Source organism: Agelaius phoeniceus, chromosome 17 (genome assembly GCF_051311805.1).
Source record: "Agelaius phoeniceus isolate bAgePho1 chromosome 17, bAgePho1.hap1, whole genome shotgun sequence".
In the NCBI taxonomy this organism is placed as follows: domain Eukaryota; kingdom Metazoa; phylum Chordata; class Aves; order Passeriformes; family Icteridae; genus Agelaius; species Agelaius phoeniceus.
This window is the reverse complement of record NC_135281.1, coordinates 8,702,471-8,825,142: the sequence shown is the minus strand read 5'-3', so window position 1 is coordinate 8,825,142 and position 122,672 is coordinate 8,702,471. Positions and strand designations below refer to the sequence as shown.

Sequence of the window (122,672 nt, the reverse complement as noted above, 5' to 3'; positions counted from 1 at the left end):
GTGCATTCCATGCTAGAGCTGGTTATCCCCTTGCACAGTAGTTCAAAACAAAGACACAGAAGTGAGGGATGGTGGGTTTGTAACAAGACACTTCAATGTTGAGGATTCTTCCCCCAGCTGAAGAGCTGACCTATTTATAGTTATAAAAAAATTAATTCCAAATTCCCTGGTTATCTTTTGCAATGCTTTTAACTCCCTTTGTCAGTGTGATCTGATCCAGAGAAGCTCCCTCTGTGTCATGTATGCTGTATTTCCATGCTGGTATTCAGGCACTGGTGGAAAGGACCACGCAGACCTGGCTTCAACCACAAGCACAGAGTGAGGAAGGCGCTTCAGGCTCCTCCTGCAGCCCACCTGTGCACATGGAAATAAAATGTACTTTGAACAGGAAAGCCAAGCTCATCTCCTGGTGTGGATTTGAGAAGCAGAATGTGATCTGTTTTCTGGTCTCATTTCTGAGCACCAGTTCTGGTTTTGCTTGACCTGTTTGCATGCTAGTGTGATTAGTGGTGTGTGGCCTGTGGGAAGACAGAGCTGGCTCCAGGTAGAGATTGCAGACTGTACCCCAGGAGAAAACTCCTTACCTGCAGCCACAAGAATAGCTGGAATGTGTAGGATTCCTAGGGGATCCCAGTTATTCACTAGAAGGAAGCAAGTCCATCACTGGGAATAGCCAGAGGTGAGTCTGAGTGAGTCTGAGTCTGAGTCTGGGTTGTGCAGCAGGGACAACAAAACCTGAGAGGTGGTGGGGAATAGGAATAGTGGTCCTGCAAGGCAGCTGGATCAGTGGTGATGGCATCTCCCTGGCAGCTTCCAGCTGCTTTCCAGGAGAGGCTCAGCATGGCTGTGGCATGTTATGGTAAACAGGCATGGAAAGGGTGAGAGGTGCCAGAGCTGGGCATTGGGGTGAAAAGAACCCGGGCTTCCCAGATCCAGCAGACCAGGCTAAACCAAACCACCTTCTCCTACTGCACAGGGGTCAGCCAGGAGGGGATTCAGGGCTTCAGGTGGCAGCTCTCATCTCTAGAAACCGGGAAAAATACCAGAAGTTATGGAAAAGACACAAATTTTGGATGAGGATGGAAACCTGAGGTGGTTCTGTTCAAGCTATTCATCCACTTCACTGTTCAGTGGCAGAATAGCTCCAGGGCTTGGGCAGGCAATTAACTAAAAATAGGCACCTGAGGGAGAATTCAGTCAGCCTGACTAACTGGGATTAGAGGATAAGCAAGAAGGTAGGGTGATGGGAAGCACATCTTTGAAGATGTATTTGGAAATTTTAATTGCAGGCAGCAGAAAATGCCTCAGTGGGGTTGTTCTGTCTAGAGAGCAAAGGTGGTGCAATGGTAGAGAAAGGAAAAGGGGATTTTTTCAGTGAACTGCAGGAAATCTTCCCAGCAGCTACTGTTCACCTGTCAGCAAGGAAGGAATTAAAGAACAAAGAGCTGAGCTCAACAAAAGTACTGAAATCATCAATCTACCAGAGGTGAAAAAAGGATTCCAGTTGAAGTGACACCATTTTTCAACACTGAGGCTAAAGAGCAGCAATGTTGTGAGACAGAGAACGGGGTCTGTCACAACATGGTGTGTGAGTATTCTCTCATGTGAAATTCAGTGGAAGCAAATGCAAGATAACATGTTGTTCCTTCCTACAAATGGATTTTGAGTGAGGTGTAATCCCAGGGGGATAAAAGATCTTCAGCCCTCCACACGGTTCTGGTTCTGGCAATCTGAGCCTGGAAGGATGGGCAAGAGTTAACCCTCTGCTGCCAGGGAGTGGCTTGGCTCTTTGTTAATTCTTATTTCTAGGGGGCATTAGGTCCTTGGCTTTCTGAGAATCCAGGGTCTGATTTATAAGGGCTGGCAAGTTCATGTCCTGTCCTTTCACTAACTGGAGGTCTATGGGTTTTTATCTTGGTTGACTGCACTGGTCCTACTGCTTTGGACCCCCCCCAAGCCAGCCCTTTATTTAATTAAACCCTCCTGAACAATTATGTGCTGTACTTGCTGCCCCTGAGCTCTGGTGCAATCTTTGTGGTACAGGTGTGCCAAGAACAGAGGGATCACAGTGGAAAGGTTTCCTGGGCTCTGCTTGCCTGACCCACAGCTGTGTCCTGGACCTGCAGCCCCAAACTTGTGGTCTAAAACAAAAACCAAACCCAAACTCTTTCTGGGATGATTTTTTATATCACATAACCAGCACTGGCTGCCACAAAGCCCTGCACATGTACCACAGAACAGATTGCAGGCTGTGCTGCAGCAATCCCCTCACAGCAAGCCAGAGTTACCCTTGTCCCTCACCTCCAGCTGCATCAGCAGGAGCTTGGCTAAGATGAGTTCCACTGACTTGCCTAAGAGCTTGGTACATATGTCCTAGTGGACTGGGATTCCCAAGTGCTGTAAGCTTGGATGCTCCAAGTATTTTCTTATAAACAGGTAAAAGTTGTTCACTGTAATTTGTTCTGTGAATTGCATATTTGCTATTTCAAATGGAATTAGTCTCGTTAGTTTTAGACTGATTGGTAAAATACCTTCAGATTACAAGCTGTTGTGGTAGAAGAACTTTGAATCCATTTTCCTGTGCAAACACCTGGAATCAGCTCCAATGCTGTCTCTGACCACACTGCCCTTGCTGGGTTTGATTTTCCTTGCATTGACAAAAGTTACTGCAGTTCTGCTTGTTAAAGTAGCTGGGGAAAGCAAATCACACGTGCAAATCATAGCAAAATGAATTCCATTTATTCTTTGACAGACTACTGGTAGGAAAAAGATGCCTGGCTCTAAGTTTAGCTACCACTGCTACAGGAATTCCAGTGATGACATCTGTTCAGAGTACAATGCAGGCAGGAAGCAAAAAAGCTGAATGTTCTGCAGTGGGAGAAGGTGTGTGATGGCATTGCATAAATCTGATAATCCTCACTGGCCGTGAGTGATCAGTTCTGACCATTTATTTCTCAAAAAATAATAATCCTCTCAACTGAAGACAGGGATAAGGCTTGCATATAATTGATAACAGTGTGAAACTCTTTAATTTGCAAAGAGCAAAGCAATAGAAGACAGGCCTGAGGTATTCAATGCTGGTAAACAGACTGGCTGCAATGCCCTGTTTACCTTTGCTAGGTTAGAGAACAAGAAGGCACTCGTTAGACTTGGAAAGGCAACATTTTCCAGTGGAGAAAAGGAAAAAGTACTGCATTCAACTCGGGGAGATCATTGCCACAGGATATTGCTGAGGTAAATAAATCTTATATTACATTTTGATACAAAAGTCTTATTTGCAGCATTGCTGGCTAACCTAAAACAACCGATCTATGTTCTGGAGAATCAATGGATTGCTAAAGAGTCATTCTGGGAAGAATTACTAAGCTAAATTAAAAATAAAATTCTGGAGTAAAATGGAAGGTGGACAAGCCTGTGACCAAAAGAGGCACAGCTGATGTCACACAGTGGGATCATGGCTCAGCAGGAAGGAATCTGCATCAACTGAGGTGGATGTGCTCTGGGGAGACAGGGGAGGACAGCATCTGGCTTCACCCAAGGAGCTGAGATAACAGAGTAGAGGTAGATTTTGCATTTCCTAGATTTATGGAGAACAATATTGACAGATTTCCTGGTTTATATTGGCCTTACAATGGTTCCTCCATGCTGAGGTATGAAGATCTGCCCATCCATAGTCACAAACGTGCACCAGTGCAGAGTGACCTCCATATGTCCCCATCTGCAGTAGAAGTGCCCAGGAAAACAGGAGCAGGAGACAATACAGGTGCTAAGTGACACCAGCAGCTGGCTGCCTCTTCCCAGTATAACCCTTCTGCCCTGGTAGGTAGACAGCCCATGGAAGAGTTGAAGAGGTAGGGCAGGGAGCAAGGGAAGCAGGACTTTAACTTCAGGAGGCAAGGCTTGAGCAGGAGAGAACAAAAAAGGCCAGTGCAACCAAATCCAATGTGAAAAGTTGACTGCAGGCCCCAAACCTCAGCATTTGTTAGAACTATTGGTGTTGGGAGAAATGCTTCAAATACACTGAAAGTGTGTACATGAAGCTGGGACCAATTTTTCCCTGATTCTTGCATGTTATCACCATTGAGGTTAAAATATACCTTTGAGACTCCTTCCTGGACAAACCAAAAAGGGTGCTGACCTCAATGAGCGGTTAAAAAAAACCCAAACCCCAGAAACTCATACTCTGTTCCTCATCCCAAGGGAAGCTATGGAGCAGGGCCTGCAGCCTGTTCTCACCCAAGCCTGGTCTGCCAGTGCTCCATGGCCCGAGCTCCTCACCCAGCTCTCTCACGTGCTTTGGTTTCCAGATCTGTTTGCCTGGGGGAGATATTTAAAAGGGCTCTGTCCATACACCACACACCAAGCTGAGCTGTGAGAGCTGCTCCATCCCCTTCACTCAGGACAGCCAGCGAGAAAAGGCAGGAAGCTGCTGCCTACAGGGGCAGAGGCTGAAGTGGTCCAAAAGCAGTGTATTTCCCCATGGGGGAAGAACATGATAAGTGAAGAGAAATCAGTGCAACCTGACTTCGTTGTGTAAACAGTGTTCTAGCTACACCAGAGATGAACCCAGTGTATTCTGGTGCCTCCTATTTTTTGCAATGGCAGAAACAGATTTGTGTTGTGTAAACAATGTTCACCATAACGAGTTTGTCCTAACAGCTCCAAAGAGGCGGCGTTGAATTCACTATGTAAACGGGCTTGTTGCTTAACACTGATGTGGAGTAAGCTGTGTTGGGTGATGGGATGAGAGGTAGCAGGGAAGGACAGCTCTTCCCCATTGGCTTCATACAGAGTGGTATCATGACTTCTTCTCCATGTGGAGGTGTTGGCTGGTTTGCCAGAATTGCAGTGTGGTTAAAATGAAATGGAAGCTGGACTCTTCAAAAGTTTAGCCCAGGATGAAAGAGTCTCAACTCCTTCTGAGGGATAGTCCCTTCCCAGAGAGGAATACAGCTCCAGCATCCTCAGGGAAGGTCAGTGCTAAGCGCGGCTCCTGATTCACAGATTAAAAATTAGATAAAATATATCCAGTCTATCAGCTGAAATCTTTCTGCTCTACAGGACTGGGACTTGCACGGGTTCCAGTCTACAAGTGCTCCCTCCGAGATCAGAAACCTCCTGTCTGACCCAGCTCTGCCAGAGCTTTCACCCCCCCCAAGGAAGGGTTGTGCGTTTTTAAGGCTCTCCACAAAAGGGTGACTGAAAGATCTGTTCTCCAGTGCTACTTCCAGCTTATTGGAACGCCTGGTGGAACCGTGGCAGCGTGGTTGTGCTCAAGCTGGAGGTGAAGACGGGGGGCAACGAATGAAGGGGCCCAAAGTTCAGCGAGGCCCCGGCTCCGGGAGACTCTTGAGGTTGATGTTGCAAAGTGGTGAGCAGTGGCTGCGCCTCCCCCTGCGAGTAGCCCATGACCAATCCCCCCGACGAGACAGGTGGATTGCAAGGAGGAAGGTTTAGGGGAAGGAAGCCAAGAAGATGAGAAAAGTCCATGTTAGCAGCACAGAGAGCCTCTGAGAGGTTAGCAGGGCTCTTGGAAAGCAAAGCCTCATCCAGGGCGGGTGGCTGAGGCGAAGAGGACTGAGGATCACCAGATGAGAGAGACAGACTGCCAGGGAAGTCTGACAAAAAGCTGTCCACCTCTACTTTGGGTAGTTTCTCAGGCAAATATGAGGTAGATCCAAGCTGATACTTTGGAGGAGGTTGCGGTGGGGAGGAGATGGGAGAAGAAGACTCCAGAGGGTAGCTCATTCCCATTGGAAGAGAATTAGGAACCAAAGAATGGGGCATCCCTGAGCTTGGCATGGTTTGGAGATGTGTGCTGTACATGCCCACGGGCAGCATGCCAGGGAAGCTCTTACCACCCATCATGTCTCTGGATGCCATACACAGGACAGGACTCAGCTCTTCCTTCACTGCCACAGAGGAGCTGCAGCTGAGCAGACCCAACATGTCCACTGGCTCCGTCTTAATCTTCAGCAGTTCCTGGGAGTGGCTTTTCTTCATGTGCCTGGTCAGGTGGTCCTTCCTCCCAAACCTCTGAGCACAGTACTGGCACAGGAAGTCCTTCCGCCCCGTGTGCACCACCAGGTGCCTGCGCACGTCCTTGCGGGTATAGAAGCGCCGGTCGCAGTGGTCACACGGGTGCTTCTTCTCCTTGGCCCCACCAGAAGCCCGCCTGGAATGGGCTTTGAGGTGCTCCAGCAGGACCTGGGTGCTCTCAAAGGTCTGGAGGCACACCTTGCAGCTGAGGTCACCGCTGGCAGCCGCGTGCATGGCCAGGTGTCGCCTGAAGCCCAGTTTGGTGTTGTAGTTCTTGCCGCACTCGGGACAGTGCAGGGCCTCCTTGTTGGGATCGTGGGTCTGCAGGTGGTTCCGGAGGTGATCCTTCCTGTGGAACATCTTCTCGCAGTACATGCACTGGTGGGGCTTCTGAGCAGAGTGCGTGGCCATATGCCTTAGGGGAGAAAAGCAGGAAAGGTCAGACAAACATCCAGCCCCTGAGGGAACACCAGCTGGTTTTCCAAAATTTTCCTTGTGTCCTACACTTCATGCCACAAAAATCCCAGATGGCATTTTACCTCCATTAAACATGGAGCACGGGAGCACAACGCTTCAGGCAAAACCTGCAGTCTGTCCCAGCAGCTGTCTCTCCTCAGCTCCTGCTCTTTGCTGAGGCTGCCAAAGAAAACCTCCCCTTGTTTGAGACACTAGGTGAGAAAACTTCACTTCATCAGGAGGGTCAGGCTGTGCCCAAGTCTGCTGACAGCCACTGTGGTCTGACTTCACCTTGGTATCTCACACTCTCCCCAACTGTGGTTCACTTGGTTTCAAGTTCTCAGCCATCACTGTTTAACTTGTACTTCACTAATAAATGGGAACTCTACTTCTCCATACTGGAGCAACAGCTGCCATGGAATTATCCCTGTGGTTAGAAGCAGGATTTATGAATGCAAACGCTATTCTTGCTTTTCATTTTGTTTTTCATCTATGAACTTCACTTTCTGTTTCTATTTCCTCCTCAGTGAAACATAAAACAGCTTGAGCTCAGGATACAGCATTAGCTGAAGTTCTCTGGAAGGCACCTAAAGAGATGCCAAGTATGGTAATGTCTGGGACTCAACAGCTTTGCAAGGTAAAAGGGCATTTCCCCTCCTCCAGCTTCTCAGAAATTCAAGCAAAGACATCCGAGGGAGGGGGTTTCCCCTCTCTCCTGGCTCTGCTGGGCAGAGGCACTTGCAGATACCTACCTGTAGAGCTTGTACTTGGAGGCAAAGGCCTTGCCACAGTGCAGCTGGGGGCAGTTGTAGGGCCTCTGCTCCGAATGGGAAAGCGTGTGAGTTCTCAGCTTGTCCACGTGAGGGAAGGAGGGCTCCGATAGTTCACACTGGCATTTTCCCTGACTTTCGGTTTCTTCACCTCTTGGTCTGGGGACTAATTTCCAGCCTGTCTCTTCCTCCTCCTGCTTTGCATCTTGAATCCAGTTGGGAACACTGGGGAAAAATGCCGTCATGGCAGGGCTAGTAGAACATGGCCATGTCAAGCAGAACTCGAGCCTGTGGGCTGTGATGTTGTCCCGGTGCAGTTTTCTGTCGGAGCCCCCTGTGACCAAACTGCTTTAATAGCAAAACTTCTTCATCTGAAATCACAGAAGGCTGCTGTTAATTCACTGCCACCTTCACCTGTGTACACAGTGAACATGTACATTCCCAGTCATGGGGACCTCCAATCAATAATATTTTTCTGTCTCTTCCCCTTTAGCCTGTTACCTGAATAAAATTATGTTAAACTTTTTCTGAATTGCATTTTCTGCCACTATTAAGAGCCAGTGTTACATGTAGGATGTATTTTCTCCTGAAAATATCCTAAAAGGTATTTGTAGCTCTAAATACATTTCCTTGTATGTCTTGTAAATCACTTCTCATCCCATTTTTTTTAATTCTCACTTGCTCTTGGTCTCTGCCTACATGGAATTCCCTCTCAGAGATTCTCAGAACTGTCCTGTATTTTCTTTTCCCTTTCTTTCTGCTACCAAGCTGATGCACTGGGCAAAACTATCTCCAGAGCAAATCAATCCAAACCCCCAGATGTGGCTGAACAGGGCTGAGGAAGAAAACTCTCAATTATCATCAACGTCACACCTTTTTCTGGAAGGCAACGGATGCTGCTCCTCTTCAGGGTGGGATTACTCACTGTATTTTCACTTTTCGATTCTGAGGCACATTCTGCCTCTCTGGATCAGCAAGTTTTCTACTGTAATGAGCAATTTTTAACTCTTTTTTTTTTTCTTTGACACTCTCATGCATTAATAATGGAAGCTCAAACTGTTTCCTGTTCAAAAAAGTACACCTCCTGCAAGCTCTTCTGGCTTTCACATTGATGAGGTTCTACATGAATCTCTCTTAGCAGACTGTTCTCGAGTTGTGTGTTGGTCTTTACAGGGTTCTACTGCCAGCTTGACTGGTAAACGGTCAGCTGAAATAAAACCAACCTCTTTCACTCAATTTGGCTGCCTGAGAAACCCTACTTAAAATAGCATCAAACCCTCACTCCATGATTGCTTCAGAGGAGGAACTTCCTGCTGCACATCAACACGAGTGCGAGTTGTGGGCAGGATGTGCAACTGCGAGGGAACAAACCAACCCCCAAGAAAGTGCTCAAGGAACGTTATGAAGAGCTGAAATGACAATTACTGTGACTGCACCGTCACCCCAAATACCATGGATGGTTCCCTCAGGGAGGAAAACACTGGGAAACAGGATGACTCCAAGAAAATATATCACTGCAAGCTTTAGGAATGCCTGTTAAGAACAAAACTTGGTTTTGTGCAGGCTAAATCTACGTGGTCAGAGCAGAACAATAAAGGACCAGAACTGCTGAGGTGCCACTTTGGGACAAACCAGCGTGATGTGACAGCTGCTCTGACCCCTCAGGGTGCAGGAGGCCTGGGTTCAGAGCAAGCTGTCCTACTGGGTGCTAAAAGCATGACTATTTCACCTCTCTATGAAGTATGTCCCAGAAAAGATGAGTGTTCTCTACCTCTTGCTCCAGAGCTGTGCAGGTGTCCCGAGAGTCTCCACCACTTTCACCAGGGAACTGCTCCTTTCCCTCCGAAAAAGCCTGGCCATCTGGGCCAGTTTCAAAGCTACCTGGAAGAAGACAAGAGTTTGAATTTTGATGTTTTTAACAGTAAGGTGCATAAACGATCACCTTGGAATTTTAGGGAATTCAGAGGTGCTGCTGCAACCGCCTTGCAAACAGCGGAGGTGCCGGGGGGTGGCCGCGAGGGGCAACTCGCTCCTCCCTCCAGCACCTCCGCCGCTTGCCTCGGAAGCCAACCGGGAGACCCCCACCCGCGGGGATAACGCAGCCCCGGTGGAGCGGGATCACACATCCCACCCCCGCCCCGCAGCGCTGAGGGGAGGGAGGCGGGCCCGGCCTACGCCCCCCCTCCGCCCCGCATCCTCCTCCTCCTCACACGCCCCCCTGTCCCCTGAGGGGACCCCGCCACCGAGGGGAGGGTACGGCCGTGCCACCGCCCCTCGCTGCGGTGCCGCCCCCCTCCCTCGCCCCCCCTCGCTCACCCCGTTCCCCCGGGCCCCGCCAAGCGCGGCTCCGCTCCCGGCCCCGGCGGCGCCATTGCGCGGGGCCTTGTGGGAGTGACGTCACGGCTCGGTGGCGGCCGCCAGAGCGGCGCGCCGCGGGGCATGCCGGGATGGTGGCGCCGGGCTCTGGCCGCCGAGGAGCCGCCATGGCGGTGCCGCCGGCCCCGCTGCTCCTCGTCCTCCTTCTGCTCCTCCCTGGGATGGCGGCGGGAGGCAGCGAGGCACCCACCTGGGACGAGGCCGGGTACCTGCTCTACTGTCCCTGCATGGGTGAGGCTTTCCCGGTGCCGACCCCCTTGCATCTCCCGGTTGCATCCCCCGGTGCGGTTCCCGCTGCAAACCCCGGTTCATTCCCCGCCGCATCTCCGCTCCGTACCCCGCTGCATCCCCCGGTTCGTCCCCGCAGCAGACCCCTCTCCGTGCCCTGCTGCATCCCCGCTCCGTGCCCGCTGTATCCCCGCTCCGTGCCTCGCTGCATCCCCCGGTTCGTCCCCGCAGCATCCCCCGCTCCGTGCCCCGCTGTATCCCCGCTCCGTGCCTCGCTGCATCCCCCGGTTCGTCCCCGCAGCATCCCCCGCTCCGTGCCCTGCTGCATCCCCGCTCCGTGCCCCGCTGCATCCCCGCTCCGTGCCCCGCCGCATCCCCCGGTTCGTCCCCGCAGCATCCTCCGCTCCGTGCCCTGCTGCATCCCCGCTCCGTGCCCCGCTGCATCCCCCGGTTCGTCTCCGCAGCATCCCCCGCTCCGTGCCCCGCTGCATCCCCCGCTCCGTGCCCCGCTGCATCCCCCGGTTCGTCTCCGCAGCATCCCCCGCTCCGTGCCCGCTGTATCCCCCGCTCCGTGCCCCGCTGCATCCCCGCTCCGTCCCGGCGCGGTCCCCGCCCGGCTGAGCTCCGTCTCCCGCAGGCCGTTTCGGTAACCAGGCCGAGCACTTCCTGGGAGCCCTGGCCTTCGCCCGCGCCCTCAACCGGACCCTGGCCGTGCCGCCCTGGATCGAGTACCGGCACCACCGCCCGCCCTACACCAACGTGAGCCCCGGCGGGGAGGGAGGAGGCGGCGGGCAGGGCTGGGACGAGCTGCGGGCCCGGTGAGGGGAGCCCCGGCTCACGGCTCTGCTCCCCCGCAGCTGCACGTCCCCTACTCGGAGCTCTTCAAGCTGGAGCCGCTGCGGCGCTACCACCGCGTGGTCAGCCTGGAGATGTTCATGGAGCAGCTGGCGCCCCGGCACTGGCCGCCCGGCAGCAGGGTGGCTTATTGCTTCGAGGCTGCCGCCCAGAGAAGCGCCGACAAAAGCACGTGTCCCATGAAGGTGAGTTTCTCGTCAGCCCTGCGGGCACGGCTTAATTCCAAAGTGTACGACTGACTCGTTCAGGTTGCCATTGATTCGCAAATTTAGGAGTTACCCGCCGCAAATCGGTCTGTGTGGCATTGCTTTCACCGCTTGTGGAGTGGCATGCTGTGCCATCATTAGTTTTCTTTGTCTACAAGTGCTTGGGGATCAGGGATATAGTCTGTGCAAGTAGATTTTATCACCTCAGATTTAATTGAGATTGTAGCTTATCTCCTGCTCTCTGTTTCCCAGCTGGTGTTAAAGCAACCTCTCTTAACTACAAGTGGTGTCCTTGTTGTTTTGGACAACCTTTGCAACCTTTTCAGTGAAGCTCCCTGTATACTCTGGGTGGCAAAGATTGAAGCTAAATATATAAATATATAAATTTGCTGTCTCCTTCCTGTGGCTGGTGTGTCAAACAGGCAGTTGTATTCCAGCTGCTTCCATCCTGGAACAGACTCCTGCTTTGCACCTCAGGATCTTTGCACATCCGCCTTTCAGGCTTTGTGTGTGTACTAAATGAGCACTTGTCTTTTCTTTGCAGGATGGAAATCCGTTTGGTCCCTTCTGGGATCAGTTCCAAGTGGATTTTGATAAGTCTGAGCTTTTCAAGGGGATTTCCTTCAGTCCTGCATACAAGGACCATTGGATCCAAAGGTAGCAAGAAGATGCAACAGTGCTGGCAGGTCACTGTGGGCATTTAGAGTCACTCATGAAAGCAGCTGTGACTGTGTATTGTTACTTTACATTTTGGGGGAGAGATTGAAGTGATTAGTTAGTAATATAGTTAAATATTTTAATGTTTTTCCATTAAATGTTTGCTGAGCACTTCCTGTGGGCATTATTTTATTTCAGGTATGAACTCTGTTCGGCTGATTGACTTCTGAGCCAGGAATATTTAATTTATCAACTATTTATTAAATATGTAATTAATCATCAAAAGGAATTTGGTTCTCACTTGGGGACTATGAACTGTATTTGTGTTTTCAGAGGCATGAGTGACTTTAGCAGTTATCAGTAAGTTTGGGTGACAGAATTGGTCTAGTCTGGGGTGAAAATGTAGCATCCCATTGCTTTGTAGCTCCTCACTGCGTGTTTGAGGTTCTTCTCTTATTGTCTGTCAGATAAAAGGTCTGAGGTAAAATACAGTCCCTGAGATTTCTTCAGTTCAGATGGCAAACCAGCTAAAATTATCTCATTTTGGAGCAATAAATGCTGCATATTTTGGGGCATCCCTGGTTTCTTCTGTACCCTTCACAGCAACCTTCGTGCAGGTTAGGTCACGTTTCAGCCTGCTGGGTTTGGTTTTCCGTAGGTTTCCAGCCTCTGAGCACCCTGTTCTTGCCTTGCCTGGAGCTCCAGCCCAGTTCCCTGTCCTGGAGGAGCACCGGCCCCTGCAGAAGTACATGGAGTGGTCGGATGCAATGGTGGAGAAGGGAGAAGCCTACATCCAGTCCCTGCTGCTCCGGCCCTACGTGGGAATCCACCTGAGGATCGGCTCTGACTGGGTACGGCACAATGGGGTGTGGGCAAAGCTGCTCTGAAAGGAGCTGTGCTGGGACAGCACCTGATCCCTGCTGGCATCCAGGAGCTCCCTGTGTGTTAGCAGTGGTGCTGGGATTCTTTCAGACAGGCAGAGGTAAGGGATGTGGTGGTGTTTTCTCATTTGAATGTGGTACCGAAAAAAACGAAAAAGTTTGTGGTGAGGTGGGGTTCAGCCTCTCCTCTCAGTGACAGGACAAAGGGAAATGGCCTCAGGTTGCACCAGGGGAGGTTCAGGTTGAATATTAGGGGAAAATTCACTGAACAAGTGATTGAGCACTGGCCCAGCCTGCCCAGGGCCAGGTGGAATTGCCATTCATGGAAGAGTCCAGAACACAAGTAAAGGTGGCATTTCTAATAAGATTCAGTGGGCATGGGGTATCTGTTCAAAGTTTGGAGTTGATAATCTCAGAGGTCTTCAGCTTTGATGATTCTGTGATTCTCTTTTCCTCTTCCAATAGAAAAATGCCTGCAACATGTTAAAGGATGGGACAGCTGGGCCACACTTCATGGCTTCACCACAGTGCGTGGGCTACGACCGCAGTGCTGCGGTGCCTCTCACCATGGACATGTGCCTGCCAGACCTCCGAGAGATCAAACGGGCTCTCAAGCTCTGGGTGGCAAAGATTGAAGCTAAATCTGTTTATATTGCCACTGATTCTGAGCCCTACACAACAGAAATACAGCAGTTCTTCCAGGGAAAGGTGAGTCTTCCAGAAACCTCTTCTGGCAGGAGTGCTGGGATAAAAACCTTCCTTGGCTTCTGGCCCAAGGCTGTCATGGATAGCAGACGGGCAGTTGTGGAATAGGTTATTCACAGCCAAATATTGGCATCTCAAAGTGGATTTGGCTCATAGCAATAAAAATTATCCTGTAAAATTCTTTTTTTTCCTGGGAGATTGAAGAGCATTGTCTGGCATGGTAGTAAATATTTCCATGAAAAGGGTTTAAATTAAATAAACCTAAGTGATTTTCAGAAATGCTCTGACATCGATCCAATCATAAATGAGTTATAGGGCAGAGAAAGACAAAACTCACTCTCTTTCTGTTGTGTATTCCATTTCTAACATTATGCCAAGACATTGGATTGTGATAATAGCTGACTGGATTCATCTGCTCTCCTCGTTTCTCTGCAGCTCAAGGTTGTCAGCTTGCAGCCAGAAGTGCCTCAGATTGATCTGTACATCCTCGGCCAGTCCGACCACTTCATCGGGAACTGTGTCTCTTCCTTCACTGCCTTTGTGAAAAGAGAACGTGACATCCATGGGAAACCCTCCTCGTTTTTTGGCATGGACCACCCACCGAGGCTGCGGGATGAGTTCTGACCAGAGGAGGAGGAGGAGGAGGAGCTCCCTAGTGCCAGGGCTCTGAGCTGGGTCCTTGGTGCTGCAGCATTTCCTGTGCGCAGTCATTGCCGGGCTGTGGGAGAGATCCTGCACTGCAATGCTCCCCACAGTCCCTTCCAGACTGTTCTGTCTGATCTCTCCTGTGTTTCCAGTGTGAGCTCAGATAGAAATTTAAATCATGTAGTTTATAGGAAACTATAAACTATGTATAGTTTTTTAAGATGTAGCTTTTATAGTTCTCCATTCTCACTACTTGGGATTCACCAGCAATCATGATGAAGCAGCTGCTCAGATTTCCTCCTCTTTTCTTTCTCTGTTAATTCTTAACTCTCACCTGGAGGTGTTTTGAAGCTTTGTGTCTAAAACTGACCATAATTGGTTCTCTTTGAATGTAAAACTTCTGTCAGGCATATCAGGTTCCCTGGAAAGGGTGTGCAAGGTGAAGCTCAGGACTGAAAAAGCTCTGGGGTTTATTAAGGACCGCAGTTGTCTTACCAGACCTGTGCCACCACAGTGCCTCAGTGTCCCTCTTCCTGTCCAAAGAGATTCCATACCCTGTGCGGTGGGGCCCTGGATCTCTTTGGTGGTGCTGGAGGGGTGCAGTGGGACATGGTGTGACATGGCAGCTGCCTGTTCAGCCTCTCTGCATCAGCCTGGGGCAAGGTGTGTGCAGGACATGGGAGGAGATCTGTCACAGCCAGGCCAGGACTGGAGATTGAGGGCTTGTAGCTTTGTAGCTGTTGATGTCAGTGAGGTCTGTGGTAGAAGAGAAGCTTTGAGCCAAGGTTATTGAAATAGCTGTAGTGGGGTTAGGTATGTCATACCTGGGTCTATGGTATTGTTTTGTTTTTGTACTTTATAAGATAACTCCTCTGAGAGCATTACCCTTGTTTAGGGCAGTTCCCAGTGGAGGTAACTCTGGAAAATTATTCATTGATGGGAAAGCAACAGCCCAAACTCCTCTGTTTGGCCTGATGGTTTGATGCTGGTAACACTGATAATCCCAACATGGTGAGACTCAACTTGACCCATGCCTTTTGGTGCTTCTGTGACTTCATTTTCTGGTCCAAAGACTAAGTACAGAACGGTTCATTTTTCAGAAATGCCTCTTGGGTGAGTCTGTGGTACCAGAGCTGCTGCTTCCAGTGCACTGCTGCAGTCCAGGCAAGGCTGTTATGAGCAGTTAACTCCAAATGTCTCTCTTTATGGTGGTCTTTTCCTCCTTGAAATGTTTCATTCTTCAAATGAGCTTTAAAGGAGTTTAAGGGCTCAGGAGAGTAAGCAAAAAAGGACAAAAGGAGAAGGTCCCCCAGGTGTCAGAGTGGCAAAAACTCATCTCTTGTTTCCTCAGGTCTGGCTTCAAAAATCATGGGATTTGGGGGAAAATTATCTGGTTTAGAGCCTTTGGAAGCTGGGCTTTTGAAGACTGAACCTCCCTGTGTCATACAGTTTACTGATCTTGGGAGATGCCCTTGGGGCTGCCTTGCCTTGCTGTGGAGCAGGGGAAGCCTTTCCCCACACTGTTGGGAAGACAAATTATTAACACAACATGTTGGGATGGGACGTTTCTTTTCTGTTTTTTAAAATAAGGTATTTTTTGTACTAATAAAAACTTGATTTTGTATTCACTTGTAGTGCACCAGCATTCCTTCTTCCGTTTCAGAAGTCTCTGGTACCAGAGCTGCAGCCTGCACTGCACTGCTGCGAGCCAGAAAGCTCTGATTAAGAGGCTTTAACTCTTAAATGTGTTCTTTACGATGGTCTTTTTCTCCTTGGAAATACTCCCGAGCTTTGGAGGATTTAAAAAACCCCAGCCTGGCTGCGGCTGAGACCCACCCGGCTGGGGCAATGCCGGCATTTTCGGGATTGGCGTGTGCGGGATGCCCGCGGCGGGGCTCCTTTGTGCGGGCTGGGGCAATCCCGGCATTTTCGGGATTGGCGGTGTGCGGGATGCCCGCGGCGGGGCTCCTTTGTCCGGGCTGGGGCAATGCCGGCATTTTCGGGATTGGCGGTGTGCGGGATGCCCGCGGCGGGGCTCCTTTGTGCGGGCTGGGGCAATGCCGGCATTTTCGGGATTGGCGGTGTGCGGGATGCCCGCGGCGGGGCTCCTTTTTCCGGGCTGGGGCAATGCCGGCATTTTCGGGATTGGCGGTGTGCGGGATGCCCGCGGCGGGGCTCCTTTGTGCGGGCCCATCCGGGCCGGGCGGCGCGGGGCGGGCGCGCCCGTTGCCAGGGAAGCGCGTCACGGGCGGGCGGAGCGGCCGCGCCGCTTCCGGGGCCGCGGGAGGAGCGCCCGGGCGGCTCCATGGTGACGGCGCAGGTGAGTCCGGCCTGGCCCCGCACCGCGCCCGCACCCCGCCCCGAGCATCCCCCACCCCCCCGGGCTGGCACACCGCGGGCCGCTGCCAGCCCGGTGCTCCCGGTGCTCCCGGTGCCAGCCGTGGGCACGGCCGGGGCAGCGGGCGCGGGAGGCGGCGGGACCCGCCCGCGGCCGGGCTGCGGGGGCGATGCCGCGGGCGGGTGGCCCCGTTCGGGTGGGTGTCCCCCGCTCCCGGTGCTTCTCCCCCGCGGTCCTTCCCCCTCTCCCCGCTGTCCCCGGGTCCCCTCCCTGCAGCGCCCGGTGCCGCAGCCGCGAGGGCGGTGGGTGATGCTCGGGTGAATCCGCGGCTCGCCGGGGGAGGGAACACCGGTGGGGTGCCGTGCTGAGGCGACAGCGGTGACGGGTGACCACAGGTGACCCCAGACGCCGAGTGGAATCAGGGCTCGCAGGTGGCACCGCCGGCCCGGCTCCAGCGGCAGCACCGGGATGTCCTGCCCGGCCTGCGGAGCGTTTGGCAGGGAGGCGAGAGGAAAACAGCAGCGCCAAGGGTGGTTTGGCTTGGGAGGGAGGGAAGGACACAATTCAACCGTGACATTATGAAACCACAAATATTTGAAAGATTTGAATGGCGAGATGCAATGGAATGTTTTGAGTGGTACCTCGAGATGTGCGGAGATGCAAGGGAAAGGTTTGGGCAGAGGTGTTTAAGGCAGGAGGCAGAGCAGCTTCTGGATATCACCTGTCAGGACAGGTGGCATAGGTGGGCACAGCTGTCCAAGACAGCACCTTCCAATCCTGCAAGTTTCTGAGGAAAAGTGGTTGCCCCAGTTTGTATTCAGGTTGTGGCATTGCTCATTTTTTCAGGCATAAACTTTGTGTTGACTGAAATAAATAAAAATGCTTCAATTTCTGCCCATCCTCCCTTCTTGGTCGCCAGGGACACATTTGCAAGTGCATCCATCTCAACCTTGACCTTGACCTTGACTTGCAGGGACCTGGCCCAGGTCACTTTAGGCTGAACTAATTTCATGAAAAAATTCCCATCTTTGATGGAGAAGAGCGGCTGGCACGGCAGCATTCCCAGCTTTCTGGCCATTCATGTCCAGCTACTCTGGCAGTTCAAACATTGCCCAGGAGTTTCTGGGGAATACGAACACTGCCAGCTAATTGGTTTTATTTTCCAGTTACACACTTGGATAAATCTGAGAAGAACCATAATTTGTTATGCTTCCAGTAAACTTCACCACAGTAGCTAAAATAATTGGAGATGATTCAGGATGGGTTGTTATGAAAATAGCCCACATCAGGGGTAAAACCAGTTGTTTGTGACTATAAAAAGAGACTTGCAAGTGAAGTGGGGAAAGGTGTCAAAAGCTGATGGTGAGGAGGTACACCCAGAGGAGCAGCAAATGTGCAACTAATTTTTGTTCAAGGTGTAGCTCTGGCAAGACTAACTTAACTCTGATCATGTAATATTTGTCATAGCTGCTTACAAAAGCGGCACTTCTCATCAGAATAGTATTTTAGATATTCAATATATAAAATAAATCCATGCTCTCCTTGTCAGAACTTGTGCCTAACTGGAGTATTTGCCAGTGTGAACATGCAGATAGTTGTCATGTGACCTTGTCAGAAAATTGTCTCTTGTGAACTTGAATTACTGGAATGTCTCTCGGAGCTGTGGAAGGGGAAGCGTGTGTTAATGTATACAAGTCCTCAGGATGAACAGAGGGAGAGTTGTTCTTTGTGATTCTGCCAAGATTTGTCCTCATTTCACTTATTCTTTCTGTGTTTGTGCTCCAGAATTCGTGTTTGCTATGGGTCAGACAGGAAGGGCACCTTTATCTGGAGCTGTCAGTTAGGAGGGAAATGGTTTTATTCAGTAGCTACCCCAAATTCCTGTAACAATTTGAACTCACTGTGCAGGGTGAATTCTGAATGAGCGTCCAGTTCAGTGCTTTTATGGGAAGAGTGAGAAGCAAAGAGTTTCCCCCCACAGACCTGAGGAAATTCCCAAGGCCATACTGAGGTTTCTGTACAATTCTTAACCATGTTTATCTGTTACTTCTCTTTTACTTTTTGCCAGTCTGACTGTCTGTATATTGGGCTGGAATTGTGCTTCCTTTTCCATCCAATAGCTCTGGCCCTGCAGTTCTCTGCCACCTTGTTGGAGAAGCTCTCCTGAGACATGCAATTATCAAGTGAAAAACAATTAGACAAAAATCCCTGTTTCCTGCTGATCCGGCTGGGAAGGGAGCAGTGAACACATCCCAAGGAGGCCACACCTGAACCTGTGCCAGCACTGCCTGGGCTTCCCTGTGTGTATCAGTTTTACACTTAGTTCTAGTTGGCAAAGGGACCTCAGGGCTCTTCTTGGAAGATATTTTGGAAATAAAAAGGGTTATTAGAAATTGCATTGCATTCTCCAAGTTGTGCCACTGAGATCTGCTGTGTCAGATTTTAGCAGTGACTGCTTTAGCAGTTTAGGAACACAGGCTCCTTGCTCTATTTTCAAAGGCAGCTCATCTTGGTGATGACTGGAGGATGCACCAGTGTGTCCTCCCTCTCTACCCAGATTCATGAAGGAGTTGGATCTGTGATCTGGGTTTATGCAACATGAGTTTAGGTTGATGGTGAGTCCTGTAGACCTGATGCAATTGGAACACCAGAGCAGGAGTGATGTCAGTAGGTAAGTGTAGCTGAGCAGGGCTGGCTTTTGTGGGGAATCCTGATAAAAGTTTATTGCCAAAAGAAAAGATAATAGCAGACTTGTGCTCCAGAGAGAGCAAGGCTGTACTAGAGTTTCAAAATGGGAGATTTAAAACAAAGGCGTGACTGCAAAGAAAATGAATGGCAAAGTATTATTTTCATAAATAGTTTAAAAAGGTTTATTGTTATTTTTAAGGGTCAAGAAAGTGATGTTTACCAGCTGTAAAGATGTGATCTGATGATGAATTTTTGCGGCAGAGCTTGTAGAAATGATGCCATTTCATGCACAGCCTTTGGTAAAATAATTCTGTCTCAGTTCAGGCCTTTACAGGGTTTTCATGTTGTACATTATTTTAGTATTTCAAAACCCCTTGCAACTTAATGAATGCAAAATGCTGCTCAAATTGATGAGGCGAGTCTTTGGCTTTGTGAAAAGCTGTCCCCTGCAGAAAACTGCCTTCAGACATCCCTGCTTTGTTTTTGTTCCAGGTGTGTAGCAGGGGATCATCCACCAGCAGGATCACAGCAGGCACAGCCCCGCCGTCATGTCCAAGGCAAAGAGCTCCGAGTCCGTGCGGGTGGTCGTGCGCTGCCGGCCCATGAACAGCAAGGAGCAAACTGCTTCCTATGAGAAGGTTGTCAACGTGGATGTCAAGTTAGGGCAGGTCTCAGTGAAGAATCCACGGGGGTCATCTCATGAACTGCCTAAAACGTTCACCTTTGATGCTGTGTATGATTGGAATTCCAAACAGGTCGAGCTCTACGATGAGACCTTCAGACCTCTCGTGGACTCTGTTCTGCAAGGGTTTAATGGGACAATCTTTGCCTATGGGCAGACTGGGACAGGGAAAACATACACAATGGAAGGGGTGCGTGGTGATCCCGAAAAGAGAGGGGTCATCCCCAATTCATTCGAGCACATCTTCACCCACATCTCTAGATCTCAAAATCAGCAATACTTAGTTAGAGCGTCTTACTTGGAAATATACCAAGAAGAAATCAGAGACTTGTTATCAAAGGATCAGTCCAAGCGGCTGGAGTTGAAGGAGAGACCAGACACGGGGGTTTTTGTTAAGGATTTGACCACCATTGTCACGAAAAGCGTCAAAGAGATAGAGCACATCATGAATCTGGGAAACCAGAACCGCTCAGTTGGTGCCACCAACATGAACGAGCACAGCTCTCGGTCTCACGCCATCTTCCAGATCACGATCGAGTGCAGCGAGCTGGGGCTGGATGGAGAGAACCACATCCGTGTGGGGAAGCTCAACCTGGTGGACCTGGCAGGCAGCGAGCGGCAGGCAAAGACTGGAGCACAGGGGGAAAGGCTGAAGGAAGCCACCAAAATCAACCTGTCCCTCTCAGCTTTGGGCAACGTTATCTCTGCCCTGGTAGATGGCAAAAGCACGCACATTCCCTACCGGGACTCCAAGCTGACCAGGCTGCTTCAGGATTCATTAGGTGGCAATGCCAAAACTGTGATGGTGGCCAATATAGGCCCTGCCTCTTACAATGTAGAGGAGACCCTGACCACACTGAGATATGCCAACCGTGCCAAAAACATCAAGAACAAGCCACAGGTGAACGAGGATCCAAAGGAGGCTCTGCTTCGGGAATTCCAGGAAGAGATTGCTCGACTCAAGGCACAGTTGGAAAAACGGTCTATTGGCAAAAGAAAGAGGAGGGAAAGGAGGAGGGAGGGTGGGGAAGAGGAGGAGGACACTGAAGAGGGTGAGGATGAAGGAGATGACAAAGATGACTATTGGAGGGAGCAACAAGAAAAGCTGGAGATTGAGAAGAAAGCTATAGTCGAGGATCACAGCTTGGTAGCAGAAGAAAAGATGAGGCTGCTGAAGGAGAAGGAGAAGAAAATGGAGGACCTGAAGCGAGAGAAAGAAGCAACAGAGATGCTGAGTGCTAAAATCAAGGTAGAATTCTTCCTGGTCATACCCTTTGAAAGCAATTTCCTTAGGCTGTGGGGAAAAGAAAGGGTTTCCCAATTTGGAAAGATATTTCACAGAAAGTTTCCAGGATAGTGATTTGTGTTTAGGTTGGAAGATTTTAAAATAAACCATTTCTAGCGAGAAGTTGAAATTTCCACCATTAATCACATATTTCAATATTCATGAGTTGTTTCATTGTTCTTCTGTACTGATCTTAAGCAATTGGCACAGAAAAAGACAATGCATCTTTTCACAAGCTGTGGCACTAAAAATGTTTCCTTCTGTCACAGGTCATTAAGTTATTTACAAGGGAACACACATTTTGGTTCTCCAGCTTTGCCGCACATTGCAGTGGTGCCTTATTCTAAACAAGTTACTGTTGCATTAATCCCACAGTTTTATAGGAATTTTAAGAAATAGTGATTCCTGTAGCAGCTGCCTTGAAAGAGAAGGTTAAATAAAACCTGGAGAAGTTGTATCCATAGAAGAGAAAGTTACCCTCTGTAGTCACTGAGAGAAATTTCTGACCCTGGTTTTTCTTTTCAGACAATGGAAAGCAAGCTGCTGGTGGGAGGGAAAAATATTGTGGATCACACAAATGAACAGCAGAAAATCCTGGAACAGAAACGACAGGAAATTGCAGAACAGGTACAAGGAAGGAGATTTGTTATTTTGTATATAAAGCCTTGCTGCTGAACTTTTGTAAAACATTGTGTCAGGGAAATTACCAGAAAATTTTCCCAGGGTTAACACTAGAATTGGTTTAATGGCAATAATTTATTGAAAAGAAGGGGGAAGGGCTTGTGTAATATTTGTCATTATTTGAAATATGTAAAGAAGGTTTATAAAAGTTTTCTTCTAGTTCTTCATGATAAAGATTTACCTCCTATCTTGATTGGAGCTGTTTGTAAGTGAAGAAATATTTGCAAGACTTTAAAGAGTACTAGTTTAGTCTTTAGCTCAAGGGAGGAGTCTTTACTCTGTGCTAAAAGTTTATTTTCTGTTAATGCAAATTTTGTTGGTGATTCTTAAATACAGTAAGCAGTACAAACTGATAAAAAGGAAAGAAAAAATAATCTAAAAGTGGCATTTGATTCCTTTAGTTGAAGCTTGAGCCTTGTTCACACTATCTGATTTTAATAGCAAAATAAGGACAAATAAGGTGTTTCTGGTATTTCTATGGCAAGAGATATGAAGAACTGGAAATCCACCCTGAGCCTTGGTTTCATGTGTGTCAGCTGGAGGTGACAAGGTAATTGAGGCTTTTAATGCCATATTTTCACATTCTTCAGAAACGTCGGGAGCGAGAAATCCAGCAACAGATGGAGAGTCAGGATGAGGAAACACTTGAGCTGAAGGAGACCTACAGTTCTCTTCAGCAAGAGGTGGACATAAAGACCAAAAAACTCAAAAAGGTAAAAAGAAAATGATTTCCTGTCTGCCAGGCTGGGAATAAAATCAACTTCTGTGTGAAAGTGAGAGGAGCTTTGGCAAGTGATGGATTTTGGCTCTTGTTGTGTGTCCAGTTATTTTCCAAGCTGCAAGCTGTGAAGGCAGAGATCCATGATCTCCAAGAAGAGCACATCAAGGGGCGCCAGGAAATGGAACAGACCCAGAATGAACTCACCAGGGAACTGAAGCTCAAGTAAGCCCCATCACTTAAGTAAGCTATTAACTGTAACAGAGAGGGTGTCTTGGGGCAGGGAGTGGAGGGACTGCCATGCACATAATTGTGGAATAAGATTTAACCACGAGAAAACTAAACCATTCCTCCTTTTCTAGGGTTGTATTACATCAGTGGGAGAGGAGCAGTGAGGAAAGTCATTGCTAATTATGTTTCTTGTATATTTCTCATTTTTGTGGTTGCATGTAGGCACCTGATTATTGAAAACTTTATTCCCTTGGAAGAAAAGAATAAGATCATGAACAGAGCATTCCTTGATGAAGAGGAAGACAACTGGAAACTACATCCCATAACCCGTCTGGAGTGAGTGTATTTCTGCTCTTGGGATGGAATTACAGGTCACAGGAAACCCTCTAGCTGTCAAGAACAAAAGAGGGATTGAATTGGGGATTTAAACTAACCCTCTGGAGTTCACAGCTTCTTGATGTGTAATAAAATAAGATAAAACAAATCAATTTATTCCTCTCAATAGGTGCTATAAAATATGAATGTACAGTTTGGGGAATTCTTGAGAGATTATGATTTTTCTAACAGGCAAACCCAATAATATTATGTAAAATACATGTAATAGTGCATTCACCCTTAAAGTAGCGGTGCATTCCTATCATATTTCTTTCCTGCTCCTACAAATGCAGCCTGGGTGGTTTCTGCTGTGTTGAAACAGATTTCTGCATGGAATTTGCAGATGTCGTAGCTCATAAACTCCAAGAGGAGTTGTAGCTCATAAACTCCAAGGGGAGCTTTTGGTTTTAGGGTATAACAGCCTGAGTCTGTTTTTCTCTAGTAACCAGCAGATGATGAAAAGACCAGTATCTGCTGTGGGGTACAAGAGGCCCCTGAGCCAGCATGCCAGGACGTCCATGCTGAATCACACAGCTGCTCGGTACAGGGTAAGCCCAGATGTGGTTGAACCTTTGCCTCTTCACCCTGTGATCAGGGGAATGCGAATTCCAGAGGGGATTGGGTGTTCTTCTTTGAGATGTAAATTTGTAGTGCCCGGCATACATTTATAAAGTACCTCAGATTAAGTTTCTGGAGGGCAAAGTAACAGTTTGTGTGAAAACATGGAGACTTTGATTCTGCTTTTCCTGTCTCAGGCAGAGAACATCGTGTTACTGGAATTGGATGCGCCCAGCCGGACGACGAGGAATTATGAAGGTCCAGCCATTGCTCCCAAGGTTCAGGCAGCTCTGGAAGCAGCTCTGCAGGATGAAGATGAAATTCAAGTGGATGCCTCAACCTTTGAGAGCTCTTCAAATAAAAAATCAAAACCCAGGTGAGTTGGGCTTTCCCTGAGCAGATTGGCCCACAGGAGAGGTGCAAGTAAAGGTGCTGTCGGTCAGCATTTGTCAGTGAAGTGAAGCTGAGCTTCATAGTAAAGCAGAGAGAAAAAGGAACATAGAATCATTAAGGTTGGAAAAGACCTTTAAGATTTGAGTCCAGCCTCCAGCTGAATCCCCACCGTGCTACTAAACCTTATCTTGATGTGCCACATCTACTCACTTTTTGAGCACTGCAGGGGATGGAGATCCCAGCCCTGCCCTGAGCTGCCTGTGCCAGGGCTCAAGCACTCTTACAGTGAAGAGATTTTTCCCCCTATCCAGCCTCAACCTCCCTTTGTAGAACTTGAGGCTGTTTCACCTTGGCCTGTCGCTTTCTACTTGGGAGAAGAGGCCAACCCCCACCTTGCTACAACCTTCTTTCAGGGTGTAGGGCATAGGACAAAAGAAAAAGCTGAAACTTTATTAGAGAATAACTCTAGTTAAAAAAAAAATCAGCTTTTTGCAGATTAATTTTGGAAAGGCAGGTGACATTGTTAGAAGTTTTCTTGTTTATATTTTCATTTTTGCTTCTTCAGACCGAAAACTGGAAGGAAATCAGTGGGATCTGCATCAGGATCAGGCACCCCCACTTCTCAGCTCTACCCACAGTCACGAGGGCTGGTTCCAAAATAAAGCCAGCAACTCCTCTCCAGGGAGGGAACAGCCTTTACCTTCTGGGAGCAGAGACAAGGACAAACCTGCAGAGAGAGCTCCTGGCCAGCCTCCAGCCCCTTTCCCTGGAGATGGCCTTGTTGCTGTTTAACTGACTTGGGCCAGTCCAGGGGCACTGAGCCATGGGAAGATCCGTGCTTGCAATTCAGCATTTGGCCTCTGTGGGAAATGGATTTTAGTTAGGAAATCAAAAATGCATGAGGTACGTTACAGTGTGTTAGGAGCAATGGGAAGCATGGGGATCACCTCACAGCATCACCGTCCTCCTCCTGCACCAGCCCTTCTGCTGCACGGCGCTTTTTGGCTGTTGGGCACTGAGAAGACAGAGTTGAAAGTCATCTCCACAGAACCACCACTCTGCAGCTCCACAGTGAGAGCCAAAAGAGGCTAAAAAGCAGAGGATCTGTTCAAACTCGACAAGGTGCATGGTTCTTCCTCTTCCTGCTTGAGAGACTGGCATCACCACCTGGGGTTCAGGCAGGATGGCAGTGGCCAGCGTGTCCTCAACACCACACAGCTGTGCCTCCCCACAGGGCTGTAGGACAGAAGGGGGTCTCAAAAACAACTCTGTGGTCTCTAGAAAGGAAGCAGTAGAATCTGAAGTCCTTTCTTTGTTTACAGGCATAAGTGAGAGCTCCTCTAAGCTGACCTACAGACCTTACCCATACCAACAGGAACCACCTTGTCAAGGAACACCTCTGCATGCCAGTGTCAGCTCCACAGCTTTCCTCCTCTCTCTTGCCTCCATCTTTACCCCTGGCATTTAAAACCAGTGTCCATATGACATCTTTAATGGCATATGGCGATATTCTCATGCCTCCCACTGTTGATGGAAAACGTAGCACTAGCTCAGAGGTCTCCCTGCCAGGCTCAGACTCTCAGCTGGGCAGAGCACTGGAACTTGGAGCTGCCTTTGAGTGCACTCCTGGGAGTTTGGTCCCTTCCCTTGGTGTCTAAGGAGGTTTAGCATTCAGTGCCTCTTGTGCCTCACCTGTTCCATGTTAAGCAGCTTTCTCTCTGCACCTTCCAGCCCACTCAGAGCCTGCTGGGAGTGAACCCTACCTAACTGAGGCTGGTGATGGAAGCTGGTGTTAATTCCAGGGGTTTTACTTTGAAAACAAGGGAGGGAGAACTCCTGCTTTTGACAGTCTCATTGCAAAGCTGCCCTATGACTAAAGCAGGCTCGTGTAGCAGGGTAGGGGGAGGTGGAACTCCACACTAAGGACAGAGTAAGGTGTCCCTGTCTAGTGTCCCACAGCTCATTTGTAAGTTTTAGTTCACTGTATATTGAGACTTGGGATGTTACTTTTACTGGTTGCTCTTGGCTGTCATCCTGTGAACATTTTTACCTGTTTTCCCTCACTGATGACTCCCTCCAGACTGACACGTGTGAGTGTGTGAGGACTTGCCTGGCTGCAGACATGCTCTGATGTGTGGACTCTGCCTTGTGCTCCTTAAGTGTCCACGGAGTGACTTCATCCAGGCTGGAGAGCTCCTTTCTACTGACGCCCTGAGCAGGAGGAACTGAGTGCTCAGCACAGCTCACCTGTGCATCCTGCAGGCACGGTGCCCAGGTGAGCCAGGTGGGCCCCCTAAACACCAACTTGGCTGCTGCATTCCATGGACTGCTTTCCTGGGCCACAAGGTTAATAAATGTATACACATGTATGCACACATACATATATATAATAGTTTTTGAAGGAGGGATTTACTTATAACTGAGAGAGCAGGCACATGACCAATTTCTTTCAACCTGAACATGTAAACCCAGCATAATCTTCATTTTCACCAGGCACTGTTTATATCCAGAGAGCCTTTTAACTGGCTTTTGTTGCATAGTATAACATCACCTTCTCTTCCCTCTCTTCCTTCTTTCTCTCCAGCACATAATCTTCTGTACTAGGACATTTTAAAAGATGATTGTATTTAAGTGCTCAGAGAATTGAAATTAAATGGGGGGGGGGGGGGAGGTTTAAAACCCTGAAACAGCAGCACAATATATAACCACGTCTATGTACATACCTATGTACACATGTTTTATGTGAATAATGCGTACACAGACACATCTGTGTCTGCACATGTGCACATTTTTCCTCAGTTGATACTATCCCATAGGGAATTCTATTCTATATTAAACTCATATGCTGGAAACTGCCTTCGTGGCAGGGCTGGTACCATGGAGCTCTGCAGTGCAAACCTGTTTTCATGTTGATGAGCCAGTGTCAGAAAGGCTCTGCTTTTAACTCTGTAGAAATTCATTAGCAAGGTGAAAGAAACTCAGTAGAGTGGAAAAGAATAAATCTGCATATTTAGTCATTGTATGTAAATTGGGGCTTGGTGGAGATTTGGTCAGTGTATTCATGGGCCTGTTACAGAAGCCTTTGGATCCTCATTCCAAAGGACTTAACCCTCACCAGATGCTCAGTGGCACTGATGTTAAGATACATTGTCTTAAGCTGTACAAAACAAACTGAGCTCTGGGTTGAAGCTTTTAAGAAACATTCCTGCTGAGTTTGCCCTTCTTTGGTGTTATCTGAACCATCTGGGCTTCCTGCTGGTTAACCAAAGGCAGGAAATCCAGCTGGACTCCTGGAGGAGGCCCTGGGACAGCCTTGCACCATCACCTTTTCTTCATAGGAATGTTTAACACTCAACAGAATTGTCTTTGCTCTGATCTGTATAATGGGATCTTTTTTTAAAAAAAAAAGTGGCATGGAGCAGGAGTTGGCCGGGAGCAAGCCACCAGACACTGAAGCATAGGAATTAAAGCACTTTCTTAAATCCTTAACTTAGGTCTAGCGCCTTTTTAAAAATATTTGCATGCTGCTTGAATCTTCTAAAACACATACCTCTGCCAGGCACCTGGTGCCTTATACAGATCAGAGCAGGCAGTGCTCAGTCAGTCGGGGCTGTGTAACTGTCCTGGCTGAAGACACAGTGCTGGAGCTTCAGTGAAACACCTGCGTACCTGGACCTGTCCTCTCTCCTGTCTGTGCTGGGCAATATGCACCAGTCTTTAACAAGTTCAGTGGAATTCCTGGGGGTCTGTTCCTGCTGTGTTCAAACACAGACTGGAAAAGAGAACCTGCAAAAGCCATAATTAGCTACAGAGATGGAAGTGAAATGAGAACGCTGGTGCTGCCTTCTGCACTGTGCAGTGGGGGGTTGACTCTCTGGGATCCAGGTGCTTACTGCCTTCTCCAGCCTCCTTTCTTTTTGAAGAGGTGACCCAGGATCCTTCTGTGGGCACAACTGTCAATGGCAACTCTCAGCTCCTTGGAGATACACTCACCTCCACCTTCTCTTAGGTGATCTGTAGAAAAAGATCCTGTCCATAGTTCTGTCCATAGTTTTACAGCTTATATTTATTTGTATCATCTCTTTTTGTCTAGGAATGTAAAGTGATCCTAAAATACAATGTGTAATAAAGTCAATAAGATTTATTGCATCTATCAAAACACGTGTTTTTCATTGTTAATTTGGGGCAAGGCTCAGTGACTTCATGTCTTACAATGCCTCGTGTTATTTTTCTTTCATAAAAAAAAAAAGTCTGCATAAAGTAAGTGGAAAAATGTAAATATGAGTAGAAGTGCAATGAGTATTGTAATGTGTGTGTATGTGTGTATATATTGATATACACATATATCTATATACATCTGTATAATACAGATATGTATGTATACATGTATACATACACATATATATGTGTATATATATACATATATCTATATTTTATATATATATCTATCTATATCCATATATATATATATATCTAGGTGCTGATGCCAGCACGTGGCACCTTGGGTACCAGAAGTGCTGGTGAAACCCTGCCAGAATCCTAGTCCAGGGTGGGCCCCTGCAATGGGTGGTGCTGATTAAAACCAGTCTTTTATCCTTTTATTGGCTCCATGGAGAGAAGGAGCCTCGGAGTATAACCACGATGTCCAGAGAAGGGAAGTGAAGGTGGGGAAGAGTCCACAGCACATGTCCTGTGAAGGAGCCAGGAGTGTTTACCCTGGAGAAGGAGGCTCCAGGGTGACCTTACCACTCTCTCCACCTCTGCGAAAGGAGGTTGTGGCCAAATGGGAGTCGGGCTCTTCTGCCAACCAGTGCCAAGAGGACACAGCATGAAACTGTGCCAGGGGATATTTAGTTTGGACATCACAAAGAATTCCTTCACAGAAAGGGTCATTAGCTATTGGAAGGCGCTGCTCAGAGAGGTGATGGAGTCACCGTCCCCGGAGGTGTTCAAAGAAAGGTTGGACGTGGCGCTCGGCGCCCTGCTCTGGTGGACATGGTGGTGTTGGGTCAGAGGTTGGACTCGCTGATCTCAGAGGTCTTTTCCAGCCTAATTGATTCTGTGCTAACCGGGATGCTGGAACACAATCGCCGCAGCCCTCAGCCGCGGGGGCTCAGCCTCGACCCCTCAGCTCCAGCTCGGTGCCGCGGCCGCCCCCGGCCCGGGCGGTGCCACTTCCCCGCCGCGGCCATGCGGCGGCAGAGGCCTCTCCCGCCATGGGGCGCGACGGCCGCCGGGACTTGTAGTCCGCGGGCTACAGCGGTGCTGCGCTGGGGCTACGCATGAAAACTACAACTCCCGGCGGTCCTTGCAGTTTGTTTTCCTTCAAACCAGCCCCAGGCCCGTCCCTCCAACCCCTCCCCTCCGGTCCCTCCGTGTCCCGCCGCGGCCACCGTCGCTGGGCCCCGCCGCCCCGCCCCGCTCCCGGCCCTTTGACCCCGTTGTTATGCCGGGCCCGAGCCGCCGCCGCCGCCGCCGTCTCCCGTAGCGCCCGGAGTCGCCCCCGCCTCGCGCCCCGCCCGCCGCGCCCAGCCCGCCCCGGTTGCTGCCGCCCGCCTGCCGCCCGCCTGCCGCCCGCGCGCCCAACGGTCCGCGCCCGCCGCGCCCGCCCGCGCGGGAGGAGGAGGAGGAGGAGGAGGAGGAGGAGGATGAAGGAGATGAAGCAGAGGAGGAAGAAGGAGCGCACGTGGGCCGAGGCCGCCCGCCTGGTGAGGCCGGGGGGGCGTCCAGGGAGGGGGCGCGGGGGCTCCGCCGTGCCTCAGGGCCTCCCCGCCGCGTCCGGCCCCTCCCCGAGTAACGGGGCCGGCGGCGCCGCCATCGCTCTTGAGGGGGTAAAAGCGGGGGCCGGGCCCGCCTGGAGGGCGCGGGCGGTGTTGCCGCTTCCCCGCCCGGTCCCGCGGCTTCCCGCGGTTCCCCCGCCGGCCGCTGTGGCCGGGCTCTCCCGCGCGGTTGTTTTTCTTCCTCAGCTCGGTGCGAAGGAGCTGCGCCCCGGGGCGGTGCGAGCGCGGCCCCCGGCCCTCGGTGGCCCCCGCCGGGGGTCCCGCGGCCTCCGCCGGGCGGGGCTGCAGCGGCTCCCGGCGTGGGACGCGGGAGGTGCCCCCGTCCCGCTGCGGTTCCGTGCGTGCCGGGCAGGGCTGCGGGCACGGTCCCGCTCGTTCTCTTCCTTTCAGATGGTTTTAAAGCTCTGTGGGAGGAACCGGAGCCTCCGGAGAGGGCACGGCCGCTGTCAAAAGTTTCTGGTTTAATTACCGAGGGTGCGGGGTCTTTCTGTGCACCGGCAGCGCCCCAGGGCCGGTGGCGTGTGCTGGGCTGCTGTAGCAGCAGCTGGACTGAACATCCCTGAATCAGCCCGTATTTGGTCACTTTTGGGTTTAGGAGATGTGGCCGTTGAGATGTCTCAGTCCTTTTGTCTTAAAGAATTTCCTTGTTGAAGGCTTCAACTTCCCAGCCCAGCTCTGTCTGTGGGAATGCTGTTGTCATTGCACCGATGCACTGGGAGGAAGGTGACTTCCCTCTGTGAAGCCTTTGAGCTGGATCTGTCTTCAACCTCAGTTATGAAGTAGGAAATCTAAAAAAGAGAAATAATTTCAGTGTGTTTCAGGGAGCTAGTCAGAGGTTTGATTTAAGAGCTGCATGCTGAGGTGTTTGGGCTGGCTGGCTGGCATTTGGGTGGAAGGAGCTGGCTCTCTCCTGGTGACCCAGTGACACAGGTACAGCAGTGCCAGGGATGGAGTGAGGGATGATCCAGCTACTTGGATATGAATGATCCCACAGTTCCTCCCCACAGCCCTGTCAGTGGTGTACAACTCATGAGGATACGTATGTTCTTTCTGTGTAGCCCCTGGACTTCTGCAGAAATGGATTTAAAGAGCTTGAGGGTGATTTGTTTCCTTGTTTTTTTCTGTTGTGTGTGTTTGTTTTGGTTTTGCCAGCCCAGGTTATGTATTGAAGCATGTAAACATTCCAAAGGAACAGTGTGGGTGAGTCCAATGAGGCTCATGTCTTATACTGAGGATGTTCAGGATAACTCTTGGTGCTTCTGAGTAAGATTTTTTTGGCTATTGGAGTGTTTTCTTACTGCTTGCCAGGAGAAAACCTAATCAGACAAGCATCTGACTTCCAGCAACTTGCATCATCTTTTGTGTGTAAATGATAATATTTTAGACCCATGTGGCTTTGCTTGAAAAACTAGAGAAGGGCATAAAGCAGCTACTGTGGAACTTCACAGCAGGAGCCTGGTGGTCTTGTTCTCCATCCTGCATTTCTTCTTGGGATCCAGGTTCTTTGAAACATGTGTGTCACTGCAGATGGCAGGGATGCTTTCCTGGCAAGTGACCCTGGGGGCAGAGGCTGTGCTATGTGACCTTGCATAAAGTCAGCTCATTCAAACATCCTGAACTCTAAAGGGTGAAAAAAAATCAGCATTTATAGGCTGCCCAAAGCAGCACATGAGCAGTCACCTAATACAGCTCATCACCCTTGTGTGGTGGGGAAGGCGTTTCTTCACACAGTTCCTCTCACCTGTCTTCTGGCCAGCACCTCAGGCACGGTGGGTGCATGAGATGTCTAAGCCTCAACAGCATCTTAGAGCCATTGATGAACCAGAAATAGAACGATCTCATACTAGATTATCCACTTAAAGAGACCTACAGTTGCGTAGCTGCACTTGCAGCTTGCAGGACTGATTGTAAATCCACTAAAAATAGATCTTTATTTCACACTAGGCTTACACATGCTCCCTGTCAAAATGCTTTTAATTTCCCTCTCTGACGTGTGCTGGTGTATTTTGTATTCTGCTCAACGTTTCTGAGAATCACAGGCAAAAATGTTCTTCAGTGTTGCTCCTCCTACAGAGCCAAAACTCTGCACGTTCCATAAAATAAACTTTAAAGGTTCATCTGGATGCCCAAGGCCATGACAGGATCCTACAAGTGCTATCAGAGCTAGATGACCAATAAATTGAGGAAGTGATGTAAACTTCCATAATTAGGGGCACAGGAACCCTCAGCTACCACTGCTGTAAGTAGTGAAGGGGGTAAAATTCTGTTTTGGGTGTAAGGTGTAGCCAATATTGAAGTTGTAGCTCTGGGTGGAGGGCTGATGTGCTGGGAGTGTCAGGTTGGGGAGGGATGGAAGGGGCAGTGCTGGAGACTGGGATTTGGTGTCTAAAGCTTGCAGGATCCTCTCCTCCAGTTCTTCCATTAAGTGCTCTGTATACTTAATACAGCTCTTGATTGGAAATTGTTCCCCTGAGCATAGATTCTTTTATCTGTATGTAAATGCTTCTTTGTGCTCAGTTTTAGGCCACATACTTCACTTGCTGTGTCTGTCACTGGAGAGAGGTTTGAATAATTCCCTGATTTTTTGGAACAGACGTGTTGTATTTTGCAGATCTCACTGGGCTTGGGAGCAATGAGTTTCCTGTGTCAGCTGTCTGCAGCCTCTGAGTGATGGGGTGACAGCTCAGGAGGGAGGCATGGAGACCTTGTAACCTATGGAGGGAGGAAGAAGTGTGATGGAGCTGTATGGAATTTAATTAGTTTACTCTCTCTGAATATGGCTCATCACTTGCTTTGATTTTTCTTTTGTTTTCATTGGGTTTTAACTGAAGTTAGTTCTCTTAATTCTCTTCCCCATGAGGTTCTTACCTCATTCTCAGAAGCTTGTGAGCTTCAAGCATCTGCAGAATACCTGTTGGGTGGATATGGTTAGAGAAATTCCATTTGTAGAATCAAGGTTTAGATTGGAAGGACCTTTAAAGATCATCTTGTCCCTGCTACAGTCAGGGACAGCTTCCACTAGTCCAGGCTGGTCCAAGCCCCATCCACCCAGCTATATCACAACACACAGTTGAGGTGCAGAACTGCACTTGGGTTTTTCGTTACTTGTGGAGGGTGGAGATGGTCTGAGGTGCAAACGTTGGCCTGCACAGCTTTGGGGTGATTTTGCTCACGTCCCATTGGCATGGCTGCTGCAGTGACTCACTTCTAGATGTTACTGATGAAAATGGGGCATCTGCATCCTTCCTCTGGCTTCCCACACCAGTCAGACTGAGAGACAGCACCGTGTTGCTGACTCCTAAAACATGGGCACAGATGACACCGGGGCTGTGCATCATGTGGCCCTGATGCTGGGGGAATTTAGACCATGGTTATTAAAAAGTTCCTGAATGAATTCCTGTTGCTGCTTTCCATGCCTGTTCCAGGCCATGGCCTGTGCCTGTCTCGGCCTCTTTTAGCTCGTGGCCCCAGGTCTGTGGAGCTGGGTGCCTTTGCATTCCAGGAGCAGCACTGTCTGCTGCCGGGGAAGGCGCGTGGTCAACAGCTGTAGGGTAATCTGCTCCCAAAGAAACTGAGTGGTTTACATCTACTGCAGCTTATTTTTGCTCATTGTTTCCTGTTTATGTGGATAATCTTCTTATCCACAGAAATGTCCGGTCCTCTCTTTGAATCCTTGAGTTTTTGCTTCTAGACATTTCGGAGCAGTAAGTTCCACAGGCTTAAAAAAAATAAAGTAATAACCTCTTAACTTCTTTGTATATAAGTGACAATTCTATTCTTGATATAATATGTGAAAGGATGAGTTGTTATTTATTGTGTTGCCTTTTAATATCTGATTTTCTTCATTTTATGTCAAAGGCGAGCACTCTTAAGTCTTTTTAGTGTCTCTAGCCAAATTTTTTTTCCCCAAATCCTTTACTGTTTTTTTGTCCTTTCCTGAATTCTGTCCTTCTCTGCCACAAATTCTGACTCTTAACTTGTGGTTCCCTTCCTGGGATGGAGTGAAGATTAAATGAATGCAGTAATCTGAGGAAGGTACAGTATTGGATTGTATAGCTGCACAGTAATACTTTTAGTGACAAAAAACCACTGGATGCTTTGTGGAGAGGTAGGAAAAGGTTTTACATTGTTACAGGTCACCACTGTTCAGTTTGGAAGGTTTATGTGGCAGCAGCTCCATCTAATGTATAGTGAAGTCTGGTAAAGCTTCCATTGGGTGGGGTCAAGGCCAAATTCTACTGCTTTTTCTCCTCTATGTTTGTATTTCAGTTAGTTGGGGAAGAGATGAAGGTGAAGCCTTTTGTGGCTTTGATCCATGTTCACCAGGATCTTGAGGTAGCCTGCAATTTTACTGTGTGTCTTTGCAGGTGAATCAAATTTGAAGGGGCACATTATTGGGTCTAGGCCACAGCTGATGGAGTAGTTCTGGGAATGCAGAAGCCAGTTCTGTAATGACACTTGGTCTTTCTGTCTTTTCAGGTGCTGGAAAATTACTCAGATGCTCCTATGACCCCAAAACAGATTCTGCAGGTCATAGAGGCTGAAGGTCTAAAGGAAATGAGGTTAGTATTGATGATTTTGTCTAAACCAGTGTGCAGCATGGGGGAGGCAGTGTATGAAGGCTGGTGTTGCTTCATACAGTTCTGCCTCATCCCCAGCCCACTTTGCTTCCCTTTTTCTCTTTTCAGCCTGGTAATTTCAGATGACAGTACAGACATTTATATACAGATTGTGAGGGTTTCTTTTTCACTGATAATAACTGGGAAATGTTCTTGGATTTTTAGATATTATACAGAGTCCCTTCATCCATCTATTGTGAAGTAAATGCCTCTTGCAGATCAGGCCCCTGCATTGTGCTGTACTTACCACTCACTCCCATGGTTCTCACATAAGTAGCTCCCAGCAACAATAGTTTCTGCTATTGTGACTTGAGTTTGAGAACAGTTTAAGTTTTATCTCCTCTGATGCTTCATTTCTAGAGGAGACATTATGTTTTAGAAGAGACAGTCTTCTCCATGTCACTGGCTTGTGCTCAGATTCTTGGGCATCAGGAGAGCACAGCTCACATCACACGGTTGTGGCTCTTGACATTGTAGGAGGAGATGCCCATCTCAGAGTGGATGTCATGTGGAAAAGAACCTGATACAAAGCCTTGGAAAGGGCAGAAGTGGGAGACTGCTTTCCTTGGTTAAGTTCCTGTGAGCTTCCATCTGTTTCCATGACAGTAGTAGAAATACAGAGTGTCTTGCAGCTCAAAGAAAGTGGGTAACTGTGATAGTCCAAATGCCTCCGTTGCTGCTGCCTGGCAAAAAAAAACCAAACAAACAACCAAAAAAAAAAAAAACAAACCCAAAACCAAAAAAGAAGGTTTGACTACCAGAGACACGAAAAGCTGCTGTCCAGTGATGGACTTTTGACAAATCCAGATGCAAGGACTGTTTCTAGTCTTGCTTCTCCCTCCCTTTGTTTCTGTGGACTGTTTTTCACTGTTGTGTTTGCATTTCCTGAACCTGTACTTTACCCAACTGCAGAAGGTAAACTGATTTCTTCTGGGACCTAAATGTTAGCTTGTTTCTGCTCCTTGTTTTTGTGAAATCAGGAAACAGCTGGGGTGTTTTGAATAGTGAAAATCAGTGACGTGTACAGAGGTGTTGGGTGTGGGATCTGCTGTTGTTTGGAGAGGCATGAGGCTGGTGTGTGCTGCTGCATCAGATTTGGAACTGTTGAACACCCACCTTCCATGGGCTTTCAAGAAGGCTGGGGAGGGACTTTTCACAGGGGCATGTAGTGGTAGGACAAGGGGCAGGGGACTTCAGGTGAAGGAGGGAAGATTTAGATTGGATATTAGGAAGAAATTCTTCACTGTGAGGGTGGTGAGGTCATGGCATAGATTCCCAGAGAAGCTGGGACTGTTCCATCCTTGGAAGTCTTTGAGGCCAGGCTGGACAGGGCTTGGAGCAACCTAGTCTGGTGAAAGGTGTCCCTGCCCATGGCAGGGGATTTGGAACAAGATGGTCTTTAAGGTCCCTTCCAACCCAAACTGTTCCGTGATTCTGTGATGCTTTCTGAGATCTTCTCTGGTGTGGATATGGGCAGTGATTTCAGTAGAATTCAGACAGATTTTAATGAGGATCTTCATAAGAGGGGCTTTGCTTTAATCAGTCTTTTGCAACTCTCTCACATAAGTCCTGTTACCTCAGCAGGCAGTTGAAGATCTCTGTGCAGAGGCTGTCCCCTGCCAAAGATAATAGCAGGGCTCTTCACACACATAAATTATCCTGTGCTTCCCCAGTTTTTACAAGTGACCTGTCACACTGTGTAAGTAAAGACCAGACTTTGGAACATGTGTCATGTTAAATCCCACAAACCTAACTCATTCCTTTAAAGGTCGATGGTTTCCCTTGGGATATCTGCTTTTCCTTCCCTGGTCATTAATTCTCTGCTTTAAGAAAAGATTGTTTTCTTCAGAGCGTGATTGTTTGCAGGATAAAGGCAGTGAGCCTGCCTGGCTGAACGTGCAGCAGGCTTTGCTGGTGCTTGTATAGAAGTTCTTCCTGAAACTCCATTTCCTGAAGGAAATAGCTCAGTGCCTTGAGATGTTTTTCCTTCTGAATCAATTCTGAGGTGGGGCTCCCTGGTTGGGGGGTCATGCTGCTCTGCTGGGAGGGCTGTGTTCCATACCGGGCACTGACATTCCCATGAGCCAGTACCATGCTGAATTTTGCTCCTGATAGAGTTTTAACTGCTTGGTTTTTTTCTTGTTTTGGGGAAAATTACTTACTTTGCTGTTTTAAGAGAGCTCTGTGGCTGGTGAGTGTGCTTGGAGTGTCTGGTAAACACAGAGGGGAAAACACAGTCTAACAGGACAGAAGGCTGGAAATTTTGTTCACATGATCTGAAAGTGATACAGGGTAACTTTGCCTGTTGCAGTGGAATGTGAAGAAATGTCCAAAACCCAGGCACGTACAGGGTGGAAACAGAAATTCTATGTTTTCAATTTTACAATGATTTTCTTTGAAATATTTTATCTCAGTCCAGTTATCAGTTTCACTTTTACTAGGAATGCAGTCAGTAGTGCTGTAATGTGTCTTCTGGACAACTTTCTGCCCGTACATGTGGGACTTACTGGAAAACATCATATTGTGTGGCACAGCATTTCCATCAGTGTGAGTGTAGGATGGGGCTTTAACCAGGGAGCTATGTAGGAATTAACAAATGAGAGCATCAGAGCCTTTTTATCGAGCTCTGCTCAAGTAGTTTGGTCAGTGACATATCAGGGAGACATTCCAGTAACATGTGTGTCTATAGTTTGTTACATCTTTCTACTGCTGAATAAATCTGGGGGTTTTATAAAATCAATCCAACACTGAAGGATTCCTGGAGAGGAGAGGAGGAAACAGATAATAAAAGTTAGAAATGTCTAAAAACAGATGAGGATAGCTTTAAAATTGGTGTCACATTTACTGTTGGCTGTGATGTGCAAGGCTGATGTACAGGTCAGAATGAAACCAGTGACACTGTTCTTACTGTGCCATAAAGTTAATAGCATCACCTCTGTTCCCCTCATCAGCTAAAGGATGCCCATTTAACCACCTCTTTCAGGCTGTTTTCTTGATAATCTGTTTCCTAAGCTCTCTCTTTTCTCTGTCTCTGCTGCAGTGGCACATCTCCCCTGGCCTGCCTCAACGCCATGCTCCACTCCAATTCCCGGGGAGGGGATGGGCTCTTCTACAAACTGCCTGGACGCATCAGCCTTTTCACACTCAAGGTAAATGCTGAGCTCTGCTCCCAGCTGAGGGCCCAGGGGTGAGTTCTGCTCCTTGTGCAGGGCTGAGTGTTACCCTGTCACTGAGCATCATGAGCAGTGAGATCATCATGTGAGAGAGGGTCTGGAATTCATTATTTCCTTGGAGCTTGTACCTTCCAGGTGTATTCAGCCACCTATGATAAATTCTTTAAAAAAAACCCAACTGTTATTTCTTGAATCCTCTTACTTCTTTACCTGGTGTCCAGCTCAGGTGGCTGTTCATCAGAACAGATCTGTGCACTCCCTTGCTGCCAGCCACAAGGGAAAACAGCCAACCAAGGAATTGGTCCAAGAGCTTGTAGCAACATGTAAAATCTTGATAGGAAAATGTATATTAATTCTTCTAGGTGCTTGTTCTGTGTTCCACTACATTCTGTGTTATTTAGCATCAGTATTTTCCTTAGATCTTGAAATCTCTCTGGAATATTTTTTTATTTTTAGTTTATTGTTCCAGTAATATTAAATATTGAAAATATTTCTGGTCCTGAGGTTTTCTTTTGCATTGTTTTGTACTGTTGGATTCCCTGATAAATATCAACTTGATAGATCTCAGCTATTTCACTTCCATCTTTTTTCTGCTGTTAGAAAATCCTATTGAATTGACACATTTCCTGAACATAGATGGCATTGAAATGGCTTTTATTGTACAAGTAGGAAATACATCTCCTAAGCTTGCTGTCTTAGTGTTTGGCCACTCTGATGCTACTTGTTCTTTCATAGTGTGATGCTTCTCTTTAATACAAACTCATTACATACAGAAAATGATAAGATATTATGAACCTTTCTATTAAATTAATTATTATTAACCTGGTTTTTGGGTATGTGTTACTTGTCTAGGAAGGGGCTACGAAGTGCTCTTAGTTTAGGTGACTTCTGTTCCACTATGAGCCCAAATATACTTTAAAATCCCTTTCTGCATCAAGGTTTAAAATAGGGAAAAAATTGAAGGTTAAAGTGTATCCATTTACTGTCTGGTCCCATTGGTGTAGATTTGGGAGGGAGGGAGGGAGGGCTGTAGCCACCCCAGTTCTGTTCCCCCTCTAGAAAGATGCCTTGCAGTGGTCCCGGAACCTGTCAGTGCCAGAAGGGGAGGAGCTGGAGGACACAGCAGATGCAGAAAGCTGTGGGTCCAACGAAGCCAGCACTGTGAGTGGTGACAATGATGGTAAGTGTCTGGTGACATTAACCTTAAACTCCAGGACCTACTTCTGTGTCTGACTAAGAGCTCATCTCTTTCAGTGTCTCTTGATGAAACTTCTTCTAACGCCTCGTGTTCCACTGAATCTCAGAGCAAAGGACCTGCTACCAGGGAGAGCTACAGAACTGCTTCCCAGGTAGGAAAAACTGGGACTAATGGGAAGGATGAAGCCTTTCAAAGGGAGGTTTCATTACTATTGGGTTGGTATGACAGGGACTGTTTGTGCATAAGTGCCTCAGAGATAGTTATGAGTCTGTTTCCTTGGGCAAGAAGTGGCAGGATGGTGAGGGATCATGTATGGGAAGACAGTTTTGAATTCTCTGCTAGTCCTAAATGTAGTGTTGCCTGAAGATTCAGCTAGGAGGAGCCAGGCAGCTCTTTTAACTGAGGAACATGCTGCTTAGAAGATTACTATACTCTTCCATAATGCCTTCATTCCTTTGTTTTGTTTTTGGTTTCTCTCTGATCTGCAGACAACCAAACAGAAGAAAAAGACAGGTGTGATGCTGCCACGGGTGGTGTTAACCCCACTGAAAGTAAACGGGGCACACATGGAGTCTGCCTCAGGTGAGCATGGCTTTGGGGGATCCTGGTCACCTCACAGATCTCTCTCAGTCAGTCCCCAGTCATCTGTGTTTGCCTGAGGATTTCTGTAACACCTGCTGAGAATGAGTGAGACTGCAGAGTTGTGTGTGTGTTTAACTCAATCAAAATAGTTGGTACCCTGTAATAGCAGATTTGTTAGTAACAGAGAATTCCTGTATGGTAGACCACTCTCCCAGTTGGGTTTTGACTGTTCTTTGCATATTTTTATGATGATGTTTTGCATTTAGGCTTCACAGGAAGGCACGCTGATGGGGAGAGCAGCAGCACATCCAGCAGCAGCAGCAGCTCCTTGGCCCTGTGCAAAACCAGCCTGCGCAGTAGGACAGAGATCAACAGGGATCCTCCACAGCTGCTGAGGGGCATCCGAAAGCCCACGGCTGGTACGTGCTCCTGGGTAAAGGCAGAAAAATAATTGGTGATGGTGAAGTCCACATGTATCTGAGAAAAGAGCACCAGGAGGCATTTGGTGACCTGAGGGCAAAAACCAGGTTTTCCACCTTGAGTGTTAGTGATAGAATTGTTTAAAAGATTGGCTGGTCTGAAGAGCAGCATTGAGAATAGTACCTGAATATGGCAGAACTGTGACCTCATGTCAGAATTCCAGATGTGGGTTTAATAATTACTGTGCTGGAGAGTCAGTCTTTATCATCTCTCTCACTCCTTTTGTTGTTGTAGTTTGACATAAATTTCAGCCCATAATGCTGAAATACTTTTTTTTTTTAACAGCAATGTTAATTTTATTTGCCTGTCCTTAAACTCCAGGGCAAATGAAACGTAACAGGGGTGAGGATATTGACTTTGAAACCCCAGGCTCCATCCTTGTCAACACAAACCTGCGAGCGCTGATCAACTCCAGGACCTTTAACGCGCTTCCATCACACTTCCAGCAGCAGCTGCTTTACCTCCTGCCTGAAGTCGATAGACAGGTATGAGCACTCAGGTGTTTTCCCTTCCCTGATAACCTCTTCAGTGTGGAACAGCTGGAGCAGATGTGTTCTGTTTGTCCTGGCTCTGTCCTGCTAGGTGGGGGCTGACGGGCTGATGCGGCTCAGTGGCAGCGCTCTGAACAACGAGTTCTTCACCCACGCTGCACAGAGCTGGAGAGAGCGGCTCGCTGACGGTGAGTGGCTTTCCTGAGTGCCTGGGGAATAGCTGCTCATTTTGAAAGAGTTTTGGTTTTCTTTTCCAGTTAATGAGTGGGAACTTAGTACAGCTTTGCTGCATGTTGCCCCCAACTTTTTCTTTTTTTTTTTTGTTTAAAATCAAAACACATATACAATTTCTTTTGGTGCCATGGGATCTTAAGCATTAAGTGGTGAAGGTGCAAAGTAGTGCCAGACTTATTTTTCTTTAAAAGGTGGCCTGTCTGTTAAAACAGGATTTTTCCTGGAGCCACAGGCAGCGTGTGGATCCAGAGAGGGATGGGGAGCAGGGTCTTAACGGCAGGTCTGCCTTTCATATATTTATCTGCTGTACAGTTCAAACACTAGAGGTTCCATTTGCAGAACGAGTTTTGTTTGGAACTGAATTTCAGTCTCTTGCTTCCATGTAGGTGAATTCACCCATGAGATGCAAGTTCGAATCCGGCAGGAGATGGAGAAGGAAAAGAGAGTGGAGCAATGGAAAGAGAAGTTCTTCGAGGACTACTATGGGCAAAAGTGAGAAATTTTACTATGTCTATTCTGCGTTATCCATGCTTATGCAGAGTGTGTTTCTCTTTGTGGATACCTGAGCAGATGCAGCATAAACTCTTTGGAAAAACGCGGGTTGTGGGGTGAATTGTTCCAACTGTTGTTCTGGGAAAATCCTTAGTGGAATTGGCTGGGTTCAGCAGAATTTTGTAGAATTTTCTTCTGTTTTAAGAAAAGTTGATGGTATTTTCCATCACAAATTTTTGGGGTTTTTATTTCATTCCATGTGATAGCAATGTGGAATGTGTAGGCTCTCCCCTTGCAGGATGAGTTAATGAGGCTTTGATGACTCTCTGCTTGTGTTGGCTCTATTCAGTAACACTGAAATTGGGGTGAGCTTTAGCTTTGAGCTGGCTTTTGTGTTTGCCTTATAGGTTGGGCTTGACCCAGGAAGAATCCCAGGCGCAGAATTCAGTGCAGGAGGACGCTGAAAACAGGACAGAGCTGTCTGTTAAAGGAGAAGCGAGGTTGCCGCGCGGGCCGACCACGCGCCAGAGGGACGGGCGCTTCCGGAAACGCTCGCGGGCTGACCTGCGCTGCCGGGCCAGAAGGAGCCTGTACAGACTGAGGGAGCCTGAGCACACGGAGACTCCCAAAGAGCCTGCTCCTGTGGGGCCAGATCCCTCACTTCATAAAGAGCTAAAGCCTGAGACAGACCTGAAGAAAGATGATCTGACCAGCCCCTCGGCTGCAGGATTGAAGGCAGAGAGTACCGAGCTGCACCTCTCTCCAGAGACTTCCAAATCAAACAGCAAATCAGAAGATACATCGTCGGCAGCTACCAGCAGAATTCCCAGTTTGCCCCAGGAGAACTCTGCTCAGGAGTCCAAGGAGCAGAAGAGGAAAAGCTTTGAGGAGGCTGCCTCTGCGTCCTTCCCCGAAAAGAAGCCCCGGCTTGAAGATCGTCAGTCCTTTCGTAACACAATTGAAAGTGTTCACGCAGAAAAGCCACAGCCTACTAAAGAGGAGCCCAAAGTCCCACCCATCCGGGTAAGAAAGAGCTTTAGAGCTGCTGTATCTCAGGGCTGTCGTGCTCAGTAGTATCAAAACATTATTAAAATGTCAAGTGTTGCCATCTTAAGGGAAGGAGTCGAGGGGTTTCATTGGTAGAGCTGGTGAAGTGCCTCTGACTGCCACGGTTTGCTGTCGTATTTAGACAGGCAAAGAATGGAAAATCATCCCAAGGTCTTTGCACAAGAGCACAGGGTAACCTTGACTTACTCCCTTCATTTGCATTTCTGTGGCTACAGAAACACTGCCTGAAATGAGCTGACTGGCTGCAAAAGACCTTGAAATCATGTTCTTTATTCTATCTAGTTTCTGAGTTCTTTTCCTTTGCTTTTGGACAGAATCTCAGTGTTCCTCCTGACTTTTTCCATTTTGACCAGGATACTCATTTTGGTAGCTTCAGGGCAGTCATCCTGGTGTAGAGAAGACCAGTTTGATCTCTGAAGGCGTGAATATAAAAAACTTATTTCATATTTGCCTGCAGCCTCTGGTAAAACAATATTAGTGTGAACTGAGCTTTACAAATCACAGAGCAGAGGTTGTGCTGCTTCTCTGGCCAAGTTAATTTCTAAGTTGCAATTTTTGTTGAATTTTTGTGCTAAGAATTGTGATGAGCAGTTGCCATCACAGTGAAATGAAACGCATCTCACTGGAGATGGGCAGTGTTAGAACTTACCGCATTTCCCTTTCTTTCAGATTCAACTTTCACGTATTAAACCACCCTGGGTGGTTAAAGGTCAGCCCACTTACCAGATCTGCCCCCGGATCATCCCCAGCACGGAGCCCTCCGGCCGGGGCCGCCCCGGGGCCCGGACCCTCGCAGACATTAAGGCCCGTGCTCTGCAAGCCCGAGCCCAGCGCGAAGCCGCCACCGCCGCCATCGGAGGAGGGGGTGGCCCTGGTGGGGGGAGAGGCTCCGATGAAGGAGGCGGTGGAGGAGAATCCAGCGGCCGTTCCCAGCACAGGAGATCCAAGAGAGCTCATGGAAAACGTGCGTCAGATCTACAGCGAGCACAACTACAGCTGTCTGTTCATCTGAGCGGAGGGAAGGCTGACTCCAAAGGGGCTGCTCAGGAAGCCAGCGTGAATTCTTGCCTCTCTTCCAGACAAGATCACTCCTCCTCAAAAAGCGAAAGGAGCAGCATTCCAGGCTGTGCCACAGGGTCAGGGGACACTCAGCCTGGTGATGGGTCACCCAGGACACCATTCTGTGGTTCTCTGACTGTGTCGTCCTTGGACAGTGCAACTCCTGAGAGGCAGGAGGAGAGTCCTGAGCAGCTCCTCCATGACCCAAGGACCAAGCTCCCATCTTGTGCTGCATCACAGGAGAGCACAAAGCTGGGGTGTGTGGTTCCTGTGGTGACCAGTGTGTCGTGTTCTGGGGGGCAGGGAGCTGGGGTCAGTCCCACAGGACACAGGGCTGTGGTGGAACTTGGAGATGTTGGTGCTTCCACTATACAGCTGGATTATCCTTCTGATGTAAAGCAAAATTCCTCCAGTTGTCCTTTTCCGCCAGAATTGTCATCGGGTGTCTCAGAACGCCATGATCCAGAGAAGGTGTCTGGTTTTAGATATAACAACTCCCAGACATTTCTGGAAAAATGTGTTGCTGATAATACCTCCAAAACGGTGACTGTTGGAGTGAAGAAAGCAATCCCTGCAGTGTGTGACACTGCACAGCTGCAGACAGGGAAAGGCAGTGATGGCAAACTGAGTAATGAGGAACAAAAGGCAGAGGCTCTACTGCAGCCCTCTGTGCATGGTGACTTTATTTCTCAGAATAGGATAGATACCTCTGAAAAACTCCTGCAGCCAAGGGAGAGGTGCCCCAAAACCGAACCAGAAAACGCACATCAGCCCCTGGGAGAGACTCAGGAGTTGAAGAGAAGTGGAGATGAAGAAATACAGAGTACACACAGTGAAACAACAGACACTGCTTCCGACTGGGAAGGGGACATGGCTGATGAGAATGTGGAGGTGGAGATGTGTTTCAGAAGTGTCAGCTGTAGGGAGGTGGCTGGGAAAGGCTCTTCCTGTCACAGCAGCAGTGAGAAGCGCAGTGGTATTAAGTCAAAATTGTCTGTGAAGACAGAGAGTCCAGCCTGTTCTGAGGATTTGGTTGCACCCCCACCTCAGAGGTGGGGACCCCAGAAAACCGAGCGTCCGGCCAGCTCTGCTCGGCCCGTGTCCTCCATTGAGACCAACAACCCTTTGGTGATGCAGTTGCTGAAGGGGAAGCTTCCACTGGAAGAAGTTCTCCCAGTGTCTCATGTCAACATCAAGCTGGAAATTGCACAGCCAGTGCTGCAGAAGTCAGAAGGCCTCTCCCTGCAACTGGACAGAGGCAGCAGTCACTATTTTGGCAAAGAATCTTCTCCAGATGTGGGAATAAAGACGAGTGCCCAAAGCAGGAGCGATGATGTTTGCTCAGTGAGATCTTCCAAAGATCCCCAGGAAAAAACCTGTGGATCAGGAGCATTACCTGGTGTAGAGGATCAGGCTGTCCCAGAAAAACATTCCAAAGCTGGCTCAACTTTAAGCTGCCAAGACCAACTGGCAAACGTGGCAAGTGCCTCTCTGAAGTCTGAAGATGTGGACCCTCGGGAAAGAACATTTTCTTCCTGTAGCTTTGAGGAGCAGAAGGAGTTGCCCAAGGTCCACCGGATGCCACAGCACAATCCGTTAGCAAGTGTCACAGCAGGTAAAAGCCCAGAGAAGCTGAATGCCTCTACAGAGCCTCAGTTTTTACCTCCAGGTGTAACTTCTCTTGGACCAAATCAGACAGGAGGTGCATTGGTCAATAAAAATTACAGTGGGGTTCAAGGCAAAAAGCTCTTTGGTTCTGGTTTTCCTTCCAGCCCCAGCGTGAGGCTGCATCACTCCAGGGCTTTGGAACACAGTTCAGCCATGGAAACCTTGTCCCCTGGCAAACAGATTCCCTTGGACAAGGGCTGTGCACTGGGAGAAGGAATCCCAGCTGCCAGGGAGGAATGGACTTCAAAGCAGCACAGCAGCACCCCGGGAGGGATCAGAAGTGAGAAGGTGCTGATGTGTGGCAGCCCAGCCAAGAGTAATGCAGAGAACCGGGGGGATGTGGCCCAGCAGCCCACGGAACTGGCCAGGCACACACAGAGAGAGCCACTGGTCATGGACTGGCCCTTTAAGTTTTCAAGGGATCCAGGAAAAGGACAGTGTCACCCTTTGGAGCCTTCATCCATCCCCTCTCAGCTCAATATCAAGCAAGCGTTTTATGGGAAGCTTTCAAAGCTGCAGCTTAATTCCACCAGCTTTAATTATTCATCCAACACTCCGGCTTTCCCCCGAGGCCTTGCTGGGAGCGTGGTGCAGCTCACCCACAAAGCGAACTTTGCTGCGAGCCGGAACACGGCCCTGGCTGTGCAGATGTTTGCTGACAGCAGCAGCGTGGACGAGATCTCGTTCCAGTGCTCGTGCAGCCTCAAAGCCATGATCATGTGCAAAGGCTGCGGCGCCTTCTGCCACGACGACTGTATAGGACCCTCTAAGCTCTGTGTATTGTGCCTTGTGGTGAGATAATAAATTATGGCCATGGGACAGGTTGTATATTCAGTGTGTGTATTTTGATAACGACTGATCCTAACGCAAGTACACAAAGTACACAAAGTACTCTCTGTTCATAGTAGAAACGCTGTTACACTTTGTTTTGGTGAGGAACGTTGAGCTGCCTTCCCATGGAGGTCGACGGTGCAGAGCTCATTCCTGCTGATGGGGACACCCTGCTCTGGGTGGGCTGTCCCCCATGGGAGCGATCCTACTGCTTCCTGCTGTCATGGAAATTCCAGCTGTGCTCTGAGGCTGACGCCGGGGGGAGAGGCCGTTCGCTGTGGCAATCCCTGGACCTTCTGTGGAGGAAATCCTTACATCCAAAGGAACTGGAAGATGGTGTTTGCTATTTCAGGGCTGCACAAGGTGAGGCCCTACAGTCTTCCACTCTCCTCTTCTGCCATCTCCATTCCTGGTTTGTGTGGGAAGTGCTGCTGTGCAGTGAGTGTAAGCAGAAGAGCTGCCCTGCAGGGATGGTCCCATGCAGTCTTTGGATGCTGCAGCAGGATGTGGTGCCCAGGGATGTGCTCTGCTGGTGGTTGTGGAGCCGTGTACAGCCTACCATGTGCCACATGGAACCCACGCGGAAGATGCAAGAAGAGGAAAAAAAAATTCGGGGCAAGTGCCAAGCCAATGCCTTCTGCTGGCCTGCAGGAAGCTGTGTGGCCAGGGAACTGTTCCTGGCTGAACTGGCCCAGCGGCTGTGCCTGCCTCCTTTGGCCAACTTCCACAAACTGCTGTGGAACACTGGAGGTTCCCTGGAGCTCAGTGATAGGGTCAGTGAGCTCTGCACTGCAGCTTTGTGGTGAGGACCTGAAACCCCACAGCAGCTGAGCACCTGCGAGCATCGAGCTGTGCATCTGTGTGACCATCATCTAACATTTAAAGCAGTGTTCTTTCCTCTTTTTTTATTTTCCTTTTTTTATATATTTTCATTCTTGGATGTATAAAGTGAGTTATTTGGCTCCTGTAAGTATCCTCTCTGCATCTGTTTGATCATATATTTATATGTTGTACACAGTACTGGCCAACTCTGTAAATGGATGTTATGTACATAGAGCATAAAGGGGTCTTTTTTTTTTCCTTGGATTTCCAGGCTCTACAGCAGTATTGCATTAAAGTGGTGTTAGTTATTGTCAGAGCCACTGTATTCCGTCTTGCCTGACGTGAGGCTCACCACGCTGGGGTCTTGGTTCCCACAGCCTCCCCGTGCCCGTGCTGCCCGGGTGGACTGTGCTGTGCAGGCTCAAGGATGACCAGGTGGGATTTGCTGAGCCAGGCTCAACTCCCCGGTTGCTCATTTATGCTCTTGCCAGTTGTTGCTGCACCTGAGCTCCCAGGGCATGGCTGTACCTGCACTGCAAGGAGGTGAATGAACATCCATGTGCATCCAGAGAGGGAGAGCAAAACTGCAATTCTCTTCCTCTCTGGAGCAATTCCTAATCAAGAGTTAATTGCTTCAGTGAGGGGGAGAAGCCGCTGGCTTATTCAAGCGGGCAGTAGCAAGAATTTTAGGGAGTTTATTTTCATTTTTTTCTTCTCGTCCCTTTTCCAGCTCCATCCTACCTCCCTTCACCATGCACTTTCTTTCAGCCGTGCAAGTTCCTCTTTCAGCCACAATCGTGAGGGGTGGAACAAGTTCAGTCCCTGAGATGGTTTTATCCTCAATGCATCCACCAGCCTCATCCCACGAGAAGGAGAGCCCGGTGCCCCAGCCTGGGCAGGGCTGCGGTGCCCCTGGGGGCGAGCGGAGTGTGGAACCTGCTTACCAAAGATGGGGAGCGGAGCAGGGGGCTGGCTCTGCCTCCTGGGGGCCACTGCAGTGTTCAGCTCGGACTGGTCTGGGGGGCAGAGCCCTCGGGGGGGGCCTGCTCGTGTCTGTCCCTTGTGCTATTGGAAAAATAAACACTGTAAAATCTGCTTGTGTGGTTTCAGTCCTTTTTCTGAAATCCTCCTCCATTCTAAGGCAATGTGGCTTTTCCTTTCCTCTCTTTTAACTGCAGCTGTTCCAGAGCTCTGCTCAAGTCACGGAGGGGAGGGGCTGTGTTGCTGCTTGGCTTTGTTAAATCTGGTTTTATGCACTTAAAAAGCACTGAAGATGGTGCAGCTCCTGCAGAGATACCATGTGGCTCTTGGGGAATGCACACCCTGGAGGCTCTGAGAGCCACGGGATGCTGTGGGACACTGCAGGGGCCCCCCACAGTCACAGGGGCTCCCTGCCCTGCTGGGGTGATGCCTGTGGGCAGCAGCACTGAGACTTTTCCCAGTGTCAGGCAGGTCCTGCTGTTACTGCAGTCACTGTTGGATAAATGGATCTAAAAATGTTTCTCAAGAGCATAAATGTGATACCAATTACAGTTTATTGAAACTACTTGGAAACTCACTTTATGGCCAAGTCCTTTCTCTTTTTTGGGCAGTAAGGAAATAACATGAATTATGATGTTATGTGTCTGGGTTCTGCAGGGCGAGCAGGGATCTCTCGCCTGGGGCTGTGGGAGTGCTGAGATCCTGTGGTGACACAATCCCTGACTCCCTGGCATTCCACAGCGCTGCCGTTGCAGAACTGCAGCCATGGCCTCACACATGAGCTGGGGCTGGAGCAGCAGATGGTCCAGCACCAGCATTTGGGGTGAAAAAAGGCTTCTGCGGGTTTTTAGTGGTTCATTGATGTTCTGACTCTGGCAGGCTGTCTGCACACAGAATACCTGGATAATTTAAATAAGCTAAATACAGAGAATGCAGAAAATGAGAAGCGTTGTTACTTAGCCAAGCTTTTAAACTCAGTATTTAATCCTTCCCTGTTTTATCGGGATGGGCGGTGATGGCATCAGGATTAGCTACCTCTGGAATAGGGGAGCTTGGGGGTTTCAAGAGCAAAACCCATTAACTTCAGAATTTCACAAAGAGCAATACACTTTTTTCCTTTTTTTTTCTCTGTGATATTTGTGTGCCAAGTCACAGATTTTCCTCTCCCGGCCCGGCTGCTGTTTGGCTCTGGCTCTGCCGTGCTTGGTGGGGCCATCTGCAGGCACAGGGACATCCTGAACCGGTCTGGCCAGGGGGCTGTGGAAGCCTCAGCAGGTGATGCCAACTGGTTTGCAGCTGGCGTGGCCTGGCACTGCTTATCCCTGTGCCTAGCCCTCTCCCATGCTGCCTTGGAAAGCTGGAAGCAGAGCTCAGCCAGAGGCTCAGTCACAGACCCAATGGTGTCAGGGACACAGGGCCACTGGTGCTGTGCTGCCGGACATGAATGAATTCTGTGGATGCTCTCTTTGGGATGCGCTGTCCCAGGTGATCCTTTACAAGCACAAACATTCAGGTGGGTCCTCCTGGCCTCGCTCCGTAGCAAATCCCAGGAAGGGGCAGCCCCCCCCTCTGCCCAGCCAGCATCCCCACACCCCTGGGCAGCTGCATTTCCATGGAAGCTGCAAACCCCTTGGACCCTCTGGGTCTCCTGATGATCAAACCAGGAGATGGTATCTATACAGTGCTTGAAGAGGAACATTTATGGATGCAAAGGTTTATTATACTTAGTGAATAAAGCTGATAACGAAAAATCAGTATTTTCCATGAGGGAGAACTTTGCACAAACTTCAATGAAAACTTTTTTTTTCTTTTTTCTTTTTTTTTTTCTCACAAAAACCAGACACTTCACAAAATTAATTTTGTCAAAATATAAGTTAAGCATAAAACTGGTGCCTTGCCCCCTTTGCGAGTGCTGCCACTGCTCTCTCTGGTACCCACGCTGTCTGTTACGGAATGGAAAGCACAGCTTATGTCAACAGGAATGAGAGATGTTTTGGTTTGGTTTTTTTTTCTTCCTTTTAACACCTAAATTTAGATCCCGCTCTGGTGACTGATGGCACCAACCTCTCGCACAGAGCCTGGGGCGAGGGGCAGCGCTGGGGCCAGCAGCACCCAGCGGGGCTTGACAGTGGAGGAGAAAGCCCTTTTTGTTATACAGTGTTTATTAAGTAGATTCAGTCTTATATATGATATACAGATTCAAAAGAAAAAAAAAAAAGGATTCCACATACTTATGAAATCAGTGCATTTAGCAAGTAATACCATGGAGATAACAGCTCGATTAACAGCTCATTGGTCTTTGTTAAGTGAGGGGACAGGGAGTTGGCCTGTGCTAATCATTCCACAAACAGAACAGAATTAAGTTGCATCACATATATAATAGACACACATTCTAAGAATTAAAATATTAAGCCACATTTACTGGAAAAATCCACAGTATATAACACAAATAACTCTTATCAAGCTCGTTGAGGAGGAAGTGCTCATCTGCTTAAGAGCCACATGAAGTTGCATAGGTGCCTATCTGCAAAAATATCATTTCCAAAGGAATCAATTGATTAAGCAATAAAGTGTCACCTTAGAAGCTGGATTAAGTGCCATACGCTTTCTGTCTGAGCCCTCGGGAAAGCACCAGCTTCCCAAAAGCCTCTTCTGCCTCGCTGGGAGCCTCCCGTGGGACCGCGCTCCCACCTCCAGCCCAAGCCAGCAGCCGGCTTGGGCGAGCTCACCCCCTTCCCTAAAGTATTCCCAATTCTGCTCAGGAGTGCTTCCCCCTGCTCCCCGACATCAGCTGGACCCGACGGGCAGCACTGCCCTCCCGCCCGTGTGGGAGGACGAGGAGGAGGAGGATGGGGAGGCAGCAGCACTGCCCAGATCTGGTGCTTCAGAGCCCCGGATCAGCTCCCGATTGGAATTGCAGCCGATCTGTAAAACTACCGGGGGAAAATAAAATACAGCAGCTTGTGCAAAACCCAAAATTGCTTAAAGGGTGTGTGGGTTTGGTGGGGTGTCCCTGGGGCGGGCGCGTGGCGGTGGGTGGGTGAGGCTGTGGCTGGGTTAAGCAGACGAACTGGGTGAGGGGCAGCTTCCTCTTCAACAGCAGGTCTGGCAGAACACACGGGGTCGGGAGTTCTGTACATGTAAACAGTACACTTTCACTGAGTCCAAAATTAGGAGCAAAAATACAAAGGTTCACATTGGTCTTAGGTAGATACAGGCGAAGAACTGAGCTGTGCAGCTCCGAAACAACCGAACAAAAGTTTCTAAAGCACCACTAAATTATATAAAAATCAGACCATGGACGGATTGTAGTTGGTGTCTGGTGAAATACTATGCTACCTTGTAAAAAGTTTTACAAAAAATTACAAATCAAAAGTATATTAACCCTCTGAGTTCAAAGCAGCATTTTTTTTTTCCATGAACTGGTACTAAATCCGACGGCCGCTCCGGGAGGGAAGTGGCCCTTGGGATCGGGGAGGTACAAGTTACATCTGCTCACAACCCCGGGAATGCTCTCCCATAGAGAAACAGCATCATGGGAACCGCACATCCAGGGCAGGATGGGTGTGGAGAAGTAAAATAAAATTTAAAAAAAAAAAAAATCTCTTTTTTTTGACCAGTGATCAGCTTTTCTTAACCAAACCCAAGACCATCCAGACCATTTGCTAACCCAGCATTCTCCTTCCACCTCTCAGATATCTGGAAAGCCGGTGTATTCTGCTCCTGCTTGTTCCTTCTTGTTGAGAACCTGGACTAGCAATTCCTGACCCCGTCCTGCCCAGTGAGAGCGCAGGAATGTGGCTGTGAACAGTCCTGGAGCACAGGGAGAGCCACGGTGGAGCACGGAGCAGCTGCAGAGCATGGAGATGTCTGTGGAGCTCATGCCAAAGGAACCAGAATGCTGTGGCTCACCAAAAAAAATTTAAAAAATAAAAAAAAAAAGAAGGGGAAAAAAAAAAAGGAGGGGAAAGAAAAATAAAAAGATCCCTGACAGAAATTCGGAGTCAATCCCGTTTGTTTTAAAACTTGTCCCAGATGTGGCTGTCACCAGGGCTTTGGGAATCTGAGTCTGTACCATTCAGCTGCAGGTTATGAACATCAGGTGCTGGGACAGGGTGGTGTTGGGCACCCTCCTTCACGACGTGGCCTCGGTGTCCTCTACAGCAGTTTGACCACGTGTGAGAGCTCCTGAACTTCCACATGTGCCGAGACAGGTTCAGAGGTGATCAGGAATGACTTGGATAAATAAAACTTAACCCAACTGTGGCTGTTGGTGGTCTGTCCATATGCCCCCGGGTTACCTCTGTTTCAGTACAAACTGATGGCAAACTTATGGCTAAAGGTTCCTCTGCCTCTGCCGAGGAGGGAGGCACCGGCGTGGGTGGGAGACCATGGAGAGGGAGAATCCCGGGACAGCGATTGTCTCTGCCTCTCCTGCCTGAACGGTAAGACTTTCACAAATGGCTGCAGTTACAGATTTTGTCAAAGGTTTGTTACTTCATGGTATTCACACAAAAATAAATATTTACATAAATTCCAAGTATGGGAGGATGCAGTGGACAAACCAAGCAGGCTTCTGAAGTGCTGGGGAAAGCGTTGAGTCTGAGCCCTGGCTGGGGGCTGGCGTGCCCGGGGCCCCCTCCCCACGCTCGGCAGGAGGGGATGGGTGTGGCCACGATGCTCCTGGCTCCAGCATCGGGTCAGGTCTAAGAGCCACCATCACCTGTCTCTGCACTGACCCCTCAGCTGCACCCCGCGGCGAGGGGCTGGGTCCCTTTTCTCCAAATGCTACAGAAAGTTTTAAGGTTTGGGGAAAACAGTCAATGCAATGGTTGATCCCTTCTGCTGTGGGGCCAGGCACACCTGGCCTCAGGAGCCAGCAGCTTTTTCTGTTCTGAGACTAAGAGCAGGGTAAAGTTTTGTTTTTCTTCCAGTGTGTGGAGCATCATGGGGTACAGAGGGTACAGGGGAACTGCCCGGGCCCGCTCCTGGCTGGACCAGCGGCTGCTCAAGCCTGTGCCACCAGCGTTGGCCCCTGGAGCAGCAGCCCCTGGCCGCTGGCTCCGAGTGGCCAAAAAATAAGATAAAAACTGGCTCCAAACCAAGAAAGTTCCTACCTACAAAACAGCTTTACACTTATCAGATTTCTATCTCATGGTGTGAACTTCAGCCAAGTGGGGGGGCTGCGGGGGACAGGGAGCAGCGGGACCCTCGCTGGTCTCTGCACAGCTCCAGAGCACATTGCATGGCTGGGCTGGGCTCAGCACCCCTGGCCGGAGCGAGGTCCCTGGGTTAGCAGCACTGGCAGTAGGTATTGCACTGAGCAAAACGAAGTGCATCGTTGTTGGGGGGTGGAAACAGGGCAGAATGGTCATTGGACTACGGTTCTTCCACACTTTGGGAACTGTGGGCTTGTTCCAGGACTGTGAGCAGGGAGGGGGAAGGATCCTGGGCCCCGGAGAGGACTTTTGTCAGTTCTGCTGCTCAGTGCTGCCCAGAAGCGGGCGGTCACCACTCCAGCTCAGCTCTGGGCTGAGCCCTGGGGCTGCCCAGCCTCACACCCCGCGGGACCGGGCGGTTCAGCCCCCGCGCTCCCCGGGCTGGCTGCAGACGGAGCGGAGCACACGGCCGGGCGCAGCAGGACCCAGCCGGAGGTTCCAGCCTCCTCGGCACGATCCCCATGTCTGCAGCACCCACTGACCCCCAGGACCGGCGCTGCCAGTCCTGGAAGAAGCCCACAATGGAGTGTGAGGTAGAGTACGGATGGTGACCGCAAGACAGTGTTTCTCAGGTATCTCCTTCCTTTCTTCCTTCCTTCTCTTATCTGCAATGACTTCAATGAGTGCGAGATGTCCTTCCAGCCGGAGGTCTGCTGAGCTTGCCGAGTCTCTGCGGGAGGTTCAGACCCCACTGCTGCTACGGGACCTCTTAGAACAAAGGCCTAAGCAGGACGCTTGCACTGCTGTTCAGCTCCCACCTACGCTCACTGGAGGCTGAGCAGCCTCGATGTCAAGGGCTGGATGGCAAACTTGCTCCCTGTGGGACAAGGGTTCACCAGAGAAACAGGCAGAGCTGCCTGGAAATTAGTAGTGTAGTGATATGGAATGTGTTATTTCACAGGAATAAATTCCTTCTGATCAGACAGACAAAAAACTGGCAATCTGTACAAACTCAAAAGAATCCATTTTCAGAAAAATAAATTACTAAGGGAAGAGGAGGGTCCATTTCTCAATAAATATGTGATTCAGCTCACCTAAGACTTGGAAATTATCCAGGGATGGGAATCTAACATTTGGGTCCACAAAGGTTATTCTAAATACATCTGCAGCCCCAAACCTCCCCAGGCTCCCTTCTGCCCTTCAAAGTCCCACATCCTTCCAAGCTGCAGGGTTGGCTTCTGGTCGGCCGGAGGCACGGCTGTTGGTATGGTTCCAAAACGTGTCCTTGTGCCTGAAGTCCCAGGTGCTTGGAGTGTAAAAGAAAACAGGTCTTTAGGATCCCACCTTCTAAAACTACATGTGCCCACCGCGTGGCGGGAGGACGATGCTGGTCCTGAGCAGGACACCGCCGGGAGCCTCTTTCTAGCAGGTACAAATTGTCTTGTCGACCGAGGAGCGATGCGGACACGGGGAGTCAGTTCTGCTGTAAAATGAGGTTTTCCAGTTCGTCTGCAGAGCGGAGCAGGAACGCCGCCGACTCCCGGTAGCCGGCGATGAGCTGCCGCACGGCGCTGATCTCCGTGGGGCTGAGCTGCGCCGCCTGCATGCCCCGGCTGGTGCTGTTGGACGGGGCTGTGCTGGAGGCCCCACCTTTCATGCTGAGATCCGTTGGACCTGACAAGGAAAAGTGAGAGGGAAGCTCAGGCACAGCAACATTTCCCATGCTCATCCTGCTGTGATTCCAGACCTCTGCAGCACTTGGAAGGTACCCACAGTGCCCGGATAACGTCAGGAGCTCCCGCTCCCTCTCAGACATCAGAGCAGCCACTCACTGCCTCTGCAACAGGAACACAGGTCCAGAGGAGCCCACAAAGATGCTGCAAAGGTTGGAGCACCTCTGCTAGGGGGAAAGGCTGAGGGAATTGGGGTTGTTCAGCCTGGAGAAGGCTCTGCAGAGACCTCAGAGCTCCTTTCAGTACCTAAAGGGGCTCCAAGACAGCTGGGGAGGGACTTTGGACAAGGGCATGGAATGACAGAACAAAGGGCAATGGCTTCAACCTCACAGAGGGAAGGCTTAGATGGGATACTGGGAGGAAATTATTCTCTGTGAGACTGGCGAGTTTCTGGCACAGGTTGCCCAGAGAAGCTGTGGCTGCCCCATCCCTGGAATTGTTCAAGGCCAGGCTGGACAGGTCTTGGAGCAATCTGCTCTAGTGGAAAGTGTCCCTGCCTGTGGCAGGGGGTTGGAGTGAAGTCAACTTCAAGGCTTCTTCCAAACCAAACGATTCTATAAGGAGGTCTCAGAGCCAATATGACAAAAATCCCATCCTGCAGCCTGGCTCACAGCTCTGTGAAGAGAGGGTCTGCTGGGAGGTAAGCCAGCTCCTGTTGGCACCTGCACCATCAAAATCACCTTCAAGGTTCTGGTTTTCCCTCTGCATATGGGGAGTAACATCTCACATGGGCTGTGCTTTCCTGCTTTATCTTGATGAGTGACCCCAGAAAGAAAAGCGGGAGAAAAAGTGGACTTAGCTTCATGATGGGCCAAGTAAGAGAAGGAAAACAAAGAGCAAAAAACCACAATCAATCGGATATGAGGAGAAAAGTGCCAAGAGATGTACTAGAGATGTGGTGATAGTCAGGGAGAGGAGGCTGCTGAGGCTGCAGCCTGGAGGGAAGGAGAGAAGACACTGAACCAATCCCTGGGCTGTGAGCTGAAGTGCTGCAGGCTGATGGAGCAGTTGGTGACGCTGGAGAAAGGCTTTGGGATGGCTGAGCCCCTGCTGGGTGGCCTGACTCAGCCATGGGACACCAGGCACACGGAGCAAGGACTGGGTGTTGTGGCTGTTTGCAAACCAGGATGGGAGAATTCAGCTGCCCCGAGTCCAGGTGGGGGGCACGGGTGATGGTGGCAGGGAGGGAAGCTCATTGCCCCGGGCAGAATGGAAAGCATTCAAGGAAAGCAATGCTGGAGCTGCGGGAGGAGCAGCACCAGCAGAAGTGTTCCATGCCAAGAGAACCAGAGCTTCAAAGCGGGGGAGGAGGAGGAGAAGGAGGAGGAGGAGGAGAAGGAGGAGGCTCTCATGCGAAAGCAATTTCACTGGGCAGAAAAGGCAGCAGTAAACTGAGCCTGAGCTTGTTTCCCAGCTCACCAAGGGGGAAGGAGCTGGGAGCAGGGATGTGGGCTTGAGCAAGAATTGCCTGAGGTGGGGGATGGAGGGTGAAGACACTTCTGGGCAGCAATGCCCTGTGGGGCCTCTGCTCAGAGGGAGGAGAAGATGCAGCTCCTTGCAGAGTGCTCTTCCCTCTCAAGGACTGGGCAAGAGCCTGGGAAAAAGACAACTGCAAATCAGAGGTTTAAAAACCCCCTAGAAGGAAATAAGGCGAGGTGCTGCTGGGTGCTGCACCCAGGGCCTGTTTGCTCCTCCTGGGGCTGCTCAGGGACCTTCCTGCACGTTCACTGTCTCACACGGAGGAGCCCAAGGAGGGTGCCTGGCAGTGGGGACCGGGTGGCTGTGCTGTTCTGGGGAGGAACCATTGCTGTGAGGATTAGGTCTCAGCAGCTGGAGGCCGGGACAGGATCTTTATTCAGGGTTAAGAAGCATTAGGAAGGGATGATAAGAGTTAATCCCAGACAGGCATCTCTCAGGCCTCCGGAAATCACATCCTTCCAAATCCTGGCTCCCGTCGGGGTGGGCTGGGGCAGGAGCCCAGAGTGCACCAGGACAGGCAATGGCAACCCAGGGATTGCAGGAGGACTGGACAAGGACTGGCAAGGGCTCCAGCCCCTCCTGCCACCACTGCTGCAGGACAGAGCCAGAGGGAGCACTTGATCTCATCCCACACCTCTTGCTCCAGGTGTGGGCGAGTCACCAGGTACCTGAGAGCCTTCCTGTGTGCCCTGCTCCAGGATACTCTGCTCTGTTCACTATTTCCTAATCTCAAGCTCTGCCTACATTCTCCTTCCACCTTCCTGCCCTGCAGCATCAGCCCTGTTTTCTCAGCTGTCCCCACGCAGTCCCCAGCCCCTCAGAGCCCTCCTGAGCTGTGGCTGTGCCCCCCACCCTGTCCCCATCCCCGAGAGCAGAGCTGCTCATACCAGCAGGAGATCAGGGCAGCGATAGGCGCCCGCCCCTGTTAATAATTAACAGAGAATCTGGTACGAATTCTCCTTTTTTTTTTAAGTGACACTCCTTCCCTCCACCAGTGCCACCCAAACCGTCCTTCCAAGTGCAGTTCAACAATTAACCACCTGCTGATGACGTGAGCAGAGCCACCAGACAGAAGGGACAAGAGGGGATTTGAGAGCAGCTCTGTGCAGTGGTGGGAGAGGTGCTGCCAGGACTGGGAGCTTTGTGGGAGCTGTGGGAGCAGCCCCTGCCTCTCCTCCAGCAACCAGCTCAACCCCACAGTGGGGATGGCAGGAGCCCCTGGTGCACTGGGGCAGAGGTGATGCCAGGGTGGGCTCCCCGTGCCCCTGGCACAGCCACTCACCGTTACTGTGGTTGCCCGTCTGGAGGGATGCGGGGGGCTGCAGGCTGCCCCCCAGGGACCCGTAGCCACGGTAGCTGTAGTTCAGGCTTCCATTGATGTAGACTGGGTCTTGGGAGTAAGATGAAGCTGGCAGTGAGTAGGAGGAGTGGGTGATGGCTGTGGAGTCCCTGGAGTGCTGCTTGTCTAGAGCGATCGGTTCGTCCTGCACAGGGGAAACACAGACCTGCTCCAGCGAGGAGCCTGGCTGTCCTCTGCGGCCAGCAGGATGGACAGTGCAGGGATGCCTGGTGTCCTGCAGCTGCAGTGTGCCCAATCCAAACCAGCATTCCCATCCCCACTGGCTGAGGACACACCACAGGGCTCTGCTCTGCAGCCCCTCAGACTTTCAGAAGGACTTTTGACCCCACCATAGGACACTGCCAGTTCTGTTCCCCGCCCACCCCCAGCTGCCAGCACTGTACCTGGGAGGTCTGGTAGATCTCCAGCCGCATCCTCTTGGCTGCTTTCCGCGTTTCGCTCTCACAGGCGGCGGCCAGGATGTTCTCTGCCATGGCTGAGGTCAGGTGGGGCGGCGTGGGCCTGGTCTGCAGGGACACAAGCAGAGGGGCTGCTCAGGGATGTGCTGCTCTGGGCACTGGGACTGAGGGCAGGGCACTGGGGTGGCCACTCACCATCTCCATCCCGTTCTTCTTCATGCGGCGGCAGGACTTGAGGTAGGTGCGGATGCGCTTGCGCGCCCGCTCCTGGAACTCGGGGAACTGCCGGCTGCAGGACTCGATGATGGCCTGGATCTTCTCCTTGGGCTGCTTGGAGATGGGAACCATCCTGTCCAGGTTCTCGTCCACAAAAAGGCGCACAAACATCTGCAAATGAGAAGAGACGTGGTGGGAACCCTGAGATGGAAGGCAGGTGGGCTCACCCTCCTTGTGGAGCTCTCCTTACATTGAAGGCCTTTAGCCTCTCCGGGTCCATCCCCTCCGAGTCATTGATCTTATCATTGTCTTCATGGTCATCGTGGTCATCATCATCTTCATCAGCTGTAGGGGCCCTGCCGACAGTCAGGTCCTCGGGGCAGCCGCTCACCTCTGTCTTGATGGAGTCATAGCTGCCAGAGCTGTACGGCGGGGACTGAGAGGAGACAGGGGTTACCACCAACAGCTCTCACCTCATGCACCTGCCCTTTCTCCTTGTCTCGCTATGTCTGACCCCTCCCCTGCAACCCAGGGAGATGAACCCATGGCCAGGTGTGTCACCTCCTGCCTGCTTTGGGCAGGGGGGAGCATGGTGGCCTCAGCAAGACTGTGATAACCTGGTGGCTCCATGACAGCTCTGGCTGGTGGGGCCATGGCTCTGCCTGATCCTGTGGCAAACATTGACTGACCCAGCATGAATGGGCTCTTTGTCACATGGTGGCTGTGACACAGCTGGTCAGGGGTGAGGTGAGCCCACTGCAGTGCCCAGCCCTGGAGCAGCTGGGGTGTGGGGTGCATCCCTGTCTCTCCCAGAGCATCCCAGGCCGTACCTCTGCTGTGGTCTTCACCCCGTACTTGACCCTGCTGCGCAGCCCGTCGGCACTGCAGCTGTCAGACTGGTAGGAAGGGGTGATGTGGGCAGGGGTGAGCTTGTCACAGAGGTTGATGGGCTGGTCCTCGGCAGAGGTGGTGAAGTCCATAGGGGCTGCGGTGCCATTGCCGTTCATTTCGGGGAAGGCGCTGTCGCCCTGCGTGCTGCTGGAGGTGGAGGGGTTCAGGGTGGAGGAGCCATTCCCGCTGCAGCTCTCTGACGAGGAGTCATCTGCAAGGAACAATGTGTGTCACCCCCTTGGCACCCTATGACCACCTTCCCAAAGCTGCTCTGGGGTCACTTGGTGGCTGAGTTGCCACTGGGAGCCAGGCTGGCACTGCTGCACTTTGGGCCCTGGGATGCAGCAGATGCTGGTGTCCCTGCCTTCAAGGCCATTGTCACAGGGATCTACTCCCTCATCCCTCAAAGCACACCAGGTGCTGCCGTGCCCCATGCCCGAGCCACCCATCCCTCTGCAGGTGACAGTCCCCACGCTTCCGCCCGCGGCCATGGTGCCTGGGCTTGAATAAGAACTTTGGAATTTGGTCCTTTTCAGTTTCTGTTTGCATTGCAGGGAGGAGAAAGGGGCACTGCCTCTCCCTGCCAGGTCCCCTGCCATCCTCCTGGCCCAGTTTGGGGCTGGGTGCAATGGGAAGTGACAAGTTCCAGCACTGGTGTTTAAGGAACATGAAGTTCTGCAGAGTGCTGGCCCATGGGGATAACACACAAGGACAAGCTCACTTGGGTGGGAAAACCGTGAATCCATGGTGTCTGAAAGCAGCATTAGGAGCTCTGCTCACAGCTGGCACCACCCAGCAAGGCTCCTCCTTGGCATGCTGCTGCAGGGAGGGGACAGGGGCTGCACAATGTCCTTCCTGTCTCACTCAAAGCCCAAGTGACCTACACCCTACACTCCTGTTCCCAGTTTCCACATGCCCTAGAGCCATCCCCACAGCACATGCAAGGCCTTTTCCCCACCACACAAACAGGTCAGGGCCCTGGCAATGGCAGTGCCACGCACACCCAGTGCACAGATCTTGGCTGCATTCACACCCCAGGCCCTGGCACCATCCCCCTGCTTGTGCCTGCTCCCACTACGGCGGCTCCCCAAGAACAGCCCAGCAGTGGCAGAGAGCCCAGCACTGCCTGCACCCACCCTGCCTGCACCTGGCCAGGGAGCCCGGCCCTGGGGCCAGGCACGACATTTCAAACTGCTCAGCCTGTTCCCTTCCCTCCCCCTCGCCGCAGTAAATCCTTTATTTCATTAGGTGCCTCTGCGAGAGGGAAAGGGCGAAGCACGTGGGAGCCGCTTCCTGCGCCAGCGTGCGCCGGGCGGTGAACAAAGAAGCTGTCGGCAGCGAGGAGCAGATGGCCGTCCCCACACCCGGCCCGGCCACCCTGGGACAATGGGCCGGGGCTGTGGGGCGGCCACAGCCCCGACCGATGGCTCCTGGCACATGGGCGCCTGGTCCAAAGGTGTGTGGGAGTAGGGCGGCGGGATGGTGCCCAGCTGCTGCCATCCACCCTCCTCCTCCTCCTCCCCCTGCCAGCACCTGCGGGAAACTTTCCTGCCAGGCTGGGCGAGTGCTGCGGTGACCCTGCGGTGGCCCAGGACTTTGTATCCCTTAAAATAAACACACTTGAGGACGCTCGGGCATCCCAGCCGACCGTGGGGCCGGCCGGGGCTGCCGCCGCGTGTCCCCAGTCACCCCAGCAGCGCTCGCTGCCCAGCCTAGCGCCTGCGCCAAGGCGGCTCCTGGCCCCATGAGCCCCTAAATTAAAAGGCCCCTACTGGAGCTCCCTGCTCAGCAGAGCTCCCTCCCCCTCCTTTCCCTTGCGCTGATCCACTTATTCGTCTGAGCGATGACCAGAGCTGACCTAATCCCGGGGTGGTGTTTATGTGCCGGGTGCTCCGGGCCGGTGGCAGGCGTCACCCGCCCCACCACGGGGCTGGGTCCTGGCAAAAGCCCTCGGTGCCAGCTCTCTGTGCCAGGGAGTGCGGGGCTCCAGAGGGGCTCAGCAGCCAGCGCTTATCCAGGGGCACCCTCCAAGCCACCTCTCCAAAACCAGCTCCAGTCTCCTGTCCCAGTGTTTGTAATGGTGGGGCTGCATCCCAGACCATGTCCACAGGTTCCTGCTGCATCTGGAGGGGCAGGGTGTTGGGGGCACTGCCACCTCCTGCTCCCCACACCCCTCCTGGCCCAGGGCACTGGTCTGGTGCTGAGCCCCCAGGGTTCTGCTGTCCCTCGGCACGGGTGCAGGAGCAATGCTGGCTTGGCTGTGGCCCCAGCAGGAGCGGGCAGGTGGCCGGGGGCACAGAGGCCTCCCTGCCCAGGATGGCGGCTGTCCCTCCCCCAGCACTGCTCTCTGCGCCAGGGGAGATGGGGCTCCCAGAGGGAGGCTCCAGTCTCATCCAGCGATGCCTCTCGGAAGGATTAAGGAGAATTATTCCCATGCACGGAGGCACGAGCTGTAGGCCAGGCCCCGCCATCGGCCCGGGCACAGCCACAGCAACAGCGCTGGGCCAATCGGCGCCGTGGCCAGGATGATGGTGGGACCTCCTCCCTCAGCTCCCCTGGCATGGCTGCCTGCACCAGCAGGGCTGGGGGCCCACCATGGCACAAAATCCCTGCCAGGCAAGGACACCAAGAAAGGTCGTTGCCTCTCTGGTCACCTGGGAGAACAATGTGCAGGTGCCCTGAACATCCCCAAACCTGTCCTGGGCATCCCCAACCTCCTGCGGGCACTCCTGCAGGGATGAAAGCATCCTCAACCTGCTACGAGCAACCCCAGACATCCCCAGTCTGCCTTAACTACCCCCACTCCCCCTGGGCATCCCACTCTGCCCTTGCCCATCCACCTCCAGCCTCCTCACAGCCCCCAAGTCTGGCCCCCCATTCCTGCAGGCAGGGACAGTCCTGCACTGGCTGCTGACACCAGACAGGATCCTGGGGGTGACACCTGGACTGCCCCGATTCCTCCACGTCTCAGGTTTTCTTTTGTGTCACACAAAACACACACAGCAGCAGATGCACGTCAGGTTTCCACCCGATGCTGCTGCATTTACAAACCCTGGGTTTGCTACAGGCAAAAGATATTGCAAACAAAGAAGATGTCTCTTGGAACCTGCCAGGTGGGATAAGGAAATGAAATGGGAATCTAATATCAGTAGCCAGCACCTACTAAAAGAACAATTTAGTTTATACAAGGATGGATGTATGTAAATAATGAGGTTTTTAAACCCATAAGCTACAGATATTTTCTTATTTCTGTATTTTTATGTTATGCTCTCACAGAAGCTCCACACACAAAGTGGTGGGTTAATTTCAGTATTGTTAGCAGAGAAATGGCCACAAATTCAAATTGGTGAGTACTTTGGTACAAGTGAGAATGGCCTGAGCCAGCTTGAAAATGCAGATGAGCTCAGGAGGGAGCTGCAATCTCCTTGTTGGGGTGGATGGGCCAGGGATGGGGATGAAGCTGCTCCCTGGGCAGCTTCACTGGGTTATCTCCAGCCCACAGCCATTCCTGAGAGGAGGTGTGGAGCGGGACCCGGGGGAGAGGGAGCAGGAGCATTCCCAGCCTGGGTACTGGGACCAGAATTAGGCTCCTGCCTGGCTTTGGCAGCTGTGTCAGGACTCTCAGCAGTGGTGGGGCTGTGTTGACCACACTCCATTTCAGCAAAACCCACCAAGCTCCAGAGCTTGAAGAGGTTTTCCTCATCTCCCAGCAGTGCCCAAAGCACATGTCAGGAGCAGGGCTCCAGCAGCAGCAGGCGAGCAAGGCCAGGCTGCGCAGCCATGAATATATTCATTATCAACCAGCACGAGCCTGGTGAGCTCCCTGCTCACGGCTGGAGCTTGGCTGCACGAGGAGCCCCTCTAATGAGGATAATTGGGAGCCCCCCTGCTCCACCCCCCGTGCCCTAATTGAAGCAGATGGAACTGCAAAAACAATGTCACTTCTAACCGGTTTGATCTTTCGGTTGGAAAACGGGACTATTTCGTTCTCCTGTTTAATCCCCTCAAGCTGGGGCTCCTTGGGCTGCATGGAGGTGGAGCAGCCCCTGGACTGTGCAGGAGAGGTGAGGCTGGAGAGCCCAACAGAGGCAGCTGGCCCTGAGGTCCATGGAGTGCTGCCCTCTTTGGCCCCTCTGCAGAGGCCAGAGCACGACAAGACACGTGGTGAGGCTGGTGAGGTGGCTGTGGGGGAGCAGCCTGGTGCCTCTGCTGCAGCCCCGGCATCTCCCCGGCATCTCCCCGGCATCAGCCCAGGAGAGCAAGAAGCAAAATGGCTTCTTGGGCCACGGTGCTGGGGGAGGAGGGGATCAGTCACTTATTAAATGAATTAATCAGGGCTCAGCGTTTTCATTTTGAAGAGGCTGCTGGATTATCCTTGATTTCTGTGGCACTGGATTTGAGGAGATCAGGAGGGGAAGGGGCGATTTCCAACACCTGCTCCCCGGGAGATTTTATGGCGGGGAAGTGGTTGGGTTTAACGTCTCTGCCGGCGCAGGCCACCGCACCACTCTCCAGAGCAGAGTTAAAGATGAATGGGGCAAATTGTTCCTCCTCCTGTCACATCTCCAGAGCGGAGACAAAACCTCTTTTGACTCAGGAAACAATGAGCTTATGTAAGAGCCAGCGGCCCACGGAAACCTCGCCGCAGCCCCGCACCATGCAGTGGGCCAGGGTCCACCCGGCTCTGCCCACACCCCGCTGCCATGGGACCCCTGGCCGGCCTTGGGGCAGCCCTCCCTTGGCTGCTGCCCACCTGCCTGGGCGGTTGTGGGTGTCACAGCCATGCCAGGTCCCACCAGTGACTCTTGGTGCCCCATGGGCTGTCATGGATCCACCAGCCATTGCCCTGCCTGCTATGGCTCCACGGGTGATGGCAGTGATTCTGCCACACCTGAGTCTTCCTGTGGCTCATGGGTGGGTCTGTCCCATTTCCAGCCTGCCGTGGCACCGGAAAAGGATGGAGCTGCACACCCAGCCTGGGAGTGGCCGTCAAGAGGGCATAGAGCATCCCACCGCCGCCCGCCTGGAACAACAGCCAGGAAGATGAAAAGTGCCATAAATTATTCACTCACAAAAGAGACAAGAAGGGAGAAGAAGGGGAGGAGGAAAGCCTGCGAGGAAGGGATACCAAATACAAATTAGAGAGACCGAGTGGGAATGGGGGCCCCGTGGGGGGGGCCAGTGCAGGGTGTTAGAGCCACACTCATTAAGGGCAAGGGACCACCTTTGCAGGGATCCTGCACCCCTGACTGGGTGGTGAGTGGCAGGAGAGGCCCTGGCCCCCACTGCTCACACAGTCAGAGCACGGAGCCCATTTTCTCCAGGTCCTGCCCAGCGTTTGCCTCCAAGATGCATAAGAAAGAAAAAAAGCAACGTGGCTGAGGGCCGCAGTGCACTGGGGCTGGCCAGGTTCCAGTTAAGGCGCTCTATTTCCTGTCTTCCTTCGCTAAGGCAAACCTCGTTATGTCCCAGACAAAGTGTCCACCCTCCACACTCCCTCCCTGGGTCCCTGCCTCGACCAGAGCCCTTGACGAGCCAGACATCTGGCAGGGCTGGACACAATGCCTGTCTGCAGGGAGAGCTGGGCCGGACAAGGCAGCGCTGTGCGGCCGCCTCCCTGTCCCCTGCCATGAAAGGTGCCCCCCAGTGCCGTCTCCCCCCGGCTCCACTGCCCAGCCCGAGGGAGCAGCTCCCTCCGGCACCGGGATCTCACCGCTCCAGCCCCGTGCTGGACGTTTTCCCAAGCACCAAAGCTCGTCAGCTCCCGCCGCACAGAGCAGCCTTGTCACAAACGCTCTCTGTCCCTCGGTTTTCCCTTCTCCTCCCAAACACTGTTCCTTCCCTCCCACTGCTGCTCCTCCAGCCACCTTGCAGCTCAAGGAATGCTTGAGCAAGGAGCTGGCCCTTGCTCACATTGAGGAAGGAGGTGGCACACACCAAGCCTCTCCTTGTGCCACTGCTGCTGGCAGCCACCCGGATCTGCTGCAGGGAGGGGACATGCTGTGGCCCCATGCTCCCTGGGCACTGCCTCTCCCCATGCCAAACAAACGAGTTTGGTGGGTTTGGGCTGGATTCATGCCAAGCTGGTGCCTCCAACGCAGCCTACCACTAGAAGAGAGACCCTGCTGTGCACCCCCAATCCTTTAGGGACTGTCCTTTAGCACTGTGGGGCTCACCCTGCTGTCCCCACTCACCCCTCTGGTTGGGGGTACTCAGTTTGGGGAGGAAGGGAGGGGCACAGGTGGTGCTGGCTGTCCATAGCCTGGTGATTCTCTCTGCTCCAGATTAAAGAAGAGACCCCCAAAACCCTGCTTGGTGCACCAGCAGGACTGACTGGGCAGTGCCTGCAGCAGCCATGAGACAGCTGAGTCAAGCTCAGTGTGCCAGGCTGGGAAAGCCACCACAGCCTCACAGCATCCCTGCTGCGCTTCCCAGCCTGGCAGCAGGCAAGGACAACTTTCAAAGGACACCAAAAGGAGGGTGTTTATCACAGGCCAGGGCCTTTGCTCGGGAGGAGCAGATGTGTCCCTGGAAGAGGTGACGGGAATGGAGTCACCAGCCCAGACCACTCAGGCAAGGCAGGTACACGTCTGTTGACTCCTGTGGAGCCAGCACAGCATGGGGACACCCTGGAGAAAGAGGAAATATATCCCTAATGAAAATGAGATAAGGTTGTGTCCAGCTGTAGTAAGGCCTGGCTATTGGTGCTAGTCTTGTTTAAAGCTAAGGCTTTAGAGGGCCAAAATTCAACACTGGCACAAGAAGCCCTGGAAAGAGTAAGGATTTTGCAGCTTGGGCTAAGCAAGTGTCTTGGGGCTCACAGGCCACCTCCTGTACTAGCCAGCCATCAGACAATTGCCCATGGTCTGCTGGGCTCTCCCTGTGGCTTACAAAGGGTGTTTGTATTCACCTGGAGCAGGTCTAGGCTGCCTGGGAGCTGTGTGACACCCAGTGCTGCAGCAGTGACCCTCTGAGGGCACAGGGAGGTGGGCACCACTGCCCCACAGTTGGGTGCCAGCTGTCAGAAGTGGAGTTGGACATCACTTGGGGATGGAACCTGGCTTTTGGTCAGCACTTGGCAAGAGGCTGCTCCTCCCCAGAAAGCTCTACTAGACTGGTGGTTCAGGGGAGCTGGTGATGTGCAGCACATCGTGGGCATCTCATCAAATGCCAGCAGTGTGACCCAGAGCTGTGGGACATGTGCCATACCAGCAGAGAGACTGCTGTGCTGGGGACAGCTCTGTGCCATCCCTGACATCCCAGGGCAAGGTGCCCTGGGGAGTGACACACCTTACCAGCCCCTGGGACAGAATCTGGAAATAATGCTTGCCCACATATCCTTGAGGTCCCTCCTTGCAGCACTCCTGAGGAATGTCCCCAACACTCAGAAGCCTCCCCAGCCAGCTGCCTCAAGGGATGCCCCCAAGAAGCGTGTGCCTTCACAGTTAAGTAGGTTAAGAAAGTCCTTTCTCCAAGGTCTGGATTAGCCACTGCTGCTCCGGGCAGAACAGACTCAGCGGGGACCCTGCCAGTCAAGCGAGGACGGCACGTGGGGATCTCAGCACAAGGGGATCAGTCCAACATGGTGCCATGAAACAACCCCATGTTCCCCACACAGAGTAAGCACACCATACACCCAGGAGGTTTCCCTGCTCTTCAAAAGAGGCTGGGGAGCAGCAAGCCCTGCCTATGGGCTGAGCACTGCTCCTGGGCAGTGCAGCAGGATGTACAGGGACAAGGCAAGGTGGATCCTGTCACTGGGCAAGACAAAGGCTCTTCTATATGAGTTCAAGCACTTTTCCATGTCACACACTGAGGTTTGGGATCTGACTCCTGCTTTACTTTCAAGGGCATTGCACTTGGCAGAAAGTCACAGCAGGCCTGGGGTGGAATACCCAGCACCCCTGTGGTGGGATACCCCACTCAGTCCCTCACACCAGACTGAAATGAGAGGTTTCTAGTGCAGTGCTCGCCTGTGGAAGCAGAGAGGCTCTGAAGATGGACAGAGCCCAGCTCAAACTGCCACAGCAACACAGCACCAGGGCCTGGGACCTGCGCTCAGCTGGGACTGGGCATGGGATGCCTTCAGGAATGGAGGTGGGCTCAGACAGCAGGATGGTGCAGCATTCAGGTCCCTTTGCTCCCAGCGTGTGCTGGCCCCCGCAGATGTGTCCCTCCAGGATGTCCAGCACAATAGCTCCGCTCCAGCAGCAGAGTTTGTGTGGATGTTGCTGTTGCTCTGGGCAGCCCTCGGCTTCCTGCGGGCACGTACGCTGTGAGCAACATCCGACTGGGAAGCGATGTTGCTGGGAGCTTCATGTTTTCCGTGCTGGGGCCCGCAGGATGAGTAACAAAGGAAAATGGAAGGAGCGAGTGTGTGTGTGTGTGTGTTCAGTGTCCCTGCTCAGTCCTAAGTCCCACCATGTGCCCACTGACCCAGCAGGGACCCCGGCTCCCCTGACAGTGCCTGCTCTGTCCACAGCCCTCCCAAGTCTTTAGGTGTATTTTGCTCTCCCTGCAGTTCTAGGGCTGACTCCAGCTGTAGCATGGCTGTACTGGGCCAAGGCTTCTGGACACCCAAGACAATGAAGGTGTTGGCTTTTGTGCCAGCTGCTTTTTAGGCCTCTGATGATTTAGCAGGTACCTGTTTATTAAAGCATGGGATGACAATTCCCTGCTCCCCTGCCTCTCTGGATTTCAAACAGCTCTACTCTATGCCACAGAAGAGCACTTGCCACTCCCAGGCCTTGAAAAGACATGGAGCTGGTGCTTTGGTCCTTTAAACAGGACTTTTTAACAAGCGTGTCAGACGATACTGCTCTCCTACTAGGCAACTCTTCATTAAAACTTTATACTTTAGCAAGCCTTTCACTGCAGACACACTCCAAGCATCACACCCGTCAAACAGCAGCAGGCAGGACCAATTTAGTAACTCAGAAGGTTTTCCTGAAGGCGGAGAGTATCCAGTCCTGAACAAGCTCCCAACTGAAGGACGTGGTGTGCAACCAGATCCCTCTGCAGCTCCAGGATGCCCGGAGCTGAGCCCAGCCTGGCTGCAGGGGATGTGTGGGGATCACTTTAGCACTGGCTGGAGCTCTGCAGGACTCCTCAGGGCACAGGGGACAACTGAGCACAGGAGATGTGGGCAAACTTCCAGCTTGGGAGTAGCTGGGCTGCCCCAGTGCAGGCACTCTGCTTTGGCAGCTTGGCCAGCTTGGCTCCAAGGAGGCTCCACAGCTTATGTGGGCTGGTTACTCACACTTTTTGCACAGCCTTAGCAAGCTCGTGTGAGCCCGGAAAACACATCTGTTTCCAAAAAAAAAAAGAGCTTTCATTGGTTGAGAGAAGAGGAAACTAAAGAGTGGTCAAGACTTTGATTGTGCACGTTCCCTTCCCCTCAGCAGTAATCTGCTTTTCCTCTCACAACATGCTCCTCTGCTCCATGCTCCTCTCCTTTAACCACCCACTGCCCTCCTGGGTTACTCCATTGTCCTCCTTCCGTCCTCACTCTTGTGTGTGCTCCATTCCTGGGTGGGAGCATCGGTTTGGCAGAGAGACTGGCATGAGGCAGCATCAGTCTGCATTTAGAGCTCTGATTCAGATCATGGACATTCCCATAGGCACAAAACCTCAGTCCACAAAATGCTTCTGAAGTGTGACAGCCTGGTGAATATTGTAATTCCTGGGTTTTTTTTGTATGGGTCTCATTTGTCACCCTAGGCTTGGCTTGCTTATTCTTTTGACACCATCACTTCTGATCCACCAAAGTCTACCCAGTTCAGCTGATGCTGACACCAGGGACACTTGCATTCCTATGGGACTATTTCTGCTTTATTTCTCATCACTGAACCTTACGAAAGAAATTAAAGGAGCCAAGAAGAGCCCCAAAGAGGACACCTGTTTCTGAAGGAAAACCACAGGGCATGAAAAATTGGAAGCAATTCCTAAGAGGGCGCAGAGAGAGAGAGGATTTCGATTTAGTGAGAACATCTTGATTTGCCTAAATACGTGAGTCCCTTATTAAATTACTGTCCTGTTGAATAATAGTGTTCAGCAAAGGGATCAAAACTGTGTCATTCTAGATTGTAAATGAGACTTGGGAATTCAGTGGTGAGGGCTAAGTCACAAGCCTGAAATGTCCCAGTGGGAGAATGGCAAAGTTCAGGGGGTACAGAGAGACCTGGTCAGGCTGCAGGGATCAGAGGCTGGGCTTGTTGGGGTGGAGGCTGCAGCCTAGTCCTGAAGAGCCAAAAGCTTCTATGGGAGCAACTGTGTCACCACCAAAACACTCTTCTTCCTGCCAAGACACAGCCCCCTGGGGCCCTGGGCAAGCAGAAGTGCCCGTCCCACCTCTGGGATGCAGTGCTGTGCAGTCAGGTTTCACATCCTCACCAAGGCTGCCTGGCTCTGGGGCTGGGGCTGGCTAGGGAAAACCAGCAGTTTCCCAAAAGTGCAGATTTGCAATGGAAACTGAAGTGCCACAACTCACTGGACTAAAGAGAGCAGTGGCCTTGCTGTCCCTAGGATTGAAGAGAGCAGTGTCCCGGTTGCCCCTTCTGTCTCTACCATCCCTGCCACTGGCTACACCACCAGCTAAAAGCCACTCCAGGGAGACCTGCCAGCACAAAAGCCTTTTCTTCCTTTGGGAGTGGTTTTCCAGTCCCCTTTCTTAAAGCAGGACCAACCCAGTCTCAGTTGTTCCACAGATTCCTCTGCTCCTCCCTGCACCCCCAGCAGCAGCCAGGCTGGGACAATGAGGGATTCAACCTCCTGAGAAAAAGCCAGTAACAGTCCAACCACCAAATCCTCCCAAGCATCACAGTGATGAACTCTGACCTGAACTTGTACTTTTACCACTTATTTACTTGCTCTTGTATTTTAAGCTTGCATGTTTCACAGACGCAACACACCACCTCTCTTCACAAAACTCTTCCTCCCACCCAGCCCACGTGTGCTGCTTTCAGCCCTTCCAGCCGCCCTCCCCGAGGGAGGAGACACCCACGTTCACCCTGCTCAGCATCGCTGTGGCTGCTGCAGATTATTCACAATTTCTTGCCTGGGGATGCAAGACCTGTCAAAGGTGCAGCTTTCCAAACGCAGAAACCTGTGACTGTTCTGCAAAGCCGTGGCATCCTCCCTGTGTTCAGAACTAACAGCGCTCTCCTCATCACCTGGGAAGAGGATGTGGGGAACGAAGTCCTCCCCTTAGAAGGGGATTTAGTGGCCTTTTTCTGGAGGAGCTGGGAGACAGCCCAGGCAGAAGGACCATCAGCTACGAGCTGGACAGGGCCCTGGCTGAGCAGGAGCCCAGAGGCTAAATTGGAAGGACTGGAAGCCAGCTCTGAGCTGATATGAAATCCATCCCACAGGTGGGGACACCTGATCAGAAAGGACTGGTTAATGTTTAATCAGTCACAAAAACATCCTGTGGCAGAGGCTGGGGCTCTTCCCGCCCGCCGGGGGACTCACCGTCCTCATGGCCGTGCAGGTTCTGCGGGCTGCGCATGCTCTCGTCCTGGCTGGGGCTCAGGCTGGAGTTCAGGTGCTGGTCAGCTGAGATCCATGTGGAGTCGTTCATATCAAAGTCCTCGCTGCTCACCGACGTCTCATCCTGGAGGCAACAGGAAAGGGTTAACTCATGGAGCTATTTCCTTTCCTCCTTTCTCTGGCTTTAACATCTCCTCACCACACTCCTTTCCTAAAAACAATTGGGTAGGCAGCTCCTGTTCCCCGCCCTGAGAAGCCGTGCTGGCCCCTTGGGCTTCCCAAGGCCACAGCAAGCAGCCCTTCCCTGTGCAGGGAGAGGTGGCTACCCCAGCGGGGACCAGGGCTCTGCTTCCTGCCTGAAGACTTGCCTGAGCAATGGCACTGTCTCTAATTGAGGACAATTAGAAAGAGCTCACATCCTGTAGGAGCGGATGGCTGAGCCCTGGAGTTTACCCTTTAATCTCCATCCACCCCAGTGTGCTCCTGGCGAGGCGGCGGCGTGGGGGAGCTGAGGACAGGCAAGAAATGGCTCCATAAAACAACTTGGACTTTTCTGAGATCAAATCATCTGCTACACGAGGAATCACCAGAGCACTGGCAGCAGCAGGAGCAGCTTGTGGGGCATATCTGCACACAGGTATGGATCCCCAAAGATCTGCACTGCCTGATGCTGCAGAGGAGGCTCCTCCAGACCTCTCCAGAGGGATATTGCCTCTGTGCCCAGATCAAAAATGACAGCACACACCTTGGGAAGGAGCTGGGGGAGTGAGGTCCCCAGTGAGACAAGGACACCCCAGCTCAGGCCAGGGACCCCAGCCAGCTGCCTGTTCCCTGACGATGGCATAGATGACATTCCTCTCTCCCACTTCTGCAGCTCAAAGGACATTTTCTCTCTCCCTCTCTCCCTTCTCACTAACCTTTACAGTACTTCGAGACACAGCCCTTGGATCGCTTCCAGTGCCGGAAAGGTCAGCCACAGGATTTCAAAACCATCATCATAAAGGCAGCACTGAGATCCTGAATGAGAGGAGGGGCTGTGGGACCTCCCCAGGCTGAACTCTCCCAATGCAAAGCTTGGGAGGAAGCAGATACGTGCTCCCGTATGGACACGGTCATGCTGGTGATCCCTTTATCTGCCTTCCTCTCCCTGCTCCCCTCCCAAAGCCAGGGGCACAGACAGCCCTGGGGTGCAGGGGAACACCGAAAATGTTTCCAGAACCGCTTTCAACTCTGCTTTCCTTTGATTGAAACATTTCAAAGGCTTGTAAACCTCTCTGCTCTTGTTTTTTTTACCCTCCCCCTGGTCCTGAGATAAAATACAATCCCCGCTCCCTTTCCGTGTAAGCAGTAATTGGCAGCACCCCTCCAACCTACGCCTGCTCCTCATAAAAACGGCCCTGTCTGGCTGCCGCTGGCTGATCGTTTTTATTGTGAACAAACAAATGTCTTTAAAGACAGGTTTGTGCTTTTCCTCCCAGCTCCTCGTCCCTGCAGACACATCTGCTGGCTCAGGGCTCGTGCTGGCCCCAGCCCGCTCCCTCCATGTGCCTCCCGGGGAGTTTCCTGGAATTTACGGCTTGTGAAACCCTGCACGCACCAAGGGACGGACTGATGGACAGACGGACAGGGCTCGGCAGCCCCATGCATGCCCCCCACGGGGACACCCTGACCCCAGACCCACCAGGTGTCCCTGAGCAGCCCCCCTGTGCCCAGGTGGAGCTGAGCAGGAGAGCAGAAGGTAGGGCCAGGCACATTGTCCCTGGCTCAGCACAGCTCCACTGCCACACCAGCCACAAAGCAATCCTGCCTCTCCAGAAACTCCATCTTGTACGTACAGGAACAGAACTGCAAAGGTCTCCCTGTTGCAAACTATAAATAGTCTCTTCATTGTAAGCATTTGCAGGGAAGCAGCCACCCTAATATCTGGCCTTCTTCACAAGGCTTACTCAAGATTACTGTCAGGCTTAAGAGACAAATGCAAATGCCAAGGTCCTTGCTGCCCACAGTCTCTCACCTGTCCGGTGGGGAGGAGGAGCCCAAGGAGTGACCCACAATGTTTTCAGGTTGTTCAGGCTCAGGTGCAGAGGACATTGAGCCTCAGTACCCAAACCACAACTCAGGAGGCATCACCTTCTCCACGCACTCAAGCATGGGGGAGAAGCAGTGACACGAAGGATGCCTCACATGCACATGCAATAGAAAGTGCTTTATAAATGTGTACAATTCTCTTGAGGTGCAATAACATTCGCCTATTATTAGAAATACTCAGGCTATCAAACCAGAAACTGATAAGCTATAAATGACTCAAGTTAAACAAGGCTGTCACACGTCCACCATCCAGGATTCAGCCACCAGCAGAAAGTCACCCCCTGCTTTCCAGCCCGAGCTTTCTGCTTTCCAGCACTAATACCCTTGGCCAAAAGGCCAATGGCATGAACTTCCCAGCATCTCAGAGCTCCCACTGCACAGCCCACCCCAACAGAATGCAAAGCCAAACGTGCAGGTGGCAGCAGGAGAACCCTTCCTGGCAGTGGGAACTGTGGAGAGAGCATCCACTGCCCGCTGAGTCTGGGCAACCACCTGGCTCTGCCCACACCACAGTGCCCCAGGAACTCCTCACACCTTTGTGCCTCTTTAGTAAAGAAAGAGAAAAGCCCCAGCCTCAAGAGTGGCTCTGGCCGTCCCCATCACTCCCGCTCTGGCATCCTGCACTTGCCCTTGGCTGCATTCCTCACTGCTTGTAGGGACACCAGAGGCCACCAGAAAACTCCTGCCTCAGCACACCCCTCAGAGACCAAAGGCTGAACACTGTGACCTCCAAGTGCTGCCCATGAACTGCTGGCACTGCCTCCTCACACCAGGGACAATCGCAGGGACAGGAGGCCCCAGCAGCACCGTCTGCCCAGCCACAGCCAGGAGCAGAGGGACAGCAGCACAGCTCAGCACAAATCCAGCCTCAAAGCACAGAACACCAGAGCAAGATCAAAATTTCTGGCTAGGTGGGAGCTCTGAATCTCCCTGGATGCCAGTAACCTGGCTGAAGGCTGAGCCTTGCAGTGGGCTCCCCATCCAGCCAAGCAAGGAAGCGTTTCTCAACAGCAGCAACAACAGCCACGACTCGGAGCAATACGGTAAATGTAATCTACCCTTCCACCCTCTTTTGGCTTGCAAGTCAGGCAGCTCATTCTTTTTCCTCTCTGGGTTCTCAGGAGAATTCCCTCTGCTAATTTCTTCTTTCCTGTAAACAAACTTCAAATGAAACTTTCATTAGAAAACAGAATGCAATCCATTACCAGTGCCTGTCTCAGGACCTGCTGCCTTTTCCCCAGTTCCACACCACTCGTGGCAGAGATGGAAGTGCCAGTGGCGCCCCAAGCAGCCAGCCCAGAGCCAAACCCTGAACCCCAGCACTGCTGCTGCCGCCCTCCTCCTTCCTGCCTTTCCCAGCTCTCCGGAGAGATCTCCTCACCCCGCAGTAAAGTCCCATCGCTTTGTTTCCAATGTTCAAGGGACCGAGCGATCAAGGGTCAGGCAGCAGAGCTCCTCTCTGCAAGGGGAAGTCAGATCCTGCTGCTGCACTCACAGGGCACACCCAAACATTGGAGCGGGGCTCCCGGCACCACTCAGGGTTTGGAAAACAAAATCCTTGCTTCTCTCCTTATCTACAGTCCAACATTCACAGCTGCTCTACAGACATTCACAGCCAATATTTTCTACCCAGCAGAAGCAGACACTCACATGTGCAGGGCTCACACTCCACATTTCTGTCCCACTTTCCATTCACGATCTTCAAGCACTGTGCCTGCAAGTGTCCGCTGAGCTTCCCAACTTCCCAACTTCGCTGCGAGTTAGAAAACTCCTCCTCGTATTACAAAACTGGAAACCCCGGGTACCGACAGCCACCCTGGCTGGTCCAAGAACACAACGAGTCGCTGGCAGATCCAGAAACCTAATCAAGCCCCCCGGACTGCAAGGCTGTAATTGCTAGACAATGTTTCTTCACCAAAGCTCTTCCTCCTGGAGAGCAACCTCCCACAGCACGGGCTGGAGCAGGGCAGGGGGGGAAGCTACTCTTATAACCTCGTAAATATATGCAAGACTATCGGTAACCTGCTTATTTTACAGCCAGGCTCAGTTTCTCGGGGACTGCCTTCCAATCTCTCTCCAGTCATTTACATGCTGTGCCTCACGTTTAATATGCCAAGCTCCGAGTCTCAGGACGGTTTATTTTCTCTCTTTAAGTCCTTTTATTTTAAAGCATGTCCTTTCACGCCACAGCCTACTATCCCGATGGGATTTCCTTCCGCGGAGCAGGAACCGAGGCTGTGTGCCGTGCAACCTCCCCAGCACACAGCCACGCTCAGCTTCCCACCACAACCAGCCGTGTTTTTAGAATCAACAAAAGGCAACGCGTGACTGCCAGCCCCCAGAGCTGCTCCACTGCCACGCCGGGGCCGTGCACGACCTGCCCGGCACAGGCACCCCCGGACCTGCCAGACCTGGCCAGGACAGAGCTCCCGGTGCCCTGACCCCCGGCAGCGGCGCGCAGGGACGAGCTCTCAGGAAGGCAGCCTCATCTCCGTCTCAGCCACTGTTTAAACCCAGCCCTCTGAGCATGCCAAGAAGGTATTGAACCAGATTTGACCCTAACTTAACCAGTTCCGCGCAGAGAAAGGCTTACTAATGGAAGATAAAACACTCCGGGTCAAAGATTGGTACTGCAGCCGCAAACGCTGTGGTGGACATCGCCTCAAAGAGCCGAGCAGCCTCGCAGCACACGGGTGTACGCGGGCTGTGGCGGCGGTGAGCTGTGACTGCGCTGCCTACTCGTGTGTACAATTCCCACACCAAAGAGAACATCCCCGGCGCTCTTTGTCAGGTCACTTACGTCCTTATTTACCGCGATTGCCGCCGATTTCTACGGGACCCGGCAAAACCCGAGTAATTTCCTAGTTCCCGAAAATGGGCAAAACAGTTGTTTTTAACGGCAAACGGCAAATGGAAGAGGAAGGGAAGCTCATCCCCTTCGCCCCCTCCCCCTTCTCTAAGAGCTCTTCTGGGAACCCCCCGAGCATTCCCACAGCCCCGAGGCGCGGGGAGCTGCCAGGGCGGGGGGCGGCCCCGCAGCCCCTTCCCGGAGCCGCTGCCCCGTTCCTGCTGTTCAGCGGGGAGGTGCTGAACGCGGGGCTGGGGGCACCGGGCTGCACGACTCCCACCACCACCACCCCGGAGCCCCGCACCTGCCTCCCCCGCACCTGAACTTGCTCACAGGCGTTTGCTTTTCCATGCGAGGTGGGGACGGTGACTGATACCGCGCGGTGTGAAAGGGCACTTTGCTCTTCCCCCAGCACCGGGAAGCGAGTGTCGGGGTGTGGGGGGGGACGGACCCGGTTTTGGAGGCGGTGGCCAAGAGGAGCAGCGCTGTGGGCTGAACGGCCGGGGGTCCCCCTGTCCCCACCCTCCCCGACGGCCACGGGACCCCGGTGGGACGCGGTTCCCACGCGTGTGTCCCCGCGGCAGCGAGGTGCGAGGCGCCGGGCGAGAGTCCCCGTCCTACCCCCTCCCGCAGGTAAACAGATACACCCGCGATGGAGCCCTGCCCGCGCGTGTGCGGGGCTCAGCGTGCGGCGAGGATTGACACGTAAGTAGGGCTTTACCTCCAGGGAGGCGGCTATTTCCAGCACAATCCCCTCTCGGGGTCGGGGCTGCTGGTGATGGCGGCGCGGGGCCGGTGCCCGGGGATGGCCGGGGACGGAGCGCTCCCGCCGCCGCCTCCTCCCACTTTCTTCGGCGCTTTTGTGCTCTTCCGGGCGCGGGGGAGCCGCGCCGGGCGCGGGGAAGGACGCGCCGCCCTCCCCCCCCCGCCGCCGGGCAGCCGGGCGGGCGACCCGCAACTTCCCGGGGCCGCGGGGCGGCCGCTCCCCCCGGAGTTGGGGCCGGGCCCCGCGGCCACCGCCCCCCCCCCGCCCCGCCCCGCCCCGCCCGCCGGTGCCCCCCCCCCTCCTCCCCAGCCCCGCAGCGCCGCGGCCGCGTGGAGCCCCCGCGCATCTCCCCCCGCCCGCCGCCCCGGGGCCGGTAGCGGAGCCCCCCGCGGGCGGGCGCCTACCTGGAGCGGAGCCCGGGGCCTGCCGGCCTGCGCCAGCCCGGCGGCGCGGCGGGGAGCGCGGGGCGGAGGGACGGAGGGACGGAGGGAGGGGGCCCGGGCTGGCGGCGCTCCGGAGAGGCTGACAGCCAGCTGCTGCCCGGGGAGAGGGGCCGGCGCTGCGGAGCGCGTCACTCCCGGCTCCCGGGGGGGGGGCCGGGGAGGCGGAGGGGGGCGAGCGGGGCCCGGCCGCGGGCGGAGGGGGCGGGGGCAGCGGGGGAAGGGGAGCGGGGCCGCGGGGGGCGGGCGCACCGGGCCGGGCGCGGCGGGGGGCGCGGAGCCGCGCCTGGAAGAGCACATTGTGGAGGGCCGGGAGGGCCCTTCCCCGGGAGGAGACAATGTCCAGGGCCGGGCGCCTGCTGGAGAGCGCGAGAATGCGCGGCCGGGGCACGGTACGGATCGGTTCGGATCGGCCGGGAGGGCCGCTACCCGCCCGGGCATCCTCCGCTCCGCACGGCCCGCGGGGCTGCAGCCGATCCGGGGACCCTCCGCTCGGCACAGCACCGGAGGCTGCCGCCCGTCACGGCCCGGCCCGGGGACCCTGTGCCCGTCCGGCTCGGTGCGGCCCCGGGAGCTCCGTCCCTGGGTCCGGCCGTGCGCGGGTGTAAGTGCGGGGCCCCTGCAGCGAGCCCCGGGCGCGGGGGGTCCCGCAGCCCCTTCCCCGCGCGGTGGGTGCCGCGGTGCCGAATCCTTTTGTTCCCGAGGATTCTCCTTCGCTCCGCGGGAGCAGAAGGACCCCGCGCTGCCGGCAGCACCATCAGCCGCCGCCACAGCCTCCGAAGGCTGGAGCAGGGCTGTTGGGAAACCAGCGGCTTGCCCAGCACAGCCCTGGGCAGGGCACTGGCTGCCAGATCCCCGGGAGGATGGGGATGCTGCGCCCCAGCTCTGGCAGGGCAGCACTGGGGGTCCTGGGATCCCCCAGGCTGGGACTCGCTCCCAGGCAGGGCTTCGAGGGCAGTGGGTCAATGACCTCTATCTTAGTTTGGGATCACCCTGAAGGGATGGTGATCCCCACCACAGTGATGGATGCCAGCATTGCAGCATCCCCCTCCCCAGCCCACCTCATGTTTCACTATTTAATGGTTACAAAGGAAATGGTTTATGAAACAAACCAAGTGTAGCAGTTCAGTGTCGAGCCTGCAATAGGCTGGTACCAGAAATGGTGCCAGAGACAGCATGGGAACTGCCAGGTTTGGGTTAGTGGGGATGTCCAATTGTGATGTTATCTGTTCCAGCGTTAACCACCTCACTGCCAGGGAAGAGGCATGGGAAGAGGGTGGCTTAGGAAGATCTGAGGCCAGAGGTGAAAATGGGCATCACTCACTACTACATTTCCAGCTCCTCCAGGCTGGTCAGGAGCCAGAGGCTGAAATGCAAGCACGGGAGCCCTGGGGGCCTTCTGCAGGAGGCGGATGGCTGGGAGGCCAGCAGGCTGTGAGCCCCCAGCCACAGGGACTTCTCTACACTCCCTTCCAGCTCCATGGCTGCTGCTCCTCCCTGAAGCTAAAATAAAATCCTGACCATTTAAGGTGAACAGGAGCCTTGCCGAGGACCTCAGCGGAGCGGGCTTTAACCCCTTCCCATTGCTGGGCTTTGTTTACTCCTTGCACTTCCTTTGGCTTCAAGCTAGAGCGGCTTAAAGCCATTTGAGAGAGCACATCCCCTGGGACCAGAGTGCCTGTCCCTCCATTTGGTGAGCTTGCAGAGGACACAAACTGGCCAGGATGCGAGTTTGAAGCACAGTCACTATTCCGTGCTGCCTCACCATGTGGACACTCTTATTTTATACTAAGTGCCTTTGTGTGGGTTAGCTTAATCCACTTTGGAAATGGATTAACCTAAATTTCACATCGGCAAACTTAGTGTGGAACAGCCGGGTCCACACAGGGAGTGAGGGAGGAAGAGCCATTCAGCAAGAGCTGCTGGGCAGGAGCTGTTCCCTGTGCAGGAGAGGGGTCCTGACCCCAAGGGGGGTCACCGCCGTTACAAGTGGGGTCATGAGCCCGACAGAAATGCAATTGTTTGTGCCAGCACACGGGGTCACGAGGCTGGCAGAAGTGGGGCTCACCAGCGGAAGAGGGGCTGCCTCCAGAAACAGCCTGGGAGGCTCTGGGAAACAGCCCTCCAAGCGCCTTTCTAGTGGGTACTTTTCGGATTCAAATTGTCTAGGGGGAAATAACTGGCAATTAGATATAGAATTGGTAATAATAATTTATCGACTTGTCAGGAACAAGGGTAAGTGCCTTACGAGATTACACATTAAAAAAAACGCACACCATAACAAACCAGTGCTGCTGTTACTATATCATATATATAATATACATCAAATATATTATTTATAAGTCACTTCCTTCCCTCTCTCTTCACAATGTGTTCATTACCTCTGGTACCTGCCAGCCCCCTCACATGGACACAGATCTGCCCATGCAGAGACCCTGGGGCTCCCTGGGTCCTCCTGGATTCCCCCAGAGCCAAGCTGCAGGTCCTGGGAAGAGCCATGTCCCAGCTGTGACAGCACCCCCACCACAGAGCCTGCCCGAGCACCAGGCACTGATGCTTCCAAGGGCATCGCTAACAATGACCTGACCTCATCTGTTGTCGTTTCCTAAGGCAAGGCTCCACAAGAATACCAGGACTGCTGTCAAACCCGGGAATACACGACATTTAAGGCGCTGCAGGAGCTTAATTGAATGGTTGTGGTGCTATGGATTGTGGGCACAGGGATCTAGTGGTGGGAGCAGGGACTGCAGGCTCTGGCCATCACGCCAGAGAAGTCACTGACTCATGGACGACCTTGTGCGAGTCACTTGATGTTCTTGTGCCTCTGAAAAGTAGGTTAAATAACAAACGGGACCTCCTGCATTGGGTCCTCCGTGACCATCAAACCCTGCTGAGGAATAAGCAGTGAAATGCGATTCTCTCGGGGCAAGGCCAGGAGGGAAATGGGCAGGAGGGACTGAGGGAGGGCATGGCATGAGGGGCAGACACAGCTTTTATCCACACTGTGCCTTATCTGACATCCAGAGCAGAGTCAGGTTAAAAATGGAGGGTAAAGATTTGGGAAACTTCATTATAGACCAGGTTCCTTGTGGACTAAGGGCTGTATTCCCACTTTATCCTGGTCACTCCTTCCTTAGAAGCAGCAGTGGTTAGCATCTGGCATGGGCATCAATAAAAGGGGTTTTCTCCTCCCAGGAGCCAAGACCAAGAGAAGAAAAGGAAATACAGCTCTGTATTTCACACCAGTCACTGCCAAATACAGGAGCAGGAAAGGAGTTGTTTCTGTGGATAGAATTTTCTTCTTCTGGTGTACAGGGAATGGGTGTTTGATGGGACAGGTCCCTGACAGTCAAATATCCCCTAACATTCCTTTCCACTGCCCAAATACACAGCCCCAGCACTGATGTCTGCACTGCTCTATACAGTGAGGACAGCCCTCACAGCTTATCTCTTGCTCCCCCAAATCAGAATCGAGTAACCACACACAGAACCCCCACTAAACCCATTTTTGGCCATTCTCAAGCATTCCACACAATTCAGAATCCATCCTTGTGAGTAAAACTGACTCCTCAGCTCCTTCTGAGCACACACAACTCCTGGTGTGGGTCTGAGGGGTGTGTGCAAGCAGACAAGGTGCAAACCTGCCTGTGCAGGTTGAACAGCAGCAGAAACAAAAGCAAGCACACAATTCAAGGTTAAAAAGCTGAACCACACAGCTTCATCTTCTGTAATAACGGAAATCATTAATAACAGTTTGCACTCTCAAAGTAGTTGCCATCCAAGATCTTGAAGAGCTTTATTAGTGAGCAAGACCTCAGAAGTCTCTCTAAGGTATTATCCCCTTTTTAAAGGGAGAAGGCAATTAAGAAACAGCTATTTGTGTGACTTGATCAAAGTCAGTGTACAGCACGTCAGCACCTGAGCTTTGAGATGATGCAGAACAGCCCACCATGCACAGCTTTCCACAGGAACAAGACAGATCCAACTGGATCCATGAGACTACTCCATGGATGTTGCAATTGTGTTTTCCTCACTCTGAGGCTGACATCTTTACTTCTTCCCCAGCCCCACTTTACAGACCCTGAACCAAAACCTCATTTCCAGTTCTACTGGGAACAGCTGCCTTTGATGCTGGTTAGCACACAAGGGGATGGGCAGCAGCTCTCCTTACCAAACAGGGAATGTACTGGGAAGAAATGAGGAATAAAGAGAGATAGAGAGCCTTCTGGCCCTGCTTATTCAATGTTCCCAGACACAAGGTCCTGCAGCTTGGCTGTAGCAGGCTTCTGAAACCAGGTAACAGGCCCCAGGAAAGGTGTGTGTGGTGAGAGTGATCAGTCCCAATGTCCCAGGGGTGGATCTGCATGACAACCACAGCCCAACTAAAAGCCAGAGAAACTTCTAAACATTCCCCATCCACTTCTCCAGGACCTTAGCTGAGCTGCACAACACCATAGGGAAGTGAAGAGAGAGTGGGGAAGGGACCACTGGTGCATGAGAATGGACAGGAGCTGTGACATGGAGCAACTAAATGCACCTGAGTACTTCAGGGGGGTGAATTGTCCCCAGCACCACTAGAAACAGGCAATGCCACCTCCTGTATTATAGAAAACACCATGATTAGCCCCAAAACAGCAAAGAGCCAGAGCCTTGGCATCACTTCTCACTGGAAGACAAGAGCTGCAGCGGCAGGACCGACCCCAGCCTGCCCACGTTGGTCTCACACTGTTTGCTCACAGCACACGTCATTCTGAACAAACAGAGCTCACCTGGAGCACTGGGACCTGACACCTCCACACAGTGGGAAATAAAAGCTGCCGAGTTTTTACTAGCTGGGAATGCCAGAGTTATTTCCCAGTAAAAAAAAAAAAAGAGTTGCCCTTCACTGAAAGCCACCCATTCACACCAGGGTGAAACCAGGCTAAATGGCTCGGTCATCTGACCTCCTGCATCTCATGAGCCTTTAGGCCAAGGATGAAAGTTTTGCTAAAGCATCTTTGCCAGTAAAGAACGCTGCTGTGACAGCTGGACCTGGCTTTGCCCGGACTAACTCTGCGGTTTAGAGCAGATCCGAAGTTTCCCAGGCAAAGCCGGCTCCCGGCGGCAGAAGCTCTGTCCCCACTAGAGGGCTGTGCAGCCGAGCAGCGAGGAAATCTGTTCCTGACTCGGTGTCTCCCTGTGCCTACGGCCGGTGCTCCCTTCTGTGCCTAAGGGTGCGTTCAAGGAACTTCTCTAGTGCTCAAAAATTGTTTTAACAATTAGCATCAGGAAACAAATATCCCAAACCATGACAAAACTTCTTGAATGAGAACTATCTAGAGCTCAAGTCAAGTTGATCTAGAGGTATTTATTCCCCCGGAGATGTTTAACACCCTCTTTAATGGACTGGGAAGTACCTTATCATCCTCATGTGATGCAAACGCATCATCCCACTTCCTGTCAAGTACTGCCTGCTTCTGCCCTCCTCACCTCTGTGAACACACACAGCTTTTCTTCAGGATGCCTACATAAAACAGCTAAATCCAGGTCCCAGGGCTTGTCCAGCCAGCTCTGCCAAATTTGCTCCTGGTCTCTGGACTATGTGGAATGAGATGTCTGCAATTCTTACTACTGAACTTCCAGGCTGAAAATAAAAACCCAGTGTGCCTTCCTGTGTGGCTGCAGGCTCCCCTCCCTGCCTTCTGCACCCCCAGGACTGGCTGGAGATGGCTCCAAAGCAGAAGGAAGGGAGTGAGCTGCCAGGGGAAGATGCATCTTAGTTGCTCTCAGAGCCTTTGAGACACTGAAGTGAGCAAGCACAGTAATGGGCAGGCCAGGGAAAAAGGAGAGGAATTCACATTGCCAACCAGCCTCTGGTCATGAGGCTCTGTGAGCTCTCAAACCCTGCAGAGGCTTGATCCTCACCAGCACCAGACAAGACCAACTCCTTGCACATGGGTGGGATTTAAGCCCCTGCACCCCCTTCCAGGATGATCCAGGTGTCCAACATTGCTTGAAATAGCGCTCTGAAAACCACCTCACATCCATGCACTGTCACACACTCCAGGCTTACAGGGAAATTACTGGATGGATGGGATGTGTGATGGTGCAGGACAAGGCTCTGTCCCTCTCAAACACAAGTCAGTGCAGCAAAGCCATAGCAACAAGGAAAACACTCTTCTTATTTCCCATCCAAGAGCAGCTCCTGCCATTCACTGATTGCGTGACCTTCTGCCAGCAGCCACTGAAGCAATCTTTGAAAACGTTTCTGTATCATTTAAACCTGGTTACTTGGCCCTGGACTGTTCCTGCCAAGGTAGCAGCAACAACTCTGGAGCAGAGAGAGCCTGGCATTTCAGTGCTGAGATTTGTCCTCTTAAAATCTTTCTATTCCTTCTGTCACCAGTGGAAACCCTGCCCAACAGCAGCATAAAAAATAAATCCAAGGCTGAGGTTGAATAACAGAAAAGATTGTCTGAAAAATGACTGCAGTAGAATAACCAATTATTTAAAAATGCTAATATTTAGCATTTGAAAATGAAGTGGAAGGATCTTTACAGATAAATATCAAATATCTTCTATTCATTCCTTTTTGCTGCTAGATTGGGACAGTCAGGAGTTCAGAGATGCTTAATGCTTTGGTAGATACTATGAAATGGGGCTAATTCAGCACCCTGGAAAGGGTAAGGGGCTTGGTTTTTCACACATGTGAGAACTGGTAAAAAAATGGGGATAAAGGAAGGTTCCCACTCCAGAAGAACCTGCATGTCCTACTGAACCCAGTATAAGCAACATGGGTCTCTGCTGTTTTCCACTGTCCCAGAACAGATGTTTGGACTCCAAAAAGTATATAGAGATATATTCTGTGGGAACTCTTCCTTTTGTGAGCAACCACATAAAGAGCTTCTTTTCTGACAGTTTTTTGTCCCTAGGCAGGGATAAAATGCTTTCTTTAAGGTTCTCCTGGCTGTGCTTCCTTCTGGAAACACTGGTGCCCTAATACTGATGTGCTTAGCAGCACTAATAGATTACACTTACATGCACTATTTTTTTTTTCCCTGAATAATGAAGTTAAAAGGCCACTTTGGCATAAATTCACTCATTGTTACCCTAAGTGAAGTGAGTTTCTCCTGGTGCTGCTGCATACAAATAATTGCTTTTGGCCAAAGCCAAGGGAAACATGAGTCCATTGCTTAATTTATTTCTATTAACACCATCAAATGTTAGTGAGAGCGAGGCAGCAAAGTGGCAGCGCTCAGCGAGAGCAGCCTGGATGTGCTGGTAGATAAAACCCTTGCAGGGGATATCTGCATAGGGCAAATTTAAGAAGGAGGTTGTATTTTCTGCCTGTTTTGCATTTGCTTAAAAGTCAGAATTATTTCTACTGTCTTCAGAGGGCTCCTTCAGTTGGCAAACACCTGGAACTCCAAAAGCTGCAACACCTGAACTGTGCAACCCTAACCATCACCCTGTGTCACGCAGCCCTTGTTTCACACACCATGCTCCACACAGACTGCCAGGATCCTCCAGGGAAAAAAGGATGGCACTGTTTTCTTTCCAGTGCAGTGTATGAATAAATAGAATAAAATTGGCAGGGGAGTGCTTGTGGAGGGACCTGACCCCTGTTATTTGCATTATTACACACATTATCTTCAGGTAGCCTCAGCATTAGCAGCTCCAGGTCCAGCCACAGCTGCCTCAGGAGTGTGGCACTTGTTTTCATTCAAGTTACACCAGGGGAGGTTTAGGTTGAATCAGGAAGAATTTTTTCACCAAAGGGGTTGTCCAGCCCTGGAACAGGCTGCCCACCATCCCTGGAGGGATTTAAGCCATGTCAGTGTGGCACCTGGAGACATGGTTTACTGGTGGGCTTGGCAGTGCTGGGGAAATGGTTGGATTGAATGATCCTGAAGATCTTTCCAACCTAAATAATTCTGTTGATTCCCCAGGGGAAGCCAGGGAATGTCCCATGTCAGGAGAGACTGCACTCAAATCCTGCTGGATTTTCCCCAGCCATCTGAATCCTCTCCAGACTTTTGTCATGACGGAAAATTTCAACGCTTCAGAAGTCTGAGCAATAGGACTGATCCTTTTTTTACTTTGCTCTCAGGAATCAGTTTCAGTAATACAGTGAACAGCAATTTTTACTTCTTCCAAACAGGTTTTTCCCTCGGCTGCTACAGCTTGAAAAGCTTCGAAAGCTGTGCTGCAGTGTAACGACAGGAGCACAGGAGAAGGAAAACTTTGGAGGCAGGGAATAACATCAAACCATTTGATTTATGATCTAAACCAACAACTGCTGGTTGCCTCAGCTGGTCCCTTTTTGTTCCTGCATGACATACGCTTCTATTCCAATCTCTGCAAGCTTCAGGAGTATTCATGTTAGCAGCACGTTATATCGATCTAGTGACAGTTGCAGTGCAAACTGCTGCACCAAAATTCAGGGGATGAACTCTAAATTACCAACTAAAGTTCTCAAAACAAGCATCCCTAAGCAGGTAGCTCAAAAACTCAAGATCTACTACTGAAGCCTCCCAGCTTCTGGGTGGTTTGCTAGCCTGGGAGTAAGACCAAACTGCAAGTTTGGTCAGTATTTACCTGTATAAACTGCATACATGAGTTTAATGAAGCTTTGTAGCACACTTCCCTTAAGCAGCTTCAGAGCCAAGAGGAACTGGTTGAAAATGCATAAATGGCTACAAGTTAAACTACTCAGTCCTCTGTAGTAAACTTGAAGCAACCACCTCAAATGCTGGAAAGCACAGCCAGCTTTCATGGATGGCCCTGAGTCCCTGACCTTGGTGAAGAACAGGACTGCAGGGTCTGCCACACCAATGCCACTCTGCCAGGAGCTGCACCAAGACCCAGCAAACAGTGAGCAACCCAAAGGTCATTGGAACATGCTGGCCTATTTATCCTGAAGTGGTCCCAAAGTAGCAATCAGATGGCACAAAGGGGCACATCCACCCACTCCATCTGCATAGCCCAGTTCAGCCCAGTCCAGTTCAACCCAGCTGCCCCCCAAATTGCCCATAGTTCTACTGCCTGACGCATCATGAGCACAAAACCTGGCACATCAGCCTTTCACCTTTTAAAACCTAAAACAAATCCTGAAATCACTCAAGTGTCAAACAAGTGCAAAGGAAAAAGCTCGGAGACACAGAAGTGCTTCCCACCAGATGCCATTTTGTCCTCCAGCAAGAAGGTTTCACAACAGAAGTGATAGAGCAGCTCGGTATCCCTCCAGCAAACCCACACTTGGCACTTCACACCCTGGCAATGATGCTCTAACCCACATCCCTTTAGGAAGCTGCTGGATAAAAGCCCCCATCGGGTGCTCAGGCTCCCAGCAATGTTTTCCACCACAGCACCATGCAAATGCTGTCACATCTTGCCACTGGCAGCAATGTGTGAAATCAGGTTCAGGTTTCAGAGTGCTGGAAAGAAAATCCAGCACTGGCTTCCAGTGCAGATTGTGGGGAGCAAGTAAAACATACTTTTCTTTTTATAGACTGTTTCCATGGTGCACAGAGGTTCCCATAGCTAATTCTGCAGCTGCAGAACTTCAGAAAATTGCACAGCCTGGGTATAATCCTGTGGCAGGGTGCCCCATACATCCCCAAAGCAAAATCCAGTGGCTTAACACTGTCACCAAACAACAGAGCCGTGTCCCACATTGACGTGGGAGCGGAGCGGCTGCAGCTGAACCCCTCAAGTTGCTGAGCAGTTTAAGAGAGCCCCAGAGCAACCAAAGCCAGGTCTGGGCTTCAGACCCCATCTGCTAAAGCTCCCAGACATCCGTGGGAGATAAACAAATTACTACTTGCCATATTTATTTTTAAAACAATTTCTTAGAAGAACCGTATGTCTAAAGAACAAGCAGACTGTTACAACTTAATCAACCCCATCTCTGCCTCTCTCCACTGGCACAACTCTGAAGCAGCTCAGCTTCCAGGAGATGCAGGATACACTGCCTCCCAACGTGCTGTGCTTGCTCAGAGCCTCACAAGCTCAGACAAACCAGGCATTCCCAAAAACATCCTCCTGGAATCCAAGTGCCCCTCCCCATTCTCCGTTGAGCCTCTCGGCACGGGCAGATCACTCACCTGCTCCTGGGAATTCATCACCCGCAGCTTCATCTGCTTCAGGTAGGTCGAGGTGAGGGGCATGTTGTAGTCAATGATCCCAGAAACCAAGGAGGAAGGTGGCTCACTCTCTGAAGAACAGAGGAAAAGCTTTATTTAGATGAGGGACCTGCAGGTATGTTCTTGTAACTCAGGGGTATTCAGGAGAACTTCAAATCCCTGGCAAGAGCCACCCGCTGAGAGAAGGTTCCTCTAAGAACATGACCCCACCAAGAACATAATTACAGAACAGATGTTGTCTTGGAAAAAAAAATAAATAAAAAAGCATTGCTGTCACCTGTGAAAAAAACTACACATAATGTATAATTTTTCAGTATCCCCCAAACCTGAGGAAGAAATTGAGTCTTGCTGAAGCCTCAGAAGTGCTTCCATGCACATGGGATTTATGCAGGGGGTGATGAACAAGGATCTATTTGCAGCTTGCTTCAGCATTGCAAAGTCTTGCCAATTTTGCTGGGATTCCCTCAGGTAGGAGTTAACATTAAGGCAACGTATTAAGTATCTCTATCTGGTGATGAAGATTATTTTTAACATCCTCATTAAAGCACAAACTTAATTTTAGAGATCTTTAATTTAAATTGTTCCTGTTGATTCCTCTGGCTGCATCACATTGAGCTCTAGAGATGGCTCCAGGTTTGGATGCTCCTGCAAATCACTTTGTCAAGTCCACAAAGCAAATTCTCAGTGATTTCTCTGAATTCTCAAAGATTTTTCTGCTCTGCCACCACCACTACAGATCCTGCAGGACACAGAACATGAAGGCTGCTGGAATGATCTGTTCTAACACTGAATTTTCAGGCTCACAGAGTGGATTTGTCCAGGAGGAAAGCTGCCATTGTCCACAGGGATGGCTGATGGCTACAAGCAAGATGTCTTTGCCCTCAGCACAGGCAGATGCAAGTCTGGGGAATTAATCCAGCCTTCCAGCACATGCTGAAGGGATGTGTGGTACCCACTGGACAGGGAGCTTAAGCAGTAACAGGGAAAGAAGGATTCCCAGGAGCTGAAGGTGAACTTATGGTGGGAGGTTTCCATTCCTGCTTCTGAATCTCCCTGGCTGCCTTGCTTTTTCTGGGGTCACTGGTTTCACAGGCATGTGTGACAGAGCCCTTTGAAAAAAAGCCTTCACAAAATGTTTTACAGCACCTCAGAAAAGCCATCAACCCAGTCCTAATGGGCCTGCTTCTCAGAAATGCTGAATGTAAAAAAATCCTGTTGAAACTCAGCAGACCTGAGGATGCTTCACACCTCTGGAAACGCCACATCTATCATGACTGATTAGGAAATTACCTGACCCCAAAACTGCCTGTAATCGACTTAAACATCACAAAGGTCTTTGCAAATCTTCTCTATCAAGACATTGACTGGGTCCATGGAAATACAATGCTTTTTTTTCTCAGGTTAATCTGGTCCATTCCTGGGCAGATGGAGCATTCCTGCCTGTGGGTGCAGGGAAGGGTGGCCAGTGCCACTCAAGTCATCAACTTGCCCAAACAGGAAGGTCCAAAGCTTTTAGGAACCTTGTAAACTGATTCCTCCATCTTTTCTCATGGCTGTATGTCAGCTGTCTCTGTCATGCTTTGACCTACAGATTAGGAGCACTTATATGTCTCTGTAAAACCCAAAATAAACCTTTATTGTGCTGTGATGAAAAGATGTTAAAATCCCAGTGCTAGGGGAGCTTTTCACAGGAGCTAAACCTGCCCCAGCTGGCTGAGTCCCTAAGAGTTTGGGAAAGCATTTGCTCAGAGTATCACAGATAGAGCTGCTCTCTGCTGAAGCACAGGCACGGTGAGGTGTTTGGGATCTCTGAGGATGATAAGTTGCTCTCTGCTGAAGCACAGGCACAGTGAGGTGTTTGGGATCTCTGAGGATGATAAGTTGCTCTCTGCTGAGGCACAGGCAGGTCAGGTGAGTGTTTGGGATCTCTGAGGATGATAAGTTGCTCTCTGCTGAGGCACAGGCACGGTGAGGTGAGTGTTTGGGATCCCTGAGGATGATAAGTTGCTCTCTGCTGAGGCACAGGCACGGTGAGGTGAGTGTTTGGGATCCCTGAGGATGATAAGTTGCTCTCCTGCCATTCCCCACTCCACTGCTCAGCGCTGCAGAGATGAATGAAGCTGAACAGGAGCAGCTCAGCAACTTCAGATGGGGAGGAAGAGGGAGGCAAGTGATCTTAGATTCTGCCTGGAACCATTCTGATGTAAATTTGGAACAATCCCATTAGAGGACACAAATTTAATGTGAATTTGTGCAACTGCACCAGAGAAGGGCTTGAGCCCAAGAAACCAAACCCTTTTTTTTTTTTTTCTTTCTCCTTTTTCCTAAGTTATCTGGGAAAGAAAGAAAACCTTTGTTTTCAAAGGCCTGGGGGGCTCCACGGGAACAATCCTCACATCCTGTGCCACAAGAGGAAGCTCCAGGAATCCTTTGGCTCATTTTGCAGTTATCTCTATCACATGCCCCACATGTTGGACACACAGATGGAACAAGGAGAAATGGTTTTGATCCTAGCTCCACATTTTTATCACTCCACCAGAATTACTCCTAATTTAATACCACTGTAAAGAGATCCCAGTGAAGTCCAGTGACATTCAAACCTTCCCACAAGCAAGACAATTTGCTTTTATGAATGATGTGGGTGCCCTGCAGGGTTTGATGGCAGATATGTTTAATTAGGGATTTTTGTGATCACAAATTAAATGTGTTCAGATTTCTTTCACAGACAAGAGAAGTAGAAAGAGATGGGAATTACTCAAATTTTGTCATCTTACTGAGTTAAACTTTACCTGTATGTGCCTGAATGTGTGTATGCACGTGCATACACCTCAGTAATTCTTCTATGACCCCAGTGGTTTTTTTAGGTGATTTGCTCCTGATAAATTTCTGAATACGTGTTAGTGAAATCAGACACCCTTCCCCAGGAAAAGTAACCCTATCTAATCTACTCAATGCATTTTCACATGTACTTAGTCACTATTTAGGTGCTATTCAGACAGAGAAACACTTCTGTTCTTTCATTCATTCATGGTGGGTAAGACTTTTTACCTGCAGGATCCTTTGTATTCCTGGTTGATTTATTTTTAAGAGAACTGCTAAGGGCAGAAGGTTTATGAAAATAATCACTAATTGATATTAATTTATAAATTTGTTCAGGACAGATGGGTGTCAGCCTTGATCATGGTTCCCACAGCTAGGACCACACTCAAGGGGATATCCAGAACCAGAGGTTCCCAGAGCTGCCTCTGAACTGGGATGGATGTGTGCTGCTGGGAGAGGCACAGGAGATGCAGGATGGTGGGTGGGTGGAAGCCCCTGAAGGAAAACCAGGTTGGACAGGGCTTTGAGCAACCTGATCTAATGGAAGGTGTCCCTGCCCTTGGCAAGGGGTTGGAATGAGAGGGACTTTAAGGTTCCTTCCAAACCCAACCAGTCTGTGACTCTGTGAAGGACCCTCACCCATGATGGATGCAGTGTAATCCAGGTGAAGGTCAGGTTTGCTCCCAGCAAGGCCAAAATTTTCTGGATGTAATTGGAAAGAGGGATCAGGCCCTTAGCTGGCAGAGTGGGAAGTGGTAATGGAGCTTCAACTAATAGAATTCACATGGAGCTGTTTGGGAGAGTTTTTGAGAGTTTTTTAAAAATATAATGAGTACAAAGCATTTCAGTCACTACCTTTGGATAGATGGCACATAATCCACTTACACAAAACTTCTGGGATGTCCATAGCTCTGCTCCCAGCAGTAAACAGTTTAATAGAAGAAATTCTCAATTGTTGGGCCTTTTGTTCCTTAAATTCTGCTTCCCTTCCTGATAAGAGCTGCCAAATGAGCCACTTTGCCTTGCCACTTTTGAAACTGACCAACTCCCAGCAGTTTGCTTAGGTTTTTTCTTTAAAGTAGCAATTTTAATGACTGAAATCAACATCACTTTGCACTTGCTATGCACTTGACCATGAAAACAAGTTTGTAATTCAGAAAACAACCACACAAACATTTAAGCAGCTACTCTGGAAGAGAATCTGGTCCCATCTTCTTCCCACTCCTGCTCTCTCTTACACCTAAGAAGCTGCAGACTGGAACTGCCCACAAAAGAACCATAAGGAGTCAACCACCTCAGTGGCCACACTAATTGTGTGTGTACACAGGCACAGTGTAACTGGGATTGCCAAAACACTTGCCATTATCTAACTCGGGATCCCGTGCTTATCTATTAATTAAGTGTAAATCGCTTCTTTATCAGAAACTTCAGCTATTCAGACATATTCTGTGTCTTTCAATACAAAATCATCAGTTCCAGGGAAAAACTTAAGGTTATTTTTATAGACATTGAGGTTTCCACCCTCACATGATCAAGGGTTGATTGCAGCCATATCTGTGGTATTTCTGACCCATGTTTTGGGCAGCACTGGGGAAGGCTTGGAAAGAAAGCCAGGCTGCTTCTGCTCCCAAAGCTGAAAGGAGCAGGTTTAAGCAATTCCTTCATGTAAAATATCCCAGGTTAGGAAAACCCTTAGGTTAGGATGTATCTCCTGGGCAGGACAGTGTCTGGCAGCTGTTGGTGGCACTGTGCTGGTGCAAAATGCAGAGTCAGCTCTGCTGGCAGAAGCCACTCGCCTTTACCTTTGGGCTCCAGGCCGTTGGAGTTGAAATGCATCCTCTTCTGGCACTCAGTGCAACTCATCAGGAATCTGGTCACAGCCTCTCTCGGGAGGAAAGCATAGGTCTCTGCAATCTGGGGAAACAACAGAGAGCTGTAGGTCCTGGGAGATGGAGAACGGGCTGGAGAGCACAGGGACCACGGGCACATGCTCGTAGCCACATATTGTCCCCTCCAGCTCTAAATCCCTCCCTCCAGAGCAGCTGTTGGTAGGGGAACACCTTGGGAGGGTAACTGGTGTGCCACTGAGGCACCACAACACAAATGAACAGGCCTTTGGTATCCCTGCATACCCACACCTTCCCAGAAACTCCTTCCCGTTCCCCATTGGAGTCTGGGAAGAGCAAAGCTATGAACATGTAAGAATCAAATGTGAAAGTAAGGCCTCATCAGCTCTGTTTGCATTGTTAATTACCATCACACCAGTAACCTGAAGAATCCATTAATCTTTTGTAAGGGCAGGTCACTTTTTCCCACAATGACAATCAATTACTGTTAATAATACTTTGCACTTCTGTGACATATTTTATCTAGGGAATTGAAAACATTTTTCCAAACAATAATGAATTAAGTCTCCTGAACCTTTGTGGGGTATATATTTTACAGATGAGGAAAAGCTAAGGATAAATATTTAAAACTTGAATGCTTGAAGTTAAACACTAGATCCAGACCTAAGCACCCACAGAAGGTGTCTGGCAATCCCTGTTATTGCAATTAATTCCTGCCAGCAGTAATTTTATGGTGTTTCTAAGGATCAAGGCTAGGTTATTTGGAGAAGGAATAAGTCCATTTTAATGTAGACTTCTTTAAAGCCATAAAACATCATCAAATCTTGGAGTCTGACCTGTGCAGCACAAGCCACAAAACTTCACCCAGGTTCTCCTGCAGCCCTGTGGCCTGTGGTTTGCCTAAAACATCATCCAGGAAGACATCTGGTCTTGATTGGAAGGCATTAAAAGGTGGAGAGCCCACCTCTCACTTTGGGCTGGCTCCTATGGTTAATCACCCATCCTGTTTGGTCTAAGTGACTTGTCCCAGCACGGCAGTTCCCAAACCAGGGGCCGTGACCCCCACAGGGGTCACAGCACTTACAAGTGGGGTCATAAAGCAGACAGAAATTCAATTGTTTGTGCCAGTCCTCGGGGCTGGGAGCCCTGCAGAAGTGGGGCTCAGGACGGGAAGTGGGGCTGGAATCAGACACCTCGTGGGTGACGGGGCTGAGCTGGGAGGATGGCCCAGGATGTCCTGATCCCCCTCCTGTGGCCACATTGTCCTCCCGCCTGACATAGTTAACAATTCCTAAATTCTAAAAGTCGACATTAAATACAAAAAGACCTAAATTCCACGCATTTTTGTACCCTGGGGGGGTGCTGTTCTGGAGGCAGAGCAGCGGGGCAGGGGCTGTGCTGGATCACGGCTCAGGCAGCGCCGTGCCCGGCTCTGGCTCTGCGGTGGGAGGGAGCCGCATCCCTCTCCACTGCGCGGCAGCAGAGCCCGGGCTTTCACACGCACAGAATGCCAGATGGGTGGAAAGTTCAGGCGGGGACCTTGTCCCAGCGCTCAAATGGAGGCTGCAGTGCCTGGTCCTCATGGGATTCTCCTCCTATTTATCTGCAGCCCCAGCGAGCTCTGTTGTGGCCGAGCGGATGCCAGCTCAGCCTTTGCCTCTGTGTGATATTTATCGATGCACAAGCACAAGGGATTCCCGCAGAAACGCTGGAATGAGGGGCCTGGAAATTGCTGGTGGCAGCCGTGGTGGGATGTCACAGGCAGGGAACTGTCCCCGCCTGCTGCCTGCCGGGCTCAGCCGTCTCCCTGCCTCTTTTGCTCCAGCAAGCCCACAGTCTCTGCTGCAAATGTTCAGCTAATTTTAGTGATACAGTTGTTATTTCTCAGCTGATTTGATGCTCTGCAGAGCAGACAGCTTCCTTGATGAGTTATCTCCCATCCAAACTCCCTTTCTGATTGCCTCCCTCCGGAGGTCATGGACAAGGGCAAACTCTCCAGTGTCTCTAATCAGAAGTGGTAGGGAAAGGGAGCAGGGAGAAGGAGGCAGGGGACCCTGGAGCCTCCCAGCTGGCCACCCAGCAGTGTCCCTTTGTGCGCCGTGCCAGGCGTGGCGTGTGCTCTGCACCATTTCACCTTCCAGCTCAGGCTACAAAGGCGCTGCGGGGAGCAAGGGCAGCAGTGAGGGCAGGAGCCAGGCTGGGCAGCCCAGCCAGCAGCTCCTGCCAGGTCAGGAGGGGATACACGCTGCTAATGTGATGATCTCAGCTCAAGAGGGAGATGAGGGGTGGAGCGTGAAGCTCTCTCTGACTGCTGTGAGCAGGCCTGGGAAAACAGACGGATCCAGCCTGCTCCCCTGGGGCTGTGCAGGGCACAGATTAGTCCTCCAGAGAGATGAATTGAAGGAATTAGGGAAGGGTCGGAGTGGTCTGCTGGGGAAATGAGCAGAAAGTTTTTGAATTGTGGTCATGCTGGTGGGGCTGCCCCCCCTGGACCATAAAAAGGTCATCACTTGCCCCCAGCCAGGGAGGGTCAGTGCGTGCCCCAGCCCCCAGCTCTGCTGCAGGGGCAGGACTGGAGTGCTCAGGGCAGGGAGTGATGCCATGAGTTCTGTGTGCAGAGCCCTGCTCCCTGGAGACTCCCAGCACAGCGTGGATGGAGCAGGGACACAGGCAGGCAGGACAGACTCCAACCCTGTGCTGACTCTGGCAGCACAGAGCTGTGCAGAACCTCAGGCATCATCACTGAGACGAGGGCAGCCTGCAAAGACCTCTCTGAGACATTGTATACACCAGAGAGATGAGCTGCCAGCAAGCCACTCCTGTCTCTAAGCGACCTGGTCCTTAGGTCTGTGGGATTCAAGGGAGTAGCTTGGTCTTGGACAGTAAATTCAGCTCTTCTTGTAAAAGGAGAGCCCAAACGTTTGCATTGAAGGGCTGTGCAGAGTCAGGAGAAACAGCAAGCTCCCTGGAGAAGCACACTTCAAGCTAAATTATTCCTGACCTAACTAGAGTGGTGTTTCAGGGTGGATAGAGCTGGTTCTTGGCATGCATGGAACCAAGGAACCAAGACAAGACTTAGCTTGGTGCCTGCCTCCATTTTGTAACTGAGGAAACCCAGGAGGGGCAGGAGAGGAGGGAAAGGCCATGGCCGTGCCCCAGTCCCCCTGTCTGGCTGCTCCTGACCTTCAAGGCCCACAGGAGACATTTCCCTCTGGCTGAGGGAGACAGGGAGGCAGATCACCCAGAGCAAGCACGGGACCGGACAAACATTCTCTCATCCATCACTAACACCGAGGATTCCTCTTCCTTTTCCCTTCAGACACGCACAGTGTCTTTGTATGATTGCCCTGCTCTCTCCTCTCCCAGCAGCCGCGCTGTGCTGCCGCTGCAGCCCGGATTCCCCGAGCACAGCTGCTCTGCCTTTAAACCCCTCCTTCCTCACGCCTCCCCGCACAGCCACACTGGGCTCTGCCTCTGCTCTGCCTCCCGCCAGCGGCTCTGCTCCTACCTGCCCTGCCATCCCCATTCCCGAGGGACTCTCCCTCCGCTCCAGTGCCCGCCCTGCCCGGGGCACGGCGGGACTCTCACCGCTCGGTAGGTTTTCTTCTGCCCGGCATGTTTGGGTGCTTTGCCCGGCTCCGACGAGCTTTCCACATGCATCGAGTAGATGATGTCAAAGAAATCTTCCACCACAGCCACGCGTTTCAGAGAGATGCCCTCGGGCTCCGACAGTCCATCTGCCCCCTACAACAGTGCAGGCAAGTTGAGTTAGTGTCAGCGATGGGTGACAGGGGTGACGAGATCGGCCCGGGGCTAATGTGGTTGGAGGGGGCAGAGTGGCTGTGCTCCCGCCTCGGGCTGCCTTGGGCACGGGGGATGTGGGGGATAAATTAAACATCGCTTCAGGGAGGATCCTGCTGTAGCCAGGGCAGTGGCGGCTGCTGCTGTCGTGCTGCTAAAGCTGGCAATGAAATTGGGCCAGGAATAAAAACAAGGGAAGAGTCCAGAGTGGAGTCACAACTGATCAAGAGATTCAATTTCTGTAATGTGGGATGGTTTTGCTAGGCGGGGAATAGGCAGGGGAAGCTCTTTGGACCTGCACATGGTGCTAAACCACCCTGGGAAGCCCTGAGATGTGAGGTACTCTTGCTGGCTGCAGTCCCCGTGGACATGGATCAGCCAGCAGGACAAGGTTTCACTGTGATGCCAGGATACAGCCCCTAAAGGAAGGAGCCAGCATCCCCTCCTTCCCTGCACTGACCTTTCCAAGGCTCCCTCCCTCTCACAGACGCAGAGCAGCTGAGCGCTGGCAGCAGCAGCACAGCTCTTTGTGTGTTCGGATGTGCTGGAGAGCAGGAGGCAGTAATTCTGCCACACGACAGTGGTGACAGACTGATGGGAGTGGGAAGTGTGGGGAGCAGTGCTCCTCCGAGCTGACTGGCACCAACGGTGTCAGCTCACACTGGCAGGGTTTGCCGTGGGAAGGGGAGGCAGCCTCTGGGACCCGGCAGCTGCTATCGGCACTTGGCACAAAGCACCAGAGCAGGATGGGCTACTGGGAGCTGGTCAGTGGCTACTGTAATGGCAGGGGGCACTGAGAAAGGGGCAGCCTTTGGGAGGTCACTTAGCTTGCTCCTGGAAAAAATGCTATTTTTGCATAGACAAAAAAAATTGAAAATATTATATTTATATATATATATATATATATATATATATATATATATATATATATATATATGCATGTATGTATGTATATGTATATATATTACATCCCTTTAAGGGCTGCTTTCCAAAAGGAATGCATGGATGTTGTCCACTGGGTACCCACCAGGCAGCTAAGCAGCAACCTGCACATCTAAATTACCTGCAAACTACCTTTTTCACGTGCATTCACACATCCCTGAGGGCAGGCAGGAGCTGGCAGAGAGCTGTGGGCAGGGGCTGTGGGCAGGGTCTGGCAGAGGTCTGCATGCAAAGGGAACAGCCAGTCTCCTAACCTGCGTTTGTGCTGTCCTTGGTCGGGCTCTGTGTATCTTACACAGTCTATAGATTGAATAAATGCTGTTCTTTAAGCCACCAGTGAAGGGCCTCTCAAAAATCAATCACTTAGTGGGCCCACCTTCTGCTAGAGCTACCCAACATCTCAGAGGAGCAGTCATTTAATGTACAGCGCTGCCTATTAGAGTTGGCTCCTCACCCCAATTTCGGAACAGAGACTGCCTGTCCTGGGCACGGGCTGCAGTGGGACGGTGGCTGAGCTCACCCGGGACATGGGCACGAGGATTTTCCAACACAAACCACCTCTCCCCTCCCCGGGGAGCCCCAAGCCCGGGCTGAAGGTGGCTGTAACAAAGAGAATATTGAGAGCGAACACAAGGGGCAGGGTGGCAGGGCTGCGTGGTGGGGGTCGGGAAACTTCGCCCCAGGGAGTGTCTTTGAGGAATATAGATCTAATTTCTTCTGTCACCGTTCAGAGAGTTTCAGTTTAATCGAGGGCATGGGTATTCCCCTGCCAAGGAGAAGTGGGCATTAGGAGGCTTCCTACTGACCAATAATCCTCAGAGCAGGGTTGAAATGAGGATAATTACAGAAACAGGACAAAGGAAAATGCAGCAGGGGAAAAGCACAGTCAGATCTAACAAGCACAGCCTTCAAAATTAAGGCTGTAACCAACCCTGTATGCAAATCATTGTTTCCAACCAGCTAATATCCTCCTCCCTGCCCGGCCAGCAGGTCCCTGTTTCCTCCCCGATTTCAGAAGGAATGCAGTGAAGGTAACCTCAGGGTCTGGGCATTGCTACAGCCTCCCTGCACACCCAGCAGTGCTCGCTCTCCTCTCCACCCCGGCTGGATCCGGAGCTGCCTCCTCAGCATCCCACCCCCTGCAGCGATCCCCCATCCCCTCCTCAGCCTTGTGACTGCTCTCCCCGTGATGATTATTTAGCTTTGGGAAGCAGGTGAGATGCAAGCAGTATCAAAGCCACTGGGTATAAGAAGCAGTATCAAGTCAGTGCCTCCAGGATTAGGGAGGTTTATATCTGGCAATATATCCAAATGTTGACCTAGGATTTAAGAGGACACGTGTGCTGTAAAGTACCTCTCAGAGGGGCCCACGCCCCTCGGGTTCCTCCTTCCACACCCAGCATTGCTCACCAGTATTCAAGGCATGAGTCAGAGCCCATAATATCTCAGAAAGGCTTAAAACCCCTCAGGTTTAAATAGCAATAAAAATTCAGTTGGGAAGCAGAATGGGAAGAAGGGATGCTTTTACCCTGTCCTGGTGTTGGGGCTTTATTAGAAGTCACCTGCCCCCACAAGGAGGAAAAGATTTCAGGAGCAAAGCTCAGCCCTGACAGAGGTGCTTGGAAGCAGGTGGCATTTCAGGTGCTGAGGAGTCCCTCTACCACCTTCCAGCCATCCTCCTTTTCTATTTGCCCAGCACGGCTCTGTCTCTCCCTCTTCCCAGTCTCTCCTTCTCTGTGTACTGTGCCCCCCAGTTCTCACCCTGCCTTTCCTCACATCCTCCCCACCTTCCCTGAGCTGTGAGCACTCTCAGCTCCTCTCCTCCATCAGGTCTTTTTCCTCCCCAGTGTCCTTTGTCTATTTCCACATCTCTGAGCACCGGTACCCCGGGGACCCTCTGCCCTAGGACCACTCCCCTGGGCTTCGCTGCCCCTGCACCTCCTCTGTCCCTGCTCCATCCCGGCCGCCTCCAGCCCCGGCGGATCAGCGCCGGGACCCGCCTCTGCGGCCCGAGGTCGCCTCCGTGCCCGGCCCCGGGCGGCGACAGCCATTTCAGGCAGCAGCGCTGTCCCGGCTGCGCCGCGGGCCGGGCAGCGCTCCCAGGGCCCGGCCATGGCGCTGGCAGCGCCCAGCCCCGGCACCTTTGTTCTCGGCAGCCGCCCCGGGCACGCTCGGCCCCCGCCCGGCCCGGGACGGGGGCGGTGCGGCGGGAGGGGACGGGGAGCGCCCGGGCAGCCCCGAGCGGCGGCGCGGGGTGACATCTGCTGCGGCGGGGAGGGAGGCAGGGCCGGGCGAGCCCCCCCGCCCGGGCCGGGCTGGGGCCCGCCGGCAGGTAGCGGGTAACCACGGCAACCGGCGGTAATCCGCTCCCCCGGGCCCGCCGCCGCCGCCCCGCGCCCGCTGCCCCCGCGCCCCGCCCGGCGCGGACCGGCCCGGGGCAGGCACCGGCGGCGGCGGCGGGGCCACTGCGGCCGGGCCCGCACCTCGCCGAGCCCGGGACGGGCGGGCAGGGGCAGGGGCAGGGGCAGGGGCAGGGGCAGGGGCAGGGGCAGGGGCAGGGGCAGGGGCAGGGGAGGGTTCCTACCACTCCCGGCACCGCCATCCGGCCGCAGCTCCGCTCACTTCTCGAGCCCCACTGCAGCCCTGCCGCACTCCCACAGCCCCGCCACACCCCCGCATGGACCTGCCCTGGCTCCCGCAGGCCTGTCAGGCTCCCCCATGGACCTGCCACGGCTCCCCCATGGACCTGGTATGTTCCCACATGGAGCTGCCACGGCTCCCTCAAGGACCTGCCATGGCTCCCAAAGCCCTCCCATGCTCCTAGGGCGCTGCCATGCTCCCACACGGACCTGCCTTGTTCCCACATGGACCTGCTGTGGCTCCCACACAGCCCTGCCATGGCTCCCACTGCTCTGCCATGCTCCCACACAGCCCTGCCATGGCTCCCACAGTCCTGCCATGGCTCCCATAGCTCTGCCATGCTCCCACACAGCCCTGCCATCGCTCCTACACAGCCCTGCCATCTCTCCTACACAGCCCAGTCCTGCCTTGGAGCTTGGCAGCAGCACCCACACATCTCCATGACCAGCCTCCTCCACGCACGCAGCTCCCTGTGCTCCCAGCAACCTGCTGTGTCTCCACCAGCCCCTGTGGCCATTCCTCAGCAGCCCAGCCTGGGTGTGAAAACTGCCATAATGGGAGATTTTCACAGCCAAACTGCAGCACTGATGAGCTAGCCCTGTTTTCTGTGGGGCAGCAGATCCACTGCCAGCAGCTGCCACCTGATCCAGTCCGTGCTGCCCGTGGTGACCTCCACCCCAAGCCCCAGCAACCTGCCACCACCCCAGCGAAACCAGACCCAACCAGGCAGCTCCCGGGAGGCCAAGGGATGACAGCAGCCTTCATGCACAGGACTTCTCAACCCTGCAAGCTCTTCCCCAGCTTGGAGTTGGGTTTGGGAGAATCTGGGAACATTTAACCAGAGCTCTCCAAAGCCTGCATGCTCCCAGCTCCTCTTCAGGCTGACTGGGATAGACACTGCCAGAAGAACTGGAAACTGCCCGTTCTGGGCTCAGCAGCATGCAGGGGCTTGGCTGTGCCCTTGCACTGGCTGGCAGTGCCTTCCCCAGTGGGACTGGCAGTTCTCCTGGGCCCAGGAAGCTTCACAGCTCTGCAGGGAAGCATCCCTTCTCCAAGGGGGTTATGCTGCAGGGCCATCAGGCTGGGACTGCTGGGGCAGGAGTGGGATGGGAGGGAGTGCCGACTGCTTCCCCATCTGCTGTGCTCAACAGCAGATAAAACACTGCCCTGGCCCTCGCACCAGGGCCGATACCAGCCCAATTCAGCTTCCTGTGAGTCAAAAGCAGCTTCCTGCCAGCAGAGCCCTGCCTGATAATGGCTGTGTTCTGCTCTCTGCCCGCGAGCAGACCCTCTGCCCTCGCCTCTCCTTGCACTTCCCACATGAAAGCGTTCCCTTCTGTATCTCCCAACCACAGCATCTCCCCGCCCCAGCACAGAGGTGCACGTTAAACTAATTTCCTGCTGCTGGCTGGAAGGGCCACTGTCACCCTCATCCCTGGGACAGCCCAGCTGGATGTTTGGGGCCAGCCGTATCGAGCTGTCCCTCAAGGTCACCTCCCTTGTACACAGACAGGCAACGTCGCTCGCTCTGCCTGTGCTCCAGCTGCTCTGCCTGTGGGACACAGCCACTGTCCTCAGCCAGGTCAGGATCAGAGCCCTCCTGTCCCCTGCTGCAGTCACCCCACGGCATGACCGTGGGTTCCCCAGCTGACACCAGCGGCAGTGCCATTCCTGTGGCACTCACCCATCCCTTGCCCTCCCTTCCAGCCCTGGGTGGTTCCTTCTGCTGCACAAAGGAGGACCCCTTCTTTAAGAGGAGCAAAGGTGGGGTTTGGGTTTCATCTGAGCACTCTTCTGGCTTTCTCCTCTTTGAAGCGTCTTTCTAATTTTCTACAAGTTGTATTTTGTTCTAAGGGAATTTTTGGTCTTCTGACAAAAATGCTCAGCTGGACCAGGGAGTGGATGTGCACAGGACAAAGCAATTGGGACCTAGTGGGATCAGAAACTGTGACATACAGGATGGGATGTAATCCTGCCATGACACCAGCTTCCCATCAAGCTCTCCAGAGATCATAAAAACATGGAATGGTTTGGATTAGAAGGGACCTTAAAACCCATCCAATCCCTCTGCCATGGGACACCTTGCACTAGACCAGATTTCTCCAAGTCCCACCCAACCTGGCCTTGAAGACTTCCAGGGACAGGGCAGCCACAGCTTCTCTGGGCAGCCTGTGCCAGTATCTCGCCACCCTCACAGGGAAGAATTTCCTCTGAACACCAGGATTCCTCAAGTCCACCTCCCTGGGCAGCCCATGGCCCCCAGTGACCACCACCAGCCCGCAGCCCGCAGCCCACCTCTGCAACTACTCCTCCTGCACAGGCTTCAGCACCAAAACAGACGTTTTATTTCAATATGGACTCTTACAACTTTTGATCAAGAAACTGTTCTTGGTACTTCTCATCTCTGGGAAGTCAGCCCTTGATTGGCTTCTATATTTAGACTTCTCCAGGGCTTTAGGAAGTTCACTCCTCATGGTATTTAGGTGTAGGATGAAAGCAGCTTTTGCGGGGGATATGTTAAACCACAGCAGGCTCCCTCTGCTAATGCTGCGAGGAGAAAGAGGAGCTAGATTCCTCGAACTTCCCTCTTCCTCTTGCCCCTCATGCCAGGGGCACAGAGCATGCCTTAGAAATAGGCACCAGGAAGACACTGGGCTGAAAACAGTATCAGCTGTACTGCTCATAATAAAAGAACCCACAAGAAGACGATGGGAAATGCTCTGACTGACAGATTTTGCTCTTTTTTCTCCTGGAAATATTTTGCTAGGAAATTTTTCTGATCATTTCTGGTTTAAAAATGGGAGAAAAGCAGTTGCTAAAATGCTGATGGTGCTTCCCAGTGCTGAGCATTTTGTGTTGTGTCTTGTTGCACGAAGCAAACACAAAGCCCCATCCTGCACTTAGAGCTCCAGCTCCACTCACTGCAGTGAAAACAGCCCCAGCCCTCCTGAGCAGCTGAGCATCCCTGTGGCCCAAGAGAGCTCATTTCTCCTGGGGAAACTGAGGCACAGGGAAAAATAATTTTCCCAATACTCTCTGCTGACTCAAGCCAAGACTGGGGGCATTCACATTGTTTCTCTAGCCAGAACTGTACACAATGCTTTTTTTTTTCTCCCAAAGCAAATACTTCCTCATGAGGGGAGCCGGGTGCTTTATTTTTAGCTGGCAAACACAGCTGAGGTGTGTGTCTTTCACGGGGCACAGGCAGCTCCTCAGAGCAAGCAGCTCTTTCAGCAGCTGAGCCATGGGGATGGGTCCAGGCCTTTGCTCTGACCTCGGCTTATTCCTCCCCTGGCTCCCAGGCCTGGGAATGAAAACAGAGCAGCCTGGGAGGGGCGAGCCTGGAAATGGCAGCCCTGCCTCCAGCTGTGGAGAGGGCCCAGGTGCAGGGTGCCAAGGGGAGGTTGGTGTGCTCAGGGTCTGGTGGGCGGCTGGGGATGGGGCTGCCATCCATCCCAGGGCTGCCTGAAGGACAGAGGAGAAGCCCAGCAGGAAGAGATTCTTGCTCAGATGCCTGCTTAGAGACTCCTTGGATGCCTGCTCTGCCCGGGAGGCAGAGGACATTTTGCACAGCGCAAGAGAGCAGAGCTGCCTCCCTGCCAGCACCAGGCTGTGCGCCGGCGGGGAGGCTGCAGGAGCAGCTGCATCTGGCAGGCAGGGACAAGCACGGGGCTCCCCAATAAATGTGACCCTGGCAGGCAGGGACAAGCACAGGGCTCCCCAATAAATGTGACCCTGGCAGGCAGGGACAAGCACAGGGCTCCCCAATAAATGTGACCCTGGCAGGCAGAGGCAAGCACAGGGCTCCCCAATAAATGTGACCCTGGCAGGCAGAGGCAAGCATGGGGCTCCCCAATAAATGTGACCCTGGCAGGCAGAGGCAGGCACGGGGCTCCCCAATAAATGTGACCCTGGCAGGCAGAGGCAGGCACGGGGCTCCCCAATAAATGTGACCCTGCACCTGCTGGATGGGAGCAAGGGGGAGCTGGCTCTTTCAGGGATAACAAAACACTGGGTGCTGTGGGGCAGCCCAAGCACTGCTTCACTTGGGTTTGGTGAGAAAGGTTCCTGCAGCCTGGTGAGTGGAGCACCTGACTGACCTTCTTGGGAAATTGCTCCCTGAGGCTTTCCCAGGATTTCCCACTCCCTGTTAGCTGGTGAGCATCACCCTCCTCTCCAAGGTGTGAGGGACCTGGGTGGGAGAAGTGCCATGCTGTGGGTGCCAACAGGGAGGAGATCACGAGCATTATCATCTGGGCATTATTATAATGTTGCAGTGTTTCTTAATGTTTTGAAATAGGCAAGGTTTGCACAGAGGAACTGTGGATGCTCTGTCCCTGCAAGTGCTCCAGGTCAGGTTGGATAGGGCTTGGAGCAACCTGGTCTAGTGGAAGGTGTCCCTGCCCATGGCAGGAGGTTGGAATGAGACGATCTTTAGGGTCCATTCCCACCCAAACCCTTCTAGGATTCTGTGATTCTAAAATGTGAGTTTGGTAATTTAAAAAAAATATATTTGCAAAGGTGAGCAGTGATTTCTTAATGTTATTTGGATCTTGGTTTTGGTGATTTGGGGGACAATGCTATTGGAATGGAAAAAAAGAAGGGGGGGAATGGTAAACTACATTTACAATCAGAAGAGTTTTTATATTCCATCCCGAAAAAATTATAAAACTAGGAATCTAAAGAATATTGACAATATGTAGCTGTAACACAAACTCAGAACATGTCTAGAGGTGGCTCTTCCTTGAAGTAACTTATCACTGTGAGCGATCTCCCCAGCACCAAGCACTAATCTAATAAAAATCACAAGCAAAGCAAAATCCTTTGAGTCAGAGGGGGGCCAAGGCACTGTAACAAGTGATGAGATGACCTGTCACAGCAAGGTGACCCCTCTGTGCCTAGGAATAGACCCAGCAATGTCAGGGCAAGCAGGTGACATCATCACACCTACAGTGAGAACGTGGTGATGTCAAAATGAAACTGAGGAGGAGGAGATACGGAGCAGCAGCAGTTCAGCTCGTCAGTGGTAAGAAAAATTATGTAAAATCAGTTACAAATGATGCTACAGTGAATCAAGGTCAGGCAGGGCTGAGAGGCAGAGCCCTGGATGTGTGGCATCCCGGTGCCAGCTCCCTGTGCCCTGGCAGCTCCCAGTATGTGGGCCACAGTCGGAGACTCCCACAGGAACAATGTGATGTGCCTCTAGGGAAATGCTGACAGCTCAGCGGATGTTGGAGGGGGGGTAAAAGGCCTGCGAGCCCTCCCCTTCCAAACCAGCCTCCTCTCCAGGTCAGGGCACAGCAGGGATTGAGCTGCACCACACCACAGTGGCTTCAGCACAGCCTGGCCCCGATGCCAGAGCCTGGAAACACTGGCTGCACAGCCAAGCACCACCACGACTGCTCCCTGTGAGCCCGCACTGGGTTCATGAAATGGGGACATTGTGGAACCATAAGGGTCATGCTGGACTCCATCATGCCCTTTCCCAACATGGGAACCCAGGAAAACAGATGTCCACTGCCCTCAGTGAGAGCAGGCACTTGTATTTATCCTGGGCTCACTTGTATTTACCCTGGGCTCCTGCTCTGCAAGGCTGGAGGGTCCTGTACAGGCAGTCAGGGCAAGGGCCACAGGGGGCAGACATAGATGGAGCTCTGCTTGTTGTCCCCTTGCATTTAGGTAAAGCCCCCCTGTATTCTGATTCATGTCCATCATAACCACTCCAGGTGAACCCCAACCCTTCTGAAAGCCAAACTGAGACTTTTAGATAAGCCCAGGAATGATTCCCCACTAACCTGGGATGACCAAGTGGAATTTTTTTGAGCCTTTAACTGAGACTACACATGAGGGGAGCAGATCAAGCATGGTCTTAAACAGTCTGTTGTGGTAATCCATCCACAGAGATCCCTCTCCCAGGTGTGACACTTCATCCCATCACATCTGGTCTCAATGCCATAGCACTGCAAGCTGGACACATGAGGCATATGGAGTGGCCTCACATCTGGCTCTCCCTGGTCTTTTGTGAGTCTGTGTCTCCAAACAGGGATGCTTTTGGGAGGAAAAGAAAGGAGGGGCAAAGCAAGCAGGGCAGGGAAGGCAGACAATTAATACAACCTGCCCTCTGTGTGAGGAATAAATTGGCAGCTGACAGGTTATAATCTGTGCAAGCAGGATCTTCACAGGAGAGGTGAAGGCTCCACTGGGGGCCAATTGGATGGTTAATTAGGAGGACAAAGCAGAGGATTCGTGAAAATGTTTATGAAACAGTGCTTGGCAAGGGAGCCCCTGAGAAACGCACAGCAGAGAGGAGCTGCTTTGGGCTGGGAGAGGAAACACGAGGGTGAAACAGCAGAACGAGCACTGAGAGGGAAAACAGCCATGCAAATGTCTGCGAGAGGACGGGGATTCCCAGCTGCCCTGTGGAGGAGTTCAGGGGAGGACCCGAGGACGCCTCATTTTTCTACAAACACACGGGCTGTGTCCTCCGTGCCGCTCCTCCCGGTGCCGTCCCCACCCCGGTGCGGCGCGCTGGGGAGCGGGCTCTGGGTGCCGGCAGGCACCGCTGCCGCAGCCAATCGGCGCCGCTGGCCGGGCAGAGAAGGGCACGAGGAAAGCAATTAAACCCGAGCTTTGATTGGGCTCACAGATGACTGCTTGTGCTGGAAATGCCTGAGCTTCTTTAAGCGCCTCGGCGGTGACTGGAGCCGGCCTGATCCCCCATCCCCTCCTCGGTGCGTCGCTGCTGCGGCAGCGGGAGCGTGACTGATGCTCTCTGTCCCACACACGGCTCCGAGAGCTCAGAGGTAGGAACCAGTTGCTAAGAGACAGGACTGTACTTTCCAGCCCACATCCAGACCTTTGTCACCAGCTCAAGGGCTTTCTGCCGGATCCAAACGCCGGGCGCAGGTGAGCGGGAGACGCCAGGCCTCCTCCCAGCCTCCTCCCGGGAGCCACACAACCAGCGCTCAAACTGAGGATGGAAATGACAAACCCAAAAGCATCCCCAAGGGAGCGGCTTCCCGGGACTGGCTGCTTGTCCCGGTGCTGTGAGACTGCAAACTGGAACACCCTGCGGCACCTGGAGCCAGTGTGGGTGGGACCTGCAGCACCGACACCCAGGAGGTTTTGGATGTCACCACAGTGTGGATGAGTGGATGACTCCGTATTTGCTTTGAGATCCCTCCTTCAAATGCAAGCCAGGAGAGGAGTCCCAAACTTCAGTCTCATTTTTCTGGGGGGGAGGTTGTTCCTTGTGAGTTTGGATTCTTAGCCCAAAGACTCCCATAAGAGCCACCCACTACCAACTGGAAAGACTGAGTGACCCCATCTTCCCAGAGCACTCCCTCCCTCTTGGTGAGGAGCAAATCCATCAGAGCCTTTGCCTGTCTGTTGGAAGGGAAATACATCCTCTGGGGCTGCCAAGCCAAAGAAGAGCAAGGACAGAGAGAAACCACTCACACAGCATTGTCTTCCTGGCTGTCACTCCGTGAAGGGCCCTGCACCGTGCCAGGAAGACACAACCAGGCTCCACTCCCCTTCCAGAGGCTGCTGCCTTAACCTCAGACATGGACACTGTTACCCAAACCTCTGCTCTGCTCTCTGCTCTCACACACAGCACAGACTCTCTGCAGTTATTTCTCCTCAAATAAATTGCTATTCTTTGGCACCAGCCATAAAAGTGGAAGTCAGTAGCTTTCCAGCAAAGACAATGATTTTGGCCAACAGGTACCTGCCCTTGCTACAATCAGCTAATTAAACCAGACACTGAAGCTCTGGGGTGGCTCTGGCCCATTCTCAATGTGATTCTTTAGAGGTGGGCACAGCTGATATGAGATCAGGGAAAGATAATTAATGATTTGCACTAAAGAAAGAGACATGAATATGCATTCCTCTGTCATGGCAATGCCAGAGCATCCACGCTGGCCAGGCAGGGTGGATGGACACTCCACCAATGCTCCTCCACACCCCTGGGCTTTCCCTGCCATTTGCTTGTCCACGGTGTAAGTTCACAGACTGCTCATATCAAGCCTAACATAATGATAAAACTAAAACTGAACAAGTTGTATCAAAAGAAGATTATTGCTGAGAATGGTCCTGAGAAAGTTCCCACTGAGAGGACTGTGGCTGCCTCTCTGGGCTCTGCTGCAGACTTTAGTCACTGACTGAATTCCCCCTTCTGCCTGTGGTCAGAGCAAGCCCCTCTGAGCAAGGCCCACGAGGGGAGCTGAGAACAGCCTCGTACTGTCCTCACACCAGTCCTCTCTCCTCCTCATTAACAAGGCCCTGAGTGCTCAGACCCTCTTCCTGTGCAAAGGTGGGACATAACCTGGAGTGTGAGAACAACAGCCCCTTGTCAGACCTGGGGTTCTTTACATTTCAGCCTCATTGACCAAGGCCTGGCAGAGCTGTGCTTTGGTTGTTTGCTTTTGGACCTTCTTCAGAGTGACACCCTTTGAGAATTACAAATTGAAAACAATTGTAGGTGAAAGAGATTACTTTCAGATAAATGTTATCCAAAAAACACTTCTCTCGGATCAGCAATGCCATGCCTGTTTCTGGAATCATGTAGGATGTGCAGTGTGAATGGCAGAGATTTATTTTTTCAGAAACTGTTTGGTCAGACATGTATTGGGAACCTTTGCTGGTGGAGCTCCAGGTCTCACAAATGCTGGTGACCACAGCCAGCAGCCAAGGATGAGGGTGGCTGGGATGGTGGGACTTCTGGGACTGGGACACAGTACTAATGACTACTGTGGGACTGCCTTTAATCAGGCTTGTAGGCTTGGCAGAAATAAAGTAAGGACTGAAGGAGATCCTGGTTTCGCCCTTATCATTAGAAGTGGCTTTAGCAGGCTGTCCTGAAAGGATGGGAGTGAGCAGGGAGTGGGCTTTGCTGTCAGATCTGCTCCCAGCAGTGAGGAACTTCATTCTGCCAGTCTGTGTAACTGCAGATCATCAGAACTCTTTAAATTCACCTTGCTAAGGCTTTAGCTACTGCCTGGTGAGGCTAAGCCAGCTCTTGGGCCCAGGGGATTGGGTGTCACTGCCCTCTCTGAGTCTTACCACGAGCAGCTTCAGATGTGAAATCTGTGACTGATGCTGTGCAAATTTGGAGCTGAATCTGGACGGGATGCTAATGTGGGAGATTTTCTTTAGATGGGGTTGAATGGGACCATGCACCCAGGCCAGACTTGTTCCAGTCTCCTAAGGGCACATTTAAATGTAAACCTGCCATCAGTTTCACTCCTTGGAAAAGCTGGTGCTGCCCCGTGTGCTCAGGGTGGGATCTCTCCACAGGTGAAAGCTCTGCATGCTCTAAGTAAGGCTGGTGCAATGGGAGTAATAGACAATTTCTCAGATAATACCCTCAGGCCCATCTGCCTTGTCTAAGGCTCTTCTGAATGGTCTTGATTTATTTTTTTTATCACTTGAAGTCCCCAGAAAGTCTGAGTGGTTATTCACGCCGTGAAAACCTTCTGTTGACTGATGTTCTCAGAGGTTATAGATGTGCAGCTTTTTGGGGCACTGAATATGGGCATTGAAGGGTACTTGTATCAGGAAAAATGTAGCCTCTATTAGCTGTTGGAGCAGCATCTTTCTGACATGCCTGGCTCCTCAGCTCCGGCATTCTGCCACTCTGCTGTGCTGTCCCACGGCCTGGCACCGCAGCTTCCACAGCACAACACTCCCTGTCTCTACAGCTGAAACGAATTTAAGGCTAGGCTGTGCTGTGAGATTTGTCTGCTGTCCCATGGGAGAGTTTTCCTGCTGTCCACTAAAGCCTCCATCCATTTTTGCATTTTGGACTCGTCAATTGTATTTCCAGTGCTCCCCCCACCCCAGCATCGCTCCTCGGGTGAGTTTCACCAGGCACAACCATGAAATAATTTTGTACATCTGGCTCCAGGGGAGCTGGCACAGGTGAGCTGTACCTGTACAACAGCAGCAACCCACTGGAGCAATGCCCTCCTCCTGTTAGCGATGCCTACAGAGCCCCAGAGCCTCATGTCAGCGCTGCGGGGGACGGGGAGAGAGCAGCAAAGCAGAATGAAACGTGGGCAGTGCTGCAGAGCCTGCCTGGTCCCCACGGCTCCGCACAGCCCCCAAAGGGCTGGGCTGACTCCAGGCCTGCCCTGCTCATCCATCCCGCAGCCCCCAGCCTGCAGCATGGCCTGCCAGCACCGCCGGAGTTGTGACAGGCTCCCACCACACACGGCCAAGTGCAGCATCGATTTAGAGAGCAGCTAACGCCCGAGCCCAAGTCTGAGGAGAAGCCTCCCCTGCACACCCGCTGCTCCGGCCACAGCCATCTGCTCCGAGGGCTGGCCATTTCCCTGCACCCTGGCTCCATCTCGCTCCACATTTGTCTGGGAAAGACTGTCTAAATGATGCTAAATGCTTAGGACAAGAGGGACATGAGATTATAATGAACTGCATCTTAGCACCTTGTCATGGACAAATTCTCCCACAGTTCTTAGCAAAGACGGGGAGAAGGATGAGTGCTGCCCATCCAGTGCCAGGATTCGATCCAGCCCTTGGATAATGAAGGGGTTCACACCTTAGAGTGTGTCAGCCATAGGAAAGAAGGGCAGATCTGAGCACTTTGGGCTGTATCCATTGTCTGTGCTGCAGCAGCACACAAAGATACCCTCCTCTTCAGTACAGCCTAAATGTATTTTTTTCCAATACCCTGACCTAAAGGATGCAGAGTCCAGCCCACGTGTGAATAGGGCTGTCAGGCAACAATGTCCTACACCGCTAGACTGCCTGTGTTTATCTGCGTAGGGCTTTTTTAATTGTATGTGTTAAACGTCCAGCATCTTTGGGACGTTCATCTGGGAAAAAGAAATGTGAACAGTCTCTGTGCCAGACATCCGTCCGCACTGCTGTTCCTATTCCCAGTGCATTCTTTGAGAAGACCACCATCTGCTCTGACCACCACCTAAGGCAGATGCCCCCTTCTCAGTGCACAGTCCCTGCTCTCAAGCCACCCAAATCTGATTAGGCCTGTTCTGATGAGAGGCCTGGAGGAGGGCAAGGGAAAGTTACTCAGGAGAGAAAATAATAACCACATGTTAATTAATTTTTCACTACGGATGCGCAGAAAATACACAAACCAGCTCAGGGTGCACAAGCCAAAAGGAACAGCTCAGCTGGCTAGCTGGGGGGGGGCGGGTTGTGATTATTTTTGGGGTTTGGGATTGTCATTATTATTATTTTCCAGAGGAGGAGTGGCCCCAGCCCTGTCAGGGAAAGGAAATCTTATCCCCACTGCTGCCCTCTACACACTCTTTTCCACCTCTTTTCCAGCTTTCCCTCCTGGTCCCTTGGATTTGCTGTGGTGTCCTGCAGTCAGAGCAGAGCGAGATGCACCCCCTGGCACCCCCTCAGTGCACCCGGGGTGGGGCTCTGCCTGTCCCTGCAGCGGGGGACATCCCCAGAACGGTGCTGGCCCGGCAGATGTGCCTGGGGAAGGGCGAGCGGACAGGACGAGCGGGATCAGATTGCTGAGGAGCACAGCCAGGGGAAAGCAACCAAAACCCGCTCCAGAAGTATTTGGGAAAAGCAGCTGAACAGACATTAAACCAGAATCCAGGCGTTACTGTCCAGCAAAAGCCTCATATCAGCTTCATGACATATTTGACTGTGTGCCTGAGAGCAAGGAAATATACCCCAAGCCCAGCCCAAACCACCAAGGATGCGGAGAGCACTGAATTACAAGGAGCCGAAGAAAATCCCTGACAAGTTATCTCTAAATTTGAGAGCCACTTCAGGCAAAACCAAACTCTCAACTGCACTCATCTGAAATGGTCCATGGGATTCCTGGCCAAGGGGGGCCAGGGAGGCTGGGACCAAAGGAGCAGGAGGCAACAACTTCTACAGACCCCACTCTGGAAGGTTTTGGGGACCGTGATGATTGGTCTCCCTTTGCAGTGGCTCTGCAAAGCGCTCCCAGTCCTGACATCTGGCTGGCATCTAGGCACTGGGAAATAAGCTGTATTGCCCCTTGAAAAAATTCGGTTGTCCCTTAGGGTATATCTGCCTGTGTGTGCTGGTTTAGGGGAGTCTGGGTGTAACGCCTGTCTGTAGCCTGCAGGGACTCTGCCAGGGAAGATGCGGGGGCCTAGGCATGCTCCTCGCTGAAACTTCATCTGTGCAGAGGCCCTTTGGGAATATGCGGGCTTGTGCCGGCCTGGTTGAGCCGCTGACCCTCGGGACTCCCTCCCGGACAAAGGGGAGGGGGCATCTAGCGAGCAGCGGGGTCGAGGGAGTCTGGCTCGGCCTCTCTGGGGTACCATGACTCTGCAGCATTTGGAAGATCTGGGATAGAGTCGCTGACTGCATGGAGAGGACCCGGGAGGGAGTGCAGGATCTTTGGAAGGGGGTACAGCACCTAATCCGCCCTCCCTCAGGGGCTCCTGGCACAGGGGCAGTGATAGAGGAGGGCTGCTAAGAGGTCTTAAAAAAAAAAAAAATTGCAAAGAATTTTTTTGGGGCATTGCATGGGGGAGGGGGGCTGAGAGGGGAGAAAGAAAGGAGCCTCAGAGCACCACGAAGGGAGAGGGAGAAATAATGACCCTTCCCCCTCCCCCCAATAATCAGGCGGACCAGATGGGAGGTAAATAGTGCGTTTAGAAGCATTTGCCACAGATGGGCTGCCCTCAATGGAAGCATCCTCCAGCCACATCAATGCTGGAGTCTGTGTGCACAGAAAACACTGCACCCTTCAGAGCAGCAGCAGCGGCAGCAGCAGCAGCAGCGGGAGAGACGGGGAGGGACAGGGGGAAAAAAATCCCTGCCAGAGCCCTCCGGTGCCCGCGGTCCCGGCGGGGCGGAGAGGGGCGCGGGGGACGGCGGGGGGCGCGGGGCCGGGACCGGGGCAGCCCCGCCGGGCGCTCCCTGCGCGGGTCCGGGGCCGCCAAAGTTGCGCGTTCCCCCCCGCGCCGGGGAGCGGGACACGCTCGGGACGGGAACAATGGGGCGGCGGGGCAGCCCCGGGCGGCGGCGGGAGGAGGGAGGGAGGCGGCGGCCGGTGCCCCGCTCCCCGGCCCGGCCGGGCGCCGAACAATGAGGCTCCGGCGGGGGAGTTCCCGGGACAGCGGCCCGCGAGCGGGCGGGGGGAGCTGCCCTAATCCGGGCTCTGCCGCTGCCCGCACCCCCCGGGGCACCGGCTGCGGCGGCCGCGCCGGGCGGGCAGCGCCGCGGGACGCCGGGGCCGGGCTCAGCGCGGCGGCCGGGCTCGCCCCGCTCCGCTCGGCTCGGCGAGACTCGCCCCGCTCCGCTCCGCTCCGCTCGGCGCGGCAGCGGGGCGGGCAGGGCGCGGCGGCGGCGCGGGGGGGCGGGGGGTGCCGGCGCCCCCTCCCCGCCGCCCGCTGCCCTTGACTGCAGCCCTGTCCCCGGCCGTGGGGCGGATGGGAAATGCCGGGCGAACGTGATCGGACAGGGCGGGGGGGCGGCGGGGCCCGCACCGGGCGGCGGCGCGGCCCCCCCGCGGGGGCAGGTGCACGGCGGCGGGCGCGGGGCACCGCCGCCCCCCCACCTCCCCCGCGCCGGCAGCGCCCGGGGAAGGCGGCAGCACCGGATGGGACGGGGACGGGGATGGGGATCGGGGGGGCAGCGGAAGGTGCGAGGCTCCGGGCGGGCGCCTCTCCCCATCCGCATCCCGGGCGGGTCGGGGCGGCGGGGGCGCGGCGGCTCTGCCCCGGGAGCGGCGGGGGCTGCGGGAGCGGCCGGGCCCCGCGTCGCGCCCCGCATGGGGCATGCGCGCTCCCGGCGGCCGGCGGGGCTGGGCCGCCCGGTGCTGACGGGACAGGGCCGGCGCGGCGGTGGAAGGGACCGGGGCCCCGGGGGTGCCCGCCCCCACCCCGGGCAATTCCCCCCCCCCTCCCCACCCGCACCCCCGGGGAGGACAAACAGACACGGACAGGCAGGCAGACAGACAGACACAGAGCCCCCGGGGCACGGAGCGCACTAACCGTTCCCGTTTTCACCGGCACATATACCACCACTTGACCCATCTTCGTCGCCTCCCTGGTGCCGTTTCCCAGGCGGAAGCCCTTGGACCGGACCCAGAACTGGAACTTGCCTTTCTCCCCCCCGCCGGAGCCGCCGCCGGAGCCGGTTCCCCCCTGCAGCACCTCGGCGATGCGCTGGTACTTGCTCCGGGTCACCGTCTTGGTTTTGGCCGAGTCCCCGTAGGTGCGCAGGCACCAGTCCCGGAACTGCCGCCCCAGCTCGCTGTCCCCGGGGCGGCTCCCCCGCAGCAGTAACGGCGGCTTCGGCATCGCCCGACCGGCGGCGGCGGCGGTAACGGCGGCGGTAGCAGCAGCAGCGGCGGCGCCCGGCCCCGCGCCCTGTCCCGGAGCGGGCGGAGGGGCAGCGGCGCTCCCGGGACGGGCTGCGGGGGCGACGGGCGGGATGGAGCGGGGAGCAAGAGGCGCAGGAGGGGTGGCGGCCGCTGTAACGGGGAGGAGGGGGGGAGCACCGGGGCTCGGACAGCGACCGGAGGGAGGTACCGGCGGCGCCAGCAGCAGCAGCAGCCGCTCCTGTCACAGGATCACAGGCGGCTCCGGCTCGTCCCCCTCCCTCCCTCCCTCCGCCCGCCCGCCCGCCCGCCCGTCCCTGCCTCCTCCGCCCCCCTCCGGCCGCCTCCTCCTCTCAGCGGGATCCCACCTGTTAGAGCGGCCTCGCCGCCACCGACGGGTCGTTCCCCCCCCCCCCCCCCCCCACTCCAACACCCGGTCCCGGGGCAGCTGCTCCCCCCCGCCCCGGCTCCGGTGGGATGCGCTCCCCTGGCTGGGCCGCCTCTTCCCCCCCCGCTTCCCCGCTCCCCGGCCATACGGCCCCGTACGGGATAGCGGAGCGGGGGGGCGAGCGGCCGGGGCGGGGTAGGAGGTGTCGGTGGGCGCGGGTCCCGGTGCCGGTCCCAGACAAAGGGCCGGCGGGGCGCGGGCGCACGTGTGCGGCGGGACGGGCCGGCGGGGGCGGAGGCGGGCACCTGCCGAGCCGCCGCAGAGCCGGGGAGGAGCCGCGGGGGCAGCGGGAGCGGCGGTGGGAAGGTGAAGAGGGGGGGGTCCGCCACCCGCCGCGAGGACCGGGATCGCCCCGCAGCGCCCTCGGTTGACCGGAGCGGCTGCGGCTTGTCCCGCCGGACCGGGAGAGCCGCACCCCGCCCCAAGCCCGGCCCCGGGGCAGCCGCGGTCCTGCCGGCCCCTGGAGCGGGAGACAAAGGCCGGACCCCGGCCCCGGTGCCTCGCTCCGCTCCCCCGCCCTCCGCATCCGCCGCGCGCCCCGCAGCCGCGGCTGTCCCGCGGCGGGATCGAGCGCCGCCACTGCGGGGCCAACGGGGGGGGTCGGGACACGGTCCCGATGCTCCGGCCCCGAGGGGGCGGAGGCGAGGGCGGCCACGGCGGGTCCCGGGGGGGTGAGATGGGGCGGCCCGTCCCGGCCGGCGGCTGCGGCTCGGGCTCTGCCCGGCGCTCACACGCATGTGCCGAGATGCTGGTGGTGCCACACGTGTGCTCGCGGTCTGTCCAGCGGTGTCACATGTGGGCTCCATGCCCACCTGGCAGCGCCACGCGTGTGCTCCTGCTCTGCCCATCAATGGCACACATATGCTGCCGGTCTGTTCGCTGGTCCCACGCACGTGCTGTTTGTCCGTCAGTGCCATACGTGTGCTCCTGGTCTGTCCATCAGTGCCACATGCATGTGCCATGCCCGCTCAGCAGTGTCACGTGTGTGCTCTTCTTCTGTCTGTTGGTGTCATATATGTTCCCTGTCTGTCCATCAATGCCACATATGTGCTCCTGGTCTGTCCATTAGTGCCACGTCTGTGCTCCATGCTCACCCAACAGTGCCACGTTTCTGCTTCTGGTCTGTCTGTTGGTGCCACCACACCAGTTCCTTGTCTGTCCATCACTGCCCCACATGTGGTCCCAGTCTGTCCTCGAGTGCCACATGTGTGTTCCATCTGTCCCATAGCTGTGCTCCCTGTCCATCAGTGACCTGCATGCTCCCAGTCTGTCCATCACTGCCATACCTGTGTTTTCTGTCTGTCCATCAATGCCATACATGTGGTCCTGGTCTGCCCACTGGTGCCACCTCTGTGCTCCATGCCCACCTGGCAGTGCCATTCCTGTGCTCCTGCTTTGTCCACCAGTGCCACATGTGCTCCATGCCCACCCAGTAGTGCCACACATGTGCTCCATGCCCACCTGGCAGTGCCACACGTGTGCTCCATGCCCACCTGGCAGTGCCACACACTTGCTCCATCCCAAGTCAGGGGCACAGCAGGGGTCCATGTGAGGGCTCCTGCATGGTCAGCAGTTGTATGGCTGGCATGGGGATGTAGGAGCAGGAGCAGGGAGACTGTTGGAACCTGGAAGAGGAATTTGATGTGTCAAGGGGTTCTCTGAGGCCAGTGCTGGAGGTGCTGGGTGTGGCATTGGAGCAGCCAGGGCACAGCCAGCAGCAGTGCCACGTGCCAAGGCTGGAGACAGGGGAAGATGAGAGCACTTGATGGCTGAAGGACAATTTTCTTCACTGTCCCTTGCCCTGTGCCAGTCACAGGGTGCCCATCCAAAAGATCTTGAGGTGAGAATGGAATGCTGCAGGAGCTGAGCCATGGGTTGGCCATGCCAGAGGGGGTATGGTGAAACCAGGGAATGTCCATGTCCACTGAATATGTGGACAACTCTCAAAAAATTCTCAGTGCCACCATCCAGTTTGCTCTGGGCCCAACTGGATGCCATTGGAGAGGGACTTGGGCAGCCCAGAGGGTCTTCCCTGTTGTGGATTTTCATCCCCAGGCACGTTGTGCAGGATGCCTACAGGAACTCACTGGTGTGCTGCAGTATTTCTGATGACCACTACAAACAGGATGGACATCCTCTGGAGCCTCAGCCAGCCATGGAAGCATGGCTTTTTCCAGAGCATGGATGGAAATGGAAGAGAAGAAAAGGATGTTCTGCAGAATTTGTGCTCAGTGGACAGCTTTCTCACCATGAATTTGTGAATAAAGTCAGGCTCAGCTCTCAGCCTGCTCCAGCCTCCAGTGTATTTGGGCATACACTTGTCCCAGACAAAGCAGTGACTGGTTGAGCTGTTGTTCAGAGCTGGCTGGCACAGGGGAACCTATGGGGGATGCTATGAGAACTTGAATCAGCATTGTGAGGGATGTGGGGACCATTGGATGGTCAGGAGAGCCAGGGTAAATCCCATTTCTGGAGTCCAACCACTTTTCAGGAAATGTTGAGCAAGGAACGGAGTAAAAGAAAATTTTGCTTCTGCTGAGGAGTTGGTCCACCCAGGAGTGATGCTAAATTTTTCACCATGACCAGAATTTCTCACTGAGGTCACCACTGAATTCCCCACCTTGCAGCTGAGCTGCTGAGGTGCAAAGGGAAGGTCCTCTAGCAGCACCACAGGGGCAGAAGTCTCCTCCTACGTCAGCCCAACCTTTGGAAGGTTTGGAGTCCAATTATAAAGCAATGCACAGGGTCCCTCTCTGGTGAGCATGGACATGAGTTTCCCCAGTTTGTGGATGCAAGGCCAGTCACACCAAGAGCTGCTGTCCTCTGAGTGAGGATTCAGGGCAGACCATTCACACCTGGCCTGAAGGTTCAGATCAGTGTTTTAGATCAAATCCAGCATGGATTCAATGAGGGTTTCACTTGCACTGCATGAGCAGTCTCATGACAGTCCAGATTAGAATGCATGATGTTGAGGCACTCTTGTCCTTAAAGGTAGGGGAAGAAGAAAGTGGAATTGTTTGGTGGCACTGGACCTTCAGATGTTGGTTCAGGCTGTCAGGTACTGGGTGTGTTCAGCAAAGGGTCTCTGCTGATGGCTTTTTTATAGACAACTGTGATGAGTCCAGGTCCATTGCTATTTATACTGTATTAAAAACAAAGTTGGATTTGGGTTTTATCTAAGCACTCTGCTGCTCTTTCTTCTTTTAGGTGCCTTTCTAATTTCTTACAAGTCGTGTTTTGTTCTAAAGAAATTTTTGGTCTTCTGACAAAAATGCTCATCTGGACCAGGGATTGGACATGCACAAGGCAAAGCAGTTGGGACTTACTGTGGTCTGAACAATATACAAGAAGGGAAGAAATCCTGCCATGCTGCCAGAGATGTCCCATCAAATACTCCAGTGATCATAGAAACATGGAATGGTTGGGGTTGGAAGGGACCTTAAAGACCATCTTGTACCAACGCCCTGCCCTGGGCAAGGGGCACCTTCCACTAGACCAGGTTGCTCCAAGCCCTGTCCAGCCTGGCCTTGGACACCTGGTCTTGTTGGTGAACATCTGGACTCACGCTTGAGTAGAGCCAAAACTGGAACAATTTACTGGCTGCCCCTGAGAGCTGCTGGGGGGGATCAGAGCCAGGCAGAGGGGTGAGCACAACAGCACCCAACCATCCTCAGACATTGTTAAATGCCAAGCCACACAAAGGGAACTCAGGTGTTAATAACCATCCCTGCTGCTGGCATCCAGGAGGGCTTCCTTGGGGAGGGACAGAGAATATTGAGCTACTTATGGCATCACCACAGATGATGTTTGGCTCTGGTAACTCCACATTCACAGCTGGACAGCCAGTGGCACCTGGGTGTCTCAGCTGTCTCTACAGTCAGTGTGAGACCATGGGCACCCACAGAAACCATTCATCCCCATCCTCTGAACACTCCCTGTGGAGTGAGATGAATTCCTCACTGGGACTGCCTTATTCTTCCCATCAAACACAAAGGGAGAGGTCTCTGTCTGCATCTGAGATGCTCACCTGCCCAAGGCTGGGTGGGAGACCTGTGATCTACCAACTGGGTAGCTGTGATCCACCAGCAGGATGGAAAGGAAAACGATCCCAAGTTGTCTTGGGAGAGTCATTTCATTTGTGCCTCAAGGGAGGCACAGAAAAGTATGAGGGCTCTGGCAACACTTTGGACTGCCACCTGCTTCTGGTGAGCCACACTGGGAGAATTTAGTCTGAAACTAGTGCAGGGAGAGTTTGCTGGATTGTTCAGGAGAGAGGAGAGTGTCTTACAGAGATGACTCAGCTTCCTGATCTCTGAGAAATGGATGCTGAGAGAAGACACATTTGTGGAAAACCAGAGATAGACACCAGGGAGGGACATGGGCTAAACCCTGGCACCACCTTAGGGCAAGATGAGTAAGAATGAACAGACCATGAACATCCCTGTCTCTGAAACAGGGAGATGCTGACCAAGCATTGGAGCCATCAGGGTCCACAGGAGTGACCTCAGAGCCTGGTGGCTGCAAAAAAGAGCTTGGTCAGGTTCTGGGTGACATGGCCCAGCGTGGCTGCCTCTCACAGTGGGCACTGGGCACTGCCAGGGGCCCCACTGGGGTCTCTGTGCCCAAAGTGAGAAATCTGATTTAATTCTCCTGTAGCTTTTGCTAACTCTGAGCCTAAACAATGAGGTTTCCCCAAGTAGAATTATTCTTGACTTTAATCAAAACCCAATTTAGATCCAGGTCAGATAATAAGTCAAAGCAGCTCAGGGAAGTCAGCAAGGAGCGTGGATTCCTTCTGGAGCCTCTTGGATTTCTGTCTGTATCACAACACCAAACATCATTTGGTCAGACCTTCTGCTTGGGAGAGGCCTGGGACTAAGAGAAACAGAGCAGCCAGAGTCACAGATTGAGAAGGGATTTGTGGAAATAATAGACATTTTTCCCACCTTCTTATTGAGTCTCCAGCGTGCCTTCAGCAGGCTGGGAATCCAACCACGTGGCCACTGGATTGATGTGCTTGGGGGAAGAGCCACAGAAGGAGTGGGGTAGCCTGGCGCTGTGGGGAAGAACTGAAATACCCAGCAGCTGCCAGAGCTGTGTGGGAGCCTGGGCAGGAACAGCCAGGGAGCTGCAGAGCAGGGCTGAGCTCCATTCCCAGAGCTGCGTGGGGAAGGCTGATGGCACCTGCCCACATCCTCTGTGACTGCACATGATGCCACGTCTCCCTCGGTTTCAAGACCAGCAAATTCACCCTTCCCTGCTTTTTCTCTTCAGGAGAAAAAAGGGGAAAAAGAAACCAAAAACCAAACGACCAGGAGACCACAGATTTGCAGGCTGGGCTGTGCTAAGGCGGCACAAGCTGTCAGCAGGGACTGGGAGCAGCCAGGAGGAGCTGGGGTGCCCTCAGCAAGCTGGAGATCTCATTGTCTGCATGGCAGAGGACAAGAGGGAAGGAATTTGAACCAAAAATAGTCTTACAGTTTAAGAAGTGAGACTGTTCCTGTGACCTCTCACAGTTGTGTTGGGTTAGCAGTTGGACTCGGTGATCTTAGAGGTCTTTTCTGTCCTTTGCAGCTCCGTGGTTCCTTGATTCTCTGATTCTGTGCTGAGGGGTCTGTCTTTCTCCACCAGCCCAAAGCAGGCTCCTCTCCATTTTTCCAGGTGTGATCTGTTACTCCAGGCACATCTGCTCAGGCCATCCTGCCCAGCCCCTTCTCCCTCCTTTGAAATCCTCACCATGGGTACACTCCAGTAGCATCTGCAGCTGCAAACATCTGGATGGGACTTTCCAATGAGCCTGCTCCGAAATCAGGGCATTGCTCTGCTTTCTGAGGAATCCCTGCTGCTTCTGCAGGACCCCTGGGCACAGCTGGCACAGGAGGGGAAAGCTGGGGTGGGCAGCCCTGATCCTTCTGGAACACCCACCCATCAGGGTCTGGCCTTTACCTTACAGCGCTTAAATGCCAGTGCTGGAAGGAATTCCTGGCAGGTGGAGAAGACACCTTGTGCCTGGGGAGTGCTGCCTGCTCAGCAGGCCCCAGGAAAAGCTGGGTTTACATTTTTGGTGTGTTGGGGGACACTGTGGTGATATTTCTGGGTGAGATTTAATGGACTCAGGCTGAACCTTGGGAACTGGTGCAGCAGCAGGATAAAGAAATGCCAGCTATTCCTCAGTCTGGCTGCATCTCACCTCTGAATACTTTAAAGGCTTGGACCCAGCTGTTAACTCAGGAGTGGACACTGGTCCATGTGGCTCATCCATCCCTCCTGCCTAGCTGGCTGCCCAGCAGGGTCTGTGCAGAGGGCTGTGTGGCTGCTGATGGCAGAGCTGCTTGTGGCTGTCCCTGAGCAAGTTCTTGGTGCCATCCATCCCCCTCCAAAGGCTGGATACCAGCAGGGCTGAAAAGCCTCACCTGCAGCATCACCCCCAGGAGATGATGAGCTTCAGCCAGGCTACTTCCATGTGGGACAGGAGACAGCAGAGCCCTCCCAGAGCCATTCCCCATCCCGTGGGATGCTGCTGATTCTCATCCAACTTTCTGTGTCAGACAGCACTGGGGCAATTTCTCCTGGATTAATTTGGGGACTGTGTGATTGCATTTTTGCCTGATTTCCTCAGGGATGTCCCAAGTGTGGGATGGTCCCAGGATAAAGTGCATTCTGTGCCATCCTAGGGCTGAACGGGTTAATTTTTGTGCTTCCCTCCCCAGCTCGCTGCGGACTCTGGCTGGGACAGAACATCTGTCTGTTGCTATGGCTGCAGTACACTTGAAGGGGATGACTGGATAATTATTGCAAACATCCATCCTGCCTGGTGTGCTCCCGGACCCTCCCTGCCCCAGCCAGGGCAGCGGCCGCTGCTCGGGCCCAACTTCCCTCGCAGGGACCCTGCCGAGGAACGGTGAGTTGGCATCACCTTTTCATTTGCATAATTAATGTGGCCGAGGCTGCAGGGCTCCTGGGAAATCCGACGCAGAGCAGCAGAGATGAAATGGCACGGAGGGCTCCAGCCTTCCCGAGGCTCGTTAGAGCTCGGCTCGTCGCTGCCGCCCCACTTTGGAGCTACCGGGGAGTGGTTCTTCCATTGCCGCTCATTTACCACCCACTTGGAGCCGAACAGATTGCTCTGGGCTCATCCTGCCGTGCCTCCTCCAGGCTCAGGATCCCACCTGGCTGCTGCTGCTGAGCAGGACCCTGCCAGCTCGGCACAAGCCAGGCTGCAGACCCCTGGGATCGTCACACCATCAGGGGCATGGGGAGCAGTGAGCTCTTGGGTCACAGCCTGGACCCAGGGCTTTCCCTGGTTCTCCCCTAGGTAGGCTGCTGCTGCTGCTGGCACTGTTGCCTGTGTTCCCTGCCTGCACACCCTGCCTCTGTTCCCCTGCTTGTGCTGCCTGCCTGTGCTTCCTTCCTGCTCTCCCTGCCTGTGCTGTGCTGCCTGCAGCTCAGTGATTTGCTGGGTTCAGCTGTGCCCAGTGCTCACCCTGCAGCAGCTGGGCTCTGCCCTGTGTGCGTGGCTGTGGTGCCAGAGCTGGAGCCCCAGCCTCCAGCAGAGCCTGCTGCCAGTTGTTCCCTGGTGATCCAGGCAGGATCCCTGGCCTCTGGTGGAGCCCATTGCCACTCAGTACCTGGGGATCCACCTGGCATCCCTGGCCTCACCTTGCAGCTGCATGTGCTGGAACACGGCATGGCCTAGCCCCACTTCTCCCAGTAACTCCTTCCCCTGCTCCTAGGAGTCAAAATACCCCTGTCCCCTTTGTTCCTGGGGTTGCTGCTGTTCTTTTGCCTGCTGGCATTTAACCCTGCCTGAGATCTCACACCAGGGGTGCCCAAAAATCCAGATCTTGCCCTGTGGATTGTTCCTGTTTCAGCAAGTCCCACCTCTGAATTAACAGAGCAAAAGATAATGCAGAAGTTCCCCTTCTGAGCAGCCACTGCTGTTCTGTTTGACTGGGAACTTCAATGCAGCCATTGTACATTTTTTATCTGTTTATCGACACGTGGTGGGTAAGAAGTCCAAGTGGAGCTGGGACCAGGATGAGGGCAGACCTCCACAGGCACTGGTCAGCAAACAGCACCACAGCTGGGACCCTCTGCCATGCTCACTTTCCCTCTGCAGAGATCCAGGTAGGCTGTGCAGGACAAGGCTGCCTCTTGCTTTTCTCATTACCTCTAACATTGTCAATAAATAATACTATTTTCACACAGTGCTTTGGATCTGCAGAACATCTGTCAAGCACTCACTGGTGTGGAGCATTCCCAGAGGATCCATAGTTAAGGTAGAGAAGATGGAGCCAGGTCATGGGAGCATGGATAGGTTGAGGCACTCCATCAGGCAGTGCTGCCTCTTTAAAGTAGGAAGGAGGATGGCACAGAGATGGAGAGATCTGTGGGCTACTCCTGGGTCCTGTCTGATCCTTATCATCCCAACATTTTTGTGTATGATTCAACAAAGTCCTTTGCTTGCACAACTTACTTGATTCTCATCTCTGTGACTCAGGTGCAAATGATCTGCTCACATTTGCAGTGAGAGAGTCGAGCCCTGTGGCTACAAAACCTCAAACACAAAAGAGAACCTCACTTTTATTCAACCTGGAGGACAGGGCCAGGTGCTTCACTTTTGGAGGCCCTTGCAGAGGGAATGGGGTGAATGAGGGTGGCAGGTGGGTCGGTGGCACATGAGCTCTGTGACCTGGCTCCCAGGCACAGACAAGGCTGGCATCTGCTTGCCACACATGCAGAAGGTCTGTTACAGTGTGAAGGGCTCCTTGAGTCCCCCTCTTCCCCCAGGAGCTCATCATATCCTGCCCCCAAGGAAGCTCTGGGATCTGCTCTCCTGAGTCAGCCCTTGGGCAGCCAGGGGAGGCTGGGTTTTCGGAGGGAGGTGCTCTGCTCCACAGAGTAGGCTGCAGGGAATTGCAGGCGCTCAGCACCTCTGAAAGCCCTGCCATAGGGTGCCCAAATCTCCTGGGAGGTACCTCACTGCTGGGTGCCTGTGCTTGGAGTTGACTCGCCTGAAAACACACAGGGTATCCAGGAGCTGCAGGGCTGTGGGAGGATCCAGGCAGGAGGATTGCTGTGACAGGCAGAAAGATGGTGCCACTTTGATGCAGTGGGGTATCTGTGGCAGCCTGCAGCAGGTGGGAGGCTTCTCCTCCAGCCCCTGTGGGGACAAGCTGTCTGTGGTCCCCACTCCTGTTGGTAATCCTGGGGAGAGGTAGCAGTGTCCTGTGGCAGGGTGCAGGGCATTATCTCCTGACAGCAGTATCAGTCCAGTGGTGACACCTGTGTCCCCAGGCCAGTCCTTAGAGGAAAAAGTGCTCTCGGGGCCAGCTTTGGTTTCTGAGCTCCCCCAGGACTGCAGGCAAAGCCGTGGCTGAAATGCAGAGCTGTGCCTGGCAGCGGGGCAGTGGCTGCAGGGGGAAGGAGGAGGAGTGGGCACAGGGCTCCCCCAAGGACAGCCCTGCCTTGGAGCTGGCGATGGGGACTGGTGTGGGGATGGAGCCTTGCCACCTCCCCTACCTCCTGGGCTTGGCCCCATTTCCAACGTGTCTTGGCACCATATGGCGCTTGCTTTATTTGTTCTGCTGCGACTTGGGAAGGAGGGCAGTGTTTCATTGTCTGGCAGAGGAGGT

At 52.6% G+C, this 122,672-nt stretch overlaps 5 protein-coding genes across 8 annotated transcripts; 3 read left to right on the top strand and 2 right to left on the bottom strand.

The window, feature by feature from the left end:
• Positions 1-2,717: 2,717 nt before the first annotated feature.
• On the bottom strand, positions 2,718-9,712 carry PLAGL2 (PLAG1 like zinc finger 2). Its single transcript, XM_054644691.2, has 4 exons — positions 9,582-9,712; positions 9,037-9,146; positions 7,248-7,636; positions 2,718-6,454 (listed from the first exon to the last, which is right to left on the bottom strand). The coding sequence occupies exons 3-4, from the start codon at positions 7,508-7,510 to the stop codon at positions 5,233-5,235; spliced, it is 1,485 nt and encodes a 494-aa protein (XP_054500666.2). The 5' UTR covers positions 7,511-7,636; positions 9,037-9,146; positions 9,582-9,712; the 3' UTR covers positions 2,718-5,232.
• POFUT1 (protein O-fucosyltransferase 1) lies at positions 9,713-15,446 on the top strand. The gene is made up of 7 exons (XM_054644439.2): positions 9,713-9,872; positions 10,507-10,628; positions 10,727-10,909; positions 11,475-11,587; positions 12,246-12,438; positions 12,934-13,176; positions 13,609-15,446. Exons 1-7 carry the CDS (start codon positions 9,713-9,715, stop codon positions 13,795-13,797), a joined length of 1,203 nt encoding a protein of 400 aa, XP_054500414.2. The 3' UTR covers positions 13,798-15,446.
• Positions 15,447-16,043: 597 nt separating this feature from the next.
• On the top strand, positions 16,044-27,926 carry KIF3B (kinesin family member 3B). Its single transcript, XM_054644651.2, has 9 exons — positions 16,044-16,138; positions 19,337-20,775; positions 21,337-21,438; positions 22,083-22,205; positions 22,317-22,435; positions 22,664-22,777; positions 23,259-23,364; positions 23,572-23,750; positions 24,333-27,926. Exons 2-9 carry the CDS (start codon positions 19,393-19,395, stop codon positions 24,427-24,429), a joined length of 2,223 nt encoding a protein of 740 aa, XP_054500626.1. The 5' UTR covers positions 16,044-16,138; positions 19,337-19,392; the 3' UTR covers positions 24,430-27,926.
• Positions 27,927-29,141: 1,215 nt separating this feature from the next.
• Positions 29,142-47,359, top strand: ASXL1 (ASXL transcriptional regulator 1). 2 transcript variants are annotated; one of them, XM_054644200.2, is made up of 12 exons: positions 29,142-29,475; positions 34,027-34,109; positions 37,207-37,315; positions 38,399-38,519; positions 38,594-38,688; positions 39,026-39,119; positions 39,386-39,538; positions 39,921-40,084; positions 40,182-40,278; positions 40,711-40,816; positions 41,224-41,839; positions 42,554-47,359. In XM_054644200.2, exons 1-12 carry the CDS (start codon positions 29,416-29,418, stop codon positions 45,410-45,412), a joined length of 4,557 nt encoding a protein of 1,518 aa, XP_054500175.2. In that variant the 5' UTR covers positions 29,142-29,415; the 3' UTR covers positions 45,413-47,359. The 2 variants fall into 2 exon arrangements, with proteins under 2 accessions (XP_054500175.2, XP_077043518.1); XM_077187403.1 differs by having other exon boundaries at positions 29,142-29,480.
• Positions 47,360-48,943: 1,584 nt separating this feature from the next.
• NOL4L (nucleolar protein 4 like) lies at positions 48,944-112,834 on the bottom strand. Of its 3 annotated transcripts, XM_054644516.2 has the most exons (11): positions 112,261-112,834; positions 94,490-94,645; positions 90,857-90,968; positions 86,196-86,305; positions 69,951-70,092; positions 58,421-58,692; positions 57,841-58,026; positions 57,570-57,761; positions 57,360-57,482; positions 56,899-57,100; positions 48,944-54,078 (listed from the first exon to the last, which is right to left on the bottom strand). In XM_054644516.2, exons 1-11 carry the CDS (start codon positions 112,567-112,569, stop codon positions 53,879-53,881), a joined length of 2,004 nt encoding a protein of 667 aa, XP_054500491.1. In that variant the 5' UTR covers positions 112,570-112,834; the 3' UTR covers positions 48,944-53,878. The 3 variants fall into 3 exon arrangements, with proteins under 3 accessions (XP_054500491.1, XP_077043519.1, XP_077043520.1); XM_077187404.1 differs by lacking the exons at positions 86,196-86,305; positions 90,857-90,968; positions 94,490-94,645; positions 112,261-112,834 and adding an exon at positions 76,075-76,225; XM_077187405.1 differs by lacking the exons at positions 86,196-86,305; positions 90,857-90,968; positions 94,490-94,645; positions 112,261-112,834 and adding an exon at positions 75,626-75,885.
• Positions 112,835-122,672: the final 9,838 nt, after the last annotated feature.

Excerpts from the sequence above, each read along its gene's own strand:
- PLAGL2 (XM_054644691.2), bottom strand. The coding sequence starts at position 7,510 with ATGACGGCATTTTTCCCCAGTGTTCCCAACTGGATTCAAGATGCAAAG. Across the intron at positions 6,455-7,247 it reads TCCAAGTACAAGCTCTACAG|GCATATGGCCACGCACTCTG; the intron begins GTAGGTATCTGC and ends TTCTCCCCTAAG.
- POFUT1 (XM_054644439.2), top strand. The coding sequence starts at position 9,713 with ATGGTGGCGCCGGGCTCTGGCCGCCGAGGAGCCGCCATGGCGGTGCCG. Across the intron at positions 12,439-12,933 it reads TGAGGATCGGCTCTGACTGG|AAAAATGCCTGCAACATGTT; the intron begins GTACGGCACAAT and ends CTCTTCCAATAG. Across the intron at positions 13,177-13,608 it reads AGCAGTTCTTCCAGGGAAAG|CTCAAGGTTGTCAGCTTGCA; the intron begins GTGAGTCTTCCA and ends GTTTCTCTGCAG.
- KIF3B (XM_054644651.2), top strand. The coding sequence starts at position 19,393 with ATGTCCAAGGCAAAGAGCTCCGAGTCCGTGCGGGTGGTCGTGCGCTGC. Across the intron at positions 20,776-21,336 it reads TGCTGAGTGCTAAAATCAAG|ACAATGGAAAGCAAGCTGCT; the intron begins GTAGAATTCTTC and ends TTTTCTTTTCAG. Across the intron at positions 22,206-22,316 it reads AGACCAAAAAACTCAAAAAG|TTATTTTCCAAGCTGCAAGC; the intron begins GTAAAAAGAAAA and ends TTGTGTGTCCAG.
- ASXL1 (XM_054644200.2), top strand. The coding sequence starts at position 29,416 with ATGAAGGAGATGAAGCAGAGGAGGAAGAAGGAGCGCACGTGGGCCGAG. Across the intron at positions 37,316-38,398 it reads TCAGCCTTTTCACACTCAAG|AAAGATGCCTTGCAGTGGTC; the intron begins GTAAATGCTGAG and ends TTCCCCCTCTAG. Across the intron at positions 41,840-42,553 it reads CCAAAGTCCCACCCATCCGG|ATTCAACTTTCACGTATTAA; the intron begins GTAAGAAAGAGC and ends CCTTTCTTTCAG.
- NOL4L (XM_054644516.2), bottom strand. The coding sequence starts at position 112,569 with ATGCCGAAGCCGCCGTTACTGCTGCGGGGGAGCCGCCCCGGGGACAGC. Across the intron at positions 94,646-112,260 it reads TGCCGGTGAAAACGGGAACG|GGGGCAGATGGACTGTCGGA; the intron begins GTTAGTGCGCTC and ends GCACTGTTGTAG. Across the intron at positions 70,093-86,195 it reads TGATGAATTCCCAGGAGCAG|GATGAGACGTCGGTGAGCAG; the intron begins GTGAGTGATCTG and ends TGTTGCCTCCAG.